Here is a 144,179-nt window from a genome sequence, read left to right as displayed (position 1 = left end):
GAGCACTTGGAACCCCCAGGTGTTTCACAAATTGATTCATAAATATGAAAAAGTGTTTTTTTTTCACTTTTTCATTTTTACGAATCAATTTGTGAAGCACCTGGGGGTTCCAAGTGCTCACTATGCATCTAGATAGGTGCCTTGGGGGGTCTAGTTTCCAAAATGGGGTCACTTGTGGGGGAGTTCCAATGTTTGTGCACGCAGTAGCTCTCCAAACGCAACATGGCGTTCGCTAACAATCTGAGCCGATTTTCCATTCAATTTGTTAGCGGACACCATGTCGCGTTTGGAGAGCCCGTGATGTGCCTAAACAGTGGAGCTCCCCCACAAGTGACCCCATTTTGGAAACTATACCCCTCAAGGATTTTATTAAGGTGTATAGTGAACATTTTGAACCCAGAGGTACGACACAGAATTTTTTTACATTAGGTCATCATATTGAATAAGTTGTCATTAGTCTTGAGCGCAAGTGCTAGCTACTTGAGTTTGCATCGGGTACTCAGGTATGCACCATGTACAGCGTGTGCTCGAGTGACATGCTCGAGTCCCTGCTCCGCATGTTTCACGGTTATTAGACACCCAAAAAAAAACATGCGGGGATCGCTCGTGCATGGCAGGCAATCCCCGTAAAGTTTTTTTGGCCGCGAAGCATATGGGGCAGAGACTCGAGCATGTCACTCAAATACCCACGATACTCAATGCATACCAGAGCACCCGATGCAAACTCAAGTAGTGAGCACTTGCGCTCAACACTAGTCGCCATATCATCATCTTTTTTCTTACTTTTGAAAAAAATCCCAACCCCATCACAACCCTAACCCCAACCCTAACCCCAACCCCAGCCCTAACCGTAGCACAACCCTAACCGTAGCACAACCCTAACCCTAGCACAACCCTAACCCTAGCACAACCCTAACCCTAGCAGAAACCTAACCCTAGCACAACCCTAACCCCAAACCCAGCCCTAACCCTAGCCCAATCCTAACCCAAGAGTTTATTTTTGACGCCATTCCTCGTGCGGTATAAGTGATTAGACGACTTTATTCTTCGGGTCGGTGTGATTACAGCAATACCAGAATCATATGGGGTTTTTATGACTGACAGCTGTCACACACAAAAAGACGCATTTTTTGTAAAATCTAGTTTTTGCATCGCCATATTTTGAGAGCTATAATTTTTCCAGATTTTGGCAGACAGTCATGTGACGGCTCGTTTTTTGCAGGATGAGTTGACGTTTTTATTGGTGCTATTTTCAGGCACGTGACATTTTTTGATCGCTTTCTATTCCGATTTTTGGGAGGCAGAATAAACAAAAACCAACAATTCAGGAATTGTTTTTTTTTTTTTATTCTGTTCCGCGTGTGGTAAAATTGATAAGGCGGCTTTATTTTTCGGGTCAGTACGTTTACAGCGGTACCACATTTATATCATTTTTCTATGTTTTGCACTTTTACATAATAAAAGCAATTTTATAGAAAAAAATATTTTTTAGCATAGCTTTATTCTGAGAGCTATAACTTTTTTATTTTTCGGCTGATGGAGCTGTATGTCAGCTTGTTTTTTGCAGGACGAGATGACGTTTTCAGCGGTACCATTTTTATTTATATTCGTCTTTTTGATCGCGTGTTATTCCATTTTTTATTTGGCGGTATGGTGATAAAGCATTGTTTTTTGCTTCGTTTTTTTTTTTTACTGTGTTCACTGAAGGGGTTAACTAGTGGGACAGTTTTATAGGTCAGGTTGTTCCGGACGCGGCGATACCAAATATGTGTACTTTTATTGTTTGTTTGTTTTTTTTATAATAATATTTATTGATGGGTTTTATTTATTTATTTTTTATATTTTTGCAATTTATTTTTTTTTTTTCACTTACTGACAGTTTTTATACTTTATTATTTTGTCCCACTATGGGACTTTCACTTTTTTTTCTCTGATCGCCTGCATGGCACAGGAATGCAGCACCATCCCTGTGTCATACAGGCTATCAGCGCTGCACAGTGAGAAGATTGTTTGGAGATGCACTGCGCATGTCCAAACAATCTTCCTGCTGTCTGGTGACCCGGATGTTGTCATGACGACATCGGGTCGTCATGGCAACACCCGGGAAGCCTTTGCAGACAGCGCTGGAAGCCGGAAGAGGAGGTGAGTATCTGCGATCACCTCCCCTTGCCCCCGCAATGCTGCGATCGGCTGCGATCGACTTCGATCGCAGCATCGCAGGGGTTAATGTGCTGGGAGCGGTGCAGGACCGCTCCCTGCACATAGTACCGGGTGTCAGCTGTGACAATCAGCTGACACCCGGCGGCGATCGCGCCCGCACAGCCTGTGTGCGCGCGCGATCGCGATGACGTACTAATACGGGTCTGGCTCTTAAGTCCCAGGGCACAGATGCGTATTAGTACGTCAGATGTTATTAAGGGGTTAAAGAGAGACTGTACAGCCTATTTAACCCTCCATCACATACAATAGGCCTGACAGGCACATCTCTTTTACTTTCATTTCTCCTTCCTCACCAGATTGTGAGGAAATCCCCTCCCTCCAGGTAGTCTCCTGTCTCTAGCAGCTCTGTGAAACCTCATACCACAGTTGGATTGCAGAGCTTCAGGAGGACAGATATAACTGCGCTAATCTCTCAGGCTCATTGTATGTGAGCACGTCACACTCAATAAGGTTGGTATTTTATGTTTTTATTCATCACAATTGTTTATTTAGCTTGTTTTATGAATGTATAGCACAAAGTGTGAGGATATTTCATAGAAATAAGGCAGATTAAAAAAGAAAGTGTGCTGCTCAGGCATATACAGTAGTTCCCTAACACATATTCCTTCTCTTGCTTCAGATTATCTGCTGAAATGGAGAGGAAAATGTACAATTTATCAAAAAACCTTGATGTTGAGGAAGTAACAAACATGCTGTTAGATGATGCAGACCCCACACTGAATGAGGATTTAGGAGAGGAAAGTGAGATTGATTCTCATGATGAGGTGGAAGTATGTGAAGAGGATTCTGAAACAGAGCAAGATGGTGACAGTGATGAGGATGAAGATGTCTTATTATATGGGAAAAGATAAAACAAACCAATGGAACAAGAAGCCACTCCAGAAAAAACATAGGGAACCTCAAAACATTATTACTCACCTTCCTGCAGTTATAGGAACTGCAAGTAATGCAAAAACTGCAGTTGAATGCTGGAATAGTTTATTCACAGATGACATTCTGGACTCTATTGTCACATATACCAACCAATATATAGACATTATAAAGGACAAGTTCATCTGCAACAAAACCATCAAGGCCACAGATGAAATAGAACTGCGTGCTTTTTTTGGATTATTATACCTTGCAGGAGCTTATAGGGCAAATAGACAAAGTTTGGAGGAACTTTGGAGTAAAGATGGGGATGGAGTTGAAAAATTTGGCCTTGTTATGTCCATAAACAGATTCAAGCTTCTAATTCGTTGCCTTCGGTTTGACGACAGAACTACCCAAACCGAACGTAAAACACATGACCGACTTGCTCCAATTCGTGATATATTCCAAAAATTTGTTGAAAACTGTAAAAAAAAGCTATTGCCCTGGGGAGAATCTCACTATTGACGAAATGCTCCCTGGTTTTCGTGGTAAATGTGCCTTTCGTCAATATATTCCATCAAAGCCTAACAAATATGGAATAAAAATGTATGCCCTTGTTGATGCCAGTAAGACCTACACCAACCTGGAAGTTTATGCAGGAAAACAACCAGAAGGTCCTTACTGTGTCAGCAACAAACCCAGTGATGTTGTAAAAAGACTGGCTGAGCCCTTATTTGGATCGGGTCGCAATATAACAGCTGACAATTGGTTTTCAAATTGTGATCTGATTTATTATCTGAAAATGCAGAAGCTTTCATATGTCGGAACTGTAAGAAAAAATAAAAAAGAATTGCCTACACAGTTTGTAAGTGTGAAAGGGAGACAACAGTACAGCAGTATGTTTACATTCGATAATGGAAAGGTTTTGGTTTCCTATGTACCACAAGCAAAAAAAATTGTACTTCATCTATCAACACTTCATGATGATGATGCCATCGATCCTGGGACTGAGGCACAAAAAAAAAGGGAGATAATTACATTTTATAATGCAACCAAAGGGGGTGTTGATACAGCTGATCAGATGTGCTCAACTTTCAACGTCAGCAGAAACACCAAACGCTGGCCAATGGTCATATTTTTTGCTATGTTGAATTTGGGTGGTATAAATTCACAAGTCATTTACCTTGAAAACAAGCTTGAACCACTCCGTAGACGATTCTATCTGAAAAAATTGGCCCATGAACTAGTGCTTGGAGAGCTACGCAGGAGAAGTATGAAAACAATCGGTATCCCCTCTCGCCTTCAAGTTCAGCTCAAAAGATTCCGCCCAGAAGATGATAGTGAAAATTCACCACCTGCACCACCTCCCAAAAGAAGGAGATGCACCACATGCACCACAGAAAGCGGAATCAGAAGGCTTTCTAATTATGAATGTCACAAATGTCAAAATGCAATTTGCCTGACACATGTAAAAATGATGTGTAATTCTTGCTCTTTGCTCTGCAAGTGTAATTTTTCTGGGGAAACTTCAGGATCTAATTCTGATTGAATATGTGTTTAATAGTACTTAAGGTACCTTAAAATTAAGTTTGTTTCCATAAATTTTCTTTGTAGAGTTTTTTGACAGAGTCGAACTGGGGACTATTTGGCGGGAGTTTTGAAATGTTTGTATTTCCGAGTTATTAGTTTTATGTTAAGTAAATGGGTTTTTTTTGCACCTGATTATGTGTAGTCTCTTTTATTACATCCCTATGAAGGTCACTGATCACTTTTAGAGCACTGAAATTGCAAACATTAGATATTATAGGTATTTTTCTAGCCTGCGCCTGACAGTCACATTGTATGTGAACTCGTTAGAACCGATATTGTATGTGACGGAGGGTTGGTATACCCCCTGACGGAGGGCCAGAAAGTGAGCATATTGATAGGCCAGCTAACCGGCGCAGCCCAGCGTGAAGTAAAGTCCTGGTCAGTCCGGGACAAGGAGACCGTAAAGGAGATCTTGGCCCGTCTGAAGGACACTTTTGATACCCACACCTCAGCCGAGATCAAAATGAGATTTCATGGGTGCAAGCAGTGGGCCCAAGACAGTATAAGAGACTATGCTTTGAGTTTGCAAGAGGCCCTGGGAGCCATTAAACAGGCAGACCCTGACAGTGTGCGGAATGCAGATGAACTGTTAACTGAGCAATTCATTGAGGGTCTGCTGTCCAACGCCCACCAAACCCAGTTGCGTGCAATGGCCTTGCAGAACCCTGGTTTAGACTTTGCAAAGTTTAAGGACAGGGACAACCGGGTGCTCCGAGAACCGGCACCGGGTAGCGCTGTAACCCACCGGCGCCCTGCTATTACCTATCATCAAGAGGCGGTGCCCTTGTCTGCAGAGCCTGTAGGAGCTGGTGCGCAGGCTTTGGACAACAACCCGGCTACAGACCTGCACCATCAGGTCCAAGAGCTAACTAAAAGCGTAGCCGCGATAACCCGAAATGTGCAGTCTTTACAGGTCTCTCCTCCAGGAAGGATCAAGCTGGCCACCAGTCCGGAGGACATACTGTGGCACCGACAGAGGAGGATCCCATCGTCCAGAGGAAGACCCAGCGACAGATTCAACGAGGACGGACAACCCATCTGCCGCCGCTGCAATCAACCCGGACATATGGCAAGGTACTGTCATTTAAATGGGCACAACCTGGGGCAGAGGGCCAACCCCCAGGCATAAGATCATCAGGCCCATCGAACTGGTGTGATAAATACGTAGGGGGACGTCCGGTCTTGCCTGTGGTACTGGATGGCATTCCTATGAGTGCCCTACTAGACACTGGGTCACAGGTGACTACCATCCCGTACGTGCTCTTTAAGCGGTACTGGAATGACTCGGACATAACCCGCTACCCAGATGACGACCTGAGTATCATCGCCAGCAATGGTCAGCCCGTGCCGCAGGTGGGGTTCAAAGAGGTGACCATTAAGGTCGGTAAGGTCGAACTGGCGGCACAAGGACTGATTATTGTGGACATTGACTGTCATGAGAGTCACCCTAGAATAACCTTGGGAACTAACGTGATTGAAAATTGTCTTGCAGAGGTGATTCTCATTTTACAGCAGGTTGCCAAGAACGCCAGTTCCAGCCAGCAGCGTGTCCTCCAAAAAGAAATCCGGGCACTGATGAAACGGCAACAGGTGGAATTATTTGGTGGTGAGATTGGTAGCGTGAGAATGTGTGACCCGTTCCCTATTGCTATGCCCCCAAAAAGTGAGATGATGATATGGTGTCGGGCAGCTATTGGTCTAAGAGGTAGAGACTACCAAGCAATGGTAGAGCCTGTCTACTCAGACAGTAGGCCCACCATTTTGACAGCACGGGGAGTGGTCGATGTACGCCATGGGAGGGTACCTGTCCGCATCGTAAATATCGGGGAGAGAGAAGTACACCTGCCCCGGTATGCCACGCTAGCCAAATTGTTCACCATAAACCAAAATTCTGTAAAGGCCGTAGAACCCTTGCCTCCATCTAAACCAGAGGAAGGTAACGGCTCTAAGAAACAAATGGAGGACTGGTGTCAGCAACTGCATTTGGGTACTGACTCCACTCCCTCACACCAAAAACAGGGAGTCTACCGGGTGGTTCAGGAGTATGAAATAGTCTTTAGTAAACACCCGCTAGACTTCGGGCGAGTAAAGGGGGTAGAGCATCACATCCCCACAGGAGACCATCCACCCATAAAGGAAAGATACCGACCTGTACCCCCTGCACACTATCAGCATGCAAAGGGGATGTTGCGGGACATAAAGGAGGCTGGGGTAATCAGGGACAGCTGTAGCCCCTGGGCAGCTCCACTAGTTCTAGTGAAAAAGAAGGACAACACAATGAGAATGTGTGTAGACTACAGAAAGGTCAACCGTATCACACACAAAGATGCGTACCCGTTACCTAGAATAGAAGAATCTTTAGCTGCATTAAAACCTGCTAACTTCTTCTCCACTTTGGATCTTACTAGCGGGTACTGGCAGGTTCCTGTAGCAGAGGCAGACAAGGAGAAGACTGCATTTACCACCTCGATGGGTCTCAGCGAATTCAACTGTATGCCGTTCGGGCTCTGCAACGCACCAGGAACCTTCCAGCGGTTGATGGAATGCTGTCTGGGACACCGGAATTTCGAGACGGTCCTGTTATACCTGGACGATGTCATCGTTTATTCCAAAACCTACGAGGACCATTTGAAACACCTGGCAGAAGTGTTTGACGCCCTGGCAAGCTACGGCCTAAAGGTGAAACCCTCCAAGTGTCACCTGCTGAAACCAAAGGTGCTGTACCTGGGACACGTGGTGAGTGCTGACGGAGTGGCTCCCGACCCCGATAAGATCACCGTGATTAAAGACTGGCCGAGACCCTCCAGCATAAAGGAAGTGCGGCAGTTTCTCGGGTTGGTAAGCTACTACCGAAGATTCATTCCCGGTTTCACTAAAATGGCAGCTCCTATGCAGGACCTCCTGATAGGTCATTCCAGGAAGGCCAAAAACCAGAAGCCGCCCTTCAGGTGGGAAAAGCTGGAAGAAGAGTCCTTCCGCCAGCTGAAGATGGCCCTCACGGGGGATGAAATCCTGGCGTACCCTGACTACAGCCAGCCCTTTATCCTCCACACGGACGCGAGCAACATCGGGCTAGGAGCCGTACTGTCCCAGATCCAGCAGGGGAAAGAACGGGTAATCGCTTACGCCAGCCGAAAACTACGCCCCACAGAGAGAAACCCTAAGAATTATATCTCATCCAAGCTAGAGTTCCTGGCAGTGGTGTGGGCAGTGACCGAACGTTTCAAGCATTACCTTGCCTCTTCCAAGTTCACCGTGTACACGGATAACAACCCGTTGACACACCTGGACACTGCAAGACTTGGTGCCCTGGAGCAGAGATGGATGGCCCGCCTGTCCAACTATGAATTCACCATCAAATACCGGGCGGGACGCTCAAATGCCAACGCGGATGCCCTGTCCAGAATGCCAAACTTACCGGACGTAGGGGAAGATCCAGAAGAACTGGAAGAGGTCGAACTCCCTGTGTTCCACCGTCATGGGATTACCCTGTATTCCCACCGTGTAAGGGACAGGCGCTCTGCCACGTTCAATCCCTTACCCCACTACAGCTGGGCGGAGACACAAGACAGTGATCCCGCAGTCCGTCTGGTGAAGGAAATGCTGACACAGGCTGATGCCCATCTTGACCCAGACGCTCCGGAGGAGACCAAGCAACTGTGGAAGGGGAAAAGTAGACTGTTTCTTTACAAGGAGAAGCTGTGCCGGAGAAATGTCAACTCTAGAACACATGAGCTAACCTGGCAGGTAGTGGTCCCAAGACGAGACGCGGCTATGGTTCTGGGGGCATACCATGACGGAGCAGGACACTTCGGATGGAAGAAGCTGGAGTTCCTGTTGCGTGGACGGTTCTACTGGGTAGGCATGAGAGGAGCCATCGAGAGGTGGTGTAGAGACTGTGGCCCGTGCAACCTAAGAAGGAAGGACCGCGCCAGCCAGAAGACTCCCCTGCAGCCCATCATCACCAGACAGCCACTGGAACTGGTAGCCCTGGACCATGTGAAACTGGCTCCAAGCAAATCTGGGTACGTCTACGCCCTCACCATCGTAGATCACTACTCCCGGTTCCTGGTGGTGGTCCCTGTCGAGGACTTAACGGCTCAAACAGCAGCTAGAGCCTTCCAGCAGCACTTCTGCCGTCCACACGGGTATCCGGAGCAAGTGTTGACTGACCAAGGGCCAGCCTTCGAAGCGGAGGTCTTCCAAGAGTTCTGCAATCTGTATGGCTGCAGGAAGATAAGAACAACGCCCTATCACCCTCAGACCAACGGACTATGTGAGAAAATGAACCAGGTGGTGATAGACTTGCTAAAAACGTTGCCCCTGTAAGAACGCAGTCTCTGGCCTGAAAAACTGCCTGATCTGGTGGATTTATATAATCACATCCCTGTAGGTTCCACCAACTGTACCCCGGCTTACCTAATGAGAGCAAGACCTGGTAAGCTGCCTATTGACCTGGATATGGGAGTCCTGACACCTGAGGACACCTCGCTAGAGGCAGACTGGGATACAGAACGGCAGCAGCAGTATCGGAAAGTACAGGAGAGCTTCGAGCGAAGTCTGTCTCAAGCAAGAGAAAGGCAAGAGAAGATTTATAATCAGCATGCTCCCGCTGTTCCCCTGGTACCTGGAGAGCAGGTCTTGAAGAGAAAGAGGCGGCTCCACAAGTTGGACGACCAGAGGGAGAAGGACCCGTACACAGTACTGCCTTCAAGTCATGATAACCCAAAAGTCTGTGTAACCAGTAAGGATGGAGGAGAGACCACAGCCATTGTCTCCAGAGACCACCTGAAAAAGTGTCCCGAGCAGCTGCAAAGCCCTGACGAAGATCAAGAGAACCCTCAACCCGCAGAGGAAAGGGAAGAAATGATCAGTACCATACTCGGAGACTTTCCCCGGTCCTGGACTCAAATCAACAACGCAGTCGTGGTACCCGTCCTCACCTTTCTCCAGCCAGCCCCTCAAGGCCTACAGAAGAACAGGTAGTGTCAGAAGAGCAGCCGGCCCAACAGGCAGAAGAATCCATACCAGCAGCTCAGGAGAATCAACCCTCTGCTAGTAGTGAGCCTGCCGTGCCCCTAGTAAGCCAAAGAGTACGCAGAAAGCTGCCAGGCCTACCCGCAACACCTACTACACCCTGTAGTGCAGAACCAGATAGTGGGTTACGTAGGTCCACCAGGAGCACTAGAGGACAGATGCCCGCTCGCTGGAGAGTCTAATGCCAAGTATATATTTACCTGTACATACGTAAATGCTGAAAAAGATTTATGTTTTTGTTGCCTGTTCATTGATTATGTTTCTCTAGTTACCCTGCAGGTTTATTTGGACTGACAGGTTATGGACGCTGAGTAATCGGAACTACATTGTAGATAGTTGCACCTTGGTGCCTCTTGCGAAGATGGCCGCGGAAGAGAAAAACCTGTCTGGCGTGGCCTCCTTGTGGCCCAAAGTAGCTAGCCTCAGCCTTGCAGCCACGCTCAAGGCCAACGTTTGGGGTTTGCTTTGGACAGGTCCCCTACTCTGTTCCAAGACTTCACCTTGTTGGGTGACATGGACACCCGGTTACGGACATGCCGTGACCTCTAAAGACTAAAACTTCTTGTACATACGTTATGCTACTGTTATACCCTGTATTTCTGTTTTCGTAAAAATGTGTTAGTCCCGGAGTACTAAAATTTACTAGGGGGGAATGTGGCACCCCAGGGGTCTGGTTACCACAGTAATAGAAATATTACGTCAGAGAGCAGGTGGGAGGTTTCCTGGTCAGGAGCCCTTAAACATGCAACACCTCCTGTCCCAGGCCAGATAGGGGAGGAACCTGCCCTATATAAACTGGATCTCGGGCGGGGTTAGTTAGTCAGAGCCTGGAGTGAAGTTTCAGACACAGAGCGAGAAACAGCTAGGAGTTCTGTAGGAGCAGGAGCTGAGTGCCAGGGACTGGAAGCAGATATTGCTCGTCCTGGCTGCAGAGACTACGACCGGACAACGGAGTCCGAGGCTGTGGGAACCTCTAAGTCCAGCAGCAGAAACCAGCCGGCAGGGGATTCCAGGTCCTCTGGCCATAGAAGCCCGGAGGCTCAGTCACAAGGAAGGGACCAGCACCGCCATCGAGGAGCGGAGGCTATCAGAAGGCCCCAAGTCACCAGCCATACGGGTGAGCACCACACGGTATACTCAGGGACGTGGGCTACTTCCACTCGCTTACAGCAAGGTAGCCAGGAAGAGTGCAGATAGACGGGGAGGCCTACAACTCCACCTGGCCAGGGGAACTCCTGTTTGCTCGCAGACTGACCAGGCCCCTTATGCTAGCCAGCACTCCCGGGAGGGTCTGCCTTAATATCATCAGTAAAGACCCTGAACTGCACTGCAAAGACTGAGTCGTTCCTGCTTTCTCACCGCATACAGCACTACTAGTACCTGGACGCTCGCGCACCATCACTCCCATCATCCATATTCCCTGCCCTGAGGCCATACTCTTCCCGTGGGGAGTTATCCCATCTTTAGCTGCGCACACCACACCAGCCTCAGTGGACTGCCTCGCAGCGGCGGTACACCCTGACCTCAATCCACGGGTGGCGTAGTCGGACATTAAACCACAAAAACCCTATAGAGACTGCCACTGGTTTGACCACCCTGAGCCATGGGACCGGGTCACCGCCACGGAGACTACAACCCCCAGAGACCCGGCTCCGGGTAACCCACACGCTTGCACACACGGCCCAGGGGATGCGTCAGATGCAGGTGTTAGGGTCCCGAGCAGTACTCCATCCTTGCCTGAGAGTGACATACCACACCTCTGGGTGAGATGCAGTACCTCTGTGGCGACTGAACCCGCAGGGGTGCCACACTAGCTCTTGAAATGATAAACTAAAGCTGAAGCTCTAGAACTTTTTGTGTATAATTATTCATCACTGCTATTATATTTTAAAACTTTCACCCAAGTTTCCCAGACTCCTGAATGGCAATCTGCCTAGTTATGCAACTAATATTATATTTTGAAAGGTTCACCTGTGGCGCCCTGCTGCGCATTGGTGCCACAGATCCTAGAGGGGTGCATGGACGGATTCCTTCACAAGAGGCCCTCATAGCATACACACACCTCCACCTTCCACCTCAGATCAGCAGAGGGAGCCCGGATAGGGATATAAATAGGGAAGGTGGAGCTAGGCAGTTCAGTCTGGTCTGAAGTCTGAGTTTGTAAGTCAGTCTGGAGTCTGCAGTCTAGAGTCTAAAGTCTGCTGCTGCCAGAGAGGTTGACAGGTCAGTACAGACTCAGTGAGCTCAGTTAGCGAGCCTTAGGCGTGCCGACGCCGAAAGAGCGGTGAAGAGTAGCGAGGCCTACTGCCAGTATGAAGCCTAGTGATGGCCCCCGAGCGTGGCCGAAGGCAAGTGGAGTAAGCGAGCTACATAGGGGGCAGAGGAGCTTAACCAGCTCACCCCACAACCATTTACCGGACACCGGGTCCGCGTCTGCAGGGATCTCTATGACCAGCAGAAACTACCGGAACCCCTGGCGAACTATATGTCCCAGGAACACCAAAAGCTGACTGTCATTCCAGGGTCAGGAGTCACTGAGGCCCAAGAGACCAGGGAGTGTGATTTCCAACAGAAGGCCCTACCACCAGGTCAGCCGGTGCAAGACAGAGACCAAGTTAGGCTTAGCTCCAGGCAGGTCATAAACTTATCAGGAAAAGGCAAAAGACAGGAGGCCCCACACCCGCTCACTGTGGAGAGTCCTGATATGCACCCTTCACCCTACAGTGCCCTGGATCGTGCTTGAAACACCACCAGTAAAGGTACTGAAGTGAACTCCGGTGTGCGTGCCTATTCTTCTATCCTTCCTCTGACCCGGCTGGGTCCCCTCTGTCCTGCATCCCTACACTTACGCTGCCCTGAGGCCCCGCTCCACCTGTGGGGAGCCGCACCAACTAAGCTGCCTGAACACCGGCCTCAGAGGACTGTCGCAGCGCTGGTGATCCTCACCAGACACCACGGGTGGTGTCACGAACATTCCCTTTCCCATATAACTTTTCCCCATTATTCCTTGCTTTTAAGAGTGACCCCAGGGTACGGGCCCGGGAGCCGGCCACCGCGGCAACCCCCAAAACTAACAGCAAGGCCTGGGCGCCGAGTAGTCGTCCCCCATCCCCTGGGCGCGTCACACCCAGCTTTTCCAGAGCTCTGAATGGTGAACTATCAATTTATCAAACAATAAAGATCTAGGTACTTAATTATTGATCACTGTTATTATATTTTAAAACCTTCACCCAACTTTCCCAATCTGCCTAGTTATCCAACAATATAGGTCTAATTACACAATTATTCATCACTGGTATTATATTTTAAAAGCTTCACCCAGCTTTCCCAGACTCCTGAAGGGCAATTTACAGAGATATCCAACAATATAGGTCTAGTTTGCAATTTTTCATTACTGCAATTATAGTTTAAAACCTTCACCTAGTTTTCCCAGATTCCTGAATGGCAATCTGCCTAGTTAACAATATATGTCTAGGTATGGAATTATTAATCACTGCAAAACTAATCTAATTTGTCTAGAAAAAAAATCTGGGTGAACCCCTGAAGAGGTGCGTGGATGGTGGCGTTTTTATTTGGCTTCATCCAGCTTTCCCAAAAGAAACAATTGGACAGAAGTTTGAGTGTCATCAAATAAAGAGCTTTTATTTTATTAGTAATTTCTATTTTACGCTGAAAGCTACTTTAAAACTTCTGGCCCCAATTGCAAGGGACCGGATAAATAGAAGACCCAGTCCTGATTGAGTATTTCCTATGGTTTATTTTGCAAACAGGGTTCCAATTGATATTATTTAGACCCTAAAGATGTCACATTTATTGGTTGTTCTCCAGTTCCCACACATTTGACACACCTGAGCCACTACACCTGCCTTTTGTAGAACCTGCAAAGCCCGGACTGGAAACATCCTGCATCCGTGGGAAAATACTCACCACGCATGCGCTGACGTCATTTGCCGGCACTGCGAGCCACTGAGGAGTGTAAGCACGCGTGCGCTCCTCAGTGGCTCTGCAGGGTGGCAGGCTGGATGGTCACGTCCAGCTACGATCCAGCCTGCCATCTAGATGTAGCAGAGCTGGAGCCGTCGCAGGACACATGGATTATGTTCTTCACGTCGGAAAGGTGAGGATGAGGTTGCTTTATTATTTTACTTTTCTTGCAGATGACATTGGCTTCAGGTGAGATGGTAAGTAGAGTTTAATTAAAGGGAGTCTCTATTTATTTCAAATAAGATATTTTATTCTGGGTGTGGGTGTCTTTAATTAACATATCACTTTCACTATGGGGTTAGTAATGGGGGCGTCTTATAGACACCTCTCCATTACTAACCTTGGCTTGATGTCAGCTGGCATTATAAGTCGACATCAACCTCAACCCTATAATCCCACGGCCACCGCTACAGGGCAGTGGGAAGAGCGAAGCTAAGTGCCAGAGTTGGCGCATCCTATGGATGCACCATTTCTGGGGCGGCTGAGGGCTGCTGTTTCTAGACTTGGAGGGGGCCAATATTCAATACCCCTTCCTAGGCTATTAATATCAGCCCCCAGCTGTCTGCATAGCTGTTAAAATAGGGGGACCTCCACATCCTCTTTTTTTTGGAGGGGGTCCACCATTTTAATAGCCAATAAAGTCTAGGTATTCAGCTGGGGGCTGATATTAGTAGCCTGGGAAGCTCCGTGGGTATTACCCCCTTCCCAGGCTTCAAACATCTTTCCCAGCCATCTGCTTAACCTCTGCTAGACTATAAAATTACGGGGGACCCCATGCCAATTTTTTCCAAATAAAATCTTTATTTTAACAATAAATGACAAGTACAGTAACCAACACTGTCACTGTATTAATTATATATGTGACTGACATCTTTCTATCTATCTATTCTATGTATGTATATCTATTCGCATGGTCCGAGTGCTGTGCGATTTTTTTTTTTACACACACCCATTGACTTGCATTGGTGAGTCTCGTCCGAGATACGTGGCAAATCGCAGATGAGATGTCACTCATTGATTAACATTGGTCCGAGTGCAATCCGATTTTTTTATCGGATTGCACTCGTCCGTTTTTCTCGCAAGTGAGTATGAGCCCTTAGGCTCAGGCTACATGCTGACATTTGTCAGGCAATACTCAAATCACATGATTTTCTATGGTGTTGTGACCTCCTGCGACTGCAACGTAAGTGTTAAAATTTTTCCAAATTTTCTGTCGCTGGACGCAACTCGCACGTGACACACCTGCCATAGACTTCAATGCAAGTCACATGCGACTGTAGCTTGCATGCGACTTATCTAAAATTTGGCCTTTTTTTTCTTACAGTAAAGTTGCAGCTCAGCTTTAAAATAGTTGCACAACAGGAAGTTACAGACAAGTTGCACAGATGCTTTTGGTTTTTGTTTGAGAGTTCCTGCTGCATGACACATGTCACCATGTAGCCACAGTTTTAGGATGTGAGGCTGTCTAGGATTGATGCACTGGAATAAACTTGTGTTTCTCAGCTGCATACTCTCCATAAGAAGAAACATTACCCTGTAGATCCCAGTCTTAGCCTCTCACCTAGCCAAATCAGATCTCACACTTTGCACTGATGAGGTGCAACACCCAGAAACACTGTGTCTGCAAATTGAGATTCTGGTTTTGCTTTTATCCTAAGTCATATTGCAAGGCTCATTAAAAGGTCGATATTGACTTGTAGGATTGCTACTTCCAATAGGTGGCGCCAGCTTCTAGTCCACTTCCTCTCTGAAGAGACAATTTGCATACTTAATGTCCCAGAGGATCATGCAAGGTGTTTAAGTCTCATCATACTGGCATGCCAGACCTGGCATGTCACTCTCCACAAGGAGAGAAACCTTACCCCTTAGATCCTGGTCTGGAGATCAAATGGGTAACCGTGTACCTAAGGAAATGCTGTACACGAGGGTTCTTGGGCTTCTAATACGTACTAGTAAAGCTAACAATAGGGCAGAGCGTGAAGCCATTCATGCAAAAGAATATACAATGCATTAGTACTGAGGGTCCTTACCTTTGGTTAACTATCAAAACGTGTTTGCAGGTCCCTCTGGAGCTGCTGATGGTATCTTGCAAGCTACTTTCAGATTGAACAGCACAGCTCCTTCAACTGTCTAGTAGTCACTGCTGGGTACTGATGATCAGCTTTTATTCAAATGAACAGGACTGGATCTGCAGTAACCGGCGGTGGCCCCTACACTGTTGCAGGAGCTGTGCTGTTCAGCTTTGCAGCTGAACAGAGAACAGATGATTGGTGGGGGGAAATCCAACACCCCCAGAGATCTTGTGTTAATAATGACCTATCCTAAGAATAAGTTGTCAATATAAAAGTAGTGGAGCAACCCTTTTAAGGTGACTCTGAGCTTGTTGGAGGGGCATCAAATGTGTGTTCCTCCAGGATGAATCCTAGCCTACTCTTAGTCCCCCTGATAGAAAGTCACAGACAGATGTAAAAAAAGCAAACAGGGCGTTTAATTGAAGGATCTTCCAGTATGGAGGCTGGATCTTGTAAATTGCATAAGCAAACTATTTACAATAAAAATTAGGAACTCAAGTTTTGTTTGCACTTAACACCCAAATTTCACACCTGCATGGTTCTCCCAGACTCTCTCTCACTCACGCCTAGCCAGGCCACATATCCACCGACTTATCTCATACTTCTTTGCTCACTCTCCTTTGTTGCCAACATGGCATTGATTTCCACTCTTCAGGTCTGCTTCTGGGTTGACAACAAGGGACAATCCCCAACTGTGATGGAGCTCACAAGTGGGCTCCTCTTACACTCTAGGCCGAATAAAGTGTTGCATGTGCAATCCCATTGTAGTAAATACCAATTTTTCACCTTCGTTGCCTTTTGTGAGACTGTAACCATCAAGCTCGTCGCTTCTTGAAAGACTGTAACTATCAATCTTGTTGCCTTTTCATGTGTAACGTTATTCCAGAACCATCTCCTGTGTACACTTCCAGTATCGTTGAGTGGAAAAATCACATGACCATGTAGCGCCCTGCTGCGCATTGGTGCCACAGATCCCAGAGGGGTGCATGGACGGATTCCTCCACAAGAGGCCCTCGTAGCATTCACACACCTCCACCTTCCACCTCAGACCACAAGAGGGAGCCCGTTAGGGATATAAAAAGGGAAGGTGGAGCTAGGCAGTTCAGTCTAGTCTGGAGTCCACAGAGAGTGAAGTCTGTGTGTCAGTCTGCTGCAGCCAGAGAGGTTGTCAGGTCAGTACAGACTCAGTGAGCTCAGTTAGTGAGCCTAGGGCGTGCCGACGCCAAAAGAGCGGTGAAGAGTAGCGAGGCCTACTGCTCGTGTGAAGTCTAGCGAGGGCCCCGAGCGTGGCCGAAGGCAAGTGGAGTAAGAGAGCTACATAGGGGGCAGAGGAGCTTAGCCAGCTCACCCCAAGACCATTTGCCGGACACCGGGTCCGCGTCTGCAGGGATCTCTATGCCCAGCAGAAACAACCGTACCCCTGGCGAACTATATGTACCAAAAACTGACTGTTATACCAGGGTCAGGAGTCACGGAGGCCCAAGAGACCGGGCAGTGTGATCTCCAACAGAAGGCCCTACCACCAGGTCAGCAGGTGCAAGACAGAGACCAAGTTAGGCCTAGCTCCAGGCAGGTCATAAACTTATCAGGAAAAGGCAAGAAACAGGAGGCCCCACACCCGCTCACTGGGGAGAGTCCTGATATGCACCCTTCACCCTGAAGTACCCTGGACTGTGCCAGAAACACCACCAGTAAAGGTACTGAAGTGAACTCCTGTGTGCATGCCTATTCTTCTACCCTTCCTCTGACCCGGCTGGGTCCCCTCTGTCCTGCATCCCTACACTTACGCTGCCCTGAGGACCCGCTCCACCTGTGGGGAGCCGCACCAACTAAACTGCCTGAACACCGGCCTCAGAGGACTGTCGCAGCGCTGGTGATCCTCACCAGACACCACAGGTGGCGTCACGAACATTTCCTATCCCATATAACTTTCCCCCTTCTTTTAAGAGTGACCCCAGGGTACGGGCCCGGGAGCCGGCCACCGCGGCATCCCCAAAACCAACAACAAGGCCCGGGCGCCGAGTCGTCCCCGTCCCCTGGGCGCGTCAACCACCAAGAGCCATTGTATCCAAAATTCTTAAACCCTTAAAAGCAGACACCTGCCTCTAATAGTAGCGAACATAGCGCCAAACCCCCCGATTAACCATTTACTGTAGATACACCTGTCAATGGTTGAAAAATGCATTTAAGTTGTTTCAATCATGGGGTGTTAATGGGCTCCCAGGGACCTACCTCCATCTTTGTACTCATAAAGGATCATTATTCTTTTTTATACATAGTGCAATATTGTAGTAGCATAGTATAGTAGTATACAGTAGAAGTGATCAAATGATCTCAAGGTCAAGTGCCCTAGGAAGGCTAAAAAATGTGTAAAAAGTTAAAAATATACACTGTGTTCCAAATTATTATGCAAATAATATTTTCTCAGATTTTCCCAAATTACCTATATGAATTGCAGTCATTGTAATTTCCCAGTCAAATAACTATTAGAGTACAAACTGCCTATGATAACAGTATATTTTATTAAAAAAATAAAAAACTCAAACTGCACTCAAAATGCATGTTCCAAATTATTATGGACAGCAGAGTTTTCAACCTTTTCATTTTAATAAAGAAAAAAAAAATGGTCATTTTTGAAATTATAAGCATTAGCAGGTTATTACAAAATTAAATCAAACAGTTTTCAACTCAAAACTTTATTCTAGGTGATGTTACATTTGCACATAGGACCCCTTGTTCGAAAGGAGCTTCTGAACTCTCTCGTCCATTGAATTTGTCAGGTTTTGGATGGTTTCTGCTTTAATTGTTTTGCATGAGGACAGAATACCCTCCCAGAGCTGTTGCTTAGATGTGAACTGCCTCCCGCCATCATAGACACTCCTTTTGATGATGCTCCAGAGGTTCTCAATGGGGTTGAGGTCAGGGGAGCATGGGGGCCACACCATAAGTTTGTCCCCTTTTATGCCCATAGCAGCCAGAGAGGCAGATGTGTTATGTGCAGCATGAGATGGGGCATTATCATGCATGAAATGATCTCGATGGTCCAGATGGATGGAGTGGAGGATGGCTGGTTGATGGACACCCCATGCAAACACGGCTACGGCGCTAACAAGGAGGAGGTGGGGTAATGTTTTGGGCTGGAATCATGGGGAGAAAGATTGTCGGTCCTTTTAGGATCCCTGAAGGGGTAAAGATGAACTCCATAATGTATGCTGAGTTTCTCAAACAGCACTTCCTTCCATGGTTCAAGAAGAAGAACCGTGCATTCCACAGCAAGATCATTTTCATGCTTGATAATGCCCCGTCTCATGCTGCACATAACACATCTGCATCTCTGGCTGCTATGGGCATAAAAGGGGACAAACTTATAGTGTGGCACCCATGCTCCCCTGACCTCAACCCCATTGAGAACCTCTGGAGCATCATCAAAAGGAGTGTCTATGATGGTGGGAGGCAGTTCACATCTAAGCAACAGCTCTGGGAGGGTATTCTGTCCTCATGCAAAACAATTGAAGCAGAAACCATCCAAAACCTGACAAATTCAATGGACGAGAGAGTTCAGAAGCTCCTTTCGAACAAGGGGTCCTATGTGAAAATGTTACATCACCTAGAATAAAGTTTTGAGTTGAAAACTGTTTGATTTCAGTTTGTAATAACCTGCTAATGCTTATAATTTCAAAAATGACCATTTTTTTGTTCTTTATTAAAATGAAAAGGTTGAATACTCTGCTGTGCATAATAATTTGGAACATGCATTTTGAGTGCAGTTTGAGTGTTTTATTTTGTTTTAAATATACTGTTATCATAGGCAGTTTGTACAAAAACCTTTCAATTGTACTCTAATAGTTATTTGATTGGAAAATTACAATGACTGCAATTCATATAGGTAATTTGGGAAAATCTGAGAAAATATTATTTGCATAATAATTTGGAACACAGTGTATATTAAAAAATAAAAACCACAAAAATGAAAAATAGCTGTTTCCTTAAACGGAATCTGTTAGCAGATGTTTTGCTATGTAATCTGACAGCAGCATGGTGTTGGGGCAGAGACCCTGATTCCATTGATGTGTCACTTAGTTTACTGCAGTTCTGATAGAATCGTAGTTTTCTCTGCTGCAGATCTAGCAGTTCTCAGAATGCTGAGCCCTGTATAACCCTGCCCACACCACTGATTGGCAGCTTTCTATGTACACTGTGCATAGGCAGAAAGCTGCTAATCAATGCTGGGAGAATCGCAATGGCTAAGACTATAAAAAAAGGAATTGATAAGCACAAGGGAAGTGGTGCGGGTACACAAAGAGTACAAGTGTTGCACGTCACACCACTGCTGTACACTATTGTGCGCACATTAAATATTTTGTTCACACTTCTGCCCCAGGAAACCCTTCAGGTTTTGTGACAAATCTGCAATGTGTGCACAGGTCCTTAAGTGAGTAAGGAGTAAAATGGTTGAGCTGTCACCTGTGTGCACCTGCATGCCTTCTACCATCCCTGAAAGAAGAACCACTATGTCATGAAGGGCCATTATTACCATATTCTTAAAGGGACATACAGCAGAACATCTTTCACCACACCAAGTACTCAAAGTCTTCAAGTAATATGGGTGTGTGGGGGGTGTAACCCTCCTCAAAAAAACAAGGTTAAAAGAAACCAATCAGAGGGTTTTTCCCCTTTAAAGCAGCCTCTGTAGCGGTTTATTTTCTGTGCTTTCTGAAGGTGTTTTTATTTGCAGAAGTAGAAGCTAGATTTGCTCAAAATACAGCTTTAAAGCGAACTTGTCAGCACATTTTTTATATACTGTACGTAAGTGGCGGGGTGGCTGTATGGACGCTTATCCCAAAATAAAACGATACCTTTTCTTAGCGATCCGATGTACAGTACCAGTCGTGAAAAATCTAGTGTGGAAGCCAAATGAAAATCAGGCTGAGGGCATGTCAGCACATTTGGATACCAGTTGCAGTGACACACCCCCAGTGCACTTCCAGCCTGATTTGCATGTGACTTCTACATTAGATTTCTCATGATTCTATAATATAGGTATTTTTCTTTAGGGATAAGTGCCTACACAGTCGTACTAATACTACTTCCATATTTAAAGCCTTGCCGACATGTTCCCTTTAAACCCTATGATCATCACTTGCTGATTATCTTTGTCACGGGTTTACCACGACAAAGAGGGGTCAGAAGACCGTGGTGTCTTATTTCACGTACTGCTGCACTGATTAGAAGCACTTTACCATCATATGAAACAGTGCAGGTTTCTGCTAGCAGTACAAGGGTTAATCCATTCATTTGAGAGCTTCCCTGCTTTGATGGTCTCAGCTGTTCAGTGTTGGCCACTCCCCTCTGCTATATATAATCGACTCTGGCAATCAGGGATTTCCAGTGTTAGTTTCATACTGCCTGGTTCTGGAGTTGGAGGTGTTGTTTTTGCAGTGTTGTTCTAAAGACTGTTGCTTGGTGATTCGTCTGTGTGCCTCATCTTCTCCTATTTGATTTTTCTTCCTTTTACTTCCCAGTGCTATGTTGTCTGTGACTGCATATTTGTATGATCGATATAATCATTTATCCCTGTTCATCTTCCCTTGTTAGTCTGGTTTGTGTATTCTTATGCACTACTACTCCCCACTTCCCTGGGTGAGGGAGGGGACAGATGAGGGCTGATTTAGGAGCTCAGCAAGGCAAATGGCTCTGGTGTCTTCACCATCAGAAGTAATCCGGGAAGCAGGAATAGCTAGGGCGCCCCTAGTTTTAGGGATAGGGAAGGAGACCCTAGCCCCAGGATATCCTACAACAGTGTTGTGACAATCTTTTTTCAGTCTAAGGGGTGGAGCCATTGGGAAGAGAAGTTATCCTGGCTGTGCCATAATCCTTAGCAGTCTGGTATGATTGACATCTCTGAGGGCAGGGAATATCACCTCAAACCCATCTGCGCATGCTTGGTTGTTTTCTAATTTTTGCCCATACTGAGAGAAGTCGCTCACATTTACCAATATTGCAAAAGAGTTTTACATTCTTTTAGACATATTTCCAAATTATAGTACATACATAGAGCAAAACTGAAGCCAGGACAAATCTATCCCGCCTCACTGCGCCTGCGCCGGACCTCGAAGACAAGAGATCATCCATGGAATTTTAGGAAATGTTTTTCCATTTTGATGAGATCGTATGATGTTAAGCAATAGAACAACATTTGGATTACACATATCACTTTATTATCAGTCATCGCTCATGATGATCGGGACCTACATTGGAAATCAATGGTCATAAGTAACGCCATCCTGTGCACAACATGCTCCATTGCCAGCAATCAGAAGCCAATGTCAAACAAGGCATTTGAGATAACATATTCCCATCATGCATTTCATTTTATGGATATACATTTGTAGGGGTGGGGGGGGGGGGCATCTGTTTGGCCTCTTCATCTCTTGGCCATACACCTTACAATCAGTATTGGAGGACCTGTCCTGTTTTACATTACACCGATAACCCATTAATGTGAATGGAATCCGTGTGTAATTCCTTGTTTGTCCTGCGGAAGTGCTGCAGCAAAACGTAACACTTACTGCCAGGTTTCCGTACAGATCGAGCTGATCTCTGGGGGTCCAACATTGTGATCAGTTTATTGTCAAGGGACATGTTTAACACTTAGGGATTGTCCAAAACGGAGAACTCCTTTAAGCACATTAGCTGCTTATATGGTCACAGATAGTTATATGTCCTAATGTGATAGGAATAAATAAGTATGACATGGGGGGAAATGTACAGGATTGTGACATGCTATTTGTGTAATAAGATGGAGGATCAAGGCAAATATTTTGTCTGAGAGAAAATACTTTACAAAAAGGGAGCGCCACAATAAGCACAAAACCACAATGTCTAAACTGAGGAGCGTTCATTACAATAATTCTGCCTGGGAAAAGTCTTATTTTTTTGTGAAGTCTAAGAAAGCGAATTAATATTTATTTGTGGAAAAAAACCCTATCCATGCATACCAACCATCCTCGGGTCTCTGAGTAGGCGGGGCTTATACAAATGCTTTTGTAGTGTGGGTGGGGCTTATAGAATACTGCTTCCTGGGAGGAGTTTATACAAATACTTATTATATCTGGGTGGGCTTATGTTTTTTTTACTGTGTGGGTGGGTCTTATACAAATATTTTGATGTGTGAGTGGGGTTATATAAATTGATTGTCCTGTGTATTTGGGTCTTCTACAAATATTTGTATCTGTGGGCGGAGCTTATGTAAATGATTTCACTGTGTAGGTGTGACTTATACAAACACTTTTCTGTGTTGGGCTTATGAAAATGCTTTTACTGTGTGGGTCAAGCTTATACAAGTGGTGTTACTGTATGGGTGTGGCTTCTAAAAATGCTTTTCCTATGTGGGAGGAGCTTATACAAGTAATTTGCTGTATGGAAGAGTTTATATAAAAAGTTTTCCCTGTGTGGGTGGGGCTTAAATAAATGCTTTTCTGTGTGGGTGGGGCTTATACTGTTTGGGTGGAGCTCATACAAATACTTTTCTGTGTGGGTGGGGCTTATAAAAAATTATTTTCTGTGTGGGGCTTATACAAATACTTTTCTGTGTGGGTGGGACTTATAAAAATACTTTTACTGTGTGAAGCTTATCAAATGTATTTTCCTTTATGGGAGGGGTTTACTGTGTGGGTGGGCTTATACAAATACTTTTCTGTGTAGGTGGGGCTTTTACTGTTTGGGTGGAGCTCATACAAATACTTTTCTATGTGGGTGGGGCTTATAACAAATGCTTTTACAGTGTGGGTGGGGCTTACACAAATATTTTGTGTGTGGGGGGGCTTATAAAATTTATTTTCCTGTATGGGAGGGGCTTATACAAATGGTGTTAATGTGTGGGTGGGGTTTATATGAATACTTTTGTGTGGGTACGGCTTATAAAATGCTTTTCCTGTGTGGGAGGAGCTTACACAAATATTTTGCTGTATGGGTGAGGTTATATAAAATGTTTTCCCTGCTTGGGTGCGGCCTATACAAATGCTTTTCTGTGTGGGTGTGGCTTATAGTGTGTGTGTGGGGCTTATAGTGTGTGGGTGTGGCTTATAGTGTGTGGGTGGGGCTTATAGTGTGTAGATGGGGCTTATAGTGTGTGGGTGGGGCTTATAGTGTGTGTGGGGGGCTTATAGTGTGTGGGTGGGGCTTATAGTGTGTGTGGCTTATAGTGTGTGTGTGGGGCTTATAGTGTGTGGGTGGGGCTTATAGTGTGTGTGGCTTATAGTGTGTGGGTGGGGCTTATAGTGTGTGGGTGGGGCTTATAGTGTGTAGGTGGGGCTTATAGTGTGTAGATGGGGCTTATAGTGTGTGGGTGTGGCTTATAGTGTGTGGGTAGGGCTTATAGTGTGTAGATGGGGCTTATAGTGTGTGGGTGTGGCTTATAGTGTGTGGGTGGGGCTTATAGTGTTTAGATGGGGCTTATAGTGTATGTGTGGGGCTTATAGTGTTTAGATGGGGCTTATAGTATATGTGTGGGGCTTATAGTGTGTAGATGGGGCTTATAGTGTGTAGATGGGGCTTATACTGTATGTGTGGGGCTTATAGTGTATGTGTGGGGCTTATAGTGTTTAGATGGGGCTTATAGTGTATGTGTGGGGCTTATAGTGTGTAGATGGGGCTTATAGTGTGTGGGTGGGGCTTATAGTGTGTAGATGGGGCTTATAGTGTGTGGGTGTGGCTTATAGTGTGTGGGTGGGGCTTATAGTGTGTAGATGGGGCTTATGGTGTGTGGGTGTGGCTTATAGTGTGTGGGTGGGGCTTATAGTGTTTAGATGGGGCTTATAGTGTATGTGTGGGGCTTATAGTGTTTAGATGGGGCTTATAGTGTATGTGTGGGGCTTATAGTGTGTAGATGGGGCTTATAGTGTGTAGATGGGGCTTATAGTGTATGTGTGGGGCTTATAGTGTATGTGTGGGGCTTATAGTGTTTAGATGGGGCTTATAGTGTATGTGTGGGGCTTATAGTGTGTAGATGGGGCTTATAGTGTGTGGGTGTGGCTTATAGTGTGTGGGTGGGGCTTATAGTGTGTGGGTGGGGCTTATAGTGTGTAGATGGGGCTTATAGTGTGTGGGTGGGGCTTATAGTGTGTAGATGGGGCTTATAGTGTGTGGGTGTGGCTTATAGTGTGTGGGTGGGGCTTATAGTGTGTAGATGGGGCTTATAGTGTGTGGGTGTGGCTTATAGTGTGTGGGTGGGGCTTATAGTGTTTAGATGGGGCTCATAGTGTATGTGTGGGGCTTATAGTGTTTAGATGGGGCTTATAGTGTATGTGTGGGGCTTATAGTGTGTAGATGGGGCTTATAGTGTGTAGATGGGGCTTATAGTGTATGTGTGGGGCTTATAGTGTATGTGTGGGGCTTATAGTGTTTAGATGGGGCTTATAGTGTATGTGTGGGGCTTATAGTGTGTAGATGGGGCTTATAGTGTGTGGGTGGGGCTTATAGTGTGTGGGTGGGGCTTATTTTCTCATGGATGTGAATTTTCATTTTGGGAGTTACACAGATAAAATTAGGCACAAATCCCATTTCAGCCTCAGGTAAAAAAAAAAATGTAAAATTTATAAAACGAAACAATGGCTACCTATATAAATAATAACTAAGCATTGTATATAAAAGTATATGGGTAGAGCCAGGTGACCGTCCCGCTTTGCAGGGGTCTGGGTGTAGCCTTCTTCACGTGGAATAAATATATATTTCTGACAACTTTATTATTGAGTCAATTCTTCACCATCTCCAGTGGCGTCTTCATCTGTCGTCAGCATCACACTCAGGATATGTGTTTTATGCCTATAATTCACAGTCAGAAGGTTGTAAGCTCCTGTACAGAATAAATGATCATTCCTGCGTTCACCTCAGGGCCTGCAGAAACAAAAGCCGCATATATCAGAGGGAAGTTACATATCTATATCGGTTGAAAAATACAAAGTTCAGCTCCGCCAATGGTGCTGGCAGCGCTCCAGAGAAAGAGATCTCCAGACAAAGGATATAGAAAGGACAAACGCCCCTAATGTCAGACTGTCAGACATATAGCCTGATGCTACAAGTCAGGGGCCTAACTATAGGGGGTGCAAAGGTAGATGTACACCTGGACGCTGGTGCCTGAGGGGGCTCACGGGTCCTGCTGCCATAAGACTTCAGTATTATAAATGACACCTGATAGGAGGGGGGCTGGTTACCGATTTTGCATTCGAGCCCAGAAGTGCCTAGTTATAACTCTGCTGCAAGGCAAATAAAACCTTTGTGAATACAGTAGGAGGTGCCCTAAATTAATATACATACATTACATACATACATTAATATACATATTAGTTATAGTTGAGATTTGTGTTAATACAGTCATGTTGTGCAGATAAACCCAGGTTAAAGGGATACAACAAAGAATCATCCACTCGTAATACTCAAGACCACCACAAGGTGGCAGCCTAATTTTAACTAAAAGACTGTTCAGACAGAGTTTTTTGACTTTTGAGGCAATATTTTTTTAAGTGGTTCCTCTCCAAAATCTTCCTGAAAAATGGCAAAAAAAAAGAATGCTTGGAAATCTATTCCTGGAGGAAATCTACATTTATCATAGGAGGAGGTTTTTTTTTTTTAGCATTTTCGTTTTAATTAAAAAGGTTTTGAAAAAAGTCTAGTGGAAATAAGAAAGTGCCTGTTACTTGAAGAAAGTCCTGAAATAAACCTCTACAAACTAGGAAGGGTCCAATCAGAAGGCTGCAAAAATGCATCAGGAAAACTCATCCAAAACTTTTCAGGAAAAAAAAAAGTCAGAAGAAAAAAAGAAGCGTTTCCTAAAACAGTTTTCACTTGAAAAAACTCCATGTGAACAAACCCCAATAGGAATTAAATCACATAAATGCCCCAATAATTCAGCTGAATATAAAAGGTATTGTGCAGTTATTATTATTAATTATTATTATTATTATTATTCCCAAACATAGAAATCCTATACCTACTATATAAAGAACAAGTATATAGAAAGCTCACGAGCCCAGCGCCCTACTGAAAGTTCTGCCAAATATACTACACATTTATTACGGGGGATTTCGGGGACTTTGATTTTGATGGCTTATCCTTAGGGCTTGTGCATATGGCCATATTTTCAGACCAATGTTATTCTTTGAAGCCATTCACATGTCTGTTTTTATCTTCAGACTGAGATGATCCGAGAAAAAAAATCGCAGCATGTTCAAGTTTGATCTGATTATCGGATCGACTCGGCCATGCAATTCTCTGTTGAAAACATCGGACTGCACTCGGATGACATCTGAGTGCAGTCCAATTTCCATGGACTGGAGAAGGTGGAAACTTGTTATTTTCTCCTCATCTGAGAGAATCAGATCACACTATGATCACACTGATCAAACTCTGAGTAGAGTGTGATTAGCATAATCTATCCACTTCTCTCAGATGAGCGAATACTCTGTTGTGTGACCCTAACCTTAGGAAAAGCCATCAATATCTATTTAGTAGGGGGACTAATTTCTGATCCTTAACGATCAGCTGATTGAAGGAGATGCAGCCACAACCCATTCATTGATTGCCAGACACTGCTCTGTACACTGTGTAACAGCTCTGTCCAGTAGTGCAGCAAGTCCTATTCCGTCAGCATGGTGGATATACCATATGACCTCAAATCACAAATGCCACAATACTGTTTGCAAGGAGCCACCACTAGGAGGAGCTAAATGCATATCTATATATATAATCGTCTTATCCTGTCTGTCTGTCTTTCTGTCTGTATCTGTCTGTCTGTCTGTCCAGGAAATCCCACGTCGCTGATTGGTCCGGCCGCGGCCAATCAGCGACGCGGGATTTCAGAAAAAGATGGCGGCCGTTAGCGGCTCATCTGCCGGACGGAGGTCAGTGGCGATGAAGCAGGGAGATGACCGGCGCGAGGCGCTCATCTCCCTGCTGCTGGCAGCACAAGTACCCCGACAGGCGGCGCCGCTCACCTCCATGCGGCTAACGTCGGGAGATCAGCGGCTAGGCCCGCTGATCTCCGGAGGGCAAGTGTGAACGGAGGACCGGGGAGCGGCGCCGCCGGTCGGGATGCTTCTGCTGCGAGTAGCCGCTCATCTCCTGGCTTCTCGCAGAGGAAGTAGCCGCACAGGCAGCGCCGCTCCCCGGTCCTTACTAATACGACGCTGATTAGTCGCGGTCGACGGCCGCGACAAATCAGCGAGATTGGCGCCAAATTTAAACAACGCTCTGCTGATTGGTCGCGGCCGCCAGCCGACCGCGACCAATCAGCGAGATTGGCGCCAAATTTAAACACCGCTCTGCTAATTGGTCGCGGCCACCAGCCGCGACCAATCAGCGAGATTGGTGCCAAATTTAAACAACGCTCTGCTGATTGGTCGAGGCCGCCGGCCACGACCAATCAGCGATTTTGGCGCCAAATTTAAACACCGCTCTGCTGATTGGTGGCGGCCGCCAGCCGCGACCAATCAGCGAGATTGGCGCCAAGTTTAAACAATGCTTTGCTGATTGGTCGAGGCCGCCGGCCACGACCAATCAGCGATTTTGGCACCAAATTTAAACAAGGCTCTGCTGATTGGTGGCGGCCGCCAGCCGCGACCAATCAGCGAGATAGGCGCCAAGTTTAAACACCGCTCTGCTGATTGGAGCAATCAGCGAGATTGGCGCCAAATTTAAACAACGCTCTGCTGATTGGTCGCGGTCGCCGGATGCGACCAATCAGCATTATTGGCGCCAAATTTAAACACCGCTCTGCTGATTGGTCGCGACCGCCAGCTGCGACCAATCAGCGACATTGGCGCCACATTTAAACACCGCTATGCTGATTGGTCGCGGTTGCCGGCCGCGACCAATCTGCATTATTGGCGCCAAATTTAAACACCGCTCTGCTGATTGGTCGCAGCTGGTGGTCGCGGCCAATCAGCGACATTGGCGCCAAATTTAAACACCGCTCTGCTGATTGGTCGCGGTCGCCAGCCGCAACCAATCAGCGATATTGGCGCCAAATTTAAACACCGTTTTGCTGATTGGTTGCTGTCGCGACTAATCAGTGATTTTATCGCCAAATTTAAACAAGCTCTCCGGTCCTCACTAACACAGTTGGCTGATTGGTCGCGGCCGCCACCCGCGACCAATCACCGATATTGGCGCCAAATTTAAACACCGTTTTGCTGCTTGGTAGCGGTTGCCGGCCACGACCAATCAGCGATTTTGGCGGCAAATTTAAACAACGCTCTGCTGATTGCGCCCGTTAGAATCGGGCCACCATCTATTCTAGTGGATATATATATGACTAATATTTCTGTATAAACTTATTTTCAGGGCGCTCCCTCTAGTGGTGACTGCAGGTAGCTGATCTGATAACATCACGTGAAGTGGCACGTACTTGGCTTTGGGTCCATTTTCACTACCAGCCCCATAACCTGGTCATGTTCTATAAAGTATGTAATGTCTGAAACATGTTTGGGCCTAACTGTCATTAAATAGTGTGACCGTGTACAGTGATCCTCCTCCAAACGGCAACTTCTGATCTAGAGGTTTCACTGTGTTCTAAAAGCTCACCAAATGTTATGATATAACTTTACATTTTGTTGTGCTTCTTTTTTACTTACGAGTATCTTCCCATTTTTCGAATAATTAGGATAGTGATCATGGCGCTTATTCCAAAGATGGATACAATGCCAGCTACTATTCCAACCAATGTGCCTAAATCAAGGCCACCTGCCAAATACAACAAAAAATTATCAGTCTTTGCAACACAACATACGAAGATCACAAACCCTGACGATGAGGGGGATCATGAGGATCCACACTGTTGTACAAGTGTTTATAGATGCAGCAGATCCCAGAGCCGCACGACTGGGGGATCCCGTTTAGTTCCACATGCTTCAATAAACTGAATGGAAAGGTCATTACCAAATAGAACAACCCTTTAAAAATAAGTTCACCATAAATACATGTTGATATATTCACCGCTGACATTTAGGGGGTGATTCACCAATGCTTTTTCGCCAGAATTGTGCCGTAAAAATTTGAAAAGTCACAATTTTTTTTGCAGATTGCGAGTTGGAAAATTGCCAAATTTTGGCATTTTCACGCCATTTTTTCCCAGCTATGCCGAAGTGAGTGAAGCTGGGGTGGGACAGGGGTGGTGACCCCTACTTCATGTTGAGCGGCAGTGTTCGCTGCGCCACAAATCTTACTCCAGTAGGAACTGAAATAAGATTTGCAGCGAAGCGCACAGAGAGGCGCATGCCACAATACGCCTCAACTGATTCATTAAGAGGCATGCGCTTCTTAATGAATCAGGATCCTCACACTCCATCCCGTTCCAATCAGGAGCCTCACACTCCATCCCATCCCGATCAGAAGCCTCACACTCCATCCCGTCCCGATCAGGATCCTCACGCTCCATCCCTTCCCGATCAGGAGTTTCACACTCCATCCTGTCCCAATCAGGAGCCTCACAATCCATTCTGTCCCAATCAGGAGCCTCACACTCCATTCCAGTCCAATCAGGAGCCTCAAACTCCATCCTGTCACAGTCAGGAGGATCACACTCCATCCCATCCCAATCAGGAGCCTCACACTCCATCCCGTCCCGATCAGGAGCCTCACACTCTATCCCGTCCCGATCAGGAGCCTCACACTCCATCCCGTCCCGATCAGGAGTTTCACACTCCATCCTGTCCCAATCAGGAGCCTCACAATCCATCCTGTTCCAATCAGGAGCCTCACACTCCATTCCATTCCAATCAGGAGCCTCAAACTCCATTCTGTCACAGTCAGGAGGCTCACTGTAGTGCCGGCGTCCCTGCCCTCTGCTAGGCAGGGACGCTGTTCCCCTCACCGCTCTGCTCCGTGCCCGGCGTCCCTCTCCCGCTCTGCTGGCAGCGCGCGCTCCTTCCCAGCCACTGTGCTTAGGGCGCGCGCGCGCGCCCTTCCTCCCTCTTAAAGGGGCCGCGCGCGCCGTCCTAAGGAGTCCCCGGCCAATGGCCGGATGACTTTACCATATATAAGGCACCTCCTCCAAAATGGAGGTGCGCGAGCATTGTTGTTGCACCGTTCTACTCTGCTTCAGCCCTCAGGTCCCGTTGCCAGTTACCTGCCAGTTACCTGCCAGATTCCTGCCAGCTTGCTGTCCTAATCCTGCCTGATTTCCTGTTACCTGCCTGCCTGCCTGAGGTCCGACGGTCTGCCTTACAACTCCGGTCAGTCTGTCTATGGACCAGCTTGTCCGCTCACCTGGGAGCGCTTCTCCGCTACCTGCCTGCTTGCCTGCCCGGAGGCTCCGCTGTCACGTGCTGTGACCACCAGCTATTCCAGACTCTTGCCCGCTCACCTGGGAGCGCTTCTCCACTACCTGCCTGCTTGCCTACCTGGAGGCTCCGCCGTCACGTGCTGTGACCACCTGCTATTCCAGAGACTCTCGCTTGCTCACCTGGGAGCACACATCCTCCATCTGCCTTGCTAGTCTACCTGGAGGTTCAGCCATCACAGGTCGTACCTACCCCTTACCTAGAGACTGCCCCGGTCACTTGCCGTGACCTCCAGCCCGTTCTTCCAGAGACTGCCCCGGTCACTTGCCGTGACCTCCAGCCCGTTCTTCCAGAGACTGCCCTGATCACTTGCCGTGACCTCCTGCCCGTACACCCAGAGACTGTCCCGGTCACCTGCTGTGACTGCCTGCCTGGTCGCCACCCGCTCCCTTACAAGGACCGCTCCCTTGTATAGTAGCCCAGAGGTTCCGCCTCCCAGACCCGTTACACTCACACTCCATCCCATCCCAATAAGGAGCCTCACACTCCATCCCGTTTCAATCAGGAGCCTCACACTCCATCCCATCCTAATCAGGAGCCTCACACTCCATCCCGTCCCGATCAGGAGCCTCACACTCCATCCTGTCCTGATCAGGAGTTTCACACTCCCTCCTGTCCCAATCAGGAGCCTCACAATCCTTCCTGTCCCAATCAGGAGCCTCACACTCCATTCCATTCCAATCAGGAGCCTCAAACTCCATCCTGTCACAGTCAGGAGGCTCACACTCCATCCAATCCAAATCAGGAGCCTCACACTCCATCCCGTCCCACTCAGGAGCCTCACACTCCATCCCATCCCAATCAGGAGCCTCACACTGCATCCCGTCCCGATCAGGAGTTTCACACTCCATCCTGTCCCAATCAGGAGCCTCACACTCCATCCTGTCCCAATCAGGAGCCTCACACTCGATCCCATCCCAATCAGGAGCCTCACACTCCATCCCATCCCAATCAGGAGCCTCACACTCCACCCCATCCCGATCAGGAGCCTCACACTCCATCCCATCCCGATCAGGAGCCTCACACTCCATCCTGTCCCGATCAGGAGCCTCACACTCTATCCCGTCCCGATCAGGAGTTTCACACTCCATCCCGTCCCAATCAGGAGCCTCACACTCCATTCCATTCCAATCAGGAGCCTCAAACTCCATCCTGTCACAGTCAGGAGGCTCATACTCCATCCCATCCCAATCAGGAGTCTCACATTCCATCCCATCCCAATCAGAAGCCTCACACTCCATCCCATCCCGATCAGGAGCCTCACACTCCATCCCGTCCCGATCAGGAGTTTCACATTCCATCCTGTCCCAATCAGGAGCCTCACACTCCATCCTGCCCCAATCAGGAGCCTCACACTCCATCACGTCCCAATCAGGAGCCTCACACTCTATCCCGTCCCAATCAGGAGCCTCACACTCCAGTCCATCCCAATCAGGAGACTCACACTCCATCCTGTCCCCATCAGCAGCCTCACATTCCATCCCACCCATCCCAATCAGGACCCTCACACTCCATCCCATCCCAATCAGGAGCCTTACACTGCATCCTATCCCAATCAGGAGACTTTTTAGGAAAAGTATGAATCTAAGTCACAAACTTTACAGTATTCATCTCTAAATGCAAAGCAGCACAGAACATTGATGCTCATCTGAGTGTTGATCGCTTTCTCGAGCAATTAGCAGAACAGTGAATTCAGCTCTAGAGTACGGTGCAGGATGTAGCTCAGGAACTGAACAACATCATACCTTCAGGATCTTCTATAACTACTGTATATGTTGTATTTTCCAAGCTCTGTGTGTCTGTTTCCACAGTGAAGGATTTGGCTGTGCTGCTGCCATACAGACTGGTCACATTAAGGCCTGTCTCAAGAGTCTAAATAAGAAAAGATTAATAAAAAAAAATTCAGGTTGAAATTTCACCTAGAAGTTCAAAGATGAATAGATTTGTTTTAAAGGCGGTGGTTCAGAAATTTCAATTGGTGTACTTTTTTAAGAAATATTGCAGATTTCAGCAGAATCATTCAACACTCAGGTATTGTGGAATAATTAATTGTTTTACCTGACACATACAGTAACCATTATCTTCTTCATCATCAATATGGAAGATTACAGGAAGAAGAACGAACTAAAGAGGTCATACGATACAGTCTAGAGGAACGTCTACAAATATAAATAAACCGGAACAGCTATCACAGGGTCATCTGCTGTCCCTCCACCCTAGCTGTAGCTGTTTCTCCAAAAAACAACTGACCTTCAGGTTCCATCACAGATCAGCATAAGACGTGATGTGGCCCACTACTTCAGCTATTCACGGGACTGTGTATGGATACACAATTAAGGATGGGCCATCAATATTTGGTTGGTGAACTACCAGCACCCCAGCTGTTACAGATGATAAGCTGGGGTGCGATGAACTGAGAGAAGGTGGTGACTGTCACTCCGCTGATTGGCAGTAATTACGGGATTCAGATCCTCATAAATATCGATGGCCCAGTTAAAGGGAATCTGTCACATTGTTTTTGTTAACCCATCTGGGAGCAGCATGATGTAGGGGCAGAGCCCCTTAATCTAGTGATGTGTCACTTAGTGGGCTGCTTGCTGCAGTTTTCACAAAACCACAGTTTTATCTGCTGCAGATCTACCAGTTATCTGAATGCTGAGCTCTGTATAACCCCGCCCACACTACTGATTGGTGTACACTGTGCATAAACAGAAAGCTGCCAATTAGTGGTGGGGGCGGGGTTATACAGAGCTGATGAATATAAAGGACTACATAGCAGCAAGTGCTTTTAAAACTGTGATTGTATCAAAACTACAGCAAGCAGCCCAGAAAGTGATACATCACTGGAATCAGGGTCTCTGTCTCTATATTATGCTGCTCTCAGATTAGGTGGCAAAAACCTGGTGACAGATTCCCTTTAAGGACTCTTTACGTAGGTCATAGCCTGTTGTGTGGACAATTTATAGAAATCTCACAGTGCTCCTTAACAATATATAAATTGACTTTCTACAAAAATATAAATGAGATAGAAAAAGAAGGATTGTGCTGGATCTCACGAGCGGAATGTTTTTTTGCATTCTGCACTCACTTGAGTTTGAGTTTCTGTTGAGTCTGTGAAGGTTTTCTCTGTAACATCCACTGTTTCTGCTTCATTATCCAGTAAAGTTACAACTGAAAAAACAAAAATTAATTACAGACGAGCCGCCGATATATGGAATTGTAATAATTTCATTTTCTGGGGCTCACTGAGAAATATTTTGGGGATAATTATTCTCAAGAGGAGGAATAACCTACAAACACTCCATTATCCAAATGGAACTATGTAATGTAAAATACAGATTTATTAAAAACGGAGATAAATTCATGATGCATTTCTGATCAAGAGCTATCACAAATAATAGTAGACACTAAACTCTTTTATGCTGCAGGACAAGGAAGGGAAAGAGGGAAGGAAACAGGTATAACATAAAAAGAGTTAGACAAAATGGTTTTCCTGTTAAAAATTCTCAAGAGAAAATTACGTGGTAAATGCAGCAATAAATTAATGGTATTCATGCAAAATGTTGAAGAAAACTGATGTAATCTATCACAGCATGACAAATTTCCTATTAGGTGCATTGTGTCAAAAATGACTGGCGTAGATTTCATTTTCGGGGATATGAACAGACCAAAAGATGTCCCAAATTTACTGGGCGACATGATCCTCTTACTCCAGTGGGCCAAAGGTTTAAAGTGTAAGGCTGCGTGCCCACTATGCGTTTTTTAAGCGTTTTTGCTGTGGAATTTCCACAGCGAAAATGCTTAAAAAACGCTTGGTAATACGTGCCCCATGGTCCCCAATGATAATCTGCATGTGCTGTGCACATGCTGCGGAAATTTCCGCTGCGGATCATTTCGAAAAAATATGCAGCATGTCCATTAATTTTGCGGACACGCAGCGTAATTGCTGCCATTGACTTGCATTGAATCGCTTAATGTCCGTATGACTACATGTGCACATGCAGATATTAAGCGATTCATGTGCGGATAGTATCCGGGTCAGGAGAAGAGGAGACTCTCCTCCGGACCCGGGTACCATAGTACCTGCAAAAAAAAGAATTTAAAATAAAAAATATACATTATACTCCCCTTCCGATGTCCCCCGGTCTCCTGTATGATGCATGCTGGCTCCCCGGCGGCTCGCGATGGTGTAAAAGGACCTTCCATGACTTAATTTAGTCATGTGACAGGTCACGCATCTGCTGACGTCGGCGGTCGTGTGACCTGTCACATGACTAAATGATGTCATGAAAGGTTCGTTTACACCACCGCGAGCCGTACAAGAGACCGGATGCAGTGGAGAAAAGACTGGGGGCCATCAGAAGGTGAGTATAATGTTTTTTTTTTATTTTTTACCATTTTTATTCTTTTTTTTTAACTATTAACTTGGTCACACTATATAAATCCATGCCGGTTGCATGGATTTATATAGTGTGACCAAGTTGTCAAGCACTTTTCCAAGTGATGCTAAAATCCCTTGGAAAAGCGCTTTATAACCCGCATGCAAAAACGCTTGACAAACGCTTCTACCTGGCAGGAAAAACGCATGTAAAATCCACATGCGTTTTTCCTGCCAGGGAGATGCGAAAAAATCTGCAGCATTTCTGCATCATGGGCACTTAGCCTAAGGCTGTGTGCCCACGATGCGTCTTTTAAGTGTTTCCGCAGCGGCAAAAATGCTGCAAAAAAGCTTAAAAAACGCATGGTAGAAGACCTGCCATGTTCCCCAATGATAATAAGCATGTGCTGTGCACATGCTGCGGAAATTTCCGCTGCGGATTATCATTGCGGAAAAAAACGCAGCACTACCAATTATTTTGCGGAAGTGCTGCGTTTTCGCCGCCATTGACTTGCATTAGAACGCGCCAATTCCGCAAGACTGCATCAGTACTTGCGTAATTGGCACATTCTAATGTGCGGATGGTACCCGGGTGTGGAGGAGAGTCTCATCCACACCCAGGTACCATTAAAAAAGCTGTAAAAAAGAATAAAATAAAAAATAAATGTATACTTACCTTCTGGCGGCCCGCGCTGCACTCCTCCTTGCTTCCCGGCACTTCACGATGGAATGAAGGACCTGCACTGACGTCAGAGTCATATGACGGGTCACGCGACACTGACGTCGGCAGGTCCTTCACTCTACCGCTGCCGGCAGCCGGGACCGAGCGAAGCAAGACAGCGGGGGCCATCGGAGGGTAAGTATGCATTTATTTTTTTATTTTTTACCATTCTTTCGGTCACACTATATAAATCCATGCCGGTTGCATGGATTTATATAGTGTGACCAAGTTGTCAAGCACTTTTCAAGTGATGCTAAAATCGCTTGGAAAGCGCTTGTCAACCCGCATGCAGAAATGTCAGTGAAGAACGCTTCACTTCCGCATGTCCCTGGCAGGAAAAACGCATGTACAATCCGCATGTACAATCCGCATGTACAATCCGCATGTACAATCCGCATACGTTTTTTTCTGCCAGGGAGATGCAGAAACGCTCAGGAAAAAATCCTGAGCATTTCTGCATCGTGGGCACATAGCCTAACTGTGGTTTACATTTTTCTTTTTCATAAATCAATAGTACATATGAAAATAAATGTGTATTATATCTTATCAGAGAGATCTGCTTCTTTCTCCTCCAGGACTGACCATTCATTCTCAATGTTCTCAATTCATGGGTAAAATCTGTGTTCAGTGAATACAGACTTTCCCATTACTGAGATAGATGACATTTGGTACTCGTAAAGTTCTGTAGAGAGCTGTAACTGTTGTTTCAGAACTTGCAGCAGAATGTCTGTGTCTGCCTCTAGCTCCTCCCCAGAATGTCTGCGTCTGCCTCTAGCTCCTCCCCAGAATGTCTGCGTCTGCCTCTAGCTCCTCCCTAGAATGTCTGTGTCTGCCTCTAGCTCCTCCCTAGAATGTCTGTGTCTGCCTCTAGCTCCTCCCTAGAATGTCTGTGTCTGCCTCTAGCTCCTCCCTAGAATGTCTGTGTCTGCCTCTAGCTCCTCCTCAGAATGTCTGCATCTGTCTCTAGCTCCTCCCTAGAATGTCTGTACCTGCCTCTAGCTCCTCCCCCTAGAATGTCTGAGTCTGCCTCTAGCTTCTCCCTAGAATGTCTGTATCTGCCTCTAGTTCCTCCCCAGAATGTCTTTATCTGCCTCCAGCTCCTCCCTAGAATGTCTGTGTCTGCCTCTAGCTCCTCCTCAGAATGTCTGCATCTGTCTCTAGCTCCTCCCTAGAATGTCTGCACCTGCCTCTAGCTCCTCCCCCTAGAATGTCTGTGTCTGCCTCTAGCTCCTCCCTAGAATGTCTGTGTCTGCCTCTAGCTCCTCCCCCTAGAATTTCTGCGTCTGCCTCTAGCTCCTTCCAGAATGTCTGTATCTGCCTCTAGCTCCTCCCCAGAATGTCTGTATCTGCCTCTAGCTCCTCCCTAGAATGTCTGTATCTGCCTCCAGCTCCTCCCTAGAATGTCTGTATCTGCCTCAGGCTCCTCCCTAGAATGTCTGTGTCTGCCTCTAGCTCCTCCCTAGAATGTCTGTGTCTGCCTCTAGCTCCTCCCCAGAATATCTATATCTGCCTCTAGCTCCTCCCTAGAATGTCTGTATCTGCCTCAGGCTCCTCCCTAGAATATCTGTCTCTAGCTCCTCCCTAGAATGTCTGCATCTGTGTCTAGCTCCTCCCTAGAATGTCTGTAGCTGCCTCTAGCTCCTCCTCAGAATGTCTGCATCTGTCTCTAGCTCCTCCCTAGAATGTCTGCACCTGCCTCTAGCTCCTCCCCCTAGAATGTCTGTGTCTGCTTCTAGCTCCTCCCCAGAATGTCTGTATCTGCCTCTAGCTCCTCCCTAGAATGTCTGTATCTGCCTCCAGCTCCTCCCTAGAATGTCTGTATCTGCCTCAGGCTCCTCCCTAGAATGTCTGTGTCTGCCTCTAGCTCCTCCCTAGAATGTCTGTGTCTGCCTCTAGCTCCTCCCCAGAATATCTATATCTGCCTCTAGCTCCTCCCTAGAATGTCTGTATCTGCCTCAGGCTCCTCCCTAGAATATCTGTCTCTAGCTCCTCCCTAGAATGTCTGCATCTGTGTCTAGCTCCTCCCTAGAATGTCTGTAGCTGCCTCTAGCTCCTCCCCAGAATGTCTGTAGCTGCCTCTAGCTCCTCCCTAGAATGTCTGTATCTGTCTCCAGCTCCTCCCTAGAATGTCTGTATCTGCCTCAGGCTCCTCCCTAGAATGTCTGTGTCTGCCTCTAGCTCCTCCCTAGAATGTCTATGTCTGCCTCTAGCTCCTCCCCAGAATATCTGTATCTGCCTCTAGCTCCTCCCTAGAATATCTGTCTCTAGCTCCTCCCTAGAATGTCTGCATCTGTGTCTAGCTCCTCCCTAGAATGTCTGTAGCTGCCTCTAGCTCCTACCCAGAATGTCTGTGTCTCACTTTAGCTCCTCCTTAGAATGTCTGTGTCTGTCTCTATCTCCTCCCCAGAATGTCTGTGTCTGCCTCTAGCTCCTCCCTAGAATGTCTGTGTCTCACTTTAGCTCCTCCCTAGTATGTCTATGTCTGCCTCTAGCTCCTCCTTAGAATGTCTGTGTCTGCCTCTAGCTCCTCCCTAGAATGTCTGTGTCTGCCTCTAGCTCCTCCCTAGAATGTCTGTGTCTGCCTCTAGCTCCTCCCTAGAATGTCTGTGTCTGCCTCTAGCTCCTCCAACATCCATGGAATTTTAAAAGCACCAACTGTCATCTCCTATTTCCTATTTTACAGATTTTACCCATGAATTGAAAGTTAACTATCAATTCTGGAGGATAAAGAAGCAGATTTCTCTGATAAGTTATATTATAACATTTTGTATTTTCATCTTTACTATTGATTCATGAAATAAAAATTAAAATGTCGGTTATTCTTTAAGACTTGCAACTAAAACACCAAGAATCATGAATCCATAAATTTTGTGGCCACAAAATGGTAAATGTTGACTGGATACAGCCAACAGCAGAAGAGAGGGAGAGGCCAAAACTATTGTTTGGCCTAGGGACCTATTTGAGAATGCTATGATCCTCACATCTGCTTAATGGCCTCTGTCCACCATCTTCTTCCAATCACACCAGAGATCACATGCTGTGTTGTAATTGATGGGGCATGGTGGAATTTGTCACTATGCCCTACTTTAACATCTTCCAAAGTGGTATTGTGGTATTATAAGTTATCCATTCTCAAAAGCAAAAAAAAAATATTCTTTGCAACTGCTTTGTAGAGGGGGGACCCCATCAGTGCAGCCTACACTGTCAGTCTAGATATAGGGGTGCAGAAGAAGGAGTTGCATCTTGAAGGGAAGAAAAAGGCATCCTTGTCAGTTAAGAAAACACTAGTAACATACAAGTCACAACTTTGGCTCCTTGACTAATTTCATACTTCCATTTAAATTGTCAAGTAGTATTGTCAATGCAATTTATCAAATTAAAAAAGAAGCAAGAAAACCTTGTTAAAAAACTAGAATCTCACTGATTCACAATACAACACCCTCCCCCTTTTCCGTTCTGACCTGCCCATTAAGAGTCACCTGAGCTGGAGACCTTTTATGTTTTTATGGTCTATGATTTTATGGTCTATGGATAACAAGGGCTGCTTTTCTGATTAATATAAAATTATTACTCTTGGTCAAAAACAAAATAGGATCTCACTACTGCTGTTAATTCACAATACCACACCCTTCCCCTCTGCAAATATGGCCCACCCATGAGGAGTCACCTAAGGTTGGAGACATTCTGTCTATGGACCACATGGGACGCTTCTCTGGTTTCCATGTAAATTATTACTCTTGGTCAAAAAATAAAACTAACGTGCTTGTTATTTTCATACCAGTGTGCAGTGCTGCAAAATTATTACTTATGCTTCTATCATTAACTATTAACAGTCTGTTTAAATAATAATCAGCGAATTCCTCTACCGCCACCATCTATATAAAGCCCAGGGAAATATTGAGCATCAGAAAAACTAGTCGGTCTCTGTACTCCAGGGTAATATCAGACGCTATTATGTCAGTGAGAACATATTTTTGTAAGCGGCTCACCCTGTATGCCAGGGAAAGATGGAAAAAAAAACATTCTTAGTTACAAGAAACCTCAGTCTCTGCAAACAAGTTTTCCTTTGACTGTGGATGGTCAGTAACTGGGGTGGAACACAAATGTTTATATGGAAGCGGCAAACGAAAGGTGATTTTTACAGTTGATGATACGTCAATTCTTAAACTTTCTTCTATAAAAAGTATGCACCCACCCTAAACTTTTTTCATTTTTTTTTTACAAAATTAAATTAAAAGAGATTAAATGACTGGTTGACATATTAATAGAAGAAAATGATACATTAACGTTTCTTTTATAGGATTAGTTGAAACAATTCAACATTTTCTAAAACGTACACCTTTAAAAACCAATTGATTCTTTCGGTGTACGCATAGAAATCTACTTGCTTCCATGGTAACAGACTGCAAATAAACCTTGTGTAGTCTGATCCTGCAGTCAAGCTACCAGCCATTTATACATGATCCTTTGGGGTTCCATTAATTGTTTTAATATTTTTGACTACAAGAATAATGCTGTTTATAGAGTGTAGTATCGGCGTCTCTGCCTCCTGCCAGGCAGAGACGCCGTCCCCCTTACCGCCAAGGTCCTGCTCCAGCATCTTCCGGCCTCCCTGCTGCTGCTGCTGGTGCACGCAGCTTCCCTGGCTCTGTGCTTAGGGCACGCGCGCGCTCCCTCCCTCTTAAAGGGGCCGCGCGCGCCGTCCTTCCACGTATCTCTCCTCAAACCAGTTGTTCTTAATTATTTTTCTGACAATCCAGATACCACTCCAGCTCCAGTCTCTGCTGAGGACATCTATGAGGTAGAGAACATTTTGGCCACCAAAAGGGTAAGAGGAAAAAACTTTTTTCTGGTGGATTGGAAGGGGTTTGGCCCGGAGGAGAGGTCTTGGGAACCCAGGGAGAACATCCATGCCCCTCTTCTTCTTAAAGAATTTCTTGCTGGCCTAAAAAAGAGGGGGCATAAAGGGGGGGGGTACTGTAGCATCGGCGTCTCTGCCCTCTGCCAGGCAGAGACGCCGTCCCCCTTACCGCCGCGTTCCTGCTCTGGCGTCTTCCTGCCTCCCTGCTGCTGCTGGTGCATGCAGCTTCCCTGGCTCTAATGCTTAGGGCACGCGCCGCGCGCTCCCTCTTAAAGGGGCCGCGAGCACCGTCCTAAAAAGTCCCCGGCTAATGGCTGGAGGACTTTCTCTATAAAAGGCACCTCCTCCAATATGGAGGTGCCCGTGCAAGGTTGTTGCTCTGTGATACTTACTTTGCTTCAGCCCTCAGGTCCACTGCAAGTCAGTCCTGTCCGCCAGTCTGATCTTCAGTCCAGTCCACCAGTCTGACTACTTTCCAGCCCGACAGTCTGTCTACAGTCTAGTCCGCCAGTCTGTCTATGGGCTCTGCCCGCCTGCTTACCTGGAAGCGCCTGCCTGTTACCTGCCATGTCTGCCCGCCTGCTTACCTGGAAGCACCCGCCTGTTACCTGCCCTGCCCGCCAGCCTGCTTACCTGGAAGCACCCGCCTGTTACCTGCCCTGCCCGCCAGCCTGCTTACCTGGAAGTGTGGCGCCCGTGAGGGTTCAGTCGCCACAGAGGTACTGCACCTCACCCAGAGGTGTGTTATCCCCTTCTCTCAGGTAAGGAAGGAGTACTGCCTGGAACCCCAAACACCTGCATCCAACACTACACTGCTCAAGGCCGGCTGGAAGGGCAAGATGCAATGTGTTTTCCTGCTGAGCCCTGACCCTGGCTGGAGTGGGGGCGAACCCAGAGGTAGGGGGAACCAGTAGTGGGTGTGGGTGGAGGAAGTAGTTTAAGGGAGCACTATAGTAGTAGGTATATATAAAGGGGAGCCATTTTAGGGTGGCAGATGAGTGAGAGGAACAGTAGTGAGAGGACAGTTCAGAAGAACAGTCTGGGAGCAGAGTCTCAGTAGGAGCTCTGCTCCACAAGTAGTGGCCTAGTGATAGAGGCCCAGGAGGGGAGCAGAGGAGCAGGCTCCGTTCTAAGAAGGGATCCTAGGGGGTACGGCGAGTGCAGGAAGGCACCCGTACGCCCCGAATCTGTCAGAAGACAGAGGGATCGTAGGCCGCAAGAAGGGGACCTGCCCCTGGCCCTGTCGTGTACTTCAAGTCCCGGCTGGAAAAACCAGAGGCTTCTGGCTTATATAGTCAGTTGCCGAAGCCGCATTCTAATCCCCCGGAGGGTCAGGCAGGTCCGGGAACTCCGACGCATAGGAGGGACTTCAGAGCACCTGAGCGGGATTGAGTGTGGGCAGCGCAGGGCAGGAGGGAGAAAGACCCAGCGTGAAGTCGGTCTAGCTAGGAACACAAGAAAGTGGGGTTCTGTCCGGTACTCCTAATCTGCCTGAGGAAGTGCTGAACCCCTACCTGGTGAACGCAGCGCGACGTGGGAGGCTGGCACCCGCACAGTGCACCAGTGGAACTGTCATAAAAACTGTGAGTAAAGACTCGGATACTACCTCCGTCCATTCTTTATCTGTGCCATCTTTCCCTCCCTGCACTACAACGCCCAGCGCAACCACCATCTTCCTACACTGCCCTGGAGCTAGCTCTACCTGTGGAGAGCCACACCATCCCTGCTGCCATAACACCAGCTCCAGAGGACTGCTCCGCAGTGGCGGCACCCCTTAGCCGTATTCCACAGGTGGCGTCACGAACAATCCCAAAAACCCCATATAAAAGTATTTCCCTTTTGCACTGACCGCCCTGGGTCACGGACCGGGCCAGCCACCGTGATACTCCCCCTACCGGCATACGCAGGGGCCCGGCTGCCGAGTACCCCACGGGCCTGGGGGCGCGTCATGTTTTGGCGTCACGAACAGGATACGTGACCAACCCGTACCGGCGGGTGAAGTGTTCCTAAAAGAACTGTGTTATGTTACCGAATGTGGCGCCCGCCCCAGAATAACGGGCGCCATTATGTGCGTGCTAAAGGACAACAATATGGAACCTCCCATCGTGGGCCGGGTCCCAGAATGGCGCCAAAAGCACCCCCTGCCCCTTGCAACAGTAACTGTCCACATAGATGTGTCCGTCAAAGCAGGGAGGCCGTCACAAGGAGTGACCGACAGCAGATTGCCATGGGACCGCCCCCGAAAGAGGAGAGGAGGAGGAGAGAAGGAATGGAGACAGGGTGTGGTCTTAACCAGTCTAGACAGACCGCGCCCGGCAGCCAGGATGGACGGACGCGAAGAAGAAGCCTCCGCCTCTGGCCTGCTGCAGTGTCAAGCAAATCCCCTCACCCAGGAGGGAGAAGTTGGAAAATTGTCCCAGGAGGACGCGGAGTTCCTCCAAAGTGAAGTCCTCGAGCTGAGCCAGCAAGTGGAACAGGCTTAGCAGGCAGCGGTCACCAGATGGAGGAGCGAGCTGTTGGAAAAGATGGCAGCACGGCGGAAAGCAGCACAGGAAGCCACCAGCGGCACCCCAGCCCTGGCGGAGCCCGCTGAGTACCAGGAGGCCGGATGCAGCACAGGAGCAGGTAGGAAAGAGTCCCCTGTCCCGGGCGCTGCAAGCGCCGACCTGCTCCTGGGCCTCTCTCTTTCACCAGCACTCCCCGTATGCCGACATGCCCTCCCTGGAGCAGTTGCTCAGCCCGGAACCTCCACCCCCAGGAGCTGGCCCTGAGGAGCTTCCACTTAGTGCCCTCCCAGAACCTTCACTCCCGGGCACGGAAACTGGGAGCCTTCTACTGGGTTCCTTCCCGGCGCCTCCACCTCCGGCACCCGAGTGGGTGTATGGCACGCCGGTCTTCGATTGGTCCGCCCGGATCAAGGACCAGCAGCCGAGCATCCTACTCCCGACACCAGCACCCCTGGTTGCCTATTCCGGCGGAGAGGAGCTTTGCTGGGACAACCAGGGGGGGGGACCTGATGGGGTTCCCGTGGGAGACCCAGGCCGAAGCCCTGCAGAGGAAGGAGTTCTGCAGGCGGGAGCTCCGGCAGCTGGAGAAGGAGCGGCGTGCTCGGCGGGCGCGCTGTGAACGCCTGGAGGCCGGGACAGGCCGCGGAGTCAGCCCACCCCAGCCCCCGCGACAAAGGAGTCGTGGTAAAGTTTGACCTGAAGGCTGGGTGGGGCTATATAAGAGATCCCAACTTTGCGAGGGATATCTTCGTTAACTGGTGGGATGTGGAGCTCGAGCTGGAAGAGGGCCATCCCGACCGGAATTTATACCCTGGTGATAGAGTCACGTACACACGTCACCACGGATAACGCGGGTGGTACGCCCTGCAAGTGTACCGCGTCATCGAGGACACCCCCCGCAGGACATACCTTATGACTCGGCTGGGTCAGGTAAAAATCAGCCGTACCCCAGGCGGTGACCCCACTATTAGTGTAGAAAGTGGGAATGGACAGTCTGTATATAATTACCCGTAAGGGTATAAAAAGACAGTAGGGCAGAGGACGATGATCTCCCTAAAAACTTTCCGTTGTATATGATTGCACCTCTTAAGGTGCACCCTATTGGTTTTATATCAGCAACAAATGACCTCAGAAGAAAAATCCGTTTGGCGTGGCGGAAGACATGGTCCAACTCCAGGATCACCTATGCCCTGCAGCCACGCCCAGAGCCTACGTTGAGGGTTTGCGGATGGGTCCCTCATGCTGCTACTTGTTGCACCTGTTTAAGAGTAAAATGGACACCCGGTTGTAGCATCTGCGTCTCTGCCCCGTACTAGGCAGAGATGCCGTCCCTCTCACCTCCCCGCTCCTGGCGCGGCGTCCTCCAGCGCTTCTCTCCCCGCTGCTTCCGGCACGCGCTCCTTCCCCGGCAGTGTGCTTAGGGCGCGCGCGCGCGCTCCCCCTCTCTTAAAGGGACCGCGCGCGCCATCCTAAGGAGTCCCCGGCCAATTGCCGGAGGACCTCCCATATATAAGGCACCTCCTCCAAAATGGAGGTGCCCGAGCAATGTTGTTGCAAAGCCTTCACTCTGCTTCAGCCCTCAGGTCCCGTTACCAGTTACCTGCCAGTCACCTGTCAGATTCCTGCTTGATACCTGCCTGATATCCGTTTACCTGCTTGCAAGCCTGCGGTCCGACGGTCTGCCTTCCGACACCTGTCAGTCTGTCTATGGACCAGCCTGCCCGCTCATCTGGGAGCGCTCATCTGCTACCTGCCTGCTATCCTACCTGGAGGCTCCGCCGTCACTTGCTGTGACCACCTGCCTGTCCAGAGACTCTTGCCTGCTCACCTGGAAGCGCTCACCTGCTACCTGCCTGCTAGCCTACCTGGAGGCTCCGCCGTCACTTGCCGTGACCACCTGCCTGTCCAGAGACTCTTGCCTGCTCACCTGGGAGCACTCACCTGCTACCTGTCTGCTAGCCTACCTGGAGGCTCTGCCGTCACTTGCCGTGACCACCTGCCTGTCCAGAGACTCTTGCCTGCTCACCTGGGAGCGCTCACCTGCTACCTGTCTGCTAGCCTACCTGGAGGCTCTGCCGTCACTTGCCGTGACCACCTGCCCGTCCAGAGACTCTCGCCCGCTCACCTGGGAGCGCTCACCAGCCACCTGCCTGCTGTCCTTCTACCCAGAGACTGTCCCTGTCACTTGCCGTGACTACCTGCCCGTCCTCCCTGGGAGCCACCCGCTTCCTTACAAGGACTGCCCCCTTGTATAGTTGCTCAGAGGTTCCACCTCCCAGACCCGTTACAGTTTGCTCGGGCCATGGAACCCGGTGGCCCCCAGATCTCCGATCTGCACCAGGAAGTCTTATGTCAGAAAACTCAGCAGGAGGTGGTACTGTCCTATCTACGGTCCGTTAACTCTCATCTAGGCACATTGTGTGACTTGTCTATGTCTACCTCTGGTCCAGCCGTGCCCATTCCTGCGGTACCGCAATCCAGTCCCTTCATGGTACCCGACTATGGACCTCGGCTTCTGGCACCTCCACGCTTTGCCGGCGAACCTACTTTACCTCGGGGTTTCATAAATCAGTGCACCCTGCACTTTGAGCTATTGGCATACCAGTTCATCTCCGACCGGGCCAAGGTGGCCTTCATCATGTCCCATCTCACTGGGGAGGCACTGGCATGGCTAAATCCCCTGTGGGAGAGAGGAGATCCCCTGGTGTCCGACCTGCCGTCTTTCCTCGCGGCTTTCCGGAAAGTCTTCGATGAACCTGGACGGAAAACTTCTTCTGCCTCCTCTCTGCTACGTCTCCGCCAAGGGAGTCTCACCATGGGCCAATATGCCATACGGTTCCGCACCCTCGCTTCTGAGCTTGCCTGGGAAAATGAGGCTCTGGTGTCCGTCTTCTGGGAGGGTCTTTCCGGTCGGATTAAGGACGAGTTAGCTGGTCGGGACATTCCTACCACTCTGGATGACCTGGTGTCACTAGCTACCCGGATTGGCATCCGGTTCCAAGAACGTGACAAAGAGACTACCTGGGAAAAAGACTTTTCTTGCTCTGCTCCTACTTCCCTGAGACCTGCCTTTCAATCGGTCACTCCGCGGGCGCTCTCGCCTGAACCTATGCAGATCGACCAGACCAAGATGGTCAGATCTCGCCAAGAATCTCGCCGAGCCGAGGGAAGCTGTTTCTATTGTGGCAGTATGGAGCACTTCATCCGTTCCTGCCCGGAGAAGCCGGGAAACGCCAGTGTCTAGGACCGCTCGGAGAGGTCGTCCTAGACAAAAGTAAGCCCTCTCCGTCTCTGACTTTACCGGTCTCTATTGCTTGGGGAGAAAACCGTCACTTTGAACTCGCCCACCTGGATTCTGGAGCTGCTGGAAACCTCATCTACCAGTCTCTGGTAGAGAGATACCGTATTCCCACCAAGTCCCTGGCTGAACCATTATCAGTCGCCTCCGTGGATGGAAGACTTTTCTCGGAGACCATCCTGCTCGTCACTGAACCCATAACCCTGCAGGTGGGAATGCTGCACTCTGAGGAAATCTCATTTCATGTGTTGTCTGGACTTTCTCACTCCCTGTTGCTAGGTCTACCTTGGCTCCAGACACACGAACCCGTATTGAACTGGCGATCCGGTGAAGTACTCCGATGGGGTCCAGACTGCCATAGGACCTGCCTGGTTCCGGTCCGCCCAGCTCGCCCTCCGCCAACTCCAGCTAATTTACCAGGTCTCCCGGCTCCTTACTGGCCCTATGCGGACGTCTTCGGTAAGAAGGAAGCAGAGACGTTGCCACCCCATAGGCCATATGACTGCCCGATCGACCTGGTACCTGGCACCACTCCTCCCCGTGGGCGTATCTACCCGTTGTCTGCAGCCGAGACCCGGGCCATGTCTGAGTACATTGAAGAGAATCTGGCTAGGGGATTTATCCGGAAATCTACCTCCCCGGCTGGAGCCGGATTCTTCTTTGTCAAAAAGAAAGACGGCTCGCTACGCCCCTGTATTGACTATAGAGGACTCAATCTGATCATGGTTAAAAATAAATACCCCCTTCCGCTCATCTCTGAGTTATTTGATCATCTTAAAGGCGCCAGGATCTTCTCCAAGCTGGATCTACGTGGAGCGTATAACCTGGTCCTTATTCGTCAGGGAGACGAGTGGAAAACAGCATTTAATACCCGGGACGGACACTATGAGTACCGTGTGATGCCCTTCGGTCTCTGCAATGCTCCCGCCGTCTTCCAAGAACTGGTCAACGACATCTTCCGTGACCTTCTTTACTCCTGCGTGGTGGTATACCTGGACGACATCTTGGTCTTCTCTCCGGATCTTCCCACACACCGGAGGGATGTTCGTCAGGTCCTGCTTAGGCTCAGGCAGAACCACCTCTATGCTAAATACGAGAAGTGCCTTTTTGAGCAGACCTCTCTTCCGTTCCTGGGCTATGTTATCTCCCAGACAGGCTTGCGAATGGATCCCGAGAAGCTCTCTGCTGTCCTAAAGTGGCCCCGTCCGGAGGGCTTGAAGGCGATACAGCGATTCCTGGGCTTCGCTAATTACTATCGTCTCTTCATTCCTCACTTCTCGTCACGGACTGCGCCCATATCTGCGCTCACCCGTAAGGGAGCAAATCCCAAGGTATGGTCATCCGAAGCTGAGGAGGCCTTCCTTTCCCTGAAACAAGCCTTCTCCTCTGCCCCTGTGCTGCACCGTCCGGACTGCAACAAACAGTTCTACCTGGAGGTTGATGCCTCCTCCTCTGGAGCCGGAGCGGTGCTCACCCAGAAGTCTTACTCCGGGAGAATGGTAACCTGCGGCTTTTTCTCTAAAATCTTCTCCTCCTCTGAGCGCAATTACTCCATAGGAGACCGAGAACTGCTTGCCGTTAAATTGGCGCTGGAGGAGTGGCGTTACCTGCTTGAAGGGGCTCTATACCCGGTGATCATCTATACAGATCACAAGAACCTGGCATATCTCCAAAATGCCCAGAGACTTAATCCACGTCAGGCCCGGTGGTCTTTGTTCTTTGCCCGCTTCGATTTCATCCTTCATTTCCGCCCGGCGGACAAAAATGTCAAAGCTGATGCCTTGTCCCGATCCTTCCTGTCCTCCGACCAAGAGGAGGAGCCTATGCACATTATCGACCCCTCCAAGGTGATGAATGTGGCCCCCTTGGATTTGACTCGTCTTCCACCCGGCAAGACGTTCGTGGCGCCACCAGACCGTGAGAGGGTTCTTCGCTGGGGTCATTCTTCTAAACTAGCTGGCCATGCCAGCCAAAAGAAGACCTTCCTACTCATTTCCCGGCATTACTGGTGGTCTACCCTGCGTAAGGATGTGGTAGACTTCGTCTCTGCCTGTTCATCTTGTGGCCGCAACAAAATTCCCAGACACTTACCAGCTGGTCATCTCCTGCCGCTTCCCATACCTGTTGCCCCGTGGCAACACATCGCTATGGACTTCATTACCGATCTTCCTGTCTCTGCCGGGTGTACTGTCATTTGGGTGGTCGCGGACCGCTTCTCTAAAATGGCCCACTTCATTCCCCTGCCTGGTCTTCCGTCTGCACCTGAGCTGGCTAAGGACTTTATTCGCCATATCTTTCGTCTCCATGGCCTACCCCTCCACATCGTGTCGGATCGAGGGGTTCAGTTTACCTCACGCTTCTGGAGAGCCACATGTAAACTGCTGGACGTCACCCTGGACTTCTCCTCCGCTTACCACCCTCAGTCCAATGGTCAAGTGGAGCGGATCAATCAGATCCTTACCAGCTATCTCCGGCACTTTGTTAATGCCCACCATTCTGATTGGGTGGACCTCCTTCCTTGGGCCGAGTTCTCTTATAATAACCACGAGAGCGAATCCTCTTCCAAGTCCCCGTTCTTTATTGTCTATGGCCAGCACCCCCGGATTCCGCTTCCTGTCTCCGTTTCTGTGGACAACCCTGCTGCGGAGTCTCTTGTCAGTGAATTTTCTACTATTTGGGAGAGTACCAGGTCCGCTCTTCTTCTGTCCTCTGAGCGGATGAAGAGATATGCTGATAAGAGACGTCTGGATCCGCCTCAATTCCGTCCGGGAGAGAAGGTTTGGCTCTCGTCCAAACATGTGCGGCTCAAAGTACCCTCCTTCAAGTTGGGCCCTCAATTCATCGGTCCCTTCGAAGTCCTCAGGCAAATTAACCCTGTGGCCTACAAATTAAAACTCCCGGCCACCCTACGGATTCCCAACTCCTTCCACGTATCTCTCCTCAAACCCGTTGTCTTTAACTCTTTTTCCAATAATCCAGGTGCCCCTCCTGCTCCGGTTTCCGCTGATGACGTCTTTGAGGTAGAGAGTATTCTGGCCAAAAAGAGGGTAAGAGGAAAGACCTTTTTTCTGGTAGATTGGAGGGGGTTTGGTCCTGAGGAGAGAACTTGGGAACCCAGGGAGAACATCAACGCCCCGATTCTCCTTGAAAAATTTCTTTCTGGCCAAAAAAAGAGGGGGCCTAAAGGGGGGGGTACTGTAGCATCGGCGTCTCTGCCCCGTACTAGGCAGAGACGCCGTCCCTCTCACCTCCCCGCTCCTGGCGCGGCGTCCTCCAGCGCTTCTCTCCCCGCTGCTTCCGGCACGCGCTCCTTCCCCGGCAGTGTGCTTAGGGCGCGCGCGCGCGCTCCCCCTCTCTTAAAGGGACCGCGCGCGCTGTCCTAAGGAGTCCCCGGCCAATTGCTGGAGGACCTCCCATATATAAGGCACCTCCTCCAAAATGGAGGTGCCCGAGCAATGTTGTTGCAAAGCCTTCACTCTGCTTCAGCCCTCAGGTCCCGTTACCAGTTACCTGCCAGTCACCTGTCAGATTCCTGCTTGATACCTGCCTGATATCCGTTTACCTGCTTGCAAGCCTGCGGTCCGACGGTCTGCCTTCCGACACCTGTCAGTCTGTCTATGGACCAGCCTGCCCGCTCATCTGGGAGCGCTCATCTGCTACCTGCCTGCTAGCCTACCTGGAGGCTCCGCCGTCACTTGCTGTGACCACCTGCCTGTCCAGAGACTCTTGCCTGCTCACCTGGGAGCGCTCACCTGCTACCTGCCTGCTATTTATTATGCAACTTTGCTTTACATTTATATATAATGATGGTAGGGTATGAGATATATTTTTTGTCTTCTGTAGGTTTTGCTTCTTTTTGCTAGTGTGAACATGCTCCTATTTCTTGCATGTCTACCATCTTAGACCTCAGTTCACATTGCTTGGTTTTCTGTCTTGTTTGCATTCTGTGCAATTTAAGGGTGTGGCATCCCCTTTGTTGAGCTGATTAGTATATGTGTAGCTTACCACGGGCCTAGGTGGTCTGGAGTTGGGACCCGGTCCTATTTGTCTACCCTTTTATATGCATTACTTCAACTTTGATATACAGTAAGGTTTTTAATATAGACAGTATAGGTACCGTCCCAATTTAGGGTCACCTTGCCGCTGGTGGGACGGCTTGTATACTTTTTTTGATCAAAAATAGTTCACTAAGTACCCTATATTTATTATGCAACTTTGCTTTACATTTATATATAATGATGGTAGGGTATGAGATATATTTTTTGTCTTCTGTAGGTTTTGCTTCTTTTTGCTAGTGTGAACATGCTCCTATTTCTTGCATGTCTACCATCTTAGACCTCAGTTCACATTGCTTGGTTTTCTGTCTTGTTTGCAGTCTGTGCAATTTAAGGGTGTGGCATCCCCTTTGTTGAGCTGATTAGTATATGTGTAGCTTACCACGGGCCTAGGTGGTCTGGAGTTGGGACCCGGTCCTATTTGTCTACCCTTTTATATGCATTACTTCAACTTTGATATACAGTAAGGTTTTTAATATAGACAGTATAGGTACCGTCCCAATTTAGGGTCACCTTGCCGCTGGTGGGACGGCTTGTATACTTTTTTTGATCAAAAATAGTTCACTAAGTACCCTATATTTATTATGCAACTTTGCTTTACATTTATATATAATGATGGTAGGGTATGAGATATATTTTTTGTCTTCTGTAGGTTTTGCTTCATTTTGCTAGTGTGAACATGCTCCTATTTCTTGCATGTCTACCATCTTAGACCTCAGTTCACATTGCTTGGTTTTCTGCCTGCTAGCCTACCTGGAGGCTCCGCCGTCACTTGCCGTGACCACCTGCCTGTCCAGAGACTCTTGCCTGCTCACCTGGGAGCACTCACCTGCTACCTGTCTGCTAGCCTACCTGGAGGCTCTGCCGTCACTTGCAGTTGACCACCTGCCTGTCCAGAGACTCTTGCCTGCTCACCTGGGAGCGCTCACCTGCTACCTGTCTGCTAGCCTACCTGGAGGCTCTGCCGTCACTTGCCGTGACCACCTGCCCGTCCAGAGACTCTCACCCGCTCACCTGGGAGCGCTCACCAGCCACCTGCCTGCTGTCCTTCTACCCAGAGACTGTCCCTGTCACTTGCCGTGACTACCTGCCCGTCTTCCCTGGGAGCCACCCGCTTCCTTACAAGGACTGCCCCCTTGTATAGTTGCTCAGAGGTTCCACCTCCCAGACCCGTTACACCGGTTACAGCATGAACTGTAACCAGTTACAATGAAAGGTTTATTGAAAAGTGTTTTATAATATTGATAAATGTAACCTGCAATGTTAAAGTGATGTGCCTCCCATAAAGGGAAGAAATGTTGTGTTTTATAATCTTATATGCGAATGCATTCTTAAAATTTGCTTGTCTAATTACCTTGTCTTGCTCTGTTCCAGCCCACGGATGTGCTGTGTTTTACCAGGGGGGAGTGTGGTGCCCCTGAGGGTTCAGTCGCCACAGAGGTACTGCACCTCACCCAGAGGTGTGGTATCCCCTTCTCTCAGGTAAGGAGGGAGTACTGCCCGGAACCCCAAACACCTGCATCCAACACTACACTGCTCCAGGCCGGCTGGAAGGGCAAGATGCAATGTGTTTTCCTGCTGAGCCCTGACCCTGGCTGGAGTCGGGGGAACCCAGAGGTAGGGGGAACCAGTAGTGGGTGTGGGTGGAGGAAGTAGTTTAAGGGAGCACTATAGTAGTATGTATATATAAAGGGGAACCATTTTAGGGTGGCAGATGAGTGAGAGGAACAGTAGTGAGAGGACAGTTCAGAAGAACAGTCTGGGAGCAAAGTCTCAGTAGGAGCTCTGCTCCACAAGTAGTGGCCTAGTGATAGAGGCCCAGGAGGGGAGCAGAGGAGTAGGCTCAGTTCTAAGAAGGGATCCTAGGGGATACGGCGAGTGCAGGAAGGCACCCGTACGCCCCGAATCTGTCAGAAGACAGAGGGATCGTAGGCCGCAAGAAGGGGACCTGCCCCTGGCCCAGTCGTGTACTTCAAGTCCCGGCTGGAAAAACCGGAGGCTTCTGGCTTATATAGTCAGTTGCCGAAGCCGCATTCTAATCCGCAGGAGGGTCAAGCAAGTCCGGTAACTCCGACGCACAGGAGGGACTTCAGAGCACCCGAGTGGGATTGAGAGTGGGCAGCACAGGGCAGGAGGGAGAAAGACCCAGTGTGAAGTCGGTCTAGCTAGGAACACAAGAAAGTGGGGTTCTGTCCGGTACTCCTAATCTGCATGAGGAAGTGCTGAACCCCTACCTGGTGAACGCAGCGCGACGTGAGAGGGTGGCACCCGCACAGTGCACCAGTAGAACTGGCATAAAAACTGTGAGTAAAGACTCAGATGACTGCACTGCACTGCCTCCGTCCATTCTTTATCTGCGCCATCTTTCCCTCCCTGCACTACAACGCCCAGCGCAACCACCATCTTCCTACACTGCCCTGGAGCTAGCTCTACCTGTGGAGAGCCACACCATCCCTGCTGCCGTAACACCAGCTCCAGAGGACTGCTCCGCAGCGGCGGCACCCCTTAGCCGCATTCCACAGGTGGCGTCACGAACAATCCCAAAAACCCCATATAAAGGTATTCCCCTTTTGCACTGACCACCCTGGGTCACAGACCGGGCCCTGCCACTGTGATACTCCCCCTACCGGCATACGCAGGGGCCCGGCTGCCGAGTACCCCACGGCCCTGGGGGCGCATCAGAAGCACCTGCCTGCTACCTGCCGTGCCCGCCAGCCCGCTTAACTGGAAGCACCTGCCAGTTACCTGTTGTGCCCGCCTGCCTGCTTACCCGGAGGTACCGTCTGGATATCAGCTGAATCAGCCTGCTTGACTACCCGGACCACCCGTCAGCCTGCCTGCCGTGCTCATACGCTGTACTGGTCAGTTCCTGCCTTCTGACCCGTGGAAGTCACCTGCTCTCATACAAGGTCGGTCCCAGAGTGGCACCTGGTCCCTCTGCTCGGTTCCTCCCTGGTTCACGGAGTCGACTGAGCCGCCGTGCGACCTTGGTCAGGCCGAGTAGATACTTAGTTCCGCCCCTCTGGTCCCTCCTTGCACCGCAGCACAGCGGTTCCACCACCCGGATTCGTAACATAGAGCTAATCTTGTCAATGAATGCTGGAACTAGGCTCCCTTAAAGTCAATGGTGTCTGTTGGTAACAGTGTGGAAACAAATTCAATATAAGCTATGAAGCTAGTGTGAATAGTGCCTATAGCAGGTCATAGGCATGTGAGAGTATGAAATGTGATAACAGCAGGAGAGCCCTAGGACCCTGTGACTTTTGCCTGGCTGAGCTCAGAGGAGGGGCAGTGCAAGAAACTCTGTGTGTTCTAAGAGTGTCTGAGGTGTGAGGGGCTAGACAGGAAGTCTGTGAGTAGGGAGCTTCAAGAAGAAGCTGTCTTTACACGCTTCCCTGTGGAGTATGTTTACCCCTTTCTCTGTTTAAGAACAAGTGCTGAGCTGGGGAAAGCTGTGTGACTCTGTGGAGTTTTGTGGAAGTCCATGCTGAGTGGATTAGAGACTTTGTGCTGAAGGAGTCACGTGTCGAGTGATAAAGGAAGGGACTTAGGAATCCATTTCTGTGACGGAGCACATGGTTGGTGTACTGGATAAGAGTGAGAGACTTCGGGAGGAAAGAAGGTTTCTGGTGCCATTTCTACTGAGAGAATATTGACAAGCCTTTGTGAAGAGATCTTACCAGACCTTAATCTGAAGCTACAGGACTAAAGTCTCCAGCGTGTGGGCTCGGCATCGGCCGACAAGACAAGGAATTTTTGCTGTTTTTGTGAACTTTGTTTTTGTTTTGGCGCCAAAGTTTTCCGGGACTAGCTGCAGCCACCGTGATTCACAGGCCTGTGATAGACTGCATCTGAGGTTAACGGTACCATAACTTTAAGATACCCGGGTATCCTGATAATAAGGGTATAAGAGCAATTGATATAGTTTCATGCATTATTATTGTTAATAGTGGTAGGATTGTATTCAGTGTGCCATCTCAGGGGGTTCCCATATACCACCCTCACTAGACTGACTTTGTGTTTAGGTAAAATTGTTCCAGATCACTAGAATAATTCACATAAACTGGAAACCTTGAGATTGGCACATTGATTTCAGCTTTTGCTGATTGCGTGTATTTAGTAGAGACAGTGTCCCAGGCAGAACCTGAGACTGATTCATTCAATACTGAATTTTAGTCTAATCCCTGTTTTAGTAAAGAAAGTGTTGTTTATTTCTGTCTCTGTCTCAGTTTGTGACTCACTGGATCTCTCTCGGACCCCCGGTCATTACAGGCAAAAAGATGTGATCTTGATCAGAAGATCATTCTTTTTTTTTTTGGATCTCTAATCTCTATTGCCCCCACGCAATTTCTCCAGTAAAAGAAAAGTAAATATCATATCTGTAGCATTTAAGCATATAGAAATTTTGAAGATGAGGATACTGAAGAAAAGAGTGACAATTCCCAGGCGCTGCTAAGAAGTGTGGAGACTGGATATGCATTAATGGAATTTTTATTCGTACAGCGCGTTTCAGAATCGGTTCGACTGCTCCTTCAGGTACAATAAAGCAGGAAATTCCAAATTCCTCCTCCCTTAAGTAGGAAGCGGAGTTGACATATACAACACAAATTATTATTAAAATTAACAAATGAACTATTACTTACAAAAATACTGTATGTATTGTTAATATATATATATATATATATATATATATATATATATATATATATATATTATTACACCTTACACATTACACCTACAGGAGTTCTTCCACACCAAACTCCCCCATCCATGCCATTATGGAGCTTGTGCACTGGGCACAGTCATGGAGAACAGAAAACTGCCTTCCCAAATCTGTTCCCACAAAGATGGAAGCTACAATTGTCCTCAATGTCTAGTAGGCTGAAGTATTAAGATTTCTCATTACTGGAACTACGGGGCCAAGACCGAGGCCTGGAAACAAGTCTATGGAATTATCACCCCCTCCACCAAACTGCCAAACTTTACAGCAGGCACAATGTAGTCAGGCGGGTAACGTTCTCCTGACATTAGCCAAACCCAGACTTGTCCATCAGACGCCAGATAGAGAAGTGTGATCCATCACTGCACAGAACACGTCTCCTCCAGAGTCCAGTGGTGGCGGCTTTACACCACTCCATCCGACGCTCGGCATTGTGCTTGGTGATATCCGGCTGCATGCAGCTCCTCGGCCATTAAGCTCCCAGCGGGGGCGCAGTTTTTGTGCTGATGTTAGTTAATAACAGAGGAGGTTTGGATTCTGTAGTTATGGGGTCAGCAGAGCAGTGGTGACTTTTCTGCCCTCTGCTCCTCAGCACTCGGTAATTTTACATGGTCTCTACTTCTTGGCCAAGTAGTTGTGATTTCTAAATGCTACTGAGGCGCCCCTGAGGGTTCAGTCGCCACAGAGGTAATGCACCTCACCCAGAGGTTTGGTGTCTCCTTCTCTCAGGTAAGGAGGGAGTGCTGCCCGGGACCCCAACACCCGCATTCAACACTACACTACTCCAGGCCGGCTGGAAGGGCATTATGCACTTCTTCTGCTGCCCTGTCCCTGGCTGGAGTGGGGGGAACCAAAGAGAGGGGGAACCAGTAGTGGGTGTGGGTGGAGGACGTAGAACAGGGGAGCACTTAGAGAATGGGTATATATAGGGAAGCCATCTTAGTTAGAGAGGAGAGTTGAGTTCAGTGAGTGAGTAGTAAGGAAAGGAGGGGAGCAGAGTCTCTTCAGAAGCACTGCTCCAGAAGTAGGGCCTAGTAAGAGAGGCCCAGGAGGGGAGCAGAGGAGAAAGGCTCCGTTAACATAAGGGATCCCAGGGGGTACGGCGAGTGCAGGACGGCACCCGTACGCCCGAATCTGCCAAGTGTCAGAGGGATCAGGCCGCAAGAAGGGAACCGGTCCCTGGACCAGCCATGTTACTTCAGGTCTCGGCTGGAAAACTGGAGGCTTCTGCACTTCCATGGTGCAGTTGCCACAGCCTCATCCTAGTCGCCGTGAAGGGCATCAAGTAGGTCCAGGAACTTCAGGTTGCCCAGAGGGAATTCAGAGCACCTGATCGGGACTTCGTGTGGGGAAGCGCAGGGCAGGAAGGAGAAGACCGAACGCGGGAAGTCGGTCTAGAAAGGAACATACAAAAGCGGGGTTCCGTCAAGTGCTCCTGATATACTTGAGAAAATGCTGAACCCCTTGGCTGGTACCCGTACAGTGTACCTGAGGAACTTAAACAGAACTGTGAGTAAACTCGGATGACTGCACTCCCCTGCCTCCGTCAGTTATTTCCGCTGCGCCATCTCTCTCTTGCACTACAAGCCCCAGCATCACCACCATCTCTACTACACTGCCCTGGGGTCCGCTCCACCTGTGGGGAGCCGTTGCAACCCAGCTGCCCTATCAACCGCCCCAGAGGTCTGAAGCAGCGCTGGTACCGATTACCAGAAACCACAGGTGGCGTCACGAACACTTCCTAAGAACTATAAATCCCATATAAATATTTCTTCCCCTTTTTGTTGACCGCCCTGGGCCACGGACAGGGCCGCCGCCACTGTGACATATCCCGGCATCTATAGGCCCAGCACCGAGTGCTCCACGGCCCTGGGGGCTCGTCACTACCACTTCTCAATAATATCACACACACATTCAGAGGGAAGAAATTTCCTGAACAGGCTTGTTACCCCAGTGGCTCCTATTACAGGACCGCACTGGTATCAGGGAGCTCTGCACCACCGGCCGTACTGTCACATGTTAGTAAAGGCAGACGGCATGGCGAGCTGTTTTATTTTAAAAATCTGTGACAATGAAACTAATGGAAAAACCTGAATTCAACAAACCTGAATTCAACCCACTATCAGTATTTGGTCAGTATTTTTTTTTGGGAGTGGGAGTCAAAACCAGGTGAGGAACAATCAGAGAAAAGGTATAATAGAAACAAGTCACCAATTCTGCATTTATCACCCACTCCTGGTTTTGGCTCCCACTCCTAAGAAAAAATACTGACCGAATACTGATAGTGGGGTCTTACAAATCAGCAAAAGGGTTTGATTTTGGCTGGGGCTACGAGACAACTTTGGCTGTGACACCGGTCTCATGACCAAAGTTCGCTAGGTGTCCCTGCTACATCTCAGTGCAATACAAGTGAATGGGGTCGCATTGTGTCCCTGAGGGTACTGTGACTGTGACTGTGACAAGCAAGTCCAACTCCATCAGAGTTTTTTGCAATTTGCTTGCCGCAGTACTCTCAGGGCAGCATTCACTATAGCAGTGAGATCTAGCGAACTTTGGTCACGCAACAGTTTTCACAGTCAAAGTCACTGTTTAGGCAGCCCCAGCCTTAGGCCACATGCACACGTTGACTATTTGGTCAGTATTTTACATCAGTATTTGTAAGCCAAAACCAGGAGAGGGTGATAAATACAGAAGTGGTGACGTGTTTCTATTATACCTTTCCTCTGATTGTTCACACATAGATGAGCATAGAAGCTGTGGGCAGTTGGAGATGAACTTTATATTTTTGCAATAAAAATTGCTTGCAAAAGTGGTCATACCCTTTAAACAGCTTCTTTTACATAAATATTTACCATTGCAAGCCTTTACCCGAACACATTTCTTTAAATATTTGGTGTATTAAAATTGACCCCAGGAAATGATTCAGCTACAGAGCATTAAGCTGTGAATAGTGGCAGTATTGTCCCGCTCCATGACTACTGTGCAAATATTTTTGTACAAGCCTGCCGTCCTGTTTTATGTCTCTGACTTAGTCCAGCACTAGCGCTTTCTCTTACCTTTTCTGTATAATCTGAGTTCTTTAAGTTGTTTATATGTATACAGGCAATAGTAGAAAAAAATAACAAGGTCCAGGAAAAATCTTTTTAAATCGGTCGTCTCATCACCTTCGTTACCGTAATAAAGACTCCAAAAAAAAAAAAATTAAACATACAAATGAAACTACTTATTTGCTTGACTATCCCAAAACATGTATTTATGTATCAGGAATGCAAGGACAAGGACTAGATTCTGTCCTGAAACATTTCAGGCTGGAAAATAAACGAACGGATAAGAGAACGGAAGGAATCTCTCTGAGACGATACAGTGTTCCCAGCTCGGCTTACTCCACACTACTGTCCTTGTCTTCAGAGTTCACTTGGACATATTTATGGAAATTGGTGCATAGAGAAAAGGTGGTGTCCCCCAAATCACCTATCTAGGGTGTACTTACATTTTGTAAAACTCTTTCTTCAAGCTGGAGAATTTTAGATTTGCATATTTAATTTCCCAGAGAAGCATTGCACGGCAAATAAACCTCCTCACATTAGCATGCCAGAGCCGGCATGTCTCCACAAGGAGAAAATATACCCCTTAGACTTCAGTCCAGAGCCTCTCATCTAGCCAAATCAGATCTCATACTTTGCACTCACGAGGGGCAATATACCGAAACGCTCTGTCTGCAAATTAAGATTCTGATTTGGCTTTTATCCTAAGTCATATTCCAAGCCTCGTTTAAGGGTCGATAGTGACTTGATGGATCGCTGATTGCAACAGGTGGCGCTATAGAGTTCTAGTCCTCTTCCTCTCTGAAGAGACAATTTGCATATTTAATTTCTCAGCGAAGTATTGCACAGAGAATAAGCATGCTTATATTGGCATGCTAGACCTGGCATGTCACTCTCCACAAGGAAAAACATTACCCCTTAGACCTCGTCCACAGCCTCTCCCTAAGCCAAATCAGATCTCACACTTTGCACTGATGAGGGGCAGTACCCTGAAACACTGTGTCTGCAAATTGAGATTCTGATTTGGCTTTTATCCTAAGTCATATTCCGAGGCTCGTTAAAGGGTCCATAGTGACTTGTAGGATCGCTGCTTCCAACAGGTGGCGCTATAGAGTTCTAGTCCTCTTCCACTGTGAAGAGGCAATTTGCTTATTTAATTTCTCAGAGGAGCATTGCACAGAGAATAAGCCTCCTTACATTGGCATGCCAGGCCTGGCATGTCACTCTCCACAAGGAATCTAGGGGTAATATTTCTCAGTGCAGAGAGTGACGCGTTAAGCACGTCAGGTGAGGAGACTTTTAATGCCACAATGCTCCTCTGGGAAATATGCAAATTGTCTCTTCAGAGAGGAAGAGGACTAAAAGTCTAGTGCCACCTACAAGAAGTAGCATCCCTCAAGGTTAATAGTGACCCTTTAACGAGCCTTGTCACATGACTTAGGATAAAAATCCAAGACCAGAAACTCAATTTGCAGACACCGTGTTTCGGGATACTGCCCCTCGTCAGTGCAAAGTATGCTGGTGCAATTGGCCCTGGGTTCCTCCTAATGCAGGACAATGCCAGACCTCATGTGGCTGGAGTGTGTCAGCAGTTCCTGCAAGATGAAGGCATTGAAGCTATGGACTGGCCCGCCCGTTCCCCAGACCTGAATCTGATTGAGCACATCTGGGACATCATGTCTCGCTCCATCCACCAACGTCACGTTGCACCACAGACTGTCCAGGAGTTGGCGGTTGCTTTAGTCCAGGTCTGGGAGGAGATCCCACAGGAGACCATCCGCAACCTCATCAGGAGCATGCCCAGGCGTTGTAGGGAGGTCATACAGGCACGTGGAGGCCACACACAATACTGAGCCTCATTTTGACTTGTTATAAGGACATTACATCAAAGTTGGATCAGCCTGTAGTGTGTTTTTCCACTTTAATTTTGGGGGTGACTACAAATCCAGGCCTCCATTGGTTAATAAATTTGATTAGAATTGATGATTTTTGTGTGATTTTGTTGTCAGCACATTCAACTTTGTACAGAACAAAGTATTCAATGAGAATATTTCATTCATTCAGATCTATGATGTGTTATTTGAGTGTTCCCTTTATTTTTTTGAGCTGTGTATATTACAATTAAGAATTTCCTATTTTTGTTGCTCCTAAGATCAGTTATTTAAAAACGGACTGAAAACTTTTTTTACCAATGGATTTCTGCTGCTTTATCAGTTATTACTGATTACTATTGGACATGTGAACATGACCTAACCCTCAAATAAGGTGAAAAAGCAAATCGGCACTAAATATAAGCTCTGTGTTGACAATTCAATGGCATGTAATAGGGCCACTATTATGGCTCTTACTGGCATTGCCACTTGACGTCCTGAACGGTGAATCTATGTAGTTATGTAGCACCCTGAGGATTCGGCTGCTACAGGGGTATTGCACCTCAACCCAGAGGTGTGATATTCCACTCCCGGGTAAGGATGGAGAGTGGATCTGAGCTCGGTAGGCTGCATGCACTACACACATCCCATTTCCGAGGAACAGGCCGACGGTACTCCCACTTAGAAATGTGCAGGTACGACCGAGTCTGTTCCTGGCTGGAGTGGGAGGGGGGTGGTACATCCCAAGTAGTGTAGGGGCAGATAGGGGGAGCAGCCTGGGTAAAGTTAGGAGCTCATTGGGTGCTGGTCACCTGAGCTCACACATAGAGGGATATATAAGGTGGGCACCAACTAGAATCAGGGTCAGACGCAGAGAGTCAGATGCAGAGAGGATCAGCTGCAGAAAACAAGTTAGGAGAGGAGAGAAGAAAGACCAAGACCCAGAGTGAGAGAGGAGAAAAGAGAAAGACCCAGAGCACAGAAGAGAAGGGACCCAAGAACCCAAATCAGAGCACCGGGTGAGGAGTCAGCAAAAGGGTACCGGAACCCAAACTGGTGGGGGTAAAAACAATCCCCAGCCAGAGACCGGAGGCCGTGGGCAGCATCTGCCACGGCCACCCACCACATTCACCCCGAAGGCACACCACATGAAGGGTCAGGGAACCCAAGGCCAAGGGTGTCCCAACAGAAGGCCCGAGGGAGCTGGACCTAGGTGGATCACTGGTGGGGACGGCTGAAGAAAGGACAGAGGGAGAGCTCAGGGCCACGCTCCGGACTTGTTTGGGGGTTGGCTGGATCCAGGACCTGGTGGACGCAGCACGGCTCGGGTGGTCACTAGCAGCTGGAGTGACCAGTACAACATCTGCAGTAAGTAAACACCCTTAACTGCACAACCCGACTCTGTCTTCACTGCCGTCTGCACTACACCACCACAACCCCCATCCTCTGCGCCTGTCCCCTCTGAGGCTATACCCCTCCCGTTGGGGGTTATCTCACCTAGCTGCGCACCCACCATCAGCCTCAGCGGACCCTGCTGCAGCGGCGGCCACAGTGACCGCATCACAACGGGTGGCGTAGTCGACACAAAAGAACTTTAGTAACATCTGTAGAACTGCCACATCACACTGAGCTTGACGCCCTGGGCACGGGACCGGGTCACAGCCGCTCGGAGACTACAACCCCCCCCCCATCTGATCCGGTGCCGGGTATTCCCCTCAAAAAGGAATATGTCCCAGGGGGCGCGTCAACTTTGGCGTAGTCGGCAGGATTACGTGCCCGCAACACCCGGGTACTGCGTGCCTGAAGAAAAGTGCAAGTTTACCTCAGAAAGAAGTCTCCCGCCGGTTCCGGAGGGTCCACGCCATCGGACTCCATCACCAGTCGTTTCCCGCCGATTGTCCGCCATTTCCAACTTGTTCCCGCCATCTGCAGAGTTTCCCGCCACTGGGCGACGCTTCCCGCCAAAACCGCAGATTTCCCGCCTTGGAAGAGCAGCGGACGCCATTATGGGCGTGCCAAAGGAGGGCAAGAGGCCACCTCCCATCGTGGGCCGGGACAGAAAATGGCGCCAAAAGTGGAAACCGCCCCCACCAACAGAGACTGTGATGCTGGAGGTGTCTGTCAGCGTGAAAGAACTACCCCTGGAGCTGACGGTCACCGAGTTGCCCCGGGACCGCCCTCAAAGTGGGAGGAGACGAAAGAGAAGAGAAAAGATGGGTGTCGCTTGGAGCAGTCTGGAGCGAGCGCACCCGGAGGCAAGAGGTCTAACGAGGAGTAGCGAAGGAACTCACCCGGAGATGGAGAAACAGCAGAACAGCACCGGCCCGCTGGCCAGGAGTCTGCTAGAGACCGAGGAAGGAGGGCAGAGCAGCACCGGCCCGCTGGCCAGGAGCCTGCCAGAAGAAGAGCAGAGCAGCACCGACCCGATGGTCAGGAGCCTGCTAGAGTCCACAACCCCGCTAGGTCTAGCGGAGATCTTAGCGCAGCTCCCCCGAGACCGGGAGTGTGCACAAACTGCCCTGGAGGCCCTCGCAAGGAGGATGGCCCGGGTACAGCGCGAGATACTGGCGGAGTGGAGCCGGGAGATGACCCAGCAAGCTGAGACCAGTCAACGGAGCACGCTACCCTGGAAGAGGAAGCAGACCGCCTCTGAGGATGGCGCGGGAGGACCCAAGGCCGGAGACGGCGCCGAGAGGGGAGCCGAACGCATGGAGGCAGGTAAAGGGGACGCCTATACCCCAAGCCATGACACCGCTTACCTGCCCCAGCTCCCCGTCGCAGAGCCCGAAAGTCCCCCTGCTGTGCCCGTAGCCGCCATGTCACCGCCATGGACTAGGCCCCGACCGGAAGCCGCCGCAGCGACCCCTGTGACGTCACGCGCCTCGACCCGGAGCGTGACAAAGCAGGAAACACCACCAGCCTGGTCGCAAGGCCTAGTACCCCCGGGCGCCGCATCACCAACAGCGCCCCCTACCTCCGCGGAGCCTCCGGCCTGGCCGCAAGGCCAGGTAGCCCAGGGCGCCGCCGTCCTAACGGTGCCCTTCACCTTCCAGGTGCCCCAGGCCTGGCCGCAAGGCCTGGGCAACCCGGGCGCCACCGCCACCGCGCCCGCGCCCGTAAAACCAAGGGTGCCACACCTGGGGGAGGACTTGTTCAGCCAGCTCACATGGCCGGACGGGCGGCCCTTTATCTGGCCCGAGGAGTTTTGTGAGCTGGAGCGGCAACAAAGACTAGGGCCCTTGTGTGAGCCCCTGATCCCGGCTCCGAAGCCCGTGACTCGGGTCTCGCCTCCTTTAGAAGAAGCCCAATTCGTGTGGGACCCCACGGGAGAAGATTTGATGGAGTTCACCGGAGAAACTCGGGCAGTCGCCGCTGAGCGTACTGAGTGTTGTCGTCAGCAGCTAGCAGAGTTTGCGAGAGAACGGGAGGAGAGGCGGGTCAGAGAACAACAGGCCCAAATCCGGAGCGCGGAGCAGAAGAGCCGGACTAGGAGGAACCCCCGTGCAGCGCACTGTCCCCGCACCATCGGGACGGTGATAAAGTTCAACCCGCAGCATGGGTGGGGCTTTATTCGGGACCGTAACAACCGCGGTGACGTTTTTGTGACCCGCAGAGACGTCGAGTCCCACCTGCCGGAAGGTCACAAAGGCCGTGACCTCTACGTCGGAGACGAGGTCACTTTTACCCGGCACAAGTGTGCCAAAGGACCTTACGCCCTCCACGTACACCGCTTGACGGAGGAGGAGTTGCGGTACGGGGAGGAGGAGCCAGAGGACCCGGACGGGTCTGAAGAAACACCATATCAAGAAAAAGCAGGAGGGAGCCGTCGTTGAGGACGGGAGTAGAGACTGTATATAGTTGCCCGTCGGGGCACAGTGAACCGTTGCTGCTAAAATAGTCCCCGTTGGGACCAGTGAACTGTTTACCCGTTAACCCCTTCATCCTACAGGCTGAGGACTGTGAGCAGCCATTCCCTTCCCTCTATCTGGCCGAGGACTGAGAGCGGCCAACTCCCCCTGTAAATAGTTGCGCGTCCTAAAGCGCCCCCTACCGGTTTTATAGAAAACCAGATTTTCTAAGAGACTGTCGCACTTTTCCCGGACACACGTTGCACAGTGTCCGGAGGAGGAGGAACCAGAAACAAGAGACGACGAGAATGTTTATATGAAAAGTTTTATATATATAATGTTTTATATGTTTTATTATGTTTATATGGAAAATTTTGTATGTTTTGGTGTTTTTGTCTTTACAGCCCGAGGACGTGCTGTGATTTACCAGGGGGGAATGTAGCACCCTGAGGATTCGGCTGCTACAGGGGTATTGCACCTCAACCCAGAGGTGTGATATTCCACTCCCGGGTAAGGATGGAGAGTGGATCTGAGCTCGGTAGGCTGCATGCACTACACACATCCCATTTCCGAGGAACAGGCCGACGGTACTCCCACTTAGAAATGTGCAGGTACGACCGAGTCTGTTCCTGGCTGGAGTGGGAGGGGGGTGGTACATCCCAAGTAGTGTAGGGGCAGATAGGGGGAGCAGCCTGGGTAAAGTTAGGAGCTCATTGGGTGCTGGTCACCTGAGCTCACACATAGAGGGATATATAAGGTGGGCACCAACTAGAATCAGGGTCAGACGCAGAGAGTCAGATGCAGAGAGGATCAGCTGCAGAAAACAAGTTAGGAGAGGAGAGAAGAAAGACCAAGACCCAGAGTGAGAGAGGAGAAAAGAGAAAGACCCAGAGCACAGAAGAGAAGGGACCCAAGAACCCAAATCAGAGCACCGGGTGAGGAGTCAGCAAAAGGGTACCGGAACCCAAACTGGTGGGGGTAAAAACAATCCCCAGCCAGAGACCGGAGGCCGTGGGCAGCATCTGCCACGGCCACCCACCACATTCACCCCGAAGGCACACCACATGAAGGGTCAGGGAACCCAAGGCCAAGGGTGTCCCAACAGAAGGCCCGAGGGAGCTGGACCTAGGTGGATCACTGGTGGGGACGGCTGAAGAAAGGACAGAGGGAGAGCTCAGGGCCACGCTCCGGACTTGTTTGGGGGTTGGCTGGATCCAGGACCTGGTGGACGCAGCACGGCTCGGGTGGTCACTAGCAGCTGGAGTGACCAGTACAACATCTGCAGTAAGTAAACACCCTTAACTGCACAACCCGACTCTGTCTTCACTGCCGTCTGCACTACACCACCACAACCCCCATCCTCTGCGCCTGTCCCCTCTGAGGCTATACCCCTCCCGTTGGGGGTTATCTCACCTAGCTGCGCACCCACCATCAGCCTCAGCGGACCCTGCTGCAGCGGCGGCCACAGTGACCGCATCACAACGGGTGGCGTAGTCGACACAAAAGAACTTTAGTAACATCTGTAGAACTGCCACATCACACTGAGCTTGACGCCCTGGGCACGGGACCGGGTCACAGCCGCTCGGAGACTACAACCCCCCCCCATCTGATCCGGTGCCGGGTATTCCCCTCAAAAAGGAATATGTCCCAGGGGGCGCGTCAGTTACATAGTGAAATTTCCACTTGTCCTTCATCAAGAGGAACAAAATTAGTTATCACTCAGCCTTCCAAGATACTGGCCGTACAGCTGAGGTATAAGGGTGGTTAGTCCATGAGATGGACATTTACGTAGAATGCTCGATTGGGATTTTAGATATATGTAGGAGGGAAATGTTTTGTGTCCATGGATCCCAAATATTCAGATATTTGCTCAGGGTTCCTTCTCTCAAGGTCAGGGACGGACATACCATTGGTGCAACCTGTGCAGCTGCACAGGGGCCCAAGAGGTAAGGGGGTCCATAACTACCTTCAAAGCAGGTGGAAATGAGCATTATGAGGAACTATTGGACTCCAAACGGCTCATATATTGTTCTTGCACATTGGCCCTCTTCAGTCCACCAGTGGTCAAGGTCGTTAGCTTTTCATTGATCATATAATACAGTGATGAGCAAAAGGGTAACAATGTTTTGAACTTTTGAGTTTCAAGCTCCATGTCTCACCATCCACAACTGCTTCCAACTTGACACTACCATCATTGTATAGACAATCATCTTGGCTATCTCATACATAAATTTGACTTGCAGCTATTTAGCATATGATTAGTTATGTAGATTCTTGTCAGGTCACTGCATTGTTACTGTTTTGCTCCTGGTGGTGGAAAAATCTTTTTCTTCCTGTATACTACAAATTACAACCTGTTCTCAAATTCCCTAATAGCTCAGTGTTTTATCAGGTTGATTCCCAAGTGAAAGGTCACTGATTCAAATCCAGGGGCAGCCATGAAGAAGATTTTCCAAGAAAAGAGAAACAGCATCGTCCAGCTCAACGATAGCGGTCTCTCGGCCAAGAACATTACCAAACTGCATCATGTGAGCGCTATGACAACTGGAGGAATACAAAATGAAGTCCGTCCATCCATTTGTAAGAAGGAAGACTTGCCTAGGGCCAGGTGCGGAGCTCCGGCGCCGGAACTGCCAGGGTCCTGCCCAGTGTGCCAGGGGACGGGATTAAGAGTGCACAGGGGACATCCTGGACAGTTCTGGGGGACAGAGGAGAGGGACGGAAGAGAGGAAGTCCGGTGTCTGTGTGTCACCCTGGCCTGGATGCCACAAAATGTAATAAAGCTGTGTCTGAGAGCAAGGGGGAGGTTCTCTAGTCAGGGGAACATTAGCATGCAACACCTCCTGTCTCAGGCCAGTAGGGGGAGCATGCTGCCCCTATAAAAGCTGGAACTGGGGGCAGGGTTAGGGAGAACTGGATGACCTGTCTCAGTACTGAGACGTGTCCCGGAGCAGAGCAGGGACAGAAAGTTGTATTGCACCTAAGAGGAAGTGTGGCAGGAGGAGAGCCACAAGCCAGAGACAAGAGGTGAAGTGAGCCTGTCTTAGCAGATAAAGGACTTAATTTACCAGACTTTGGTGTCTGAGGCTGGGAGGATTCCACATCCCACAGCAGATAACCAGTCCACAGGGGACTGTATGTTCCTTGGCCTAAGAAACCTGGAGGCTCTGCCACAACAGAAGGGACCAATAAAGCCGTACCAGGCCGGGAGCAGAAAGGAACCCACGTCGCAGGCCATACAGGCGAGAGTACACGGAAAGCTCGGAAACGTGGGCTGTTACCCTATAAGGAGGAGATAGCCAGAAGGAGCACAGAAAGCATGGTAGGCCTACACCCTCACCCTGACCAGGGCCAATTTCCCCATTGCTCTCAGACATCCAGGTCCCCTCCTAGCCGGGACTGTTTATGGGTCAGTTTACCTGTTTTAGTAAAGGCCCTGGACTGCAACCTGTTGTCTGTGTGCTCCTTTGCGCCTCCAGCACTACCGGTACTGGGACTCTCACCACCATCACTCCCACCATCCATTATACTGCCCTGGGGCCGCACTCTTCCCGTGGAGAGTCACACTACCCTAGCTGCACACCTCATCAGCCCCAGCGGTCTGCACGCAGCGGCGGTTCCTAATAACCGCAATCCACGGGTGGCGTAGTCGGACATAATCATCAGCGCATAACGGACTACCACTGGCCTGACCACCCTGAGCCACGGAACCGGGTTGCCACTACTACTCCCATCGTTCCCCTACTGCCCGGATCCGAGTGCCCCACGGCCCAGGGGGCGAGTCATCTGGGCTCGCGCGAAAGAGACAATTGGTTGTGGAGAGCAGACCGGCTGTTGGGAGTAACAGTCGGACCTGCCGACAACGAGAGAGAGACGTGCTGCCCTGTACTCGGTTAAATAGAAACGTGCTGACCTGTCTGCGGTGACGGACAAACGGGTGGCACAGCTTTCCGCAAAAACAAAGGACGTGTACCGTGCCTACAGAAAGTGATCGTTCAGTTACCTGCATCACCACAATTTTCCAGACATCTGACGGTGACCTACGGGTGAGGACGCACCCGGGATTAGTGATCCTAACGCAGTTGGTTGTACGCCGCAGGAGCTTGCTACGGCTCTTAAAGGAGTCGTGACCGCTGTGGTGTGGTCAAAGGACTGGGGGCCCAGTGGGTGAGACCCGAGACCACCCAATGCAACCAGAAGACGGACACCCTCCGGAGTGAGTGTCTGAAGACGGACGTAGTTATTGCTAAAGGACAGATAAGTGCAAGCCTCCAGTAATCTACCTTCTCTTATTCAGCCTGAACTTTAGGGACTGCGCTGTATTGTTCATCCTTTCCATGTTATAGTTAAACCACAATCGTTTATTGTCCGATTTTACTGTTTTATTGTTGTGTTACTTAAATTTACACTCCCTGCGTGGAGAAACCAAATCTTGAATTAAACCTCTGCCATACTCTCTGCGTGCTGTGTGTGGCATCCGAGCCTTTTAACATTTGGCGTAGTCGGCAGGATGTCATCCCCAGACGCAGTTGCAGGCATGGCAGACCAGGCCAGCGCGAGAGTCCCTACAGCTACCCTATCCTTGGGTGCCATGTTGAATAATCTCCCAAAGTTTACCGGAGACAACATGATGCTGTGGGATTGGGTAGAAAGGGTTAAGAGCATGTTACGGATGCACCCAATGAACCCCGATATGCAAGCAGAGATAGCTTTTCTGGCTTTAGAAGGAGAAGCTTGACAGTCAGTAATGTTTCGTTCTCCCACTGACCGAAATACGGTGGAAAAGGTGGTACGGATCCTAGAAGAAATGCATGGGGACCCTACTAGTATGGCAGAGTTAAGGATGTGACTGTTCCAACGGGTACAAAGGGAGGGGGAGACTGTGACCCAATATGTCAACGCCCTACAGAGTGTGTACACTTACATCACTAGGAAAACGAACCTAGAAGACGTGGGAGTGGGGCCCCCGGACCTAGTACTTAGGGACCAGTTCATAGCCTGCCTCAGAGATGCGCAGCTGAGACAGGCCTTGCGAGAGCACTTGCGCACCAACCCGCGTATGACATTTCTGGAGGCAGGGGCAGGGGCCCGCGTGAGGGAACAGGAGATGGGGGTAGTGACCCTGGCACGGATGGTCCGGAGCAATGCAGTGCCCCCGTCGCCCATGACCGAACCAGAATGGGCCCGACAGATGCGGCAGGAGATCCAAGAAATGCGAGAAGACTGGTACAATATTCGAGTGGCTCAATCAGTGAGAGCCGGAACAGTTGACCCGAGACCCCCGGGCGAAGTAAAGGACGAGCCTAGACCCCGGGTAGGAACAGAGCCCAATCGGGAGGCTCGACGACCCCCTGCAGACAGGGGACCAACGTGTTGGAATTGTGGGGCCATGGGGCATTACGCCAGGAGCTGTGCCAGTCGAGGAAGGCCTCTGTCCCAGCAGCCGTTAAACTGACGGGCTCCGGGTGTGAGGGATGCAACCCGGAGTGGAAGAAGGCAGTGAGTCCCGAAGACTTAATATCCATGAGCCCAACAGTGTGGGCCGAGCTTGGCGGATGGGCGGTTGACTGCTTGATCGACACGGGATCTCAAGTGACCACCATGGGAGAAACTTATTTCCGTCAGCGGTACCCAGAGATGGCACGAAATGAAGGTGGTCCCTTGATAAAGCTCACAGCCGCTAACCAACTGCCCATTCTGGTCACAGGAGTAGTGTGGTTACGCATCCGGGTGTGCGGACAAGATGTGGGAAGAAAAGGAGTCGTCCTGACAGGCAGAGATGCCGGCCCAGGACCACCAGTGACCCTCGGTATGAACGTGCTGAAGGAAATCGGGCAGATCCTGATTAGGGAACCACGAGAGCTCACACTAGGGCGGTGGAAATCTACAGCCCCTCAAAGGAAGGCCCTCCAGCAGCTGATCAGGGTTGCCCAGGCGCAAGAGACCTCGAGTGAGGGAAAAGTTCTGGGAAAGGTGATAATACCCACCACCAACACCCTCACCTTACCACCAGGATAGACAGTCCTCACTTTGCTCGTCCAAGCCTGCACCCCACTAGAAGGGGTAGAGATTCAGATCGAGTCAACCACCATGGACAAGGTGCCTCCGGGTCTATTGGTAGCGAGGACCTTGGCTACCGTCCATAAGGGAAATGTGGTGGTACGATGCATGAACATGAATCCGTGTGAGCTCATTCTTCCCGCCAGGACCGAAATGGCCCAGATCCTGGGGATGCCAGAACAGCTGGAACCGCCAGATGCGATACAATTGTCAGCCGTAATGGGGGATCCCTGGACCCTGGCGATCACCGTACGATCGGGGTCTCCTCGACCTCAGACTAAGGACGGTCGAAGGATCCTAGAACAGATGCGTGCTGATTTGACAGGGCTCAGGACGGAACAGGTGTACCAGGTCGAAGAGATGCTGGGACGGTACCAGGACGTCTTTGCCCGACATGAGGACGACTTTGGATGTACCGAGACCATCACCCATGAGATCCCTACGGGAAATACTGCTCCTGTACGGGAACGGTATAGACAGATACCCCCGCAAATGTACCAGGAGGTGAACAAAATGCTGGCCCATATAATAGAGAACGGGGTGATTCGGGAAAGCCAGAGCCCGTGGGCGGCTCCAATCGTCCTGGTCAGGAAGAAGGATGGAACCCTACGATTCTGTGTGGACTACAGGTGGATAAAATGCTTGCACCGTAAGAGACTCGTACCCTTTACCCAGGCTCGAGGAGTCTCTATCCGCCCTAGGCAAGGTGAAATACTTCTCCTCCCTGGATCTGGCCAGCGGATACTGGCAAGTGCCAGTGGCTCAACACGACCGCGCCAAGACAGCATTCGTGTTGCCCATGGGACTCTTTGAGTTTAATGAGATGCCTTTTTGCCTAACCAACGCTCCCGGGACCTTTTAACGCTTGATGGAGAGATGTTTAGGCGATCTGAACTTTGAGGCCACACTGATCTACCTCTACGCGTCTACCTTCCAGGAACATCTACGACGACTGGAGCAAGTCTTGAGTCACCTTCGAAATCACGGCCTGAAGGTGAAGCTACAAAAATGTCATATATGTCGCAAGCAGGTTGAGTACCTCGAGCACACGGTGTCCGGTGAAGGAGTCAGGCCCACTAGGGAGAAAGTGACCGCCGTGCAAGAGTGGCCCACCCTGAAGACTGTAAAGGACGTGCGGGCCTTCCTATTACTCGCAGGGTATTACCACAGATTCTTGAAAAATTTCACGCGCATCGCTAATCCGCTACAGGAGCTCCTTCAAGGGATACCCGCAGGCTCGAAAAATCGAACAGTGAAATGGGAAAGAGAAAAGGAGGAGGCCTTCAGGGCCTTGAAGATGGCCCTGACAGAAGCTCCCATACTGGCCTACGCAGACTTTTCTCAGGCCTTCGTTCTTCACACCGATGGAAGTCTCCTTAGTCTAGGGGCCATGCTGTTGCAGGAGCAGGAGGGTAGAGAGCGGGTGATCGCATATGCGAGTCGCTCCCTCCGAGACTCGGAGAAGAACCCAGACAATTACAGCTCCTTTAAACTGGAATTGTTGGCCCTAGTGTGGGCAATGACAGAAAAGTTCGCGGAGTACTTGTTGGGGTCTGAAGTGTTGGTGAAGACAGACAACAACCCGTTGGCTCATCTGGAGAACGCGAAGTTGGGAGCCCTGGAACAACGATGGGTGGCTCGCATGGCTCGGTACCGGTATAAGATCACCTACTGGCCTAGGGCTGAAAACACGCATGCTGATGCCCTCTCCAGGGTGACCCATGAGCACCCCGACCATGACTGAGATGAAGAACTGGAGGCCGAAGAGGTGCCCAGCTTCCGGAGGGTTGGCAGCCCGTTGTCCGCTATGCAGGGACAGATAGGGGAAGTTAAAGAAGGACACGTGTTGGGGCGGCCCAGGGATGAGTGGGTATGGATACAGCAAATGGAAGGAGAGATTGCGCGGTTGCGACAGTGGGTGGCTTTGAAACAAGTCCCTAACCGCGAAGAAAGGGGAACCCTGACGCCAGAGGGGCTGAAGATGCTGCGGCAGTGGGAGAGACTGAGCCTGCTGGATGGCTTGTTGTACAGACGGGTCCAGTTGGTACGGGAATTCAGCCCCACTTGGCAAGTAGTGGTTCCAGAGAGTGTGATCGGGACACTGCCCAAGGAAGCACACATAGGGGAGCACACTTTGGACCTTCCAGTGGCTGCAGAGACTGGTGTACCACCCCCAGCTAAGAGTTGCAGTGGAGAACGTCTGCCAGAAGTGCCTGAGTTGTGAGTTGGTGAAAACCCCAGAGCAGCGGGCCCCCGTCCAGACCATTGTGACGGCTGCGCCCTTAGAGGTGTTGATGATCGACTACCTGACCATCGGGCTGGCGCATCTCGGGTATGGACATTGCTTGGTCATGACCAACCACTTTACGAAATTTGCGGTGGTAACTTTGACCAGGGATCAGACAGCTGAATCTGCTGCCCAGACTATCTGTCGGGACTTCATCAGGGTCTATGGCTGTCCGAAGAGAATTCACTCCGATCAAGGAGCTTGTTTCCAAGGACGGGTGATGGAGGAGCTACACTGGTTATACAAGATTGAGAAGTCTAGGACCACCCCTTACCATCCGCAAGGGAATAGGTCCTGTGAACGCTTCAACAGAACTTTGATCCAGATGCTTCGAACCTTGGAAGAAGATCGGAAGGTACGCTGGCCGGAGTTTGTGGCCGAGCTGGTGTGGGTCTATAATAACCGGGTACATAGTGCCACAGGGTTCACCCCCTACACCCTGCTGTTCGGACAAAAGGGTAGGGAGATCACCGAGCTCGAACTAGATCTCGTGGAGGACTGGCCCGGGAGCATCGGCACCGGTTGCAGACTCTTCGGAGGTTGGTGCAGCAGAAGTTTAAGGAACATAGGCTCCATGAAACGCCACCTCTTCGGGGGACAGCCCTTAAGTCGGGAGAACGGGTGTAGGTACGGGACAAGAGACCCTGGGGCAAGCTGAATAGACGGTGGGAGTCGACCCCGTATCGAGTGAAACGGAGAGTTAATCCTGAAGAACTGGTGTATGAGGTTCAACCTGAGGGGGAAGAAGCAGCTCCAACTAGAATCGTTCATCGAAGCATGTTATGGCCCTGTTTGTCTAGCGATGAGGAAAAGAAGGAAGAACTCAGCACAAGGACGAGAGATCCCACATCCAGTGGAGGAAGAGACGATAGTGGCTGCGATCCCCAGTCTCACATCGCCCACAGCTTCCCACACGAGAGCGGAGGGCCCACCGCTCCGTCAGGCTGGGCAGGGGGCGAAGTTGGAAACCCCAGCGACTCTCAAGTACCCTGCGCTCCAACTGCGTTACGCTGGTCCGAACGATCCACGGCTGGTGTGCCGCCTATCCGCTACAATCAGGATCAGTTCATCTGGCAACCAAGAGGTCAGAGAGTGTGAAAACCTCATGAAAAAACTCTTGCCCGTGGAATGGCGAGCTCAAAGGGAGCGGGAGTGTAAGAAGGAAGACTTGCCTAGGGCCAGGTGCGGAGCTAAGGCGCCGGAACTGCCAGGGTCCTGCCCAGTGTGCCAGGGGACGGGATTAAGAGTGCACGGGGGACTTCCTGGACAGTGCTGTGGGACAGAGGAGAGGGACAGAAGAGAGGAAGTCAGGTGTCTGGGCTCGCGCGAAAGAGACAGTTGGTTGTGGAGAGCAGACCGGCAGTTGGGGAGTAACAGTCCTCAGTGAAATAGAGACGTGCTGACCTGTCTGCGGTGACGGATGAACGGGTGGCACAGCTTTCCGCAAAAACAAAGGACGTGCGGTCTGTACCGGGCCTACAGAAAGTCATCGTTCAGTTACCTGCATCACCACAGTTTTCCAGACATCTGACGGTGACCTACGGGTGAGGACGCACCCGGGATTAGTGATCCTAATGCAGTTTGTTGTACGCCGGAGGAGCTTGCTACGGCTCTTAAAGGAGTCGTGACCGCTGTCGTGTGGTCAAAGGACTGAGGGCCCAGTGGGTGAGACCCGAGACCACCCACTGCCGCCAGAAGACGGACACCCTCCGGAGTGAGTGTCTGAAGACGGACGTAGTTATCGCTAAAGGACAGATAAGTGCAAGCCTCCAGTAATCTACCTTCTCTTATTCAGCCTGAACTTTTGAGACTGTGCCGTATTGTTCATCCTTTCCGTGTTATAGTTAAACCACAATCGTTTATTGTCCGATTTTACTGTTTTATTGTTGTGTTACTTAAATTTACACTCCCTGCGTGGAGAAACCAAATCTTGAATTAAACCTCTGCCATACTCTCTGCGTGCTGTGTGCGGCATCCGAGCCTTTTAACACATTCTAAAGCCAAGAGGTGGACGTCCAAGCAAAATAACAACAACAAGTCGGCCCATCACAAGGTCTATCAGTTCTAGTGCGACAAGCACAGCAGTGGAGGTGACTCGTATGATTCGTAATAGTGAGATCACAGACGTCTGTGCAACCACCGTGCAACGCATGTTACACAAGTTTGGAATGGTGGCCCGAAAAGAGGTGAAGAAGCCTTTACTTTAACATCGTCATAAGAAGTTTCAGCTCGAGTTTGCAAATAAGTATGAAAAGTGTACAGTAGAAGATTAGAAACGGGTGATTTGGAGTGATGAGATGAAAGTCCATAGACTAGACTCTGATGGGTGCTAATGGGTCTGGAAGAAACAAGGGAAAAAGGGGCTAACGGATCTAGAAATTATCATCGGAGGAGGAAGCCAAAGGCGTTGGATACTTGACTAGGATCGATGGTGGACTCAATGCTGAGCTATATGTGAGTATTCTACAAGATGAGTTACTTTGTAGGCTCGTGTACTATGGATATGAAAAGGACAACATAGTTTTCCAGCAGGACAATGACCTAAAGCATATTTTGAGATAGCGAAGAAATGGTTTAATGACAATGAAGTAGAGGTGCTGCATTGGACCCCACAGTCCCCAGACCTCAACCCTATCGAACACTTGTGGGTAGAGTTGAAGAAAAAACTGTATATATACCCATGTGAGTCGACCAGTATGCACAAACTTTGGGAACCTATAGAAGATCCCTGGGATCAGATTTCAGTCAAGACATGCTTGAGTCTGATAGAGAGCAAGTCCAGAAGGATTCAGGCAGTGGTGAAAGCCAAAGGTGGATTTACAAACTACTAACAAAATAATTAAAATTAAAATTTAGGTTTTTAGGAGCAAAACAGTAACAATGCAATGACATGACAAGAATCTGCATAACTAATCATATGCTAAATAGTTGCATGTCAAATTTATGTATGAGATCGCCAAGATGATAGTCTATAAAATGATGGCAGTCTCACGTTCGAAGCCGTAGTGGATGGTGTGATATAGATCCTGAAAGTCAAAAGTTTAAAACATTGTTACCCTTTTGCTCATCACTGTATTATATGGTCAATGGAAATCTAACGTCACTGTAAGTTATCCTACTCTTCAATTCAGAAATGGCAGATTGTGTCAAGGCATAAACAAAAATATGTTGTGAGTCCAAAAAGAAAAAGGAAGTTTTCACCTATTCCGAGAGATTCCCCATAATTCTTTACCAAGCAATTCCTCCGAAGGGTTGTTGATTAAACTGTGACCTGTAACTGTGTGAATAAGATGGTATACCCAGACCCACAGCCACATGTGGTAGACCTTGGGGCAGGTCCACCTGATGGGGTACATGTCACTTCTACCGTGGCATCCAAGAAATCATGTGAGCTGATAACCAGGGAGCACATGGCCTGTATGAGTTGCATCTAACTATCATCTGAGCAGAACTTTATGGTATGTCTCGAGCATGATGCTATTAAGACTCCTGGCCATAAGACCGTAGATCTGACTGTATTGTGTGACTGTAAGGGTAGCACTCAGGTACAGGCTATGGGTTCCCCAGAAACAGAGGATAGTGGGTGTGAAGTTGGCCCATTCATGTCATTGAATGACTCCTATGTAATACTATGTCTCCACTGCAGCAGCCTCTGGCCATAAATGCTTTTCACCTGGGTTTTCTGAAGCTGGGCTGGCACAAGTGTATAATAGGGCTGTCATTATGAGACAACCCTTTTTGCACTTTAAAAGGGTTTTTCTGTTTTCTGTCCCCAAGCTGAAGTTTGTTAAAAAAATCCCTGCCCATTACACTCTCTCCCCAGGTCCAGCATTGCTCCCAGTGTTGATATTGTGTGCAGGGCTGATGTCAAATCGACTTCGCTGCAGCCAATAACTGGGAACAGCGACTCTGAACTACTTGTGCCATCTACTCAGTTATTGGCTGCTGCGCTGTCAATTTGATGGCAGTGCTGCAGACAATTACAAACATCTGCAGTTGAGACTCAGCGCTGGACCTGAGGAGGGTGAGTAAAGCCCAGTTTGTTTTCTTTTAAAAGAAACTGCAGCTGGGGGGGGGGGGGGGGGTCTTCCGAAACTGGAAAATTCCTTTACAGAAAACCTGTCATGTCTCCAAATGCTATTAACCTGCAGATATAGGGTTAATATATAGGTAAATAGCTATCACGCAAGGTGTGGGAAAGACTAAGTGCAACACAAAGAAAAGGGGAAAGGGAGCCCAGACTCTTGGGAAAGGGGAAGTGGAGACCTCCTAGGCTGGTCTGATATCAACCTGTCTCCCCTAACAGTCCCTATATTGGTTCCTCACCAATCGCTGCACAGGAACCTAGACCCTGTATTTCTCTAGTGCTTGGCCCTGGATAGGGAAGTAGGGATGAGAACTATTCGATCCCCACTAGCAACTAAAGACAACAAGGGAGACAGACACGGGGGAAAGTAACTTAGCTTTAGCCGACTTCAGAGAGATAACTCAAAACGTCCTCCTAGCACCACAGAGGAATATAGCAGTCTGAGAGCTCCAAGCATTCACAAGGAAACGTGAGTATAACCGGCGCCTCCCTGCTGAAAAGTGAAACTATTTATAAACCCAGACCTGGGTGCCAATTAGAGCAGGAGGGAGGTAGCTGCTGGGTCCTAGCGTGAGACAGATTAGGAAGGTGTCTGTAATGACAAACGGAGAGATCTTCTGCAACCAACTGCATGGCGACTGTCTGTCACATCTGACAAACCGGTGACAGTACCCCCCTTTCTACGAGTGGCCTCCGGACACTCAGGACCAGGTTTCTCTAAACACAAAAGACTTGTCCCTACCTTTAGAAAACTTGTCCGGGAGAGCAACCTTGGGTTCGGGCTGGACAGGCCTACCTTCAAAGACCCTCACATTAGCAACCTGTAACCCATACCAAAGGAGAAAGGAAAAAAAAAACATGCCCCAAATAAACATACAAATAAACCAAAGTTTCAGTTTTTTGTTTTTTTTTTCTTTTCAAAATGTGCACGGCCGGTTATAATGTCACGCAAGGTGTGGGAAAGACTAAGTGCAGCACTAAGGGAAGAGGGGAAGGGGGCCAAGACTCTTGGGAAAGGGGAAGTGGAGACCTCCTAGGCTGATATGATATCACCATGTATCCCCTAACAGTCCCTATATTGGTTCTTCGCCAATCGCCGCACAGGAACCTAGACCCTGTATTTCCCTAGCGCTTGGCCCTGGATAGGAAAGGGGGGATGAGCACTATTCGATCCCCATTAACAGCTAAAGACGACAAGGGAGCCAGACACGGGGGAAAGTAACTTAGCTTTAGCCGACTTCAGAGAGATAACTCAAAATGCCCTCCTAGCAAAACAGAGGAGGTTAGTAGTTTGAGAGTTCCAAGCATTCACAAGGAGACATGTGAGTATAACCGGCGCCTCTCTGCTGCAAAGTGAAACTATTTATACACCCAGACTTGGGTGCCAATTAGAGCAGGAGGGAGGTAGCTGCTGGGTCCTAGCGTGAGACAGGTTAGGAAGGTGTCTGTAATACTAAACGGAGAGATCTTCTGCAACCTACTGGAGGGCGACTGTCTGTCACATCTGACACACCCGTGACAATAGCGTTACACTTAAAGCACAGCTACCTTTCAGTCACTAAACTGGAAGCACGCCCAAGCACTTTGATTGATAGCTCACTCTGCTCAGATGCACTGCAAACCCTCCTGTCAATCAAAGTTCTGGGGCGTGCTTACAGCAGCCGCTCACTGTGTACTGTAGCCGCTCGAGCACGCCTCTATGACTGAGAGCTGGCAGCTCACGGAAGAGATAAAGTTCATATTAACTAGTGATGAGCGAGCATGCTCGCCCAAGCATCTCACTGCTCGAGATGCTCGGCGCTCGCCGAGTATTTTTGGGGTTGCTCGGCGGGAGATCGGGTCCCCTCCCTGCATGTTTGGCGCTCTTTAGAGCACCAATCAACATGCAGGGATTGCCTGCCACTCACTGTAATGCCGTAGCCATGTTGGTTGTGGCATTACAGTGAGTGGCTGGCTGCACAGCGTCATCAGGTCTATATCAGACCTGGCGCCGCCATGCTCGTCACAGTCACTCCGGAATCAGGCAGAGTAGGGAGAGGTGCTGCTACGTCAGGGAGAGATTTGGTTGTGTATTAGGTAGTGTAGGGAGAAAAAAAGTACATTATACATATCCATCTTAAAAAGCAGTCCTTTTGAGGACTAACTAATCCATCTGCAGAGATATCAGGCAGGCAGTGTATATAGGCAGGCAGACAGGGTATATAGCAGACTGCGGTGCATATAGCACAAGAGGCTCCATTCCAATTCTGCCTTCTGCTGCTGTTAGATATTTCTATACAAAGGCCCAGGTCTCAGGAATACTTTTTTTTTGGATCTTAATCCTCATTATTTGCTTAAAAAGCAATCAAGAGAACACAGTTTTTCTGCACCATTTGCTTGTTGGCACTGCAGAATACAGCCAGGTCCTTTCCATATTACAGCACTAAAAATCCAGCTATTTAAAACTCTGTTTTCTCCATCACACGGATCACATTTACGTTGTCAGAAAATACTGCCATTTCTGGCCTCCATTAAAAATTTCTTTCAGTGTGTCAGTGTAGCAATTCACAGCAGTTTGCTGTTCAAACTACTTACCTACAGGCCAGGTTATTTAAAACTCTGTTTTCTCCGTCACACGGATCACATATAAGTTCGCTCCAAACTCAGTCATTTGTAGTGAGCGTGGAAGACACTGTCCTCCATTTAAAATGGACAAGGCACGTGGCAAGGGACGGGGAACTGGACGTGATGGTGATGGTGCATGCAGAGGCAGAGGACAAGGCCGTGGGCAAGCTGAAATTGTGCCACAACAAACACCCACATCTTCTCGCCTGACCTTCCTGTCCCAATTCCTAGGGGACCGCAGCACACCACTATTGAACCCAGAGCAGTGTCAAGAGGTTGTTGGCTGGATAGCGGATAATGTGTCCAGTCAGTTAGCCACCACCACCCTGTCTTCCACACGGTCAAGTCTCAGTAGCCGTGAGTCTGGACCGCATATTCCTCACCCTGATCCTCCTTCCTCCCACCATGCCGAGTGCCCGGAGACAACTGATCCCACACTTGGACACTCTGAAGAGCTATTCACTTTTCCATTTATAGATTCGGGCCTCTCGCCCGGTCCACTTGAAGCGGGGCAAGAGGATTTCGCATGTAACAATGCCCAAATATTTAAGCAGCCACGGTCACACGAAGGCGACGGTGGGAAAGTGTCACAAGAGGTGGACAATGATGATACACAATTGCCAGAAAGTCAGGAGGAGGACCAGGGTGCGGAAGTGGAAGACGAGGTGGTGGATGATATAGTAACTGACCCAACCTGGCAGGAGGACATGCAGAGCGAGGACAGCAGCACACAGGGGGAGGGAGGCAGAGCACCCCAACAGGCAGGAAGAAGCAGTGTGGTGGCAGCAGACAGAAGGCAGGCAACCGTTTCCCGTAACACCAACACGAAGGAAGTTGCCAGTACAACTGTTAGTTCTTCCCGAGTCTGGTTGTTTTTAAAAGACTCTGCCAATAACCCCAAAGAGGCCATTTGCACCACCTGCCAGGCCAGCATCAGCAGGGGTGGCACATGGCAGCAAAGCACCCGACTTTGTGGGCCGAACCCCAGGGTCCAGGAACAGTGTCTGCAGGTGGCACCATTGCTTCTTCCGCTGTTGTGCATGCAAGCCAATCCCCCGTCCATGGTGCATGCGAAGATGCCTCCTGCCCTGCACCTGTCGTTGCGCACTCTCAAGTAGCAGCATCAGGAAGCACGTCCATGTCCTTGTCCCAGCGCAGCGTTCAGTTGTCCATACCCCAGTCCTTGGAATACAAGCGCAAATAAGCAGCCAATGCCCCACAGGCCACACTACTAAATTCTCACATTTCACGACTGCTTGCGCTCGAAATGTTGCATTTTAGGCTCATGGAGACGGAAACATTCCGCAACCTGATGGCGGCGGCCGTTCCTCGGTACTCGGTCCCCTGCCGCCACTATTTCTACCGGTGTGACGTCCCCGCATTACACAAGCACGTGTATCAAAACATTAGCCATGCCCTCAACAACGCAGTTACCGGGAAAGTCCACCTAACCACGGACACGTGGACAAGTGCTTGTGGGCAGGGACGGTACATCTCGCTGACGGCACACTGGGTTAACATAGTGGAAGCCGGGACCCAGTCGGACCTTGGGACGGAACACGTCCGCCCGACGCCAAGGATTGCGGGCCCTTGGTCGATCAGGGTTGCCCCCATGGTCTACAGCTCCTGCACCTCATCCTCCTCAGCCTCCATCTCTGAAATGACCACATCAGTCACAAGCTGGAAGCACTGCAGCACTGCCTCCGCCAAGCAGCAACTGGCTGTGCTGAAGCTAATATGCTTAGGTGACAAACCGCACAATGCTGAAGAGTTGTGGACAGCTCTGAAACAGCAGGCAGATCTGTGGCTCACACCGCTGAACCTACCGCCAGGCATGGTCGTGTGTGACAATGGCCGGAACCTTGTGGCGGCTCTGAGGTGAGGCGAGCTTACACACGTACCATGCCTGGCCCATGTGCTTAACCTCATGGTTCAGCGGTTTCTCAAATCCTACCCGGAGCTGCCGGATCTGCTTGTTAAAGTACAAAGCCTGTGTGCCCATTTTAGAAAGTCAGCTACAGCTTCCGCCGCCTTTGCTGCTTCCGGCTTACAGACTGGTGTGTGATGTCCCCACGCGTTGGACCTCTATACTGCAGATGTTGGGAAGGATTTGTGAGCAGAAGAGGGCAGTTGTTGAGTACCAGCATCAACAAGGCCGTCGATATTTAGTTCAGACTCCACACATAAGACCTCAGGAGTGGACATGGATGTCAGACTCGTATGTACCATCCTCCAAAACTTTGAGGACTCCACCAAGATGGTGAGCGGCGATGACGCCATAATTAGCGTCACCATCCCGCTTCTCTGTCTTCTGAAACGCTCTCTGCTCACAATCAAAAAGGATGCATTGCAGGCGGAGCATGATGAGATGGAGCAAGGAACCATACAGGGTGATTACACACAGCCAAGCCTCATCTCATCCCAACGTGGATTGGGTGACAATGAGGAAGAGGAGGAGGAGGAAGGACAGGAGCTAGTTTCATGCACTATAGACGGTACTACCTGCACAGCTGTCATACCGTCTGTTCAGCGTGGATGGCCAGAGAGGAGGAGGAGGAGAGCATGGTCAGTCATCCTCTTGGTGAGGACACGGAAGTCTTGCCTGTTAGTAGTCTGGCATACATGGCTGAGTTTATGTTACGCTGCCTTTCCCATGACCCTCGCGTTCTCAAAATTTTAGGTGACAGTCATTACTGGTTAGTGACACTTCTAGACCCACGCTACAAGGAGAACTTTATATCTCTTATTCCTGAGGTGGACAGGTCTACAAAAATGGAGCTGTACCAGAAGGCCCTTGCTGCGGAACTATTAAAAAAATTCCCATCTGAAAACGCTGGCGGCAGAGGGCACACTTCGTTGGACAACCAAGGAGTACAGGCGAGAGAGACACAACTTCAATCCAGCAGAAGCAGGGGAACACTGTCAAAGTTCTGGGAGAGTTTTCTCAGACCCTCCCATCGCATTGGCCCTGAGGCGCGGGGTACTCTCACAAGGAGTGCAAAGTTTGGGAAGATGCTGAGGGAGTACCTTGCCGACCGTACCAACATCCTCCGTGATTCCTCTGTGCCTTATAATTATTGGGTATCCAAGCTGAATATGTGGAATGAACTGGCTCTCTACGCCTTGGAGGTCCTGGCCTGCCCTGCCGCCAGCGTTTTATCAGAGCGGGTTTTTAATGCCGCTGGTGGAATTATAACTGATAAGCTCATCTGCCTGTCAACTGAAAATGCTGTCAGGCTGACTGTTATAAAAATGAACAAGGGCTGGATTGGGCCTGACTTCTCAACACCACCGAATGATAGCAGCGTAACATAAACTCAAATCCAGTGTCTTTTCTTGGGAGGTGTATTCAAATGCACCTTTTCACACCCACACATGGGTGTAACGGGTCTGGGAGGCGGAACCTCTGAGCTACTATACAAGGGGGCGGTCCTTGTAAGGAAGCGGGTGGTGACCAGGGAAGACGGGCAGGTAGTCACAGCAGGTGACCGGGACAGTCTCTGGGTAAACGGGCAGGAGGTCACGGCAAGTGACCGGGACAGTCTCTGGGTAAACGGGCAGGAGGTCACAGCAAGTGACCGGGGCAGTCTCTGGGTGAAAGGGCAGGAGGTCACAGCAAGTGACCGGGGCAGTCTCTGGGTGAACGTGCAGGAGGTCACAACAAGTGACCGGGACAGTCTCTGGGTATAGGGTAGGTACGACCTGTGACGGCTGAGCCTCCAGGTAGGCTAGCAGGCGGATGACAGATGAGTGCTCCCAGGTGAGCAGGCGAGAGTCTCTGGATAAGCAGGTGGTCACAGCATGTGACGGCGGAGCCTCCAGGTAGGCTAACAGGAGGATGCAGATGAGTGTTCCCAGGTGAGCAGGCGAGAGTCTCTGGATAAGCAGATGGTCACAGCATGTGACGGCGGAGCCTCCAGGTAGACTAACAGGCGGATGCAGATGAGTGCTCCCAGGTGAGCAGGCGAGAGTCTCTGGATAAGCAGGTGGTCACAGCATGTGACGGCGGAGCCTCCAGGTAGGCTAACAGGCGGATGCAGATGAGTGCTCCCAGGTGAGCAGGCGAGAGTCTCTGGATAAGCAGGTGGTTAAAGCATGTGACGGCGGAGCCTCCAGGTAGGCTAACAGACAGGGAGCAGGTGAGCGCTCCCAGGTGAGCGGGCAAGCTGGTCCATAGACAGACTGACAGGAGTCGGAAGGCAGACCGTCGGACCTCAGGCTAGCAAGCAGGTAAGCGGATGACTGGCAGGAATCAGGCAGCAAGCTGGCAGGAAACTGGCAGGTAACTGGCAGGTAACAGGCAACGGGACCTGAGGGCTGAAGCAGAGTAGTGAACAGTGCAACAACATTGCTCGGGCACCTCCATTTTGGAGGAGGTGCCTTATATATGGTGAAGTCCTCCGGCCATTGGCCGGGGACTCCTTAGGACGGCGCGCGCGGCCCCTTTAAGAGGAAGGGAGCGCGCGCGCGCCCTAAGCACCGTGGCCGGGAAGGAGCGCGCGCTGCCAGCAGAGCGGGAGGAAGACGCCGGATCCGGAACGGAGAGGTGAGGGGAACAGCGTCCCTGCCTAGCAGAGGGCAGGGACGCCGACGCTACAATGGGTATACGCTTCCTGATTTTGGCTATTTGCTCTTGTCCTCCTCCTTCTCCTCCTTCTCCTCATCCTCCACCACCATATCACCAGGGTGAGCGTGGTCCGTGATGCAACACCCACATAATTTTTTTAAAGGGTGTTTATGATGTCCGTAAAAAAAATTTTTTATACAGTATGTTCATGTATACCCCCCAGGCGTAAATGTTTGTCAGCCCATACACTTGTGCATGGGCATTACAAGTATAGGAGGCCCGCTCCTTTCTAATGGGAAGCTTTTTTATGAGGCCCTCCTCCACGTCTCTTCCAAGGGGCATTGAAGTGTCTCCATTAATTTTGCGGACACCCAGCGTAATTGCCGCCATTGACTTGCATTGAAACGCTTAATATCCGTGTCAGCACATTTGCACACACGGATATTAAGCGTTTCTATGTGCGGATGGTACCTGGGTCTGGAGAAGATGAGACTCTCCTCCAGACCCAGGTACCATGGTACCTGTAAAAAAAAGAATTTAAAATAAAAAATAAAGATTATACTTACCTTCCGATGGCCCCCGGGCTCCTCAGAGATGCGTCCGGTCTCTTGTACGGCTTGCGGTGGTGTGAGGACCTGTCAAGGCGTCATTTAGTCATGTGACAGGTCACGCGACCGCTGACGTCGGCGGTCGCGTGACCTGTCACATGACTCAATGACGTCATCGCAGGTCCTTCACACAACCGCGACCGATACAACACACCGGACGCACCGCTATGGAGACCGGGGGCCATCGGAAGATAAGTATAATCTTTAATTTTTATTTTTTACCATTCTTATTCTTTTTTTTTTAACTATTACTTGGTCACACTATATAAATCCATGCCGATTGCATGGATTTATATAGTGTGACCAAGCTGTCAAGCACTTTCCAAGTGATGCTAAAATCGCTTGGAAAGAGCTTGATAACCCGCATGCAGAAATGTATGCAAAAACGCTTGACAAACGCTTCTACCTGGCGGGAAAAATGCATGTAAAATCCACATGCATTTTCCTGCTAGGGAGAAGCGGAAAAAATATGCAGCATTTCTGCATCGTGGGCACATAGCCTGACTGTATAGCAGACCCTCTCCTTTCTAATGGGAACATGTCGTACTTGTTACTGTGGCCCTGCTCTATGTGTCTTTAAATTCTTAGTGGGGTTTTTCCTAAATTTGGTCAGTCGTTGGACTCACTGTATACCCTATAACTGTATAGCAGACTCTCTCCTTTCTAATGGGAATTTGTCGTTACTGTGGCCCTGCTCTATGTCTCTTTAAATTGTTAGTGGGGTTTTTCCTAAATTTGGTCAGCCGTTGGACTCACTGCATATGTGGCGCCCCTGAGGGTTCGGTCGCCACAGAGGTATTGCATCTCATCCACGGGTGCGGTACCTCACTCTCAGGTAAGGAAGGAGTACAGCTCAGGACTCTAACACCTGCATTCATTACACCACATTTCCGGGGGACAGGGCGAGATTGCTCCTACGGGAGAGCACAGTCCCTGATCCCTGGCTGGAGTGGGGGGGAACCACCTATAGAGGGGGAACCATGTAGTGGATGGGGTGGAGGAAGTAAATCCTGGGAGCACTTGAGTAGGAGCAGTATAAAATAGAGACACCATCTTAGCTCAAGGAGAGTTCAGTCAGTTCAGTGAGAGGAGGAGACGTGACAGGAGCAGAGGCTCGGTATGAGCTCTGCTCCAGAGGCGGGCCTAGCCTGTGAGGCCCAGGACTGAAGGAGAGAAGAGAGGAGTGGGAGCAGGAAGGCTCCAGGAACTGAAGGGACCCTAGGGGTACGGGCCGTGCAGAAAGCCACCCGCACGCCCGCTGCTACCAGGAGGTAGAGGGGTCAGGCCAGATAAGGGGAACCGGTCCCTCAACTAGCGGAGAAACAGCAAGGCTCAACTAGCAACCGGAGGCTGCAGCACTTTATGTACCGTAAGCCAAAAGTCCACACCAGTCTCACTAAGAAGGTAGCCACATAGGACCCAGGGGACGGAACACACGTCGCCCGCCAAAGCCCGAGGGTACCGGATAGAAGTGTCACTGGGTGTGAGGTGCAGGGAGAAGGCCAGAGAAAGGACACACAGAAGGGGGTCCTGTTAAATACTCCGGAGTTACCTGGGGGTCGGGTGAACCCCTCACTGAGTGAGCACAGAATGACGAGGGCCGTTACATGGGTCCCTGTAACCAGAACTGCAACAACTGTGAGTAAAGATCTTGGGACTGCATCACACGGACTCTGTGTTCATTACTGACTCCCTGCACTACAACCACCATCATCCACACACACTGCCCTGAAGCTACACTCTTCCTGTGGGGAGTTATACCACCCGTGCTGCCAAACCATCAGCTTCAGAGGACTGTTCCGCAGCGGCGGCCCCTATTAGCCACACTCCACAGGTGGCGTAGTCAGACACTATATATAACCTACACACCTATACAACCCCTTGGATTGACCGCCCTGGGTCACGGACTGGGTCACCGCCACAGTGACTACAACCCCCAGCGTCTACCGGCCCGGCTCTGGGTGCCCCAAGGCCCAGGGGGCGCGTCACATACCCTATAACTGTATAGCAGACCCTCTTCTTTCTAATGGGAACACGTCGTACTTGTTACTGTGGCCCTGCTCTATGTCTCTTTAAATTGTTAGTGGACTCACTGCATACCCTATAACTGTATAGCAGACTCTCTCCTTTCTAATGGGAATTTGTCGTTACTGTGGCCCTGCTCTATGTGTCTTTATCTTAAATTTCTAAGTGGGGTTTTTCCTAAATTTGGTCAGCCGTTGGACTCACTGCATACCCTATAACTGTATAGCAGACTCTCTCCTCTCTAATGGGAACATGTCATACTCGTTACTGTGGCCCTGCTCTATGTGTCTTTCAGAGTCCCTCCATCATCAATGAAACAGGATATGTCTGATGATGTGTCACACACCATATGGCCAGATAGGGTTGTAAAATGTTAAAATGACATTTCCCGGTGAATGCATTTGCCTTAAAAAATAATGTAAAAAAAAAAAAAAAAAAAAGGATCTTTCTGTAGTATAAAAACAAAGCTTTAACACAGCAGCCTGATCTGTGGCTCTCACCGCTGAACATACAGCCAGGCATGGTTGTGTGTGACAATGGGTGGAACCTGGTGACGGAGAAATGACAGCCGGAGTAGATACGGTTTCCCTCTATGCCAGTCCTTTCACCAAGCTAAAGAATATGGCTGTGGTGAAATACAACTCCCATTGAGAAGCTGTTTCAGATTGAAAAACATTGGGCCCACCAGAGGATTTGATTCTGATGGCTCACCTTTCTCCCCCGATCAAGAGCCCCATAGCAGATGCAAAGTTAGCGCTATCATGAACTCTCCTGATGTAGAAGCCAAGGCACACCAGAGGATTCTCTGGTGGGACCGTCTAACCCTGCCGAGAAGCAGTCCTGGCTAAGAAAAGAGTGTGGGAAGGTTCCCGGACACGCTATGGCTGCTTTTTTACTGAGGTGGAAACCCACGCAAACACGTGAAGAACATACAAAATCCTTGCAGATGTTGTCCTTTCTGGGATTTGAACCCAGGATCCCAGGTCTGCAAGGTTTCAGTGCTATCCAATGTGCTGCCGTTCACCCTCTGATATCTAACAGGCTGGAGAAACTTGCACCTACTGCCACTCTATCTTCAGCTCCTTTGTGATAAACTAATGTATTTGTGCAGCCACTCAGTCTACCAAATAAAATTCCTGAGAAGGAAATTGGGGAAGGATTCGCTACTGTTACTTGGGGCAGTGCTAATATTATGGTGTCATACCATAGTTTACTGGAAATATTCCAGGCTGGTAGGAGGCAAGCAAATTCCCACAGAAAAGTTCCAGCAGTAATGTTCAGGGACCTGCGCTTGTAGAAGGCGGAGACAACACCGGGAGAAATAGTGGCGGCTGGGGACCGAGTATGGACACGAGGCATGAGGTTGTGAAAAGCTTCCGCCTCCACGAGCTTAAAAGGCCACATTTCAAGCGAAAGCAGCTTTACAGGGCTTCCTGGAAGAAATGACAGCTGGAATAGATATGGTTTCCCAAGTCCTTTCACCGAGCTAAAGAATATGGCTGTAGTGAAAAAGAACTCAGCAAAAAAAGCTGTGGACTGGCTCCGTACCGTCCCTGGCCACATTCACCTGTCCACGTGTTTGTGGCTAGGCGGTCCTTCCCAGTAAGTGCACTGGGGAGGGCACGGGTAATGTTGTGGGACCCGTGATGTGGAAGGCGAAGACGACACCGGGAGAAACAGTGGGGGCTGGGGACCGAGTATGGACACCCGGCCGCCGCCGGCATGAGGTTATAAAAAGCTTCCGCCTCCACGAGCCTAAAAGGCCATATTTCAAGTAAAAGTAGCTTTAGAGGACTTCCCTGGAGAAATGACAGCTGGGTAGATATGGTTTCCCAAGTCCTTTCACCAAGCTAAAGAATATGGCTGTGGTGAAATACATCTCAGCAAAAAAAAGCTGTGGACTGGCTCCGTACGTCCCTGGTTATGAAAAGTACGGTACGTCCCTGAGGTTATGAAAAGCTTCCGCCTCCACGAGCTTAAAAGGCCACATTTCAAGTGCAAGCAGCTGTCAAAAATTTGGCAGTATAGTATTGCAGCCTGTGGGTTGGTGAGTGGCTGGCTGCATACTTGCGCTTGCATTCCAAGGAATGGGGTAGGGACAACTGAACACTGCAGTGGGACAAGGACGTGGAAGGTGATTGTTGCAAGTCTGCAACGACAGGTGCATGGCGGGAGGCATCTTCGTATGCGCCAAGGATCACTTATGATGGGCACACTTTTAGGAAGTGACCTGGGAGTCAGAGATGCTTCCAGAGGTCTTCCCCAGGCTGTTCCCATGTCTTTTCAGCACTGCATGCATATGTCTGATGATATGTCACACACCACATGGCCAGATAAGGTTGTAAAATGTTAAAATGACATTTCCTGTTGAATGCATTTGTCTTGGTTGAAAGCAATGCAAAAGTGCAAAAACGCTACGTGTGAACATAGCCCAAGGTGTGGAGGAGTATTTTTGTTTTTGGTTATTTATTTTGCCTTATATACAAGTCATTACCCTGGAAAGGATGTTCCTTAACATATTTTCCAGGAAAATCCATTTTGGTTTCGTTTTGGTATGTTTTATTGTGAGTCCGTAAAAGTGGCGTAATACTCTGACAATGTTGTTGACAGCAGTGACCTGGGAGTCAGAAATGCTTCCAGGGGTCTACCCCATGCTGTCCCCATGTCATTTGAGCACTGTTCCCATCGATTTGGGCAATTGTTAGGCCCTCTGCAGACCACCAGGGGGAGCCGCCTGAAAAATGCTCGAGTTTCCCATAGACTTACATTGGGCTCGTTGATCGGGTCAAGCACCCGAGTATTCCAATTTGCTCGACCCGAGCAACGAGTACCCGAGCATTTTAGTGCTCGCTCATCACTGATATTAACCCTATATCTGCAGTTTAACTGCGTTTTGGGACATGATAGGAAACTTTGAAAAATTAAAGGATAAAGAGTGCCGATCAGCATACCATATCACTGACAATAATCTGCCCTTGTAAAAGCACACTTGCACACCATTGCTGATGGTGCAGTGGGAGGAGGTTTCCGCTGCAGCACATTACCTGCTAATACTGAGATCCTTTTAAATTTTAAAAAGTATAAAAGAATTGACAAACCTAATAAAGATACTACTATAGCCAACTTACGGTTTCCTTTCATAACCATTTAATTTGAGTCTTAAAAGGGTGAACTGAGAAGACAATATTTTTGGATCCTACTGGTATTTTTCATTATTTCTTTCTTTTCCAATAAAGCATATTATTACTGCCGTGGTTTGTGTTTTTGTTGGATAATCAGACCCTAGTCAAACTCATTTCTTGGGTACAGTGGTCACCATAACATACAATCTGTTATGCTACGTTTATTATGTTGACAGTGGCCCGTAAAGAAAATAAAGCTAATTAATTCCCGGTCACCAGGTCAGCAAATAATAACTCCGCAATGCATGGAATGTTGAGTGCAGTGCAAGTGCATTGTCATAAGGGTCTTAGAAAGTTATACAAGTATATACAGCAAATATTTTACAGATATTTTCAATAGGTTTTTCAGTTTCAACAAATTTGGTTTATTCATTGCATATTGAAAAGTTCTGCAATTTTTCATTCTGCCTTTTAGGTTAATGGGAAGCTATCATGAAAAATGACCTATTGTTTAAATCAATGTTTGTGTTAAATTACTCTTTTTTAAAATTTTAGCATTTTTTTTACATATCACAATCTGTATTAAAAAAAATTAAATCTTGCAATTTTCACACTGACCACTGGGGCTTTCTTAGCCTTTAACTTTCTAATGTTTCAGGAAATCGCCATGTGCATTAGCCACAATAGTTGGATCCTGACCCTATCTTTAATATTGAAGCATCCAGGGGCGTAACGATCTCGGTAACAGAGGGTGTGACTACGACCGGGCCCGTAAGGGAGAGGGGCCCACCGACATCAATTTCACCTGCATGTGCATCCTCGGACACACATTCAGGTGAAATGTATTGTGGTGCAGAAACCTGCCAGCTCCCTGCGCTGTATTACATGCCGTCGGCCAATCAGAGAACGGAACCTGAAGTCGGCTTGTCAGTGTCATGCGGCATATGACAGTGACGCATACTCTACCCGTCGCTTGCACGCTGATGTCAGCTGCTGGCTCATACTGTAGGCCGGCTACAGAAGAGGATGCCGTGCGGTGTGGGAGCGAGCGGGGGAGAATAATTGTTTGTTTCTTTTCAAAATATGCTGGAGAAAAATGGAAGGCACCATGATGGGGCACATTATTCCAGAATAGGGGCCATGATGGGGCACATTATCCCAGAATGTCCCATTATACCAGGATGGGGGTCATTATACTAGGATGGGGGACATTATACTAGGATGGGGGACATTATACCAGGATAAGGACATTATACCAGAATGGAGACGTTATACTTGAATGGGGTGGGGACATTATACCAGGATGGGGGGTCATTATACTAGGATGGGGGTCATTATACTAGGATGGGGGACATTATACCAGGATAAGGACATTATACCTGAATAGAGACGTTATACCAGGATGGGGACATTATACCAGGATGGGGGTCATTATACTAGGATGGAGGACATTATACTAGGATGGAGGACATTATTCCAGGATAAGGACATTATACCAGAATGGAGACGTTATTCCTGGATGGGGACATTATGCCAGGATGGGGGTCATTATACTAGGATGGGGGTCATTATACTAGGATGGGGGACATTATACCAGGATAAGGACATTATACCAGAATGGAGACGTTATATCAGGATGGGGGGTCATTATACTAGGATGGGGGACATTATACCAGGATGGGGACGTTATACCAGGATGGGGACATTATACGAGGATAAGAACATTATACCAGAATGGGGACGTTATACCAGGATGGGGACATTATACACCTATTAAAACAACAAACCACATTATAAGTGCAAACGAATGAAAGAAGGGGAGTGCCTTTGCTTATTACGGCACTCAGAAATCCCCAGTAGCAAGTGTGAAAATTGCAAGATTACTATTTTTTTTTTAATAAAGGAAGAGTAATAAATATATATTTTTAAATACATGTGTAGCACCCCGAGGGCTCGGCTGCTACAGGGGTATTGCACCTCGAACCAGAGGTGTGGTATTCCACTCCCGGGTAAGGATGGAGTGTGGACTAGAACTCAGTTAGCTGCATGCACCACATACATCCCATTTCCGGGGGACAGATCAACGGTACTCCCACCAGATAGATGTGCAGGTACGACAGCGTCTGTCCCTGGCTGGAGTGGGAGGGGGGGAGGAATATCCCAGTGGTGCAGGAGCAGAGAGGGGAGGGACTCTGGGCATAGGAAGGAGCCCATTGGTGGCTAGTCACCTGGGCTCGGGTGTCAGAGGGAGTATAAAAGGTGGGCACCATCTTAGGAGTTGAGTTCAGTCAGACAGAAGAAGAGGAGAAGAGTAGTGACAGGGAGCAGCAGCCCTGTCTGGGTGCTGCTCCTGAAGGGAGCAAGAGAGAGAAAGACAAGAGGAAAGGAACAAGGAACAAGGAAGGAATGGAACCTGGAGAAAGGCCCAGAGACATGAAGGAAGAGGGAACCCGAACACGCTAGGAGTCAGCGGGTGAAGGGTTGGCAGATCAGGGTACCGGATCCCGAACTGGTGGAGGCCACTTATCCTCAGCCAGGAACCGGAGGTCGTGGCCACGTCTTGGCGCGACCACTCACTACACTCACCACGAAGGCACGCCACATAGGGTCAGGGAAACCGGAGATAGGTTTCGCCACCAGAAGGCCCGAGGAAGCTGGACATGGGTGGGTCCCTAGTGGGGACGGCCAGAGAAAGGAACGGAGAAAGGAGTTCAAGGTCACACTCTGGAACTGCCTGGGGGTTGGTCGAGCCCCGTACCTGGTGGACGCAGCACGGCTCGGGTCGTCATCACCTGCAGGACTGACACTGATAACATCTGTGAGTAAAGCATTGAAAACTGCAATCAGTCTCTGTGTTCCATCGCACTACCAGCACTAAAGGTACCGGGACGCCCTTTCTATCACCCCCTTCACCCGCACCAGCTGCCCTGAGGCCATACCTCTCCCGTTGGGGGTTATACCACCATTGCTGCACACATACCACCGGCCTCAGCGGACTGTTCTGCAGCGGCGGCCTTGCGACCGCAAATCAACGGGTGGCGTAGTCGACACTTAAACAACATCTACAAAGACTGCCACACACTTAGTTTGACCACCCTGGGCACGGACCGGGTCCCCGCCACTCGGAGACTACTACCCCCATCGGATCCGGCTCCGGGTATTCCCCCGCGCACACGTGCGCCGCACTACAGCACTGGCCCAGGGGGCGCGTCACATGTAACATAAAAACCTGATTTAAACAATAGGTTAGTTTTTGATGATAGCTGCTTCTTTCTAGTTCCTCAGTTTTCAAAATCTTTATTTCCTGATATTCAAAAAGAAACCTACATGTCTCCTACAGTGGCCACTGCTGGGCAAATGTAGTATTGCATTCTGACCATTCAGATTAATGGCTGATCATGCAAGGGTTGGGTCTCAATACTTAAGGTTCTAAAGTATGTCCTACTTGGAACCCCTACATTTGCTTTAGGGACTATATATTACTTTAAAGTTACCCTGTTAGTTACTAGGGTTATGGAGTCAATATACCTTGCACTTTTTTTTGTCACGCTTTCGAATTCTGCTTATAAAAATCAGCAGCGTACAAAATATACACGGAGATATGAATGGGAATTATTCAGCAGGTATAACGTATAGATGTTTTTCCAACCATTCCCGGCATTCCTTACCCAACTGTTCTCCTCTGCTACATAATAGCTCTTTCAGGTCAGGGTTATTTTCACTTTTTAGGAAAGCGACCCTTCTGTGAATATCAGATAAATGACTCATGACTAAGAATATATCCATGTGTGTTTATGTCTATGTTTCTGTATGTACCAATATTTCTATATAGTTAGTTATAATGTAACATACAGGTGACACTGTGATCATAGTGCATATGATACAGTCAGCCCAATGCTATGGAGCCTTTGGACAAAAAGGGTTTTCCATACCTTTTGGTCATAGATGATGAGAACCTGAGCAAGGACACCCCTCTGCTGAGAAAAAGTGGGCCAGGAATTAAGGCAAAAGGATACAAGAGGAAAACTAAGACCTGATGCTTTTCTCTTGGGTGGAAAAACCTGACATCCCAATGGTGGTGCCATTTCAGCCTTTGCTGAAACCACTGCGTTGAGGTTGTGCCTCTTCCTATTTTATCATCCGTCACATACACTATATATGATGATCTACACTGACTCATTTCTTTGGTTTTGCTGTGTTTTCTTGCACTTTGTACAAACAGGGATGTGTCCGCCCGTTCTGAGCTTCGCATTTATCTATATAGGTTCCCATAGACAGGTGGCTGAACAGTCGGTCCCTGTCCTGCTCTGCTCTTATTCACATTGAGGTCGGCTGACACAAGATATGGTTTTAATACTAGGGATAGACTAGGACCATCCTGACTGGATACACCTTGTCGCCGTGGGATGGTTTTAATGCTTGTTTGATCAAAATAGTGTTAACTAATTACCCTATGTTATTTACATGGACTATTACTGTTTACTTATTTATTTATTATAGGTTATATGGTCAATTTGTTTTTTTGTGGGTTTTGCCTGTGAACTGGCCAGAGCTCTTACGCAGCACACATATACCAACTTATGCTACAGCTCATTTCTTTGTTTTTTCTGTATATGAACAATGCCATAGCCATTTAGTAATAATTAATATCTACGTATCTATCTATCTATCCATCCATCCATCAATGCATCCATCCATCCATCCATCCCTCCCTCCCTCTATCTATTCATCCATCCCTCCCTCTATCTATCCATCCCTCCTTCTATCTATCCATCCATCCATCAATGCATCCATCCATCCCTCCGTCTATATATCCATCCATCCCTCCTTCTATCTATCTATTCATCCATTATTCCATCATCCCTCTATCAATTCATCCCTCCTTCTATCTATCTATCTATCCATCTATCTATCTATCCATTCATCCTTTCATCCACCCTCTATCTATTCATCCATCCCTCTATCTATCCATCTATCGATCCATCCATTTCTCCAACTATCTTTGTATCTATCTATGTATCTATCCATCCATCCATCCATCCCTCCATCTATCCATCCCTCCCTCCCTCTATCCATCCATCCCTCCCTCCCTCTATCCATCCCTCTCTATCCTTCTATCCAACTATCCATCCATCCATCTCTCCATCTATCCATCTCTCCATCAATCCATCCATCCATCCATCCATCCATCCATCTCTCCAACTATCTATCTATCTATCTATCTAGATTGACAATAATCGATTTCTGATTGTTGATAGCATAAAGAACAAATAAATTACATAAATATCGATTCCATTATATACTTTTACTAATTTAATCAACTATTCAAATACACGCAGTGTATCCTCTATGAAGGGGACACACACAACCTGTAGTTCTCCAGCCGTGATGCTGGGAGTTGTAGTTTAGCAATCCGATACTCCCAGGTTGCGAACCACTGCAAATGACCAGCACAAAGCCGTCCATAGTCTAGGCTACAAGTTACAAGGAACTGAATCCTACTTGGAGAACGTGGAATTTTTAAAGTAATGAATTAGCTATTTGTGCAATTCTGCAACAGTAACCAAAGTTCCTAAAAAAGTTTGTAAAACTTTTTTTTCTTAGCCTAAGAAGCTACACCTACTTGTAGAGCACAGATAAGTTAGTTTAGAATTTTCTTACCTTCTGCAAATGCTGCTCGCAGTGCAAGACCAATTAGCAGACAAAGCAGGCCCTGTGTTTTCAGCATTTTTCAGTAGTAGAAGGCACTATGTTCTGTAGGGAGGCACAGGCTGCAATCCTGAAGAAATGTGATTTGGGCGCTCACTAGTAGAACCACATTATAGGCTGGAAATGCAGGGGGAATGGCTGGTAATGGGGAGTTTGGGGGTGGGGATTGTCTAAGGTGGTCTTAGAGGCATCTGATCCTCCCAGCAATCCCTGTATGGTCAGCATTAAACATGATCTCACTCTGGGATAGCTGATACAGGGATACAGCCGCCAGTGATTCCTAATAACATGCCTAAAGTCCTAGGGAACCCCTAAACATCCCTTGTTTGCAGGAATTCTCCATGTGTATTTATTTATAATGTCAGTACACCATCAAAAAAAAAAAAAAAAGAGTCCCACAAACTCATAGCTTTTTTCCACCCACTTCAAGACTAAACATATGAAAAGCCGGTATTAAACCATCGGAGGCGCTATTCATCTGCATCATCTCTCTGGCGTAAGAATGGCGCTATGAGTCTGGGCTTAAAAGTTGCACATAATGGGAAAATAAAGAAACCCCCTGATTTTCACTTTTCACCAGATTTCACAAAAGAAGATACATACGTTATTCAAAAGATTTAGACCTGACAAGGCTGGTGTTCTTACTTTGAAAATTCATGTCAGAAAGGCTATACAATCCACAAAATTAAATGAGAGTTTTATGAGTCCACCTCTAGCTGGATGAAATGCTTATGTTATTATTAGGCAGGAAAATGTTCACAAAGCAATTGTTACATGGATTATCAAAGTAAGTGCACCAGCCTCCTCAAGGTTAAGAGGGAGATTCAATAACATATACAGAGATTTTGGTGACATGTCCCTTTTCATACCTATCTAATATCTATCTAAATGTTAATGTTTATTCACGACCTGTGTTTTTATTACTACATGCATCATTTTTATTGGAAAAATATTTTTTGTAATCTGATTTGTGTGATACATCAGCACTAAATAGTCTAAGCTGGTGAAGTGAAGTGAGAAAAATATAGGCATAAATTTAATTTATGTTATCAAATAACTAAAACTTGGCATATGTATTCACCCCTTTTGCTATGAAGCCCCTAAAAATTTCTGGTGCAAGCAATTACCTTCCTAAGTCACATGCTTAGTGAAAGGAAGCCCACCTGTGTGCAATCTAATGTCACATGTGTGTCAGTATATACACTTTACCTTTTCTGAAAGACCACAGAGGCTGCAACATCATTAAGCAAGAGGCACCACTAACCAAACAACACCATGAAGACCAAGGAGAATTTACTCCATCAGTACAAGAATACATCACCAGAACCACTATAAGTACATGAATTCATGACCAGAACCAAAAGTACTTGAATACAAGAACCTAGCTTAGTGCAACAATCAATTGTAATATCAAATCAGCCCCATAAACAATTGTATCGCATGAACCAACAACCCTATAACTCCCAGTTTGTCCTTAAAAATGGTAAAGAGATACTGGGAGTTGTTATTAACAGCCATTATCAGACTGCAGACCAGGGCCGGCATCACCACCTGGAGCACCCAGACAAGTGCCGGGGGCCCTGAGAAAGTGGTGGAGGGGCACTCGCTGCCTGGGACACTGGCACGCTGTGAGGCCCGTAAGTCGGGGGAGCCCGGTGCCTGCGCCCGTGAGTGGTCTCCCCCGCTTGCTTAGGGCCCCGACACTTGCAATACTTACCTCTCCCTGTTCCATCGCAGCTCCGGTCTCTTCTGCATCTTCTGACTCTCTGACATCTCAGGGCAGAGGGCGCGATGATGTCACTACAATGCACCCTCTGGAGGAGTCTGGAGCACTGCAGCGGCAGTGGGGAACGAGGAGAGGTGAGTATTTTTTTTTAATGTATGGAGCAATATATAGGGCCCATTCTGTATGGAGCATTATATGATGCCCATTCTGTATGGAGCATTATATAGGGCCCATAGTGTATGGAGCATTATATAGGGCCCATATTGTATGGAGCAATATATGGGGCCCATTCTTTATGGAGCATTATATGGGGCTCATACTGTATGGAGCAATATATGGGGCCCATACTGTATAGAGCAATATATGTGGCCCATTCTGTATAGAGCATTATATGGGGCCCATACTGTTTATGGAGCATTATATGGGGCCCATTCTATATGAAGCACTATATGCGGCCCTTTTTTCTGTATGGAGCATTATATGGGGCCCATTATTCTGTATGGAGCATTATATGGGGCCCATTCTATATGGAGCACTATATAGGGCCGATTATTCTGTATGATGCATTATATGGGGTCCATTATACTGTATGGCGCATTATATGGGTTCCATTATTCTGTATTACACTTTCTATATCTAGACACTGTCCCCCCGCCATGCTAACCCCTCTCCAAATTGTACCTTCATTTCACACTGTCTCCTCTCCATATCCATACTGTGCCCTCTTTTCACACTATGCCCTCATATTGCCCATCACGCTGCCCTCTTCAAACTGTAACCACTCCTCATTCTGTCCCCTTACACAGTATGATGGTGACCACTGCCGCCCATATGGTATGATATCCACAACAAGCCACCAATATACAGTATGGTGACCACTACAGACCCCATATATAGCATGATGTTCACCACAGCCCCATATATAGTATGATGTCCAGCACAGACCCCCATAAATAATATGATGTCCAAAACAGCCCCCATGTATACTATGATGGTCCCCACAGAACAACATACACTATTATGGCCCACAAACAACACCTCAAACAGTTTGATATTCACCACAGCCCCCTATTCAGTTTGGTCACCACAGCCCCAAGTATATTGACCTCCACAGCCCCATATACAGTATAGTCACCATAGCTCCTCATATACTTTGAAATTCTCCTGGACAGCCCCTCATTTATTGGCCCCATGCACAGCCTGTCATTTTATGCCCCCCTGCATAGCCCCTCATTTTTTTGCTCCCCTACACAGTCCCTCATTTTATTCCCTCGCCCTCTGCACAGCCCCTTATTTTATTCCCCCCTCCCTTTGCACATCCCCCCATTTTATTTCACCCTCTCTCTGCATAGCCACTCATTTTATTCCTGCTCTCCCTCTGCACAGACCATCATTTTATTCTCCACCATCTGCACAGTCCCTCATTTTATTCCCTCCATCTGCACATTTTATTCCCCTCATCTGCATAGCCCCTCCCCCATCTGCACAGTCCCTCATTTTATCCCACCTCTGTGCAGCCTGTCATTTTTCCCCTTTCTGCACAACCCCTCATTTTATTCCTCCCCCTCTGCACATCCCCTCATTTTATCTCCCCTCCCTCTGCACAGCCCCTCATTTTATTTACCAATCTGCATAGCCCCTCATTTTATTCCCCCATCTGCACAGCCTCTCATTTTATTCCCCCATCTGCACAGCCCCTCATTTTATTCCCCCATCTGCACATCCCCTCATTTTATTCCCCCCTCTGCTCAGCCCCTCCCTTTATTCCCCCTCTGCACAGCCCCTCATTTTATTCCCCATCTGCACATTTTATTCCCCTCATCTGCATAGCCCCTCCCTCATCTGCACAGCCCCTCATTTTATCCCACCTCTGTGCAGCCTGTCATTTTTTCCCCTTTCTGCACAACCCCTCATTTTAATCCTCCCCCTCTGCACATCCCCTCATTATATCTCCCCTCCCTCTGCACAGCCCCTCAATTTATCCCATCTGCACAGCCCCTCATTTCATTCTCCCATCTGCACAGCCCCTCATTTTATTCCCCCATCTGCACAGCCCCTCATTTTATTCCCCCTGTGCACAGCCCCTCCTTTTATTCCTTTCATCTGCACAGCCCCTCATTGTTTTCTTTCCCCCTTTGCACAGCCTCTCATTTTATCCCCCCTTTGCACAGACCCTCATTTTATCCCCTACTATACAGCCCCTTATTTTATTCTCCCCCTGCGCAGCCCCTCATTTTATTCAGCCCTCTGCACAGCCCCTCATTTTTTTTCTCCCCTTCTGCACTGCCCCTCCCTCATCTGCACAACCCCTCCCCCATCTGCACAGCCCCTCATTTTATTCTTCCCCATCTGCACAGCCCCTCATTTTATTCTCCCATCTGCACAGCCCTTCATTTTATTCCCCCACCTGCACAGCCCCTCATTTTATTCCTTCCTTCTGCACAGCCCCTCATTTTATTCCCTCCATCTGCACAGACCCTTATTTTATCCTCCCTTCTTCATAGCACCTCATTTTCTTCCCCCTCTTCACAGCTCCTCATTTTACTCCCCCTTTCCTCTGCACAGCCCCTCATTTTATTCCTTTCATCTGCACAGCCCCTCATTGTTTTCTCCCCTTCTGCACTGCCCCTCCCTCATCTGCACAGCCCCTCCCCCATCTGAACAGTCGCTCATTTTATTCCTCCCCATCTGCACAGCCCCTCATTTTATTCTCCCATCTGCACAGCCCTTCATTTTATTCCCCCACCTGCACACCCCCTCATTTTATTCCTTCCTTCTGCACAGACCCTCATTTTATTCCCTCCATCTGCACAGACCCTTATTTTATCCTCCCTTCTTCATAGCCCCTCATTTTTCTCCCCCTCTTCAGAACCCCTCATTTTATTCCTTCCATCTGCACAGCCTTTGGTTTTATCCCCCCTCTGCACAGCCCCTCATTTTATCCCCCACTGTGCAGCACCTTATTTTATTATTCCCCTCACAGCCCCTCATTTTAATCCCCTCTGCACAACCCCTCATTTTATTACCCCCTCTGCACTGCCCCTCATTTTATTCCTCCCCATCTGCACAGCCCCTGATTTTATTCCACCATCTGCACAGCCCCTCATTTTATTTCACCATCTGCACAGCCCCTCATTTTATTCCCTCCATCTGCACAGCCTCTCATTTTATTCCCCCATCTGCACAGCCCCTCATTTTATTCCCCCATCTGCACATCCCCTCATTTTATTCCTCCCTCTGCACAGCCCCTCATTTTATTCCCCCTCTGCACAGCCCCTCATTTTACTCTCCCTTCCCTCTGCACAGCCCCTCATTTTATTCCTTCCATCTGCACAGCCTCTCATTGTTTTCTTTCCCCCTCTGCATAGCCTGTCATTTTATCCCCCCTTTTCACAGCCCCTCATTTTATCCCCCACTATACAGCCCCTTATTTTATTCTCCCCCTGCACAGCCCCTCAATTTATCCCCCTCTTCACAACCCCTCATTTTATTCAGCCCTCTGCACAGCCCCTCATTTTTTTTCTCCCCCTTCTGCACTGCCCCTCCCCATCTGTACAGCCCCTCCCCCATCTGCACAGCCCCTCATTTTATTCCTCCCCATCTGCACAGCCCCTCATTTTATTCTCCCATCTGCACAGCCCTTAATTTTATTCCCCCATCTGCACAGCCCCTCATTTTATTCCTCCCTTCTGCACAGCCCCTCATTTTACTCCCCCTTCCATCTGCACAGCCCCTCATTTTATTCCTTCCATCTGCACAGCCACTCATTTTTTTCTTCCCCCATCTGCACAGCCTTTGATTTTATCCCCCCTCTGCACAGCCCCTTTTTTCCACCACTGTACAGCCCCTTATTTTATTATTCCCCTCACAGCCCCTCATTTTAATCTCCTCTGCACAGCCCCTCATTTTATTCTCCCCCATCTGCACAGTCCCTCATTTTATCCCCCCCCTCTGCACAGCCCCTCATTTTATCCCCATCTTCACAACCCCTCATTTTATTCAGCCCTCTAAATAGCCCCTCATTTTTTTCTCCTCCTCCTGTACTGCCCCTCCCCGATCTACACAGCCCCTCCCCATCTGCACAGCCCCTCATTTTATTCCTCCCCATCTGCACAGCCCCTCATTTTATTCTCCCATCTGCACAGCCCTTCATTTTATTCCCCCATCTGCACAGCCCCTCATTTTATTCCTTCATTCTGCACAGCCCCTCATTTTATTCCCTCCATCTGTACAGCCCCTTATTGTATCCTCCCTTCTTCATAGCCCCTCATTTTATTCTCCCTCTGCACAGCTCCTTATTTTACTCCCCCTTCCCTCTGCACAGACCCTCATTTTATTCCTTCCATCTGCACAGCCCCTCATTTTTTTCTTCCCCATCTGCACAGCCTTTGATTTTATCCCCCCTCTGCACAGCCCCTCATTTTATCCCCCACTGTACAGCCCCTTATTTTATTATTCCCCTCACAGCCTCTCATTTTAATCCCCTCTGCACAGCCCCTCATTTTATTCTCCCCCATCTGCACAGCCCCTTATTTTATTCCCTCCATCTGTACAGCCCCTTATTTTATCCTCCCTTCTTCATAGCCCCTCATTTTATTCTCCCTCTGCACAGCCCCTTATTTTACTCCCCCTTCCCTCTGCACAGCCCCTCATTTTATTCCTTCCATCTGCACAGCCACTCATTTTTTGTTCCCCATCTGCACAGCCTTTGATTTTATCCCCCCTCTGCACAGCCCCTCATTTTATCCCCCACTGTACATCCCCTTATTTTATTATTCCCCTCACAGCCCCTCATTTTAATCCCCTCTGCACAGCCCCTCATTTTGTTCTCCCCCATCTGCACAGCCCATCATTTTATTCTACCCTCCCTCTGCACAGCCCCTCATTTTATTCCCCATCTGCACATTTTATTCCCCTCATCTGCATAGCCCCTCCCCCATCTGCACAGCCCCTCATTTTATCCCACCTCTGTGCAGCCTGTCATTTTTTCCCCTTTCTGCACAACCCCTCATTTTAATCCTCCCCCTCTGCACATCCCCTCATTTTATCTCCCCTCCCTCTGCACAGCCCCTCAATTTATCCCATCTGCACAGCCCCTCATTTTATTCTCCCATCTGCACAGCCCCTCATTTTATTCCCCCATCTGCACAGCCCCTCATTTTATTCCCCCTGTGCACAGCCCCTCCTTTTATTCCTTTCATCTGCACAGCCCCTCATTGTTTTCTTTCCCCCTCTGCACAGCCTCTCATTTTAACCCCCTTTGCACAGACCCTCATTTTATCCCCTACTATACAGCCCCTTATTTTATTCTCCCCCTGCGCAGCCCCTCATTTTATTCAGCCCTCTGCACAGCCCCTCATTTTTTTCTCCCCTTCTGCACTGCCCCTCCCTCATCTGCACAGCCCCTCCCCATCTACACAGCCCCTTATTTTATTCTTCCCCATCTGCACAGCCCCTCATTTTATTCTCCCATCTGCACAGCCCTTCATTTTATTCCCCCACCTGCACAGCCCCTCATTTTATTCCTTCCTTCTGCACAGCCCCTCACTTTATTCCCTCCATCTGCACAGACCCTTATTTTATCCTCCCTTCTTCATAGCACCTCATTTTCTTCCCCCTCTTCACAGTCCCTCATTTTACTCCCCCTTTCCTCTGCACAGCCCCTCACTTTATTCCTTTCATCTGCGCAGCCCCTCATTGTTTTCTTTCATCCTCTGCACAGCCTCTCATTTTATCCCCCCTTTGCACAGCCCCTCATTTTATCTCCCACTATACAGCCCCTTATTTTATTCTCCCCCTAAGCAGCCCCTCATTTTATTCAGCCCTCTGCACTGCCCCTCATTTTTTTTCTCCCCTTCTGCACTGCCCCTCCCCCATCTGAACAGTCCCTCATTTTATTCCTCCCCATCTGCACAGCCCCTCATTTTATTTTCCCATCTGCACAGCCCTTCATTTTATTCCCCCACCTGCACAGCCCCTCATTTTATTCCTTCCTTATGCACAGCCCCTCATTTTATTCCCTCCATCTGCACAGACCCTTATTTTATCCTCCCTTCTTCATAGCCCCTCATTTTTCTCCCTCTCTTCAGAGCCCCTCATTTTATTCCTTCCATCTGCACAGCCTTTGGTTTTATCCCCCCTCTGCACAGCCCCTAATTTTATCCCCCACTGTGCAGCCCCTTATTTTATTATTCCCCTCACAGCCCCTCATTGTAATCGCCTCTGCACAACCCCTCATTTTATAACCCCCTCTGCACTGCCCCTCATTTTATTCCTCCCCATCTGCACAGCCCCAGATTTTATTCCACCATCTGCACAGCCCCTCATTTTATTTCACCATCTGCACAGCCCCTCATTTCATTCCCTCCATCTGCACAGCCCCTTAATTTATCCCCCTTCTGCATAGTCCCTCATTTTATTCCCCCTCTGCACAGCCCCTCATTTTATTCCTTCCATTTGCACAGCCCCTCATTTTTTTCTTCCCCCCTCTGCACAGCCTCTCATTTTGTCCCCCCTCTGCACAGCTCCTCATTTTATCCCCAACTGCACAGCATCTAATTTTATCCCCTCATCTGCACAGCCCCTCATTTTATTTCACCATCTGCACAGCCCCTCATTTTATTCCCTCCATCTGCACAGTCCCTTATTTTATCCCCCTTCTGCATAGTCCCTCATTTTATTCCCCCTCTGCACAGCCCCTCATTTTATTCCTTCCATTTGCACAGCCCCTCATTTTTTTCTTCCCCCCTCTGCACAGCCTCTCATTTTATCCCCCCTCTGCACATCTCCTCATTTTATCCCCAACTGCACATCTAATTTTATCCCCTCATCTGCACAGCCCCTCATTTTTTCCTCCCCCTCTGCACATCCCTTCATTTTATCCCCCCTCCCTCTGCACAGCCCCTCATTTTATCTCCCACCTGCACAGTACCTCATTTTATTTCTTCCCATCTGCATAGCCCCTCATTTAATTCCCCCATCTGCACAGCCCTTCATTTTATTCCCCCATCTGCACAGCCCCTCATTTTATTCCCCCATCTGCACATCCCCACATTTCATTCCTCCCCCTCTGCACAGCCCCTCATTTTATTACTCCCACTGCATAGCCCCTCATTTTAACCCCTCACTGTACAGTCCCTCATTTTATTCTCCCCTGCACAGCCCCTCAATATATCCCCCTCTGCATAACCCCTCATTTTATTCCCCCCTCTGCACAGCCCCTCATTTTATTCCCCCATCTACACAGCCCTTCATTTTATTCCTATCTGCACAGCCCCTCATTTTATTCCCCCCTTCCCTCTGCACTGCCCCTCATTTTATTCTCCCCCTCTGCAAAGACCCTAATTTTATGTCCCCCGGCCAGTAATATAAGAATTAAGAGAAAAAAAAAGCTTATATTCGCCTAATCCAGGCTCCCATCCACCTTATTCTCTGTGCACAGTGGGCGCTGGATGGCGTTGTGATGTCACTCCATCGCGCCATCAAAATTTCCTCTGCGTGCGCCATCTTCAACAAGGTGCAGGCCGGAAGTGTCCTGTATCTTGCTGGAGATCCCGGCGGAGCAGAGGGCTGATTACAGCTACTCTGCTCCTGTGCTGGCGGAGGCACATCAATTGTATTTGCGTCTTACTGAGTGCAGGGAGGGAGCGACGGCCAGGGCGCAGGCAGGGAGAGGGTTGCGGGGTGTCAATGACTGACACTGTTCCCCAGTGTGCCTGCTCCCCAGCCGTCACTGTGCTGAATGTCTGCGGCTGGAGTAAGGCCGCCAGGCGTTCAGCAATTTTTCTTTCAAATTGCACCCCTTTCCGGTAGGCAAGAGGCAGCACCCTAAGCAGGTGCCTACCCTGCCTACCCCTTGTCCCAGCCCTGGTCTATCCTATGCCACTTCTCCTGTTTTACCTTTTCCTGTGCTGTGCATTATGAAAGGCAGGGTAGGCATGCTTAAGACTTACCACTCCCCATGCCACTGCAGCATCTAGCCTGTAAGCATGAGGAAACAGCAAGAGGCAGATGGAGGGCAGCAGATAGGGTCATCATATATGTGAAATGTATAGTCACTTTTCAGCCTTTGGTGGGAGAGTTAATTTACTGAGATGGTGTCACGGGTGTATCAGGTTTCACAGACAGTCGTTCTGGATCAAACTGTAGAAGGTCGCTGCGCTTGGCTTTGCAGACACCTTCTTGATCCTTTCATCTCTGTAATGTAGTGGTATCCTTGTCTCTATAGGACCCATCAATGATCTCCACCTTCTGCTGCTAATTAACACACCCTTGCTTGGTATATAAAAACCCTCAGTGTCTCCAGAGAGTCGCCGGTCATAGAACTATTTTCTCCTGCTCAGGCCTGGAGTATTAGCAGTTGACTAGTTTCTTCTTGGAGCTTCTTGGTGGATTATTGTCATCTTCTCTCTGCTGTCTTCTCAAGCTAAGTGTATCCCCTTGTCTGTTTTCCTTGTATGTCTTTAGTTGCAGTGGGGCTGACTAGTGCTCACCCCTTCCCCTCCCTACCTAGGGCCTAGCTCTAGGGACAGTTAGGGATTAGGTATCCTGCTCGACGATAGGTGCGGAACCTATTTAGGGATGGTAGGGGAGTCAGGGTGTTGTAAGATCTGCCTAGGGGTCTCCACTCTCCCTTTCCCTAGTTGTTGGGCTTCCACCCTTTTTCCATCGTTGTACACTTGGTCCTCCCCTCACCTAGTGTGACAGATGGATAGTCTCTTTTATAAGGAAGCACTCAAAAAATCAGGTGCCTTAGCACTGAATTCTCAATTATATGTATAACAACAGTGCTCAGCATAAATGTGTACACGCTCTTTGAAAAGATTTTTATTAGTGTTGAGCAAGCATGCTCGACACTGCTCGGTACTCGCCCGAGCATCTCACTACTCGGGATGTTCGGTGAGCACCGAGCATTTCCGGGTTACTTGGGCAGGAGCTCGGGTCTCCGCCCTGCATGTTTGGCGCTCTTTACAGAGCCAATGAACATGCAGGGATTGCCAGCCAGTCACTGTAATGCCGCAGCCATGTTGGTTGTGGGCATTACAGTGATTGGCTGGCCGCACAGCGTCACCTCGAGTATTTAAAACCGGGCGCCACCATCGTGGACACAGTCGCTCCGGATCAGACAGTGTAGGGAGAGTGCTGCTGAGGTAGAGAGAGATTTATACTGCGAAATAGGTAGTGTAGGGTCTCTAAAGCCTGCAAAATCAAACAAACAGTCCTTCTTAGAACTAATATCCATCCCAGATATCAGGTAGGCAGGCTGTATAGGAGACACAGTGGTTATACCAACAAACACTGCATTACAGTCCTGTGTGCTGCTGCTGCTCAATTGCCCCAGGTCTCAGGGGCCAGGAAAAATCCTTTTTTTTTTCATCTAAATCCTCTTTTTTTTTTTTTTCCTTAGTCAGACTGTACAAATACCCGTCTTATTAACCTTTTAGTATCCCCCCCCCCACCCCCCAAAAAATTGAGTGTGTCTGTGAGTGTTCAGACACAAATATATCTGTTTAAAAGAGTCTGGTTTCGGCCAGATAACTAGAACTGTGGTTTTGCAGTTCCACGGTTCAAATCTCTGTATTATCCACTTTTTTTGCCTTTTTTCCATAAAAAAAAAAGTTTGAGTATCTCGCTGACTGTTCAGACACAAATATATCTATTTAAAAAAGTCTGGTATACGCCAGGAAATTAGAACTGTGGTTTTCCTCTTACACGGTTCAAATCTGGGTGTAATCCACCTTTTGCATAAAAAAAAAGTTTCAGTGTCTCGCTGACTGTTCAGACACAAATATATCTGTTTAAAAGATTCTGGTGTAGGCCAGAGAAATAGAACTGTGGTTTTCCTCTTCCACTGTTCAAATCTCCTTTTTGTTACCCTTTTGCCATTGATAGTGTGAGTGTAAGCTATTTTACTTCATTTACTATGGGCAAGGCGCGTGGCAATGGACGTGGAACTGGACGTTCTGGTGATGGTGCGTGCAGAGGATGGGGCCGTGGCCAAAGTGAAAATGTGCCACGACCAACAGCCACATCTTCTCGCTCCCAGTTCTTGACCGAATTACTAGGGAAGCACACAACAACACCACTATTGCGAACTGATCAGTGTGAACAGGTTATTAATTGGATATCAGATAATACTTCCAGTCACCTGGGCACCACAACCTCCAGTCTGTCTTCCACACGGTCAAGTGTTAGAAGCCGTGAGTCTCAACCGCATATGTGGCACCCCAGGGGTCTGGTTTCCACGGTAACAGCAATGTTATGTCTGAGAGCAGGTGGGAGGTCTCTTGGTCAGGAATCCTATGCATGCCACACCTCCTGCCCAGTCCTGGGAGGGGAAGAACTTCCCCTAGATAAACCTGGGGCTGAGGCAGGGTTAGGGAGTTCAGAGGGAGAGTGCAGCCAGGAGGGCTGACAGGGAGCTGTGGCTCCGGCTAGGCCCAGCTCCTGGGCCATGCCAGAAGTAGAGAAGAGAAGCAGCATAGGAAGAAACAACAGGAGCTCTGTGGGAGCAGTGTTACAAGGAGTCAGGGGCTGGCAGCTGCAGAGCTCGCCCTGACTGAGAAGATTTCTTACCGGACCCGGAGTCCGAGGCTGTGGGGACTAACTCCTACCCAGCAGCAGAATCCGTCAGGCAGGGGATTTCAGGTCCTCTGGCCAAGAAACCCGAAGGCACGGTCACACGCATGGGACCAGCACCGCCGTCATGGAGCGGAAGCTACTAGAAGGCCCCGAGTCACCGGCCATACGGGTGAGCACCACACGGTACACTCAGGGACGTGGGCTACTTATACCCGCCTCTAGCAAGGTAGCCAGAAGAGTACAGTCAGTTTGGGAGGCCTACAACTCCGCCTGGCCAGGGGAGATCCCATCTGCTCAAGGACTGACCAGGTCCCGATCGCTAGCCAGTACTCCGGGAGGGTCTATCTTTGTCACCAGTAAAGACCCTGAATCACACTGCATCGTCTCTGAGTGATTCCTGCTACCCCCATCATCCACGTCGGCTGCCCTGAGGCCATACCCCTCCCGTTGGAGGTTATACCATCTACGCTGCACTATCCTACCACCGGCCTCAGCGGTCTGCCCTGCAGCGGCAGCTCCATAGCTGCATTCAACGGGTGGCGTAGTCGTCCTACATCTACCGCTGATACAGCGCCACTTAGTCTGACTCCCTGGGCACGGACCAGGTCACCGCCACGAGACTACAACCCTCAACAGATCCGGCTCCGGGTAAGCTCCCGCCTGCGCGACACAGGCCCAGGGGCGCGTCACATACTCCTCCTCACCCTGATGCTCCTTCCTCCCACCATGCTGAGTGTCGTCAGACAGCAACTGATCCCACAGTTGGACACTCTGAAGAGCTGTTCACTGGTCCATTTCCATATTTGGGCCCCTCGCCTGCTCCGCTTGAAGTGGTGGACGAGGAGATCCCATGTAGCGATGGCCAAATATTTGAACAGCCACGGCCACAGGAAAGCGACGCTGGCAATTTGTCACAAGAGGTGGACGATGACGAGACACAATTGCCACGAAGTGAGGAGGAGGACCGTGGTGCGGAAGTGGAAGAGGAGGAGGTGGTGGAAGATCTAGTAACTGACCCAACGTGGTAGGAGGACACGCAGAGCGAGGCCAGCAGCACACAGGGGGAGGGAGGCAGAGTACCCCAACAGGCAGGATGAAGCAGTGTGGTGGCCGCAGACAGAAGGCGGGCAACCGTTCCCCGTAACACCAACACGAGGGACGTTGCCAGTACAACCGGTAGGTCCTCCAGAGTTTGGAATTTTTTTAAATACTCTGCTGAAAACCCCAAAAAGGCCATTTGTACCACCTGCCAGGCCAGCATCAGCTGGGGTGACAAAACTACCAGCCTGATCACCACCAGCATGATCAGGCATATGTCAGCAAAGCACCCGACTTTGTGGGGCGAACCCCAAGGTCCACGACCAGTGTCAGCGGGTGTCACCACTGCTTCTTCCGCTGTAGTGCGTGTAAGAGAACCCCCTGTTGTGCGTGCAAGGCAATCCCCTGTCCATACTGCATGCAAAGATGCCCCCTCCTCTCAGTCTTCACTTGTTATGGCAGTTTCTCAAGAAACAGCATCAACGTCCACGTCAACGTGCCACCGCAGCGTTCAGTTGTCCATATCCCAGACCTTTGAACGAAAGTGCAAATTCGCAGCCAACGCCCCACAGGCCACAGTCCTACATTCGCACATTTCACGACTGCATGCGTTGGAAATGCTGCCTTTTAGGCTGGTGGAGATGGAATCCTTCCGCAAACTTATGGCAGTGGCCCGGTGTGCCATACCCGCACTACACAAGCAGGTGTCCCAAAACATCTGCCGTGCCCTCAACAACGCAGTTACTGGGAGAGTCCACCTGACATCGGACACGTGGACAAGTGCTTGTGGCCAGGGATGGTACATCTCCTTGACGGCACACTGGGTGGAAGCCGGGACCCAGTCGGACCTTGGGACAGAACACATCCTCCCCACACTGAGGATTGCGGTCTCTATGTCAGTCAGAATTGCCCCCACAGTGTACAGCTCCTGCACATCATCCTCCCCCTCTTCATGTTCAGCCTCTATCTCAGATATCACCACATCAGTTACAAGCTGGAAGCACTGCAGTACTTCCTCAGCCAAGCAGCAACAGGCTGTGCTGAAACTCATAAGCTTAGGTGATAAACCTCACACTGCTTGTGAGTTGTGGACAGCTGTGAAAGAGCAGGCAGATCTGTGGCTGAGACCGCTGAACCTACATCCAGGCATGGTCGTGTGTGACAATGGCCGTAACCTGGTGGCGGCTCTGAGGCGAGGCGAGATCACACACGTACCATGCCTGGCTCATGTGCTTAACCTCGTGGTTCAGCGGTTTCTTAAATCGTACCCCAAGTTGCCAGATCTGCTCGTCAAAGTACGCCGTCTGTCAGCTCATTTTCGGAAGTCGGCTATAGCTTCCGCCGCCCTTGCTGTGTTGCAGCAGCGTTTGCAGCTTCCGGCACACCGACTGGTGTGTGATGTCCCCACACTTTGGAACTCTACCCTCCACATGTTGCAAAGGATTTGTGAGCAGAAGAGAGCAGTTGTGGAGTACCAGCTGCAACAAGGCCATTGATATTCAGGTCAAACTCCACACATAAGACCTCAGGAGTGGACCTGGATGTCTGACATATGTACCATCCTGACAAACTTTGAGGAGTCCACCAAGATGGTGAGTGGCGATGACGCCATCATTAGCGTCAGCATCCCACTTGTCTGTCTTTTGCAATGCTTTCTGCAGAAAATGAAAGAGGAGGCATTGCAGCCAGAGTATGATGAGATGGATCAAGAAGCCGTAGCGGGCGATTACACACAGCCCAGCCTCATCTCATCCCAACGTGCATTGGGGGACAATGAGGGAGAGGAGGAGGAGGAGGAGGAAGAACAGGAGCTGGTATCATGCGCTGTAGACGGTAGTACCTGTACAACTGTCATACCGTCGGTTCAGCGTGAGTGGCCTGAGGACAGGGGGGAGGAGGAGAGCATGGTCAGTCGTCCTCTTGGTGAGGACACGGAAGTCTTGCCCGTTACCAGTCTGGCACGTATGGCTGACTTTATGTTACGCTGCCTTAACCGTGACCCTCGCGTTGTCAAAATGTTGGGTGACAGTCATTGCTGGTTGGTGACACTTTTAGACCCCCGCTACAAGGAGAACATTCACTCTCTTATTCCTGAGGTGGAGAGGTCTACAAAAATGGGGCAGTACCAGAAGGCCCTTGCTGCAGAACTGTTAAAAAAATTCCCATCTAAACACGCTAGCGGCAGAGGTCACAGTTCGTTGCCCAACCAAGGTGTACAGGCGAGAGAGACGCAACTCCAATCCAGTAGAGGCAGGGGAGCACTGTCAACGTTCTGGGACGGTTTTCTGAGACCCGCCCAGCTTACAGGCCCTGAGGCGCGGGGTACTCTCACAAGGAGTGGAAAGTTTCAAAAGATGGTGAGGGAGTACTTTGCCGTCCGTACCAGCATCCTCCGTGATTCCTCTGTTCCTTTTAATTATTAGGTATCCAAGCTGGACACTTGGAATGAACTTGCTCTGTACGCCTTGGAGGTCCTGGCCTGCCCTGCCGCTAGCGTGTTATCGGAGCGTGTTTTTAGAGCCGCTAGGGGAATTATAACTGATAAGCACACTCGCCTGTCAACTGACAATGCTAACAAGCTGACCCTTATCAAAATGAACAAGGGCTGGATTGCGCCAGACTTCTCATCACCACCAAATGACAGCAGAGTAACATAAAGTCAAATCCACTGTGTTATTTCGGGAGGTGTATTCCCATGCACCGCTCCACACCCACACATGGGTATACGCTTCCTCATTTCGGCTGTTTTTTGCTCTTCTCCTCATCCTCAGCCTCCACCACCACTACACCACCAGTGTGACCGAGGTCCGTGTTGCCAGCATTGCAAGTTCCTCCGTCCAAATATTTGGCAGCTTTTGCTTGGAAGGCATAGGCAAAGACTATGGGAGACTCACTCCCCAATAATAGGAATAATGTTTTTAATATGCTGTACTGCATGGCTCTTGTAAGGGGCATTGGAAGTTCCTCCGCCCTAATTTTTGGCAGCTTTTGCTTGGAAGGCATAGGCAAAGACTATGGGAGACCCACTCCCCAATAACGGGAATAATGTTTATAATATGCTGTACTGCATGGCTCTTGTAAGGGGCATTGCAAGTTCCTCCGCCCTAATTTTTGGCAGCTTTTGCTTGAAAGGCATAGGCAAAGACTATGGGAGACCCACTCCCCAATAATGGAAATAATGTTTTTAATATGCTGTACTGCATGGCTCTTGTAAGGGGCATTGCAAGTTCCTCCGTCCTAATTTTTGGCAGCTTTTGCTTGGAAGGCATAGGCAAAGACTATGGGAGACCCACTCCCCAATAATGGGAATAATGTTTTTAATATGCTGTACTGCATGGCTCTTGTAAGGGGCATTGCAAGTTCCTCCGTCCTAATTTTTGGCAGCTTTTGCTTGGAAGGCATAGGTAAAGACTATGGGAGACCCACTCTCCAATAATGGGAATAATGTTTTTAATATGCTGTACTGCATGGTTCTTGTAAGGGGCATTGCAAGTTCCTCCGTCCTAATTTTTGGCAGCTTTTGCTTGGAAGGCATAGGCAAAGACTATGGGAGACCCACTCCCCAATAATGGGAATAATGTTTTTAATATGCTGTACTGCATGGCTCTTGTAAGGGGCATTGCAAGTTCCTCCGTCCTAATTTTTGGCAGCTTTTGCTTGGAAGGCATAGGCAAAGACTATGGGAGACCCACTCTCCAATAATGGGAATAATGTTTTTAATATGCTGTACTGTATGGCTCTTGTAAGGGGCATTGCAAGTTCCTCCATCCTAATTTTTGGCAACTTTTGCTTGGAAGGCATAGGCAAAGACTATGGGAGACCCACTCCCCAATAATGTGAATAATGTTTTTAATATGCTGTACTGCATAGCTCTTGCAAGGGGCATTAAAATCGTCTTGTTAAGCTACTGTGACCTTCACGTCTCTTCCAAGAGTCATTGATATTGTCTTTTTATTCCACTGTGACCTCCACGTCTCTTCCGAGGGGCATTAAAATCGACTTGTTAAGCTACTGTGACCTCCACATCTCTTCCAAGGGTCATTGATATTGTCTTGTTATCCCACTGGGAACTCCATCACTCTTCCAACGGGCATTAATATTGTCTTTTTATTCCACTGTAACATCCACCACTCTTCCAAGCGGCATTGATATTTTCTTTTTATTCCAATGTAATCTCCACCACTCTTCCAAGGGGCATTGATATTGTCTTTTTATTCTAGTGGGACCTCCACCACTCTTCCAAGGGGCATTGATATTGTCTTTTTATTCCACTGGGACCTCCACCACTCTTCCAAGGGGCATTGATATTGTCTTTTTATTCCACTGGGACCTCCACGTCTCTTACAAGGGGCATTAAAACCATCTTGTTAAACCACTCTGAACTCCACTTCTCTTCCAAGGGGTATTAAAATTGTCTTGTTAAGCTACTGTGACCTCCACGTCTTTTCCAAGGGTCATTGATATTGTCTTTTTATTCCACTGGGACCTCCACCACTCTTCCAAGGGGCATTAAAATTGGCTTGTTAAGCTACTGTGACCTCCACGTCTCTTCCAACGGTCATTGATAAATGTCTTTTTATCCCACTGGGACCTCTACCACTCTTCCAAGAGGCATTGATATTGTCTTTTTATTCCACTGTAACCTCCACCACTCTTCCAAAGGGCATTGATATTGTCTTTTTATTCCACTGGGACCTCCACCACTCTTCCAAGGGGCATTGATATTGTCTTTTTATTCCACTGGGAACTCCACGTCTCTTCCAAGGGGCATTAAAACCGTCTTGTTAAACCACTCTGAACTCCACGTCTCTTCCAAGGGGCATTAAAACCGTCTTGTTAAGCTACTCTGACCTCCACGTCTCTTCCAAGGGGCATTATAACTGTCTTGTTAAACCACTCTGAACTCCAATTCTCTTCCAAGGGGCATTAAAATCATTTTGTTAAGCTACTGTGACCTCCACGTCTCCTCCAAGGGGCATTAAAACCATCTTGTTAAACCACTCTGAACTCCACTTCTCTTCCAAGGGGCATTAAAATCGTCTTGTTAAGCTACTGTGACCTCAACGTCTTTTCCAAGGGTCATTGATATTGTCTTTTTATTCCACTGGGACCTCCACCACTCTTCCAAGACCCACTCCCCAATAATGGGAATAATGTTTTTAATATGCTGTACTGCATGGCTCTTGTAAGGGGCATTGCAAGTTCCTCCGCCCTAATTTTTGGCAGCTTTTGCTGGAAGGCATAGGCAAAGACTATGGGAGACCCACTCCCCAATAATGGGAATAATGTTTATAATATGCTGTACTGCATGGCTCTTGTAAGGGGCATTGCAAGTTCCTCCGCCCTAATTTTTGGCAGCTTTTGCTTGAAAGGCATAGGCAAAGACTATGGGAGGCCCACTCCCCAATAATGGAATTAATGTTTTTAATATGCTGTACTGCATGGCTCTTGTAAGGGGCATTGCAAGTTCCTCCGCCCTAATTTTTGGCAGCTTTTGCTTGGAAGGCACAGGCAAAGACTATGGGAGACCCACTCTCCAATAATGGGAATAATGTTTTTAATATGCTGTACTGTATGGCTCTTGTAAGGGGCATTGCAAGTTCCTCCATCCTAATTTTTGGCAACTTTTGCTTGGAAGGCATAGGCAAAGACTATGGGAGACCCACTCCCCAATAATGTGAATAATGTTTTTAATATGCTGTACTGCATGGCTCTTGCAAGGGGCATTAAAATCGTCTTGTTAAGCTACTGTGACCTTCACGTCTCTTCCAAGAGTCATTGATATTGTCTTTTTATTCCACTGGGACCTCCACGTCTCTTCCAAGGTGCATTCATATTGTCTTTTTATTCCACTGTGACCTCCACGTCTCTTCCAAGGGGCATTAAAATCGACTTGTTAAGCTACTGTGACCTCCACATCTCTTCCAAGGGTCATTGATATTGTCTTTTTATCCCACTGGGAACTCCACCACTCTTCCAAGGGGCATTAATATTGTCTTTTTATTCCACTGTAACATCCACCACTCTTCCAAGGGGCATTGATATTTTCTTTTTATTCCAATGTAACCTCCACCACTCTTCCAAGGGGCATTGATATTGTCTTTTTATTCTAGTGGGACCTCCACCACTCTTCCAAGGGGCATTGATATTGTCTTTTTATTCCACTGGGACCTCCACCACTCTTCCAAGGGGCATTGATATTGTCTTTTTATTCCACTGGGACCTCCACGTCTCTTACAAGGGGCATTAAAACCATCTTGTTAAACCACTCTGAACTCCAATTCTCTTCCAAGGGGCATTAAAATCATTTTGTTAAGCTACTGTGACCTCCACGTCTCCTCCAAGGGGCATTAAAACCATCTTGTTAAACCACTCTGAACTCCACTTCTCTTCCAAGGGGCATTAAAATCGTCTTGTTAAGCTACTGTGACCTCAACGTCTTTTCCAAGGGTCATTGATATTGTCTTTTTATTCCACTGGGACCTCCACCACTCTTCCAAGACCCACTCCCCAATAATGGGAATAATGTTTTTAATATGCTGTACTGCATGGCTCTTGTAAGGGGCATTGCAAGTTCCTCCGCCCTAATTTTTGGCAGCTTTTGCTGGAAGGCATAGGCAAAGACTATGGGAGACCCACTCCCCAATAATGGGAATAATGTTTATAATATGCTGTACTGCATGGCTCTTGTAAGGGGCATTGCAAGTTCCTCCGTCCTAATTTTTGGCAGCTTTTGCTTGGAAGGCATAGGCAAAGACTATGGGAGACCCACTCTCCAATAATGAGAATAATGTTTTTAATATGGTGTACTGTATGGCTCTTGTAAGGGGCATTGCAAGTTCCTCCATCCTAATTTTTGGCAGCTTTTGCTTGGAAGGCATAGGCAAAGACTATGGGAGACCCACTCCCCAATAATGTGAATAATGTTTTTAATATGCTGTACTGCATGGCTCTTGTAAGGGGCATTAAAATCGTCTTGTTAAGCTACTGTGACCTCCACGTCTCTTCCAAGAGTCATTGATATTGTCTTTTTATTCCACTGGGACCTCCACGTCTCTTCCAAGGTGCATTCATATTGTCTTTTTATTCCACTGTAACCTCCACGTCTCTTCCAAGGGGCATTAAAATCGACTTGTTAAGCTACTGTGACCTCCACATCTCTTCCAAGGGTCATTGATATTGTCTTTTTATCCCACTGGGAACTCCACCACTCTTCCAAGGGGCATTAATATTGTCTTTTTATTCCACTGTAACCTCCACCACTCTTCCAAGGGGCATTGATATTTTCTTTTTATTCCAATGTAACCTCCACCACTCTTCCAAGGGGCATTGATATTGTCTTTTTATTCTAGTGGGACCTCCACCACTCTTCCAAGGGGCATTGATATTGTCTTTTTATTCCACTGGGACCTCCACCACTCTTCCAAGGGGCATTGATATTGTCTTTTTATTCCACTGGGACCTCCACGTCTCTTACAAGGGGCATTAAAACCATCTTGTTAAACCACTCTGAACTCCACTTCTCTTCCAAGGGGCATTAAAATTGTCTTGTTAAGCTACTGTGACCTCCACGTCTTTTCCAAGGGTCATTGATAAATGTCTTTTTATACCACTGGGACCTCTACCACTCTTCCAAGAGGCATTGATATTGTCTTTTTATTCCACTGTAACCTCCACCACTCTTCCAAAGGGCATTGATATTGTCTTTTTATTCCACTGGGACCTCCACCACTCTTCCAAGGGGCATTGATATTGTCTTTTTATTCCACTGCGACCTCCACCACTCTTCCAAGGGGCATTGATATTGTCTTTTTATTCCACTGGGACCTCCACGTCTCTTCCAAGGGGCATTAAAACCGTCTTGTTAAACCACTCTGAACTCCACGTCTCTTCCAAGGGGCATTAAAACCGTCTTGTTAAGCTACTGTGACCTCCACGTCTCTTCCAAGGGGCATTATAACTGTCTTGTTAAACCACTCTGAACTCCACTTCTCTTCTAAGGGGCATTAAAATCATTTTGTTAAGCTACTGTGACCTCCACGTCTCCTCCAAGGGGCATTAAAACCATCTTGTTAAACCCCTCTGAACTCCACTTCTCTTCCAAGGGGCATTAAAATCGTCTTGTTAAGCTACTGTGACCTCAACGTCTTTTCCAAGGGTCATTGATATTGTCTTTTTATTCCACTGGGACCTCCACCACTCTTCCAAGACCCACTCCCCAATAATGGGAATAATGTTTTTAATATGCTGTACTGCATGGCTCTTGTAAGGGGCATTGCAAGTTCCTCCGCCCTAATTTTTGGCAGCTTTTGCTTGGAAGGCATAGGCAAAGACTATGGGAGACCCACTCCCCAATAATGGGAATAATGTTTTTAATATGCTGTACTGCATGGTTCTTTAAGGGGCATTGCAAGTTCCTCCGTCCTAATTTTTGGCAACTTTTGCTTGGAAGGGATAGAGAAAGTCTATGGGAGACCCACTCCCCAATAATGGGAATAATGTTTTTAATATGCTGTATTGCATTGCTCTTGTAAGGGGCATTAAAATCGTCTTGTTAAGCTACTGTGACCTCCACGTCTCTTCCAAGAGTCATTTATATTGTCTTTTTATTCCACTGGGACCTCCACCACTCTTCCAAGGGGCATTAAAATTGTCTTGTTAAGCTACTGTGACCTCCACGTCTCTTCCAATGTTCATTGATAAATGTCTTTTTATCCCACTGGGACCTCTACCACTCTTCCAAGAAGCAATGATATTGTCTTTTTATTCCACTGTAACCTCCACCACTCTTCCAAGGGGCATTGATATTGTCTTTTTATTCCACTGGGACCTCCACCACTCTTCCAAGGGGCATTGATATTGTCTTTTTATTCCACTGTGACCTCCACCACTCTTCCAAGGGGCATTGATATTGTCTTTTTATTCCTATGTAAACTCCACCACTCTTCCAAGGGGCATTGAAATTGTCTTTTTATTCCACTGCGACCTCCACCACTCTTCCAAGGGGCATTGATATTGTCTTTTTATTCCACTGGGACCTCCACGTCTCTTCCAAGGGGCATTAAAACCGTCTTGTTAAACCACTCTGAACTCCACGTCTCTTCCAAGGGGCATTAAAACCGTCTTATTAAGCTACTGTGACCTCCACGTCTCTTCCAACGGGCATTATAACCGTCTTGTTAAACCACTCTGAACTCCACTTCTCTTCCAAGGGGCATTAAAATCATTTTGTTAAGCTACTGTGACCTCCACGTCTCCTCCAATGGGCATTAAAACCATCTTGTTAAACCACTCTGAACTCCACTTCTCTTCCAAGGGGCATTAAAATCATCTTGTTAAGCTACTGTGACCTCAACGTCTTTTCCAAGGGTCATTGATATTGTCTTTTTATTCCACTGGGACCTCCACCACTCTTCCAAGACCCACTCCCCAATAATGGGAATAATGTTTTTAATATGCTGTACTGCATGGCTCTTGTAAGGGGCATTGCAAGTTCATCCGCCCTAATTTTTGGCAGCTTTTGCTTGGAAGGCATAGGCAAAGACTATGGGTGACCCACTCCCCAATAATGGGAATAATGTTTTTAATATGCTGTACTGCATGGCTCTTGTAAGGGGCATTGCAAGTTCCTCCGTCCTAATTTTTGGCAGCTTTTGCTTGGAAGGCATAGGCAAAGACTATGGGAGACCCACTCTCCAATAATGTAAATAATGTTTTTAATATGCTGTACTGCATGGTTCTTGTAAGGGGCATTGCAAGTTCCTCCGTCCTAATTTTTGGCAGCTTTTGCTTGGAAGGCATAGACAAAGGCTATGGGAGACCCACTCCCCAATAATGGGAATAATGTTTTTAACATGCTGTACTGCATGGCTCTTGTAAGGGGCATTAAAATCGTCTTGTTAAGCTACTGTGACCTCCACGTCTCTTCCAAGAGTCATTGATATTGTCTTTTTATTCCATTGGGACCTCCACGTCTCTTCCAAAGGGCATTGATATTGTCTTTTTATTCCACTGTGACCTCCACGTCTTTTCCAAGGGGCATTAAAATCGTCTTGTTAAGCTACTGTGACCTCCACATCTCTTCCAAGGGTCATTGATATTGTCTTTTTACCCCACTGGGACCTCCACCACTCTTCCAAGGGGCATTGATATTGTCTTTTTATTCCACTGGGCCCTCCACCACTCTTCCAAGGGGCATTGATATTTTCTTTTTATTCCACTGTAACCTCCACCACTCTTCCAAGGGGCAATGATATTGTCTTTTTATTCCACTGCGACCTCCACCACTCTTCCATGGGGCATTGATATTGTCTTTTTATTCCAATATAAACTCCACCACTCTTCCAAGGGTCATTGATATTGTCTTTTTATTCCACTGGGACCTCCACCACTCTTCCAATGGGCATTGATATTGTCTTTTTTTTCCACTTGGACCTCCACCAATCTTCCAAGGGGCATTGATATTGTCTTTTTATTCCACTGGGACCTCCACGTCTTTACCAAGGGGCATTAAAACCGGCTTGTTAAACCACTCTGAAATACACGTCTCTTCCAGGGGGCATTAAAACCGTCTTCTTAAGCTACTGTGACCTCCACGTCTCTTCCAAGGGGCATTAAAACCGTCTTGTTAAACCACTCTGAACTCCACGTCCCTTCCAAGTGGCATTAAAATCGTTTTGTTAAGCTACTGTGACCTCCATGTCTCTTCCAAGGGGCATTAAAACCGTCTTGTTAAACCACTCTGAACTCCACTTCTCTTCCAAGGAGCATTAAAATTGTCTTGTTAAGCTACTGTGACCTCCACGTCTCTTCCAACGGTCGTTGATAAATGTCTTTTTATCCCACTGTAACCTCCACCACCCTTAAAAGGGGCATTGATATTGTCTTTTTATTCCACTGCGACCTCCACCACTCTTCCAAGGGGCATTGATATTGTCTTTTTATTCCAATGTAGCCTCCACCACTCTTCCAAGGGGCATTGATATTGTCTCTTTCTTCCACTGTAACCTCCACCACTCTTCCCAGGGGCATTGATATTGTCTTTTTATTCCACTGGGACCTCCACCACTCTTCCAAGGGGCATTGATATTGTTTTTTTTTTTCCACTGGGACCTCCACCACTCTTCCAAGGGGCATTGATATTGTCTTTTTATTCCACTGCGACCTCCACCACTCTTCCAAGGGGCATTGATATTGTCTTTTTATTCCAATGTAAACTCCACCACTCTTCCAAGGGGCATTGATATTGTCTTTTTATTCCACTGCGACCTCCACCACTCTTCCAAGGGGCATTGATATTGTCTTTTTATTCCACTGGGACCTCCACGTCTCTTCCAAGGGGCATTAAAACCGTCTTGTTATACCACTCTGAACTCCACGTCTCTTCCAAGGGGCATTTAAACCGTCTTGTTACGCTACTGTGACCTCCACGTCTCTTCCAAGGGGCATTAAAACCGTCTTGTTAAACCACTCTGAACTCCACTTCTCTTCCAAGGGGCAGTAAAATCATTTTGTTAAGCTACTGTGACCTCTACGTCTCTTCCAAGGGGCATTAAAACCGTCTTGTTAAACTACTCTGAACTCCACTTCTCTTCCAAGGGGCATTAAAATCATCTTGTTAAGCTACTGTGACCTCCACGTCTTTTCCAAGGGTCATTGCTATTGTCTTTTTATTCCACTGGGACCTCCACCACTCTTCCAAGTGACATTGATATTGTCTTTTTATTCCACTGCGACCTCCACCACTCTTCCAAGGGGCATTGATATTGTCTTTTTATTCCACTGTAACCTCCACCACTCTTCCAAGGAGCATTGATATTGTCTTTTTATTCCACTGGGACCTCAATGTCTTTTCCAATGGGCATTAAAACCGTCTTGTTAAATCACTCTGAACTCCACGTCTCTTCCTAGGGGCATTAAAACCATCTTGTTAAACCACTCTGAACTCCACAGCTCTTCCAAGGGGCATTGAAATGTTGTTTTTATTTACCTCTAACCTCCACGACTCTTCCAATGGGCATTGCATTTCCTCCCAATTTTAGTCAGCTTTTGCTTTTCAATGCACAGGCGAACACTAAGGGAGACCAACTCCACAATATTGGGTAGAAGGTTTTTAGTATGCTGTAATCCACGTCTGTTGCAAGGGGCATTACAGTTCCTCATAATTTTTGGAAAGCCTTCCATTCACTGCTTAGGCCAACAGTGTACAGGAGACCCAGTTGCTATAAATGGAAAAAACGCTTTAGTTAAGGCCCTCTGACCTCCATGTCACTTCCAAGGGGCATTGGAGTACCTCGAAATTTTTGGTAGGCATTGCACTCACTGTATGCCCTATAACTGTGTAGCCGAACCGCTCCTTTTGGTACAGAAACATATCCTACAAGACGTGTGGTTAACTGGCCTGATATTGATGTGAATCGTCCCTGTTCCTCCTGCTCTTTCTCCTTTGCCACCACCTCATCCATCATTCATCACCTGAAGCTTTGTTTTAACGGGAGTCATAGAACTGGGATAGTAGCAGGAAAACATCCAGCAATCCTCAGAGGAGGTAGGATATGCGCCAAAACGTTGACCACCTCAGGCCTTGCCGCTACTACATAAATGCGCTTGCATTCCAAGGAACAGAAAGCTAAGGAGATGGATGGCCTCATGATCATGAATAATTTACTCGTTGTGTAGTAGGCCGACCACTGCTGCTGTCTACCTTCTGAACTTTGTGTTGAAGCCTGATAGACCCAGGACCCGCAATCCTCTATGTCTGGAGGACGTGTTGTATCCCAGTGTCCAACTGTGTTCCGGCTTCCACAATATTAACCCAGTGTGAAGGCGTCAGTGAGATAGACCATCCCTGGCCACATTCACTTGTCCACGTGTTTGTGGTTAGGCTGTCCTTCCCACTAAATGCACTGGGGAGGGCACAGGTAATGTTTTGGTATGCGCGCTTGTGTACAAGGCGCACCGGGACAAATAGGGGCGGCTGGGGACCGTTTATGGACACCCGGCCGCCCCCAGGCGGCTGGGGACCGTGTGTGGGCACCCGGCCGCGGGGCGGCTGGGGACCGAGTATTTACACCCGGCCGCCCCCTGGCGGCTGGGGACCAAGCGTGGACACCCGGCCGCCGGACGGCTGGGGACTGAGTATGGACGTGGTGGCCAGATTCCGCCTCCACATGCCTAAAAGGCGCAATTTCAAGTGCAAGCTGTTACGGATCCGGGTGGTGGAACCTCTGTACCGCGGTGCAAGGAGGGACCCAGAGGGGCGTAAGTAAGTATCAACTCAGACCGACCCTGGTCGTACGGCAGCTATCGACTCCGTGACCAGGGAGGGACCGAGCAGAGGGACCAGATGCTACTCTGGGGACGACCTTGTAAGAGAGCAGGTGGCTCCCACGAGTCAGCAGACTGGGACTGACCGGTATAGCAGATGGACACAACAGGCAGGCAGATGTCACTGGATAGTAGACAGGTGGTCACGGCACGTGACGGCAGAGCAGGTTGAAGTCTCTAGGTAACAGACAGGTGGTCACGGCAAGTGACAGCAGGAGCCTCCAGGTAGGCTACGGCACGTGCCGGCAGCAGCAGGAAGAGGAGCGCAGGAGGACGCCGTGCGGGGAGCGGGGAGGTGAGAGGGACGGCGTCTCTGCCTGGCAGGGGGCAGAGACGCCGATGCTACAGTACCCCCCCTTTACGCCCCCTCTTTTTTAGGGCAGAAAGAAATTTTTCAAGGAGAAGCGGGGCATGGATGTTCTCCCTGGGTTCCCAAGTTCTCTCCACTGTGCCAAACCCCTTCCAATCCACCAGAAAAAAGTTTTTTCCTCTTACCCTTTTGGTAGCCAGAATATTCTCTACCTCAAAAACATCCTCAGCAGAAACCGTAGCAGGGGAAAAACCTGGATTGTTGGAAAAAGAATTAAAGACAACTGGTTTGAGGAGAGATACATGGAAGGAGTTGGGAATCCATAAGGTGCCTGGGAGTTTTAACTTGTAGGCCACTGGATTTATTTGCTTAAGGACTTCAAATGGACCGATGAACCGAGGACCCAACTTGTAGGGAGGAGAGCCAAACCTTGTCTCCGAGACGGAATTGAGGAGGATCCAGACGTCTCTTGTCAGCATGTCTCTTAATCCGCTCGGAGGACTGAAGAAGTGCGGACCTAGTATTCTCCCAAATGGTGGGAAATTCGCTGACCAGAGACTCCGCGGCCGGGTTGTCCACAGAAATGGAGACGGGAAACGGAATCCGGGGATGTTGACCATAGACGATAAAGAACGGAGACTTGGAAGATGATTCGCCCTCATGGTTGTTGGAGGAGAATTCGGCCCATGGCAGGAGATCCACCCAATCAGTATGGTGAGCATTAACAAAGTGCCGGAGGTAGCTGGTAAGGATCTGGTTGATCCGCTCCACTTGACCATTGGACTGTGGATGATAAGCGGAGGAGAAATCCAGGGTGACATCCAGCAGTTTACACGTAGCTCGCCAGAAACGTGAGGTGAACTGAACCCCTCGATCCGACATGATGTGGAGGGGTAGCCCATGGAGACGGAAGATGTGGAGGAAGAAGTCTTTAGCTAGCACTGATGCAGACGGGAGACCAGGCAGAGGGATGAAGTGAGCCATTTTAGAAAAGCGGTCGGCGACCACCCAAATGACTGTATTATCGGCAGAGACAGGGAGATCTGTAATAAAGTCCATAGCAATGTGTTGCCACGGAGCATCAGGTACGGGAAGAGGCAGGAGATGACCGGCTGGTAGATGTCTGGGAACTTTGTTGCGGGCACAGAACGAACAGGCTGAGACGAAGTCTACCACATCCTTGCGCAGGGTAGACCACCAGTAATGGCGGGCGATGAGCAGGAAGGTCTTCTTTTGGCCAGCATGGCCAGCTAGATTAGATGAATGACCCCAGCGAAGAACCTTCTCACGATCCGGTACCGCTACAAACGTCTTACCGGGTGGAAGACGAGTCAGATCCAAGGGGGCCACATTCATCACTTTAGAGGGGTCGATGATGTGCATAGGCTGCTCCTCTTGATCGGAGGACAGGAAGGATCAGGACAAGGCGTCGGCTTTGACATTCTTGTCCGCCGGGCGGAGGTGTAGGACGAAGTCGAAGCGGGCGAAGAACAAAGACCACCGGGCCTGGCGCGGGTTGAGTCTTTGGGCATTCTGGAGATATGCTAGGTTTTTGTGATCCATATAGATGATCACCGGGTATAGAGCCCCTTCAAGCAGGTAACACCACTCCTCCAGCTCCAATTTAACGGCTAACAGTTCTCGGTCTCCTATAGAGTAGTTTCGCTCAGAGGAGGAGAAGAGTTTGGAGAAGACACTGGAGTCCAAGGCTGTGAGGGTTATAAGCCCAGCAGCAGAAAACCACCACGCAGGGGAATTCAAGTCCTCTGGCCCAAGGAAGCCCGGAGGCTCAGCCACACGAGAGGGAGCACTACTGCCCCGGAGGGCTGAGAAGCATGGAAGGCCCGAGTCGCCAGTCATACGGGTGAGAACAACACGGTACACTCAGAGATGTGGGCTACCACTACACTACAGCAGGATAGCCAAGAAAGAGTGAAGTCAGCACGGTAGGCCTACAAACTCCCCCTGACCAGCGGGATTTCCCAGTTGCTCTCAGACTGACCAGGCCTCCATTGTTAACCTGTATTCCGGATGGGTCCCTTAATACCACCAACAGTAGAGACCCTGAATTGCATGACAGACTCCGTGTGGTTACTGCTGCTCCCGCGCACCATCACCACCAACATCCCTATTTACTGCCCTGAGGCTATACTACCCTCAGCTGCACCCACAACACCAGCCTCAGCGGCCTGCCCTGCAGCGGCGGTTCACTCTGACCGCAATCCATGGGTGGTGTAGTCGGACATTTAATCAAAAAACCCTATAAATAGACTGCCATTTGGGTTGACCACCCTGAGCCACGGGACCGGGTCCCCGCCACGCAAGGACTACAACCCCCAGCATCCACAAAAGGTCTGGTTCCGGGTATCCACACACACACACGGCCCAGGGGGCGCGTCAACTTTTTGGCGTAGTCGGCAGGATTTCGTGCCCGCCACCAACGGGTACTGCGTGCCTGAAGAAAGACTGTAATACTTACCTTGGTGGAGTTTCCCGCCATCCGCAGCCGTTTCCCGCCATCCGCAGCCATTTTCCCGCCATCGGGCGCCATCTTTGGGACGCCGCGCGGGAAGAAGAGGGGCGTGGATGACGAAAGCGCGCGAGAACTGGAGCCCCGCCTTACGCACGGACGCTGTGCAAGGTCCTGAAAGGAGCCGAGCGGACGCTGACATCACCAGGACGCGACGTAAGGTCCTCAACCCCGACGGTCGCCTGGGGAGCCGCGGCCTACAGAAGAAAAGCAATGTAAGGTAGGCTACCGTTGACTAGGGGGAAGAAGATGTCAGAAGCGGAGGGAACTGCCACCGCCAGCGCGTCCGCTGCTGCAGTAATGCCGTTCACGATGCCTTATATCCCCGGAGCGGCTTGGTTGCCCCAGTACTCAGGGAAGTCGCATACCCTGTGCGTCTTTAAAGAGAGACTGTATAGCCTATTCAAAGTATACCCCCTGACGGAAGAACAAAAAGTGACCATACTGATAGGCCATTTAACCGGCGCGGCCCAACAAGAAGTAAAGTCCTGGTCAGTCAGGGACAAGGGGACTGTGAAGGAGATTTTAGCCCGTCTAAAGGACAATTTTGATACCTGCACCTCAGCAGAGATCAAAATGAGATTTTATGGGTGCAAGCAGCGTGCCCAAGACAGTATGAGACTATGCTTTGAATTTGCAAGAGGCCCTGAGAGGCATTAAGCAGGCAGACCCTGACAGTGTGCGGAATGCAGATAAACTGCTGACTGAACAATTCATTGAGGGTCTGCTGTCCAGCGCCCACCGAACCCAGTTGCGCCTAATGGCCCTGCAGAACCCTGAGTTAGACTTTGCACAGTTTAAGAACAGAGCCATCCGGGTACTCCGAGAACCCGCATCCGGTGGCGTTGCGGCCTCCAGGCGCCCTGCTGTCACTTATTACCAGGAGGCGGCGCCCCAGTCTATAGAACCTGCAGGAGCCAATGCACAGACTACGAATAGTACCCCGCCTACAGACCTGCACCATCAGGTCCAAGAACTGACCAGGAGCGTTGCCACACTAACGCTACGACCAGGATGGACAACCCATCTGCCGCCGCTGCAGCCAGCCAGGACATATTGCGAGGTACTGTAATTTAAACGAGCCCAACCTTGGGCAGAGGGCCAACTCCCAGGCGTAAGATCATCAGGCCCGTCAAACTGGCGTGACAAGTATGTGGGGGGATGACCGGTCTTGCCTGTGGTACTGGATGGCATTCCCATGAGTGCACTGTTGGACACCAGGTCACAGGTAACCACCATCCCCTATGTACTTTTCAAGCGGTACTGGGATGACACGGATATTACCCGCTACCCAGATAATGACTTGAGCATCATCGCCAGCAATGGTCAGCCCGTGCCGCAGGTGGGGTTCAAGGAGGTGAATATCAAAATTGGTAACGTCAAACTGCCGGCGCAAGGACTGATTATTGTGGACATTGACCGTCGTGAAAGTCACCCTAAAATAACCTTGGGTACTAACGTTTTTGAAAATTGTCTTTCAGAGATAATTGTTATATTACAGCAGGTTGCAATGAATGCCAGCTCCAGCCAGCAGCGTGTCTTACAAAAGGAGATCAGAGCCCGGATAAGCAGGTAGATACACTTAGCGGGTGCTGGCAGGTGCTTCCAGGTAAGCAGGTGGATAGCCGCGGCAGGTGCTGGCGGGTGCTTCTGGATAAGCAGGTAGATAAACTCAGCGGGTGCTGGCAGGTGCTTCCAGGTAAGAAGGTAGAGAGATACAGCAGGTGCCGGCAGGTAGCAGACAGGTGACAGGCATGAATCAGGCTGGACTAGACAGGCTAGTGGAGGGACCTGAGGGCTGAAGCAGAGGTGAAGACACAGTGCGACAACTGTTGCTCGGGCACCTCCATTTTGGAGGAGGTGCCTTAAATGTGGGAAGTCCTCTGGCCATTGGCCGGGGACTTTTTAGGAAGACGCGCGCAGTCCCTTTAAGAGGGGGGGAGTGCGCACGCGCGCGCCCTAAGCACTCTGCTGGAGGAGGAACGCGCGCCGGCCACAGCAGGGAACGGAGCGCAGGGAGAAGCCGCGCCAGGAGCCGGGGGGCGAGAGAGACGGTGTCCCTGTCTGACATGGGGCAGAGATGCCGCTGCGACGACAGAGAGAGGAGCGCTGGAGGGACCCACGTGAGGAGCGCGGAGGTGAGAGGGACGGCGTCCCTGCCTAGCAGAGGGCAGGGATGCCGATGCTACAAGTACCACCAGACAGTGGGTTATGTAGGTCCACCAGGAGCACTAGGGGTCAAATGCCCGCTCGCTGGAGAATTTAAAATGTAATATATCCACCTGTATATTGCAAAAGTTGAAATGTTTTGTGTTTGTTGCCTGAATACTAATTATGTTTCTCTAGTTACCCGACAGGGTTTATGGACTAACAGGTTATGGACAATGAATAACCGGAACTGTATCTTGTACATAGTTGCACCTGGTAAGGTGCCCTCTTTTGAAGACGACCACAGAACACAAAACCCGTGGAGGTGGCTGAAGATGTGGTCCAACTCCAGATCATCAAAGCCCTGTAGCCACCCCAGGGCCTACATGGAGGGTTTGGGACGGGTCCCTCAAAGTGCATCATGGGTGACAAGGACACCTGGTTGCGGGAGCGCCGTGACCTAAAAAGACTAAACTTCTTGTATATATGTTACTGTATTGCTATTACCTGTTGTGTTTTTGCAAAATGTGTTTAGTCCCGGAGTGCTAAATTTCACTAGGGGGGAATGTGGCACCCCAGATCTGGTCGCCACAGTGGCAGCAATGTCATGTCTGAGAGCAGGTGGGAGGTTCCCTGGTTGGGGACAATTAGCATGCAGCACCTCCTGCCTCAGTCCAGGGAGGGGAGAAGCCTGCCCTTTATAAACTGGATCTGGGGCGGGGTTAGAGAGAGAAGTACCAGACAAAGTTCCAGTGAAGTTGCAGATAGGGACAGGTCAGCAGCAGGCTGAGAAGTCCCTGTAGGCAGAGGAGGAACACGAGGCCAGGAGGGGAGCTAGCAGAGTTCGTCCTGGCCAGAGACTTACAAAGCCGGACACTGGAGACCGAGGCTGTGAGGGTTATAAGCCCAGCAGCAGAAAACCACCACGCAGGGGACTTCAAGTCCTCTGGCCCAAGGAAGCCCGGAGGCTCAGCCACACGAGAGGGACCACTACTGCCCCGGAGGGGTGAGAAGCACGGCAGGCCCGAGTCGCCAGTCATACGGGTGAGAACAACACGGTACACTCAGAGACGTGGGCTACCACTACGCTACAGCGGGATAGCCAAGAAAGAGTGAAGTCAGTACGGTAGGCCTACAAACTCCCCCTGACCAGCGGGATTTCCCAGTTGCTCTCAGACTGACCAGGCCTCCATTGTTAACCTGTATTCCGGACGGGTCCCTTAATACCACCAACAGTAGAGACCCTGAATTGCATGTCAGACTCCGTGTGGTTACTGCTGCTCCCGCGCACCATCACCACCAACATCCCTATTTACTGCCCTGAGGCTATACTCCTCCCGTGGGGAGTTATACTACCCTCAGTTACACCCACAACACCAGCCTAAGCGGTCTGCCCTGCAGCGGCGGTTCACTCTGACCGCAATCCACGGGTGGCGTAGTCGGACATTTAAACACAAAACCCTATAAATAGACTGCCATTTGGGTTGACCACCCTGAGCCACGGGACCGGGTCCCCGCCACGCAAGGACTACAACCCCCAGCATCCACAAAAGGTCCGGTTCCGGGTATCCACACACACACACGGCCGAGGGGGCGGACGATACAGCACTGGGGCAGAGGAGAAGGCTTGCTTTAAGGAAAGGAAGGCCTCCTCAGCTTCGGGCGACCATTCCTTGGGATTTGCTCCCTTATGGGTGAGCGCAGATATGGGAGCAGTCCGATAAGAGAAGTGCGGGATGAAGAGACGATAGTAGTTGGCGAAGCCCAGGAATTGCTGAATCGCCTTCAACCCCTCCGGACGGGGCCACTTTAGGACAGTAGAGAGATTCTCAGGATCCATTCGTAGGCCTGTCTGGGAGATAACATAGCCCAGGAATGGAAGAGAGATTTGCTCGAAGTGGCACTTCTCGCATTTTGCATACAGGTGGTTCTGCCTGAGCCTAAGCAGGACCTGACGAACATCCCTCCGGTGTGTGGGAAGATCCGGAGAGAAGACCAAGATATTGTCCAGGTATACAACCACGCAGGAGTAAAGAAGATCACGGAAGATGTCATTGACCAATTCTTGGAAGACAGCGGGAGCATTGCAGAGACTGAAGGGCATCACACGGTACTCATAGTGACCGTCCCGGGTATTGAATGCCGTCTTCCACTCATCTCCTTGACGGATTCGGACCAGGTTATATGCTCCACGAAGATCCAGCTTGGAAAAGATCCTGGCGCCCTTAAGGCGATCAAACAACTCGGAGATGAGCGGCAGGGGATTTTTTTTTTACCGTGATCTGATTGAGTCCTCTATAATCAATACAGGGGCGTAGCGAACCATCCTTCTTCTTGACAAAGAAGAATCCGGCTCCAGCCGGGGAGGTAGATTTCCGGATGAATCCCCTAGCCAGATTCTCCTCAATGTACTCAGACATGGCTCGGGTTTCGGCTGCCGACAACGGGTAAATACGCCCATGGGGTGGAGTGGCGCCAGGTACCAGGTCGATCGGGCAATCATATGGCCTATGAGGTGGCAGTGTCTCTGCTTCCTTTTTACCGAAGACATCCACGTAGGACCAGTAAGGAGCCGGTAGACCAGGTGAATTAGCTGGGGTAGGTGGTGGACGAGTCGCGCAAACCGGAATCAGGCAGGTCCTATGGCAGTCCTGCCCCCACCGAGTACTTCACCGGATTGCCAGTTCAGCACGGGTTCATGTGTTTGGAGCCAGGGTAGACCTAGCAATAGGGAGTGAGAGTGTCCTGACAGCACATGGAAGGAGCATTCCCACCTGCAGGGTTAGGGGCTCAGTGATGAGCAGGATGGTCACCGGAAGGAGTCTTCCATCCACGGAGGCGACGGACAATGGTTCAGCCAGAGGTTTGGTGGGAATACGGTATCTCTCTACCAGGGACTGGGAAATGAGGTTTCCAGCAGCTCCAGAATCCAGATGAGCTATTTCAAGGAGACGGTTCTCTCCCCAGGAGATAGAGACAGACAAAGTCAGGGATGGAGAGGGCTTACTTTTGCCTAGGACGACCTCTCCGAGCGGTCCTAGACACTGAAGTTTCCCGGCCTCTCCGGGCAGGAACGGATCAGGTGCTCTTTACTGCCACAATAGAAACAGCTCCCCTCGGCTCGACGTGACTCTTGGCGAGATTTACCCATCTTGGTCTGGTCGATCTGCATGGGTTAGGGCGAGTGCGCCCGGGGAGTGACTAGTTGAGAGGCAGGTCTCTGGAAAGTAGGGGCGAGGCGGGGGAAATTTCTCCCGAGTGGTCTCTTTGGTGCGTTCTTGGAACCGGATGTCAATCCGGGTAGCGAGTGACACCAGGTCATCCAGAGTGGTAGGAATTAGTGTTGAGCCACCCCCGTAGTGTTCGAGTTCGGTTCGTCGAACACCCGTATGTTCGCCGAACTGTTCGTCGAACTGTTCATCGAACACCTTCGAACACCGTTAAAACCAATGGCAGGCAAACAAAAACACATAGAAACACATAGAAAACACCTTCAAAGGTGTCCAAAACCTGACAAACTGCTCAGAAGACACAACTAACACATGGAAAAGTGACAAGTACATATAGTCATGCGAAAAGAAAAGAGGTGGAGGAGTAAAAGGAGGGGGAGACACAGATATAGGCATGTCATGCCCTTCTAAAACCAAAAAAGTGCGAAGCCGACATGGCCAGTTCGTTCCTGCCCGTGCGACCTCCGTGTCGCCGGGTTTGTGCCAGAGCCGCGGTGGATCCTGACGGCCAGCCCCCCTCTCCCAATGCTGGTGCCTGTCTGCTGGTGGGTCGAGCCCCCCCGCGGTGGGGGGGGAGTAACATCTGCAGAAGAAAGACCATCTTCCAGCCAAACTAAGATGTCTACTTCTTTTCGTGGACAATGTGATACGATCCCTTTCTTACGGACATGCCCATCGCTACAAATTCCAGATGAGGCACAAAAACAGCAGGTGCTTCAACGGATATCAAGTGCTCCTTCAAGTGGGCTCTCCTCCACCTCAACTTCAACATCACAAATACTCCAGTCCTCAGAGGTGTCACCCCAATCGCACTTGCTTCCTCACAGCTCCCAAGTCTCCAGCTGCCTGTCTGAGTATGGGGTAACACAGATGGTTGAGTCTGCACAGCTGTTTAGTCATAATATAGCCTGGGAAACGGAGGTCTGCTCCAGAGCTTCTGTTAATCCAAACGAGGAAATGATCTGCACTGATGCCCAGAATCTTTATAAGTCGGATCCAGGACCAGATGAAGAAGGTTCTGAGCATAATGTAGACCCTCGTTCCCAAACTGTAAATCCTGTTGGTGGACACAATGATGAAGACGATGATGAGACTCAAATACCTGATTGGAGCGACAACTTGACTTTTCGGTCAGGGCAGGAAGAGGTTGGCTCTGAGGACGACGGGTGTGAGAACACACAGGGTGATGATGACGAGGTTGGAGATCCCACTTACTGTCAAACCACAGTCAGCCAGTCGATGAGGTCAGCAAAGGAGGTGGAGGAGGATGTGACTAGCCCAGGGGATGGGGATGACTCGGTACCCGGGCCTTTGCCTGGCCTTGGGGATGTCGCGGTGGTCGGCTCCCTGGCCCGTACCCTGGGGTCACTCTTTAAAAGGGTGGATAATTGTTAATTTTATAAGAGTTCGTGACCTCACCTGTGGTATCTGGTGAGAAGCACCAGCGCTGCAGCAGTCCACTGAGGCCGGTGATAAGGCAGCTCGATGGTATAGCTCCCCACAGGTGGAGCTAGGTCTCAGGGCAGCGTATGCAGGGGGAATGCAGGACAGGCGAGACCCAGCTGGGTCAGAGCAAGAATGGGAACGGACACGGTAGTCACTTCAGTACCTTTTACTGGTGGAAATTCAGGCACATCCCGGAGCACTGTAGGGTGAAGGGTGCATATCAGGATCCTCCCCAATGAGCGGGTGTAGGGCCTCCTGTTTCTTGCCTCTGCGTAGTAAGTTTCTGACCTGCCTGGAGCTAGGCCTAACTTTGTCTCTGTCCTGCGCTGGCTGACCTTGTGGTAGGGCCTTCTCTTGGAGTTCACGCTCCCAGTATGCGGGGCCTAAGCGTCTCCTGGCTCTGTTACGTATCAGCACCTTAGCGATCCTGGGACTTGTAGTTCTCCAGGGATTCCGGTTATGCCTTACTGGGTCATAGAGATCCCGGTAAGCTCGGATCTGGTGTCCGGTAAATGCTTCGGGGTGAGCTGGTTAAGCTCCTCTGCCCCTTATGTTCTAACTCGCCACTCGCCTTCGGCCTACTCGTGCCCTCACTAGGCTATACACACTAACGGCAGCTTGCCGCGCTTCACCGATCTTATGGCGCCGGCACACCTTAAGCTCTATCTGGGCTCCCTGAATCTAGCTAGCAGGAGCCTCGTGCTCCACTGCTGAACTATTAACTGAGTTCTCTAGACTAGACTGAGCTCCACTGTAGACTGACCTCTCTTAGGCTTCTCTACTGCAGGAACTCTTCAGAGGAACTGAACTGCCTAGCTCCACCTTCCCTATTTATATCCCTAACGGGCTCCCTCTGCTGGTCTGAAGTGGAAGGTGAAGATGTGTGAATGTTTATGGGGGCCTCTTGTGGAGGATTCCATCAATGCACTCTTCTAGGATCTGTGATACCAAGCGCAGCGGGGTGTCACAGATGCTATTGACGACGAGGTTAGGTTGCGCCTTCCTGGACAGAGACGGAGTACTGGAAGCACGTCAACAACTGCATCCTCAACCACAACTCTGCCTCTGACCACAAGTCGCAGTGGCACTTCAGGTCGCATGGGCTCTAAGCCTTGCATAGCCTGGGCATTTTTTCAGATCGATAAGGATGACCCAACTCATGTTATCTGTAATATTTGTCACCAAAAGCTAAGTAGAGGCCAAAAAATCCATAGTTTGAGTACTTCATGCATGTACCGTCACATGGATATGAAGCATAAGTTGCAGTGGGAAGCTCACTATGCTACAATGCGGCCTAGCGGGCCGGGCCAACCACCGTCTGCCCCATCTTGTGCATCCGCAGCCTCCTCATCCTCTGTGACTGGGGGGACAGCAGTCACACATGTTTTTGGACGCAGACCTGCCACCTCTTTACCCGCAACAGCCAGTGTGATTGGCAGGTCGTCAGTTCATTGGGAAGTGGAAACACCTGCTGGTGTTGAGCGCTCTCCGACATCGAGAGCACCACCTTTGGATCAAGGCAACCTAACATGTCCGCCTGCATCTTCCTCACAGACCGGCAGTTTGCCGGGGTCACCCTACTCAACCCCGTCTAAGCACAACAGCCAGCCCTCAGTCCCTCAGATGTGGAAAAGTAAAAGACCATTTCCTCCTAGCCATGACAAAGCTAAGAGGTTGAATTTCACCATCTGCAAGCTGTTGGCTACAGAAATGCTGCCTTTCATCCTGGAGGACACAGAGGATTTTCGAGACCTTATGTCCGTCGCAGTGCCCCAGTACCAGATGCCCAGTCGGCACTACTTCTCAAAGAAAGGTGTGCCTGCGCTCCACCTGCATGTCGCACACAACATCACCGCTTCTTTGAGAAACTCTGTGTGTGACAGGGTGCATTTCACCACAGACACTTGGACGAGTAGGCATGGACAGGGGCGTTACATGTCGCTGACTGGGCACTGGGTAACTATGGTGACAGCAGGACAAGGGGCTGCTGTCCAAGTCTTTTCGTCCCCACGAGTTGTGCGTCAATCCTCTTTATCTCGAAGTTCCTCCACTGCTTCTGCCTCCTCAACCTCCTCTCGGTCCTCCACCTGCACCCAAAGCCTGTCTGGTAATGCCACCTGCTTTCTAACTGCGTAGAAGGAATCCTGCACACCTCCTTACTATGCTGGCAGCAGGGCTCAACGGCATCAGTGTTTACTTTGAAATGTCTGGGAAATGTGAGTCACACAGCTGAGGAGTTGTGGTCAGCTCTGGAGACCCAGTTTCATGAATGGTTGTCTCCACTGGACCTGCAACCAGGGAAGGCCGTGTGCGACAATGCTGCAAACACTCGTGCCCTGTATGGCTCACGTGTTGAACCTGGTTGTCCAGCAATTTTTAGCCCACTATCCTGGACTAGATGGCCTTCTGCAGAGGGCACGGTCGCTGTGTGCTCACTTCCGCCGTTCGCATCCCGCAGCTCAACGACTTACATCTCTACAGAAGTCGTTGGGCCTGCCAGTTCATCGGCTGAAATGTGATGTGCCGACATGGTGGAATTCAACTCTGCACATGTTGCAGCGACTGTGGCAGCACCGACAAGCCCTGGTGCAATACGTTCTGATGTATAGCCTGGGCCAACGAGATCCAGAGGTGGGGCAAATCACGCTGCAGGAGTGGTCTCAGATCAGGGACCTATGAAGTTGACGCGCCCCCTGGGCCGTGGGGTACCCAGAGCCGGGCCGGTAGACGCTGGGGGTTGTAGTCACTGTGGCGGTGACCCGGTCCATGACCCAGGGCGGTCAATCCAAGGGTAATTTATATATATGGGTTTTATAATGTCCGACTACGCCACCTGTGGAGTGCGGCCAAAGGGGCCGCCGCTGCGGAACAGTCCTCTGAAGCTGGTGGTTTTGCAGCAATGGTATTATTACTCCCCACAGGAAGAGTGTAGCTTCAGGGCAGTGTGGGTGGATGATGGTGGTTGTAGTGCAGGGAGTCAGTAATGAACACAGAGTTCGTGTGATGCAGTCCCAAGATCTTTACTCACAGTTGTTGCAGTCCAGATTACAGGTACCAGAGCAATCTCCCCCGTCGTGCTGTGCGTACTCAGTGAGGGGCTCCGTCCACCCCCAGATAGCTCCAGAGTACTTAGCAGGACCCCCTTCTGTGTGTCCTTTCTCTGGCCTTCTCCATGCACCTCACACCCAGTGACACTTCTATCCGGTATCCTCGGGCCTTGGTGGGCGACGTGTGTTCCGTCCCCTGGGTCCTATGTGGCTACCTTCTTAGTGAGACTGGTGTGGACTTTGGCCTGCAGTACATGAAATGCTGCAGCCTCCGATTTCTAGTTGAGCCTTGCTGTTTCTCCGCTAGTTGAGGGATGGGTTCCCCTTGTCTGGCCTGACCCCTCTACCTCCTGGTAGCAGCGGGAGTACGGGTGGCCTTCTGCATGGCCCGTACCCCTAGGGTCCCTTCGGTTCCTGGAGCCTTCCTGCTCCCACTCCTCTCTTCTCTCCTTCAGTCCTGGGCCTCCCAGGCTAGGTCCGCCTCCGGAGCAGAGCTCATGCCGAGCCTCTGCTCCTGTCACTTTTCCTCCTCTGACTGGCTTGCTCTTTCTAAGATGGCTTCCTATTTATACTCTCCCTGTCATGAGCTCCCCTAAGCTGCTCCCCTAAGCACCCACTTCATAGGACCCTCCCGCCAGCTAGGGACCTGGGACTGTGCTCTCCCTTAGGAGCAATCTTGCCCTACCCCCCACTGCGGGTATGTGTTGGATGCAGGTGTTAGAGTCCCTAGCCATACGCCTTCCTTACCTGAGGGTGAGATACCACACCTCTGGGTGAGATGCAGTAACTCTGTGGCGACTGAACCCTCAAGGGCGCCACACACCCTTCTGCACAGTTTTGAAATGGCGATGAAGATGTTTAGTGCTGACGACGATGCCATTATCAGCATGACTATTCCGGTGATTTACATGCTGGAGCACACATTAAACAGAATTCAGAGTCAGGTGGTGGGACAAGAGGAGGTGGAGGAAGTAGAGGAGGAGTCGTATGCGGAAGGGATAACATCTCCAAGGTCCAGACGGTCGGCAGCACCAAGGCGGCAGGCATGGGAGGGTGGGGGAGAGGGATTAACCAGGGCGCATGGTAGCAGGCAAACTGTTGAGGAAGGTGCAGGAGCCGAGGAAGAAGTGGAGAACAAACTGGCGATGGGCATGGAAGACTCATCAGATGAGGGAGACCTTGATTACATTTCTGTTGTGCGAGGTTGGGGGGAGAGGGCAGAGGAAGGAAGCATGATTCTTACCTCGCTACCAACACAACAAGGACTTGGTCCTCCTGGATGCGCAAGACACATGAGTGCCTTCTTGCTGCACTACCTGCAACATGACCCTCGGATTGTCAGAATTCGAAGTAATCCCGACTACTGGGTTACCACACTCTTAGATCCCCGGTACAAAAGTAAATTTGCCGAAATAATTCCTGCCATAAAAAGGGATTTACGCATGCAGGAGTATCTGCAGACGCTGTTGCAGAATCTTACATGTGCTTTTCCACAAAACACCAGTGGTGCACGTAGTGAATCTCACAGTTCTAACTTGCCAACCGTGGGACTGTCGAGTCTTCATCACTCAAACCGTAACAGTAACACAGTGTCTGCTGGTAACAGCAATTTTGTGGAATCGTTTCACCACTTTTTTAGACCATCCTTTGCAAGGCCACAGAAGACAAGAAGTCTGAAACATAGTCAACGCCTAGAGAGGATGGTACAGGAGTATCTCCAAGTGAACATCGAAGCTATGACTGTGTCACTGGACCCTTGCTCATTTTGGGATTCCAATCTGGAAAAATGGCCGGAGCTCGCCACTCACGCCTTGGAGATCTTGTCATGCCCTGCAGCCAGCGTTCTCTCTGAACGTGTGTTCAGCGCTGCTGGTGGTGTGCTGACAGATAAGCGGCTGTCCACTGAGAATGTAGACAGACTCACGTTCATAAAGATGAACAAATCATGGATTCGCAAGGACTTTTCTACCCCTGTGTCATCCCGGGGAGACTAAAAGCTTGAGGATTTGGTAAAATCACCTCACTAACCGTTTTAAGCAACTGTGGGGCAATCGATGGCACTTAACCCTAGAACGCATGACCATAAAAATCTACACTTTCACATACCTGGGGCCTTTTAGGCTCGTGTGCAAATAACATGGAATAACTCAAACTCAAATGACAAACAACTATATACATGAAGAATACCTAGAGTTTCAAAATTCTAACTAAAGTAATCTTGTAGAAAATAGAAAATAATTAACAGGGCGGGCCTGCGAGGCCCCAGGTATGCGTTCTAGGGTTAAGTGGTGTCTGTGCCCAATTTTGGGAAAAAATGGAGACTTTTTGGAGTCGCCTTGCTGTGTCTTACGTGACGTTGGCATCGTCAATTCCAGGTGGGTTGGGTCGCTCCCCCCCCCCTTTTAACTGTAAGAAACTACATACACTATGGCTTGGGGTAACACAGATGGTTGAGTCTGAAGAGCTGTTTACTCAGAGGTCTGCTCCAAAGCTTCAGTGTCTGCTAGTCAGCGTAGAATTTTTAACTGCATCTAGCCTAGGCAATACTTTGAGCGTAGTAGCCCAGCTGCGAAGCAAGCTGCACCGCCTGTGTATCTAATAAGAATTTTAAAATGCATCTAGCCTAGGCAGACTGTGGGGACCCCCAACCAAACCCAGACGCTCAGCCCCCCTACCGCCCCCCTTTCCTTGACAATACAATAATGTAACTCTTACAACTGGATGGGTGAGGATCGGTCACAGCTTTATTAACACTTTATACTCATTCCATTAGAAAGGCATTTTATTTCTAAAATAATTCAGCTTGTTGCAGCATGCCCTGGGTCTCCACTCCGGCAAGTTGGCCAACAAGTGTAACTCTCCAACATGTCCTTTCTATTTCCAGGCCACGGAGGATCCTGCGTACTCGTATGCAGGACTCTGACACCCACCCATCACTCTTAACGCTTGTTCCACTCCGTCCTCGAGTCCTGACAGGAATATGTCCAGTCCAATATCCATTAAGTGAACACCGTCGGGCCGTATGAGGCCTGCTTTATCTCCTTCCAGTTGTCGGTGTCGTCTCACTACACCGCCTCTGTCTCTTCTAAATTTTGCCATCCGAATATTTATTACCCGCCTTGTCCGTTCGATGGCCGTGATGTCTTGCGCACCTTGCCATACCGCTATCGGCACAATCTCTGACCATACTATAGCTAGTTTTGTGAAAATTGCTCTGAAGCGCTCAGTGTCTAGTTTCATTATTGCCATTAGTTATGCGCTCTTGTGATGACCTAGGTTGTTTCCCCCGGCCTGTATAACTAAGATGACCAGACCTCTTGCCTCTCTCCCTACCTTGATTACCTCCATTAGTACCTGTGGCCATAGCAGGCCTCTAATACCTCTCCAGTTGAAATATGTGTTATGAAACTCTAATTTCCTCCTGCCTGGGCGGACTTTCGCCCTTTTTTCTACCCAATATATATACGAGTGGCCTATCACCCACACTGTTGGCTTAGCGTCATCTGTAAAAGAAACAAACCACGTTAGGATAACAAATCCGGTCTTATGTATCTCGCCAAACACGTGGATCGCCATCTCCCTATCCTATGAACTTCCGTTTCTGACAGTCCTGCTCTTGCTGCTTCCGTGGCCCCGCCTATGCGGAATGAGTGTGTCCCGTAATCTTTGGGGTGGTTCCCTGCTGATGTTATGCATTTATTAAATATAGCTTGGAACTGGTATCTTGATAATGGCGTTCCATCAATGTGTGATAGGAAGAAATTACTTTGTGATCCGATGGTTAGATATGTTTTTACTATTGTTACCCGACTCAGTATACCGTTTGTGGGTTGTAGAAGTACCCAAGTGCCCCTGCCCGCTGGAACCGTTTTCGATTGGCGTATGCATAGACGTATTGCATTATTGGCTATGACTACGTCCTGGTGTAATAAGCCTCCACTGGTGGTAATTTTGGATTGAGGGACTAATTCGCTTATGCATAGCGCCCCGAAGAAGGCGATCACAAATGCAGTAGACAGTAGTGTTGCTTCAAATTGTGAGTGTCATGTTATTGGTGTTAGGGATATGATGTGAGAAATCAGTTTTAGTGACACGGGACGGGACGTCTACACTCCTGACTTGGCTGACCCCTTTTCCACCCTTTTATGGATTGTCTGATGATGAATCTTTGTCACATCTCCCCAATTCACTAGTTGGAAGTGAAATGCTACTCCGGTCAGACACCGCTGCGCTGACGCCCCTGATATACCCCTCATCATTAGCTGGTGGAGAAATTCTATGGTGACTTGTGATCCGGCTTGTTCACATTGGTCAACCCGTCTGCCTGCTACTAGTCTTGTCCGCACTTCCCATGCCTTACCGTATGCTTGCCACGTCGACGGGGCAACTGACGCTCTGATTAATGGCATCAGCTATTCGCCACTAGATCCCATAGGGAGGGTGGGAAACTGTTGCCCGATGGGTGGGCGTTGGGGAAGAGCTCTGTGAAACTCTGCCAATTGAATTGATATAAAGCGTTAGCAGCAGCTTTAGATCCCTCAGCATAGTGGCTAGCGCGGACCCATACATTGTGTTTTAGGCACAGGAATGCTAGCCGGCGTAGTAGGCCTAGCACTGGGAGAGACGATGATGCCATCTTATTAATGCAATGCGCTAGGCTGGTGTTTTTTGTTATGAAGCGTATATTTTTGTTAGCCAGGCGCGCGCCCCATATTTCTATTGCTACCACTATTGGTAAGAAAAATTATTTTCAGGGCTAGATGCACCTAAAAATTATTATTAATTTCAAAGCTGGTGGAGCTTGGTATATATGGCCTAATACAATGAGTACCACACACTGCTACAAGCCGAAATATTTTTTTAGAGCTAGATGCAGATAAAAATTATTTTTAATTTGCAACCTGATGGAGGTCAGTATAGATGGACTAATAAAACAAGTCCCACACACTGCTAGAAGCTGAAATATTTTTTCAGAGCTAGATGCAGATAAAAATTATTTTTAATTTGCAACCAAGTGGAGGTTAGTATAGATGGACTAATAGACCAAGACCCACACACTGCTAGAAGCCTAAATATTTTTTCAGAGCTAGATGCAGAAAAAAATTATATTGAATTTGCATCCTGATGGAGGTCAGTATAGATGGACTAATAGAACAAGTCCCACACACTGCTAGAAGCTGAAATATTTTTTCAGAGCTAGATGCAGAAAAAAATTATATAGAATTTGCAACCTGATGGAGGTCAGTATAGATGGACTAATAGAACAAGTCCCACACACTGCTAGAAGCCTAAATATTTTTTCAGAGCTAGATGCAGAAAAAAATTATATTGAATTTGCAACCTGATGGAGGTCAGTATAGATGGACTAATAGACAAAGTCCCACACACTGCTAGAAGCCTAAATATTTTTTCAGAGCTAGATGCAGAGAAAAATTATATTGAATTTGCAACCTGATGGAGGTCAGTATAGATGGACTAATAGAACACATCCCACACACTGCTAGAGGCCTAAATATTTTTTCAGAGCTAGATGCAGATAAAACTTATTTTTAATTTGCAACCTGGTGGAGGTTAGTATAGATGGACTAATAGACCAAGTCCCACACACTGCTAGAAGCCTAAATATTTTTTCAGAGCTAGATGCAGAAAAAAATTATATTGAATTTGCAACCTGATGGAGGTAAGTATAGATGGAATAATAGAACAAGTCCCACACACTGCTAGAAGCCTAAATATTTTTTCAGAGCTAGATGCAGATAAAAATTATTTTTAATTTGCAACCTGGTGGAGGTCAGTATAGATGGACTAATAGAACAAGTCCCACACACTGCTAGAAGCCGAAATATTTTTTCAGAGCTAGATGCAGATGAAAATTATTTTTAATTTGCAACCTGGTGGAGGTTAGTATAGATGGACTAATAGACCAAGTCCCAAACACTGCTAGAAGCCTAAATATTTTTTCAGAGCTATATGCAGATAAAAATTATTTTTAATTTGCAAACTGGTGGAGGTTAGTATAGATGGACTAATAGACCAAATCCCACACACTGCTAGAAGCCTAAATATTTTTTCAGAGCTAGATGCAGAAAAAAAATATATTGAATTTGCAACCTGATGGAGGTCAGTATAGATGGACTAATAGACCAAGTCCCACACACTGCTAGAAGCCTAAATATTTTTTTAGAGCTAGATGAAGAAAAAAATTATATTGAATTTGCAACCTGATGGAGGTCAGTATAGATGGACTAATAGAAAAAATCCCACACACTGCTAGAAGCCTAAATATTTTTTCAGAGCTAGATGCAGATACAAATTATTTTTAATTTGCAACCTGGTGGAGGTTAGTATAGATGGACTAATAGACCAAGTCCCACACACTGCTAGAAGCCTAAATATTTTTTCAGAGCTAGATGCAGAAAAAAATTATATTGAATTTGCAACCTGATGGAGGTCAGTATAGATGGACAAATAGAACAAGTCCCACACACTGCTAGAAGCCTAAATATTTTTTCAGAGCTAGATGCAGATAAAACTTATTTTTAATTTGCAACCTGGTGGAGGTTAGTATAGATGGACTAATAGACCAAGTCCCACACAGTGCTAGAAGCCTAAATATTTTTTCAGAGCTAGATGCAGAAAAAAAATATATTGAATTTGCAACCTGGTGGAGGTTAGTATACATCGACTAATAGAAGAAGTCCCACACACTGCTAGAAGCCGAAATATTTTTTCAGAGCTAGATGCACATAAAAATTATTTTTAAATTGCAACTTGGTGGAGGTTAGTATAGATGGACTAATAGACCAAATCCCACACACTGCTAGAAGCCTAAATATTATTTCAGAGCTAGATGCAGACAAAAATTATTTTTAATTTGCAACCTGGTGGGGGTTAGTATAGATGGACTAATAGACCAAATCCCACACACTGCTAGAAGCCTAAATATTTTTTCAGAGCTAGATGCAGAAAAAAATTATATTGAATTTGCAACCTGATGGAGGTCAGTATAGATGGACTAATAGAACAAGTCCCACACACTGCTAGAAGCCTAAATATTTTTTCAGAGCTAGATGCAGATAAAAATTATTTTTAATTTGCAACCTGGTGGAGGTTAGTATAGATGGACTAATAGACAAAGTCCCACACACTGCTAGAAGCCTAAATATTTTTTCAGAGCTAGATGCAGAAAAAAATTATATTGAATTTGCAACCTGATGGAGGTCAGTATAGATGGACTAATAGAACAAGTCCCACACACTGCTAGAAGCCTAAATATTTTTTCAGAGCTAGATATAGATAAAAATTATTTTTAATTTGCAACCTGGTGGAGGTTTGTATAGATGGACTAATAGACCAAGTCCCACACACTGCTAGAAGCCTATATATTTTTTCAGAGCTAGATGCAGAAAAAAAATATATTGAATTTGCAACCTGGAGGAGATTAGTATAGATGGACTAATAGAACAAGTCCCACACACTGCTAGAAGCCAAAATATTTTTTCAGAGCTAGATGCACATAAAAATTATTTTTAATTTGCACCCTGGTGGAGGTTAGTATAGATGGACTAATAGACCAAGTCCCACACACTGCTAGAAGCCTAAATATTTTTTCAGAGCTAGATGCAGAAAAAAAATATATTGAATTTGCAACCTGGTGGAGGTTAGTATAGATGGACTAATAGACCAAGTCCCACACACTGCTAGAAGCTGAATTTTTTTTTCAGAGCTAGATGCAGAAAAAAATTATTTTTAATTTGCAACCTGATGGAGGTCAGTATAGATGGACTAATAGACCAAGTCGCACACACAGCTAGAAGCCTAAATATTTTTTCAGAGCTAGATGCAGAAAAAAATTATATTGAATTTGCAACCTGATGGAGGTCAGTATAGATGGACTAATAGAACAAGTCCCACACACTGCTAGAAGCCTGAATATTTTTTCAGACCTAGATGCAGATAAAAATTATTTTTAATTTGCAACCTGGTGGAGGTTAGTATAGATGGACTAATAGACCAAGTCCCACACACTGCTAGAAGCCTAAATATTTTTTCAGAGCTAGATGCAGAAAAAAATTATATTGAATTTGCAACCTGATGGAGGTCAGTATAGATGGACTAATAGAACAAGTCCCACACATTGCTAGAAGCCTAAATATTTTTTCAGAGCTAGATGCAGATAAAAATTATTTTTAATTTGCAACCTGGTGGAGGTTAGTATAGATGGACTAATAGACCAAGTCCCACACACTGCTAGAAGCCTAAATATTTTTTCAGAGCTAGATGCAGAAAAAAATTATATTGAATTTGCAACCTGATGGAGGTCAGTATAGATGGACTAATAGAACAAGTCCCACACACTGCTAGAAGCCTGAATATTTTTTCAGACCTAGATGCAGATAAAAATTATTTTTAATTTGCAACCTGGTGGAGGTTAGTATAGATGGACTAATAGACCAAGTCCCACACACTGCTAGAAGCCTAAATATTTTTTCAGAGCTAGATGCAGAAAAAAATTATATTGAATTTGCAACCTGATGGAGGTCAGTATAGATGGACTAATAGAACAAGTCCCACACATTGCTAGAAGCCTAAATATTTTTTCAGAGCTAGATGCAGATAAAAATTATTTTTAATTTGCAACCTGGTGGAGGTTAGTATAGATGGACTAATAGACCAAGTCCCACACACTGCTAGAAGCCTAAATATTTTTTCAGAGCTAGATGCAGAAAAAAATTATATTGAATTTGCAACCTGATGGAGGTCAGTATAGATGGACTAATAGAACAAATCCCACACACTGCTAGAAGCCTAAATATTTTTTCAGAGCTAGATGCAGATACAAATTATTTTTATTTTGCAACCTGGTGGAGGTTAGTATAGATGGACTAATAGACGAAGTCCCACACACTGCTAGAAGCCTAAATATTTTTTCAGAGCTAGATGAAGAAAAAAATTATATTGAATTTGCAACCTGATGGAGGTCAGTATAGATGGACTAATAGAACAAGTCCCACACACTGCTAGAAGCCTAAATATTTTTTCAGAGCTAGATATAGATAAAAATTATTTTTCATTTGCAACCTGGTGGAGGTTACTATAGATGGACTAATAGACCAAGTCCCACACACTGCTAGAAGCCTAAATATTTTTTCAGGGCTAGATGCAGAAAAAAAATATACTGAATTTGCAACCTGGTGGAGATTAGTATAGATGGACTAATAGAACAAGTCCCACACACTGCTAGAAGCCGAAATATTTTTTCAGAGCTAGATGCACATAAAAATTATTTTTAATTTGCAACCTGGTGGTGGTTAGTATAGATGGACTAATAGACC

General features: G+C 48.7%; 1 protein-coding gene across 1 annotated transcript; it reads right to left on the bottom strand.

Moving 5' to 3' along the window:
- Positions 1 to 23,544: 23,544 nt before the first annotated feature.
- PDPN (podoplanin) lies at positions 23,545 to 95,612 on the bottom strand. Its single transcript, XM_073656757.1, has 5 exons — positions 95,415 to 95,612; positions 34,179 to 34,261; positions 32,836 to 32,962; positions 29,384 to 29,492; positions 23,545 to 25,649 (listed from the first exon to the last, which is right to left on the bottom strand). Exons 1-5 carry the CDS (start codon positions 95,479 to 95,481, stop codon positions 25,643 to 25,645), a joined length of 393 nt encoding a protein of 130 aa, XP_073512858.1. The 5' UTR covers positions 95,482 to 95,612; the 3' UTR covers positions 23,545 to 25,642.
- Positions 95,613 to 144,179: the final 48,567 nt, after the last annotated feature.

Source organism: Phyllobates terribilis, unplaced genomic scaffold (genome assembly GCF_046119375.1).
Source record: "Phyllobates terribilis strain yellow unplaced genomic scaffold, ASM4611937v1 Scaffold_12__6_contigs__length_324123572, whole genome shotgun sequence".
Lineage (NCBI taxonomy): Eukaryota > Metazoa > Chordata > Amphibia > Anura > Dendrobatidae > Phyllobates > Phyllobates terribilis.
The sequence above is the reverse complement of the archived record's forward strand: the minus strand, read 5'-3'. Positions and strand labels throughout refer to the sequence as shown.

Bases quoted from the DNA above. Each gene is read 5' to 3' on its own strand.
- PDPN (XM_073656757.1), bottom strand. From the start codon at position 95,481: ATGCTGAAAACACAGGGCCTGCTTTGTCTGCTAATTGGTCTTGCACTG. The intron at 34,262-95,414 runs GTAAGAAAATTC...TTGTTTTTTCAG, and splicing joins GCGAGCAGCATTTGCAGAAG to TTGTAACTTTACTGGATAAT. The intron at 29,493-32,835 runs GTATGATGTTGT...TGTATTTGGCAG, and splicing joins AGTTATAGAAGATCCTGAAG to GTGGCCTTGATTTAGGCACA.